This window comes from Carcharodon carcharias, chromosome 9 (assembly GCF_017639515.1).
Source record: "Carcharodon carcharias isolate sCarCar2 chromosome 9, sCarCar2.pri, whole genome shotgun sequence".
Classification (NCBI taxonomy): domain Eukaryota; kingdom Metazoa; phylum Chordata; class Chondrichthyes; order Lamniformes; family Lamnidae; genus Carcharodon; species Carcharodon carcharias.
In genome coordinates, this window is record NC_054475.1 from 61,705,738 (window position 1) to 61,849,916 (window position 144,179).

Here is a 144,179-nt window from a genome sequence, read left to right on the forward strand (position 1 = left end):
TCCCGGAGGTGAAGCACTGCACTGTAAGGATCCCGGAGATGATGCCCTGCACAGTAAGGACACCTGAGGTGATACCCTGCACTATAAGGACACCAGAGGTGATGCCCTGCACTGTAAGGATCCCGGAGGTGATGCCCTTTACTGTAAGGATCCCTGAGGTGCTGCCCTGCACTGTAAAGATCCCAGAGGTGATGCCCTGCACCGTAAGGATCCCGGAGGTGATACCCTTCACTGTAAGGATCCCTGAGGTGATGCCCTGCACTGTAAGGATCCCGGAGGTGATGCACTGCACTGTAAGGATCCCGGAGGTGATGCCCTGCTCTGTAAGGATCCTGAAAGTGATGCACTGCACTGTAAGGACACCAGAGGTTATACCCTGCACTGTAAGTATCCCGGAGGTTTTACCCTGCACCGTAAATATCCCGGAGGTAATGCCATGCACTATAAGGACACCAGAGGTGACGCCCTGCACTATAAGGACACCAGAGGTGATGCCCTGCAATGTAAGGATCCCTGAGGTGATGCCCTGCACTGTAAGGATCCCGGAGGTGATGCCCTGCAAAGTAAGGATCCTGGAGGTTATGCCCTGCACTGTAAGGATCCCGGAGGTGATGCCCTGCACTGTAAGGATTCCAGAGGTTATGCCCTGCACTGTAAGGAAACCAGAGGTGATGCCCTGCACTGTAAGGATCCCGGAGGTGATGCCCTGCACTGTAAAAATCACGAAGGTAATGCCCTGCACTGTAAGGCTACCAGAGGTGATGCCCTTCACTATAAGGACACAGGATGTGATACCCTGCACTGTAAGGATCCCAGAGGTGATGCCCTGCACTGTCAGGATCCTGGAGTTGATGCCCTGCACTGTAAGGATCCTGGATTTGATGCCCTGCACTGTAAGGATCCCGGAGGTGATGCCCTGCACTTTAAGGACACCAGAGGTGATACCCTGCATTGTAAGGATCCCGGAGGTGATGCCCTGCACTGTATGGATCCCGGAGGTGATGCCCTGCACTGTAAGGATCCCAGAGGTGATGCACTGCACATTAAGGTTCCCGGAGATGATGCCCTGCACTGCAAGTATCCCGGAGGTGATGCACTGCACTGTAAGGATCCCGGAGATGATGCCCTGCGCAGTAAGGACACCTGAGGTGATACCCTGCACTATAAGGACACCAGAGGTGATGCCCTGCACTGTAAGGATCCCGGAGGTGATGCCCTTTACTGTAAGGATCCCTGAGGTGCTGCCCTGCACTGTAAAGATCCCGGAGGTGATGCCCTGCACTGTAAGGATCCCGGAGGTGATACCCTTCACTGTAAGGATCCCTGAGGTGATGCCCTGCACTGTAAGGATCCCGGAGGTGATGCACTGCACTGTAAGGATCCCGGAGGTGATGCCCTGCACTGTAAGGATCCCGAAGGTGATGCACTGCACTGTAAGGACACCAGAGGTTATACCCTGCACTGTAAGTATCCCGGAGGTGTTACCCTGCACCGTAAATATCCCGGAGGTAATGCCATGCACTATAAGGACACCAGAGGTGATGCCCTGCACTATAAGGACACCAGAGGTGATGCCCAGCAATGTAAGGATCCCTGAGGTGATGCTCTGCACTGTAAGGATCCCGGAGGTGATGCCCTGCAAAGTAAGGATCCTGGAGGTCATGCATTGCACTGTAAGGATCCCCGAGGTGATGCCCTGCACTGTAAGGATTCCAGAGGTTATGCCCTGCACTGTAAGGAAACCAGAGGTGATGCCCTGCACTGTAAGGATCCTGGAGGTGATGCCCTGCACTGTAAGGACACCACAGGTGATACCCTGCACTGTAAGGACACCATAGGTGATACCCGTCACTGTAAGTATCCCAGAGGTGATGCCCTGCATTGTAAGGATCGTGGAGATGATGCCCTGCACTGTAAGGGCTCCAGATGTGATGCCCTGCCCTGTAAGGGTCCCGGACGTTACGTCCTGAACTGTAAGGATCCCGCAGGTGATGCCCTTCACTGTAAGGATCCCTGAGGTGATGCACTGCACTTTAAGGATCCCGGAGATGATGCGCTGCTCTGTAAGGATCCCAGAGTTGATGCACTGCACTGTAAGGATCCCGAGATGATGCCCTGCACTGTAAGGACACCAGAGTTGATACCCAGCACTGTAAGTATCCCGGAGGTGATATCCTGCACCGTAAGGATCCCGGAGGTGATGCCATGCACTATAAGGACACCAGAGGTGATGCCCTGCACTGTAAGGATCCCGGAGGTGATGCCCTGCACTGTAAGGATCCCAGAGGTGATGCCCTGCACTGTAAGGATCCCTGAGGTGATGCCCTGCACTGTAAGGACACCAGAGGTGATACTCTGCACTGTAAGGACTCCAGAAGAGATACCCTACACTGTAAGGATCGCGGAGGTGATGCCCTGCACTGTAAGGGCTCCAGATGTGATGCCCTGCAGTCTAAGGATCCCAGAAGTGATGCCCTGCACTGTAATGATCCCTGAGGTGATGCACTGCACATTAAGGTTCCCGGAGATGATGCCCTGCACTGCAAGGATCCCGGAGGTGATGCACTGCACTGTACGGATCCCGGAGATGATGCCCTGCACAGTAAGGACACCCGAGGTGATACCCTGCACTATAAGGATCCCGGAGCTGATACCCTGCACAGTAATGATCCCGGAGGTGATGCCATGCACTATAAGGACACCTGAGGTGATGCCCTGCACTGTAAGGATCCCGGAGGTGATGCCCTTCACTCTAAGGATCCCTGAGGTGATGCACTGCACTGTAAGGATCCCGGAGGTGATGCACTGCACCGTAAGGATCCCGGAGGTGATACCCTTCACTGTAAGGGTCCCTGAGGTGATGCCCTGTACTGTAAGGATCCCGGAGGTGATACCCTTCACTGTAAGGATTCCTGAGGTCATGCCCTGCACTCTAAGGATGCCGGAGGTGATGCGCTGCACTGTAAGGATCCCGGAGGTGATGCCCTGCACTGTAAGGATCCCGAAGGTGATGCACTGCACTGTAAGGACACCAGAGGTGATACCCTGCAATGTAAGTAACCCGGAGGTGTTACCCTGCACCGTAAATATCCCGGAGGTAATGCCATGCACTATAAGGACACCAGAGGTGATGCCCTGCACTATAAGGACACCAGAGGTGATGCCCTGCAATGTAACGATCCCTGAGGTGATGCCCTGCACTGTAAGGATCCCGGAGGTGATGCCCTGCAAAGTAAGGATCCTGGAGGTTATGCCCTGCACTGTAAGGATCCCCGAGGTGATGCCCTGCACTGTAAGGATTCCAGAGGTTATGCCCTGCACTGTAAGGAAACCAGAGGTGATGCCCTGCACTGTAAGGATCCCGGAGGTGATGCCCTGCACTGTAAGGACACCACAGGTGATACCCTGCACTGTAAGGACACCATAGGTGATACCCGTCACTGTAAGAATCCCAGAGGTGATGCCCTGCATTGTACGGATCGTGGAGATGGTGCCCTGCACTGTAAGGGCTCCAGATGTGATGCCCTGCCCTGTAAGGGTCCCGGACGTTACGCCCTGCACTGTAAGGATCCCGCAGGTGATGCCCTGCACTGTAAGGATCCCTGAGGTGATGCACGGCACTGTAAGGATCCCGGAGATGATGCCCTCCACTGTAAGAATCCTAGAGGTGATGCACTGCACTGTAAGGATCCCGGGGATGATGCCCTGCACTGTAAGGACACCAGAGGTGATTCCCTGCACTGTAAGATCCCGGAGTTGATGCCCTGCACTGTAAGGATCCCAGAGGTTATACCCTGCACTCTAAGGAACCCGGAGGTGATGCCCGGCACATTAAGGACACCAGAGGTGAATCCCTGCCTTGTAAGGATCCCGGAGGTGATGCTCTGCAATTTCAGGATCCCGGAGGTGATGCCCTGCAGTGTAAGGGCACCAGAGGTGCTGCCCTGCACTGTAAGATCCCGGAAGTGATGCCCTGCACTCTAAGGAGCCCGGAGGTGATGCACTGCACAGTAAGGATCCCGGAGATGATGCCCTGCACTGTAAGGATCCCGGAGGTGATATCCTGCACCGTAAGGATCCCGGAGATGATGCCATGCACTATAAGGACACCAGAGTTGATGCCCTGCACTGTAAGGATCCCAGAGGTGATACCCTGCACTGTAAGGATACCTGAGGTGATGCCCTGCACTGTAAGGATCCAGGAGGTGATGCGCTGCACTCTAAGGATCCCGGAGGTGATGCCCTGCACTGTAAAAATCACGAAGGTGATGCCCTGCACTGTAAGGACACCAGAGGTGATGCCCTTCACTATAAGGACACCAGAGGTGATGCCCTGCACTGTAAGGATCCCAGAGGTGATGCCCTGCACTCTAATGATCCCAGAGGTGATGCACTGCACTGTAAGGATCCCGAGATGATGCCCTGCACTGTAAGGACACCAGAGTGATACCCTGCACTGTAAGTATCCCTGAGGTGATACCCTGCACCGTAAGGATCCCGGAGGTGATGCCATGCACTATAAGGACACCAGAGGTGATGCCCTGCACTGTAAGGAATCCGGAGGTGAGGCCCTGCACTTTAAGGATCCCAGAGGTGATGCCCTGCACTGTAAGGATCCCGGAGGTGATGCCCTGCACTTTAAGGATCCCTGAGGTGATGCCCTGCACTGTAAGGATCCCTGAGGTGTAGCCCTGCACTGTAAGGACACCAGAGGTGATACCCTACACTGTAAGAATCCCGGAGGTGATGCCCTGCACTGTAAGGATCGTGGAGGTGATGCCCTGCTCTGTAAGGGCTCCAGATGTGATACCCTGCACTGTAAGGATCCCGGAGGTGATGCCCTGAACTGTAAGGATCCCGCAGGTGATGCCCTTCACTGTAAGGATCCCTGAGGTGATGCACTGCACTTTAAGGATCCCGGAAAGATGCGCTGCACTGTAAGGATCCCAGAGGTGATGCACGGCCCTGTAAGGATCCCGAGATGATACCCTGCACTGTAAGGACACCAGAGTTGATACCCTGCACTGTAAGTATCCGGGAGGTGATATCCTGCACCGTAGGGATCCCGGAGGTGATGCCATGCACTATAAGGACACCAGAGGTGATGCCCTGCACTGTAAGGATCCCGGAGGTGATGCCCTGCACTGTAAGGATCCCAGAGGTGATGCCCTGAACTGTAAGGATCCCTGAGGTGATGCTCTGCACTGTAAGGACACCAGAGGTGATACTCTGCACTGTAAGGACACCAGAAGTGATACCCTAAACTGTAAGGATCGCGGAGGTGATGCCCTGCACTGTAAGGGCTCCAGATGTGATGCCCTGCAGTCTAAGGATCCCAGAGCTGGTGCCCTGCACTGTAAGGATCCCTGAGGTGATGCACTGCACTGTAAGGATCCCGGAGATGATGCCCTGCACTGTAATGATCCCGGAGGTGATGCACTGCACTGTAATGATCCCGAGATGATGCCCTGCAATGTAAGGACACCAGAGTGATACCCTGCACTGTAAGTATCCCTGAGGTGATACCCTGCACCGTAAGGATCCCGGAGGTGATGCCGTGCACTATAAGGACACCAGAGGTGATGACCTGCACTGTAAGGATCCCGGAGGTGATGCCCTGCACTTTAAGGATCCCAGAGGTGATGCCCTGCACTGTAAGGATCCCGGAGGTGATGCCCTGCACTTTAAGGATCCCAGAGGTGATGCCCTGCACTGTAAGGACACCAGAGGTGATACCCTACACTGTAAGAATCCCGGAGGTGATGCCCTGCACTGTAAGGATCGTGGAGGTGATGCCATGCTCTGTAAGGGCTCCAGATGTGATACCCTGCACTGTAAGGATCCCGGAGGTGATGCCCTGCACTGTAAGGATCCCACAGGTGATACCCTGCACTGTAAGGATCCCGGAGGTGATGCCCTGCACTGTAAGGATCCCGCAGGTGATGCCCTTCACTGTAAGGATCCCTGAGGTGATGCACTGCACTTTAAGGATCCCGGAGATGATGCGCTGCACTGTAAGGATCCCGAGATGATGCCCTGCACTGTAAGGACACCAGAGTTGATATCCAGCACTGTAAGTATCCCGGAGGTGATATCCTGCACCGTAAGGATCCCGGAGGTGATGCCATGCACTGTAAGGACTCCAGAAGTTATACCCTACACTGTAAGGATCCCGGAGGTGATGCCCTGCACTGTAAGGATCCCGGAGGTGATGCCCTGCACTGTAAGGACACCAGAGGTGATACCCTGCACTGTAAGTATCCCGGAGGTGTTACCCTGCACCGTAAATATCCCGGAGGTAATGCCATGCACTATAAGGACACCAGAGGTGATGCCTTGCACTATAAGGACACCAGAGGTGATGCCCTGCAATGTAAGGATCCCTGAGGTGATGCCCTGCACTGTAAGGATCCCGGAGGTGATGCCCTGCAAAGTAAGGATCCCGGAGGTTATGCCCTGCACTGTAAGGATCCCGGAGGTGATGCCCTGCACTGTAAGGACACCATAGGTGATACCCGTCACTGTAAGAATCCCAGAGGTGATGCCCTGCATTGTAAGGATCGTGGAGATGATGCCCTGCACTGTAAGGACTCCAGATGTGATGCCCTGCCCTGTAAGGGTCCCGGAAGTGACGCCCTGCACTGTAGGGATCCCGCAGGTGATTCCCTGCACTGTAAGGATCCCTGAGTTGATGCACTGCACTGCATGGATCCCCGAGATGATGCCCTCCACTGTACGAATCCCAGAGTTGATGCACTGCACTGTAAGGATACCGGAGATGAAGCCCTGCACTGTAAGGACACCAGAGGTGATTCCCTGCACTGTAAGATCCCGGAGTTGATGCCCTGCACTGTAAGGATCCCAGAGGTGATACCCTGCACTCTAAGGAACCCGGAGGTGATGCCCTGCACTTTAAGGACACCAGAGGTGAATCCCTGCCTTGTAAGGATCACGGAGGTGATGTCCTGCAATTTCAGGATCCCGGAGGTGATGCCCTGCAGTGGAAGCGCACCAGAGTTGCTGCCCTGCACTGTAAGATCCCGGAAGTGATGCCCGGCACTCTAAGGATCCCGGAGGTGATGCCCTGCACTGTAAGTATCCCTGAGGTGATGCCCTGCATTGTAAGGATCCCAGAGGTGATGCCCTGCACTGTAAGGATCCCTGAGGTGATGCCCTGCACTTTAAGGATCCCGGAGGTGATGCCCTGCAAAGTAAGGATCCCGGAGGTTATGCCCTGCACTGTAAGGATCCCGGAGGTGATGCCCTGCACTGTAAGGACACCATAGGTGATACCCGTCACTGTAAGAATCCCAGAGGTGATGCCCTGCATTGTAAGGATCGTGGAGATGATGCCCTGCACTGTAAGGACTCCAGATGTGATGCCCTGCCCTGTAAGGGTCCCGGAAGTGACGCCCTGCACTGTAGGGATCCCGCAGGTGATTCCCTGCACTGTAAGGATCCCTGAGTTGATTCACTGCACTGTATGGATCCCCGAGATGATGCCCTCCACTGTACGAATCCCAGAGTTGATGCACTGCACTGTAAGGATACCGGAGATGAAGCCCTGCACTGTAAGGACACCAGAGGTGATTCCCTGCACTGTAAGATCCCGGAGTTGATGCCCTGCACTGTAAGGATCCCAGAGGTGATACCCTGCACTCTAAGGAACCCGGAGGTGATGCCCTGCACTTTAAGGACACCAGAGGTGAATCCCTGCCTTGTAAGGATCACGGAGGTGATGTCCTGCAATTTCAGGATCCCGGAGGTGATGCCCTGCAGTGGAAGCGCACCAGAGTTGCTGCCCTGCACTGTAAGATCCCGGAAGTGATGCCCTGCACTCTAAGGATCCCGGAGGTGATGCCCTGCACTGTAAGTATCCCTGAGGTGATGCCCTGCATTGTAAGGATTCCAGAGGTGATGCCCTGCACTGTAAGGATCCCTGAGGTGATGCCCTGCACTTTAAGGATCCCTGAGTAAGGCCCTGCACTGTAAGGATTCCAGAGCTGATGTCCTGCACTGTAAGGACACCAGAGGTGATACCCTGCACTGTAAGGACACCATAGGTGATGCCCTGCACTGTAAGGATCCTGGAGGTGATACCCTGCACTGTAAGGATTCCTGACGTGATGCCATGCACTGTAAGGACACCATAGCTGATTGCCTGCACTGTAAGGACACCAGAGGTGATTCCCTACACTGTAAGGATACCGGAGCTGATGCCCTGCACTGTAAGGACTCCAGAGGTGATTCCCTGCACTGTAAGATCCCAGAGCTGATGCCCTGCACTGTAAGGATCCCAGAGGTGATACCCTGCACCTTAAGGAACCCGGAGGTGATGCCCTGCACTTCAAGGACACCAGAGGTGAATCCCTGCCTTGTAAGGATCCCGGAGGTAATGCCCTTCAATTTAAGGATCCCGGAGGTGATGCCCTGCATCTAAGGGCACCAGAGGTGCTGCCCTGCACTGTAAGATCCCGGAAGTGATGCCCTGCACTCTAAGGATCCCGGAGGTGATGCCCTGCACTGTAAGGTTCCCAAAGGTGATGCACTACAAAGTAAGAATCCCGGAGATAATGCCCTGCACTGTAAGGATCCCGGAGGTGATATCCTGCATCGTAAGGATCCCGGAAGTGATGCCATGCACTATAAGGACTCCAGAGTTGATGCCCTGCACTGTAAGGATCCCAGAGTTGATACCCTGCACTGTACGGATACCTGAGGTGATGCCCTGCACTGTAAGGATCCCGGAGGTGATGCCGTGCACTGCAAGGCCACCTTAGGTGATACCCGTCACTGTAAGAATCCCAGAGGTGATGCCCTGCATTGTAAGGATCGTGGAGATGATGCCCTGCACTGTAAGGGCTCCAGATGTGATGCCCTGCCCTGTAAGGGTCCCAGAAGTGACGCCCTGCACTGTAAGGATCCCTCAGGAGATGCCCTGCACTGTAAGGATCCCTGAGGTGATGCAGTGCACTGTAAGGATCCCGGAGATGAAGCCCTGCATTGTAAGGACACCAGAGGCGATTCCCTGCACTGTAAGATCCCGGAGTTGATGCCCTGCACTGTAAGGATCCCAGAGGTGATACCCTGCACTCTAAGGAACCCGGAGGTGATGCCCTTCACTTTAAGGACACCAGAGGTGAATCCCTGCCTTGTAATGATCCTGGAGGTGATGCCCTGCAATTTAAGGATCCCGGAGGTGATGCCCTGCAGTCTAAGGGCACCAGAGGTGCTGCCCTGCACTGTAAGATCCCGGAAGTGATGCCCTGCACTCTAAGGATCCCAGAGGCAATGCCCTGCACTGTAAGGTTCCCAAAGGTGATGCACTGCACAGTAAGGATCCCGGAGATGATGCCCTGCACTGTAAGGATCCCGGAGGTGATATCCTGCATCGTAAGGATCCCGGAGGTGATGCCATGCACTATAAGGACACCAGAGTTGATGCCCTGCACTGTAAGGATCCCAGAGGTGATACCCTGCACTGTACAGATACCTGAGGTGATGCCCTGCACTGTAAGGATCCAGGAGGTGATGCGCTGCACTGTAAGGATCCCGGAGGTGATACCCTGCACTGTAAAAATCACGAAGGTGATGCCCTGCACTGTAAGGACACCAGAGGTGATGCCCTTCACTATAAGGACACCAGAGGTGATGCCCTGCACTGTAAGGATCCCTGAGGTGATACCCTGCACTGTAAGGATCCCAGAGGTGATGCCCTGCACGGTAATGATCCCAGAGGTGATGCACTGCACTGTAAAGATCCCGAGATGATGCCCTGCACTGTAAGGATCCCAGAGGTGATGCACTGCACTGTAAGGATCCCGAGATGATGCCCTGCACTGTAAGGACACCAGAGTGATACCCTGCACTGTAAGGATCCCTGAGGTGATGCCCTGCACTGTAACGATCCCGGAGGTGATGCCATGCACTATAAGGACACCAGAGGTGATGCCCTGCATTGTAAGGATCCCGGAGGTGATGCACTGCACTTTAAGGATCCCAGAGGTGATGCCCTACACTGTAAGGATCCCTGAGGTGATGCCCTGCACTGTAAGGTCACCAGAGGTGATACCCTACACTGTAAGAATCCCGGAGGTGATGCCCTGCACTGTAAGGATCGTGGAGGTGATGCCCTGCTCTGTAAGGGCTCCAGATGTGATAACCTGCACTGTAAGGATCCCGGAGGTGATGCCCTGCACTGTAAGGATCCGGAGGTGATGCCCTGCACTGTAAGGATCCATGAGATGATGCACTGCACGTTAAGGATCCCGGAGATGATGCCCTGCACTGTAAGGTCACCAGAGGTGATACCCTACACTGTAAGAATCCCGGAGGTGATGCCCTGCACTGTAAGGATCGTGGTGGTGATGCCCTGCTCTGTAATGGCTCCAGATGTGATACCCTGCACTTTAAGGATCCCGGAGGTGATGCCCTGCACTGTAAGGATCCCGGAGGTGATGCCCTGCACTGTAAGGATCCCTGAGGTGATGCACTGCACTTTAAGGATCCCGGAGATGATGCCCTGCACTGTAAGGATCACAGAGGTGATGCACTGCACTGTAAGGATCCCGAGATGATGCCCTGCACTGTAAGGACACCAGAGTTGATACCCAGCACTGTAATTATTTCGGAGGTGATACCCTGCACCGTAAGGATACCGGAGGTGATGCCATGCACTATAAGGACACCAGAGGTGATGCCCTGCACTGTAAGGATCCCTGAGGTGATGCCCTGCACTGTAAGGATCCCTGAGGTGATACCCTGCACTGTAAGGACACCAGAGGTGATACTCTGCACTGTAAGGACACCGGAAGTGATACACTACACTGTAAGGATCGCGGAGGTGATGCCCTGCACTGTAAAGGCTCCAGATGTGATGCCCTGCAGTCTAAGGATCCCAGAGGTGATGCCCTGCACTTTAATGATCCCTGAGGTGATGCCCTGCACTCTAAGGATCCCGGAGGTGATGCCCTGCACTGTAAGGATCCCTGAGGTGATGCCCTGCACTTTAAGGATCCCTGAGTAAGGCCCTGCACTGTAAGGATTCCAGAGCTGATGTCCTGCACTGTAAGGACACCAGAGGTGATACCCTGCACTGTAAGGACACCATAGGTCATGCCCTGCACTGTAAGGATCCTGGAGGTGATACCCTGCACTGTAAGGATTCCTGACGTGATGCCATGCACTGTAAGGACACCATAGCTGATTGCCTGCACTGTAAGGACACCAGAGGTGATTCCCTACACTGTAAGGATACCGAAGCTGATGCCCTGCACTGTAAGGACTCCAGAGGTGATTCCCTGCACTGTAAGATCCCAGAGCTGATGCCTTGCACTGTAAGGATCCCAGAGGTAATACCCTGCACCTTAAGGAACCCGGAGGTGATGCCCTGCACTTCAAGGACACCAGAGGTGAATCCCTGCCTTGTAAGGATCCCGGAGGTAATGCCCTGCAATTTAAGGATCCCGGAGGTGATGCCCTGCAGTCTAAGGGCACCAGAGGTGCTGCCCTGCACTGTAAGATCCCGGAAGTGATGCCCTGCACTCTAAGGATCCCGGAGGTGATGCCCTGCACTGTAAGGTTCCCAAAGGTGATGCACTACAAAGTAAGAATCCCGGAGATAATGCCCTGCACTGTAAGGATCCCGGAGGTGATATCCTGCATCGTAAGGATCCCGGAAGTGATGCCATGCACTATAAGGACTCCAGAGTTGATGCCCTGCACTGTAAGGATCCCAGAGTTGATACCCTGCACTGTACGGATACCTGAGGTGATGCCCTGCACTGTAAGGATCCCGGAGGTGATGCCGTGCACTGCAAGGCCACCTTAGGTGATACCCGTCACTGTAAGAATCCCAGAGGTGATGCCCGGCATTGTAAGGATCGTGGAGATGATGCGCTGCACTGTAAGGGCTCCAGATGTGATGCCCTGCCCTGTAAGGGTCCCAGAAGTGACGCCCTGCACTGTAAGGATCCCGCTGTAGATGCCCTGCACTGTAAGGATCCCTGAGGTGATGCAGTGCACTGTAAGGATCCCGGAGATGAAGCCCTGCACTGTAAGGACACCAGAGGCGATTCCCTGCACTGTAAGATCCCGGAGTTGATGCCCTGCACTGTAAGGATCCCAGAGGTGATACCCTGCACTCTAAGGAACCCGGAGGTGATGCCCTGCACTTTAAGGACACCAGAGGTGAATCCCTGCCTTGTAATGATCCTGGAGGTGATGCCCTGCAATTTAAGGATCCCGGAGGTGATGCCCTGCAGTGTAAGGGCAGCAGAGGTGCTGCCCTGCACTGTAAGATCCCGGAAGTGATGCCCTGCACTCTAAGGATCCCGGAGGCAATGCCCTGCACTTTAAGGTTCCCAAAGGTGATGCACTGCACAGTAAGGATCCCGGAGATGATGCCCTGCACTGTAAGGATCCCGGAGGTGATATCCTGCATCGTAAGGATCCCGGAGGTGATGCCATGCACTATAAGGACACCAGAGTTGATGCCCTGCACTGTAAGGATCCCAGAGGTGATACCCTGCACTGTACGGATACCTGAGGTGATGCCCTGCACTGTAAGGATCCAGGAGGTGATGCACTGCACTGTAAGGATCCCGGAGGTGATACCCTGCACTGTAAAAATCACGAAGGTGATGCCCTGCACTGTAAGGACACCAGAGGTGATGCCCTTCACTATAAGGACACCAGAGGAGATGCCCTGCACTGTAAGGATCCCTGAGGTGATACCCTGCACTGTAAGGATCCCAGAGGTGATGCCCTGCACGGTAATGATCCCAGAGGTGATGCACTGCACTGTAAGGATCCCGAGATGATGCCCTGCACTGTAAGGATCCCAGAGGTGATGCACTGCACTGTAAGGATCCCGAGATGATGCCCTGCACTGTAAGGACACCAGAGTGATACCCTGCACTGTAAGGATCCCTGAGGTGATGCCCTGCACTGTAAGGATCCCGGAGGTGATGCCATGCGCTATAAGGACACCAGAGGTGATGCCCTGCACTGTAAGGATCCCTGAGGTGATGCCCTGCATTGTAAGGATCCCAGAGGTGATGCCCTGCACTGTAAGGATCCCTGAGGTGATGCCCTGCACTGTAAGGACACCAGAGGTGATACTCTGCACTGTAAGGACACCAGAAGTGATACCCTACACTGTAAGGATTGCGGAGGTGATGCCCTGCACTGTAAGGGCTCCAGATGTGATGCCCTGCAGTCTAAGGATCCCAGAGGTGATGCCCTGCACTGTAATGATCCCTGAGGTGATGCCCTGCACTCTAAGGATCCCGGAGGTGATGCCCTGCACTGTAAGGATCCCTGAGGTGATGCCCTGCACTTTAAGGATCCCTGAGGTAAGGCCCTGCACTGTAAGGATTCCAGAGCTGATGTCCTGCACTGTAAGGACACCAGAGGTGATACCCTGCACTGTAAGGACACCATAGGTGATGCCCTGCACTGTAAGGATCCTGGAGGTGATATCCTGCACTGTAAGGATCCCTGACGTGATGCCATGCACTGTAAGGACACCATAGCTGATTGCCTGCACTGTAAGGACACCAGAGGTGATTCCCTACACTGTAAGGATACCGGAGCTGATGCCCTGCACTGTAAGGACTCCAGAGGTGATTCCCTGCACTGTAAGATCCCAGAGCTGATGCCCTGCACTGTAAGGATCCCAGAGGTGATACCCTGCACCTTAGGGAACCCGGAGGTGATGCCCTGCAATTCAAGGACACCAGAGGTGAATCCCTGCCTTGTAAGGATCCCGGAGGTGATGCCCTGCAATTTAAGGATCCCGGAGGTGATGCCCTGCAGTGTAAGGGCACCAGAGGTGCTGCCCTGCACTGTAAGATCCCGGAAGCGATGCCCTGCACTCCAAGGATCCCGGAGGTGATGCCCTGCACTGTAAGGTTCCCAAAGGTGATGCACTACAAAGTAAGGATCCCGGAGATGATGCCCTGCACTGTAAGGATCCCGGAGGTGATATCCTGCATCGTAAGGATCCCGGAAGTGATGCCATGCACTATAAGGACTCCAGAGTTGATGCCCTGCACTGTAAGGATCCCAGAGTTGATACCCTGCACTGTACGGATACCTGAGGTGATGCCCTGCACTGTAAGGATCCAGGAGGTGATGCGTTGTACTGTAAGGATCCCGGAGGTGATGCCATTCACTGTAAGGATCCCTGAGGTGATGCCCTGCACTGTAAGGATCCCGGAGGTGATGCCCTGCACCGTAAGGATCCCGGAGGTGATACCCTTCACTCTAAGGATCCCTGAGGTGATGCCGTGCACTGTAATGATCCCGGAGGTGATGCGCTGCACTGTAAGGATCCCGGAGGTGATGCCCTGCACTGTAAGGATCCCGGCGGCGATGCACTGCACTGTAAGGACACCAGAGGTGATACCCTGCACTGTAAGTATCCCGGAGGTGTTACCCTGCACCGTAAATATCCCGGAGGTAATGCCATGCACTATAAGGACACCAGAGGTGATGCCCTGCACTATAAGGGCCCCTGAGGTGATGCCCTGCAATGTAAGGATCCCTGAGGTGATGCCCTGCACTGTAAGGATCCGGGAGGTGATGCCCTGCAAAGTAAGGATCCCGAAGGTGATGCACTGCACTGTAAGGACACCAGAGGTGATACCCTGCACTGTAAGTATCCCGGAGGTGTTACCCTGCACCGTAAGTATCCCGGAGGTAATGCCATGCACTATAAGGACACCAGAGGTGATGCCCTGCACTGTAAGATCCCGGAAGTGATGCCCTGCACTCTAAGGATCCCGGAGGTGATACCCTGCACTGTAAGGATCCCGGAGGTGATATCCTGCATCGTAAGGATCCCAGAGTTGATGCCATGCACTATAAGGACACCAGAGTTGATGCCCTGCACTGTAAGGATCCCGGAGGTGATACCCTGCACTGTAAGGATACCTGAGGTGATGCCCTGCACTGTAAGGATCCCGAAGGTGATGCACTGCACTGTAAGGACACCAGAGGTGATACCCTGCACTGTAAGTATCCCGGAGGTGTTACCCTGCACCGTAAGTATCCCGGAGGTAATGCCATGCACTATAAGGACACCAGAGGTGATGCCCTGCACTATAAGGACACCAGAGGTGATGCCCTGCAATGTAAGGATCCCTGAGGTGATGCCCTGCATTGTAAGGATCCCGGAGGTGATACCCTACACTGTAAGAATCCCGGAGGTGATGCCCTGCACTGTAAGGATCGTGGAGGTGATGCCCTGCTCTGTAAGGGCTCCAGATGTGAAACCCTGCACTGTAAGGATCCCGGAGGTGATGCCCTGCACTGTAAGGATCCCGGAGGTGATGCCCTGCACTGTAAGGATCCCGGAGGTGATGCCCTGCACTGTAAGGATTCCAGAGGTTATACCCTGCACTGTAAGGAAACCAGAGGTGATGCCCTGCACTCTAAGGATCCCGGAGGTGATGCCCTGCACTGTAAGGACACCACAGGTGATACCCTGCACTGTAAGGATCCCGGAGCTGATGCCCTGCACTGTAAGGACACCATAGGTGATACCCGTCAGTGTAAGAATCCCAGAGGTGATGCCCTGCATTGTAAGGATCGTGGAGATGATGCCCTGCACTGTGAGGGCTCCAGATGTGATGCCCTGCCCTGTAAGGGTCCCGGAAGTGACGCCCTGCACTGTAAGGATCCCACAGGTGATGCCCTGCACTGTAAGGATCCCTGAGGTGATGCACTGCACTGTAAGGATCCCAGAGATGATGCCCTCCACTGTAAGAATCCCAGAGGTGATGCACTGCACAGTAAGGATCCCGGAGATAATGCCCTGCACTGTAAGGACACCAGAGGTGATTCCCTGCACTGTAAGATCCCGGTGTTGATGCCCTGCACTGTAAGGATCCCAGAGGTGATACCCTGCTCCTTAAGTAACCCGGAGGTGATGCCCTGCAATTCAAGGACACCAGAGGTGAATCCCTGCCTTGTAAGGATCCCGGAGGTGATGCCCTGCAATTTAAGGATCCCGGAGGTGATGCCCTGCAGTGTAAGGGCACCAGAGGTGATACCCTGCACTATAAGGATCCCGGAGGTGATACCCTGCACAGTAATGATCCCGGAGGTGATGCCATGCACTATATGGACACCAGAGGTAATGCCCTGCACTGTAAGGATCCCGGAGGTGATGCCCTTCACTGTAAGGATCCCGGAGGTGATGCCCTGCACTGTAAGGATCCCGGAGGTGATACCCTTCACTGTAAGGATCCCTGAGGTGATGCCCTGCACTGTAAGGATCCCGGAGGTGATGCCCTGCACTGTAAGGATCCCGGAGGTGTTACCCTGCACCGTAAATATCCCGGAGGTAATGCCATGCACTATAAGGACACCAGAGGTGATGCCTTGCACTATAAGGACACCAGAGGTGATGCCCTGCAATGTAAGGATCCCTGAGGTGATGCCCTGCACTGTACGGATCCCGGAGGTGATGTCCTGCAAAGTAAGGATCCCGGAGGTTATGCCCTGCACTGTAAGGATCCCGGAGGTGATGCCCTGCACTGTAAGGATACCAGAGGTTATGCCCTGCACTGTAAGGAAACCAGAGGTGATGCCCTGCACTGTAAGGATCCCGGAGGTGATGCCCTGCACTTTAAGGACACCAGAGGTGATACCCTGCACTGTAAGGCTCCCGGAGGCGATTCCCTGAACTGTAAGGACACCATAGGTGATACCCGTCACTGTAAGAATCCCAGAGGTGATGCCCTGCATTGTAAGGATCGTGGAGATGATGCCCTGCACTGTAAGGGCTCCAGATGTGATGCCCTGCCCTGTAAGGGTCCCGGAAGTGACGCCCTGCGCTGTAAGGATCCCGCAGGTGATTCCCTGCACTGTAAGGATCCCTGAGTTGATGCACTGCACTGTAAGGATCCCGGAGATGTTGCCCTCCACTGTAAGAATCCCAGAGGTGATGCACTGCACTGTAAGGATACCGGAGATGAAGCCCTGCACTGTAAGGACACCAGAGGTGATTCCCCGCACTGTAAGATCCCGGAGTTGATGCCCTGCACTGTAAGGATCCCAGAGGTGATACCCTGCACTCTAAGGAACCGGAGGTGATGCCATGCACTTTAAGGACACCAGAGGTGAATCCCTGCTTTGTAAGGATCGCGGAGGTGATGTCCTGCAATTTCAGGATCCTGGAGGTGATGCCCTGCAGTGGAAGCGCACCAGAGGCGCTGCCCTGCACTGTAAGATCCCGGAAGTGATGCCCTGCACTCTAAGGATCCCGGAGGTGATACCCTGCACTGTAAGGTTCCCAAAGGTGATGCACTGAACAGTATGGATCCCGGAGATGATGCACTGCACTGTAAGGACACCAGAGGTGATACCCTGCACTGTAAGTATCCCGGAGGTGTTACCCTGCACCGTAAGTATCCCGGAGGTAATGCCATGCACTATAAGGACACCAGAGGTGATGCCCTGCACTGTAAGATCCCGGAAGTGATGCCCTGCACTCTAAGGATCCCGGAGGTGATACCCTGCACTGTAAGGATCCCGGAGGTGATATCCTGCATCGTAAGGATCCCAGAGTTGATGCCATGCACTATAAGGACACCGGAGTTGATGCCCTACACTGTAAGGATCCCGGAGGTGATGCCCTGCACTGTAAGGATCCCGGAGGTGTTACCCTGCACCGTAAATATCCCGGAGGTAATGCCATGCACTATAAGGACACCAGAGGTGATGCCTTGCACTATAAGGACACCAGAGGTGATGCCCTGCAATGTAAGGATCCCTGAGGTGATGCCCTGCACTGTACGGATCCCGGAGGTGATGTCCTGCAAAGTAAGGATCCCGGAGGTTATGCCCTGCACTGTAAGGATCCCGGAGGTGATGCCCTGCACTGTAAGGATACCAGAGGTTATGCCCTGCACTGTAAGGAAACCAGAGGTGATGCCCTGCACTGTAAGGATCCCGGAGGTGATGCCCTGCACTTTAAGGACACCAGAGGTGATACCCTGCACTGTAAGGCTCCCGGAGGCGATTCCCTGAACTGTAAGGACACCATAGGTGATACCCGTCACTGTAAGAATCCCAGAGGTGATGCCCTGCATTGTAAGGATCGTGGAGATGATGCCCTGCACTGTAAGGGCTCCAGATGTGATGCCCTGCCCTGTAAGGGTCCCGGAAGTGACGCCCTGCGCTGTAAGGATCCCGCAGGTGATTCCCTGCACTGTAAGGATCCCTGAGTTGATGCACTGCACTGTAAGGATCCCGGAGATGTTGCCCTCCACTGTAAGAATCCCAGAGGTGATGCACTGCACTGTAAGGATACCGGAGATGAAGCCCTGCACTGTAAGGACACCAGAGGTGATTCCCCGCACTGTAAGATCCCGGAGTTGATGCCCTGCACTGTAAGGATCCCAGAGGTGATACCCTGCTTTGTAAGGATCGCGGAGGTGATGTCCTGCAATTTCAGGATCCTGGAGGTGATGCCCTGCAGTGGAAGCGCACCAGAGGCGCTGCCCTGCACTGTAAGATCCCGGAAGTGATGCCCTGCACTCTAAGGATCCCGGAGGTGATACCCTGCACTGTAAGGTTCCCAAAGGTGATGCACTGAACAGTATGGATCCCGGAGATGATGCACTGCACTGTAAGGACACCAGAGGTGATACCCTGCACTGTAAGTATCCCGGAGGTGTTACCCTGCACCGTAAGTATCCCGGAGGTAATGCCATGCACTATAAGGACACCAGAGGTGATGCCCTGCACTGTAAGATCCCAGAAGTGATGCCCTGCACTCTAAGGATCCCGGAGGTGATACCCTGCACTGTAAGGATCCCGGAGGTGATATCCTGCATCGTAAGGATCCCAGAGTTGATGCCATGCACTATAAGGACACCAGAGTTGATGCCCTGCACTGTAAGGATCCCGGAGGTGATACCCTGCACTGTAAGGATACCTGAGGTGATGCCCTGCACTGTAAGGATCCCGAAGGTGATGCACTGCACTGTAAGGACACCAGAGGTGATACCCTGCACTGTAAGTATCCCGGAGGTGTTACCCTGCACCGTAAGTATCCCGGAGGTAATGCCATGCACTATAAGGACACCAGAGGTGATGCCCTGCACTATAAGGACACCAGAGGTGATGCCCTGCAATGTAAGGATCCCTGAGGTGATGCCCTGCATTGTAAGGATCCCGGAGGTGATGCACTGCACTGTAAGGTTCCCGAGATGATGCCCTGCACTGTAAGGACACCAGAGTTGATACCCAGCACTGTAATTATTTCGGAGGTGATACCCTGCACCATAAGGATACCGGAGGTGATGCCATGCACTATAAGGACACCAGAGGTGATACTCTGCACTGTAAGGACACCAGAAGTGATACCCTACACTGTAAGGATCGCGGAGGTGATGCCCTGCACTGTAAGGGCTCCAGATGTGATGCCCTGCAGTCTAAGGATCCCAGAGGTGATGCCCTGCACTGTAATGATCCCTGAGGTGATGCCCTGCACTCTAAGGATCCCGGAGGTGATGCCCTGCACTGTAAGGATCCCTGAGGTGATGCCCTGCACTTTAAGGATCCCTGAGGTAAGGCCCTGCACTGTAAGGATTCCAGAGCTGATGTCCTGCACTGTAAGGACACCAGAGGTGATACCCTGCACTGTAAGGACACCATAGGTGATGCCCTGCACTGTAAGGATCCTGGAGGTGATATCCTGCACTGTAAGGATCCCTGACGTGATGCCATGCACTGTAAGGACACCATAGCTGATTGCCTGCACTGTAAGGACACCAGAGGTGATTCCCTACACTGTAAGGATACCAAAGCTGATGCCCTGCACTGTAAGGACACCAGAGGTGATTCCCTGCACTGTAAGATCCCAGAGCTGATGCCCTGCACTGTAAGGATCCCAGAGGTGATGCCCTGCACCTTAAGGAACCCGGAGGTGATGCCCTGCACTTCAAGGACACCAGAGGTGAATCCCTGCCTTGTAAGGATCCCGGAGGTGATGCCCTGCAATTTAAGGATCCCGGATGTGATGCCCTGCAGTCTAAGGGCACCAGAGGTGCTGCCCTGAACTGTAAGATCCCGGAAGTGATGCCCTGCACTCTAAGGATCCCGGAGGTGATGCCCTGCACTGTAAGGTTCCCAAAGGTGATGCACTACAAAGTAAGGATCCCGGAGATGATGCCCTGCACTGTAAGGATCCCGGAGGTGATATCCTGCATCGTAAGGATCCCGGAAGTGATGCCATGCACTATAAGGACTCCAGAGTTGATGCCCTGCACTTTAAGGATCCCAGAGTTGATACCCTGCACTGTACGGATACCTGAGGTGATGCCCTGCACTGTAAGGATCCAGGAGGTGATGCGTTGCTCTGTAAGGATCCCGGAGGTGATGCCCTTCACTGTAAGGATCCCTGAGGTGATGCCCTGCACTGTAAGGATCCCGGAGGTGATGCCCTGCACCGTAAGGATCCCGGAGGTGATACCCTTCACTCTAAGGATCCCTGAGGTGATGCCCTGCACTGTAATGATCCCGGAGGTGATGCGCTGCACTGTAAGGATCCCGGATGAGATGCCCTGCACTGTAAGGATCCCGGAGGTGATGCACTGCATTGTAAGGACAGCAGAGGTGATACCCTGCACTGTAAGTATCCCGGAGGTGTTACCCTGCACCGTAAATATCCCGGAGGTAATGCCATGCACTATAAGGACACCAGAGGTGATGTCCTGCACTATAAGGGCACCAGAGGTGATGCCCTGCAATGTAAGGATCCCTGAGGTGATGCCCTGCACTTTAAGGATCCGGGAGGTGATGCCCTGCAAAGTAAGGATCCCGGAGGTTATGCCCTGCACTGTAAGGATCCCGGAGGTGATGCCCTGCACTGTAAGGATTCCAGAGGTTATACCCTGCACTGTAAGGAAACCAGAGGTGATGCCCTGCACTGTAAGGATCCCGGAGGTGATGCCCTGCACTGTAAGGACACCATAGGTGATACCCGTCAGTGTAAGAATCCCAGAGGTGATGCCCCGCATTGTAAGGATCGTGGAGATGATGCCCTGTATTGCGAGGGCTCCAGATGTGATGCCCTGCCCTATAAGGATCCCGGAGGTGATACCCTGCACAGTAATTTTCCCGGAGGTGATGCCATGCACTATAAGGACACCAGAGGTGATGCCCTGCACTGTAAGGAACCCGGAGGTGATGCCCTTCACTGTAAGGATCCCTGAGGTGATGCCATGCACTGTAAGGATCCCGGAATTGATGCCCTGCAACGTAAGGATCCCGGAGGTGATGCCCTGCACTGTAAGGACACCAGAGGTGATACCCTGCACTGTAAGTATCCCGGAGGTGTTACCCTGCACCGTAAATATCCCGGAGGTAATGCCATGCACTATAAGGACACCAGAGGTGATGCCTTGCACTATAAGGACACCAGAGGTGATGCCCTGCACTGTAAGGATCCCGGAGGTGATGCACTGCAAAGTAAGGATCCCGGAGGTTATGCCCTGCACTGTAAGGATCCCGGAGGTGATGCCCTGCACTGTAAGGATTCCAGAGGTTATGCCCTGCACTGTAAGGAAACCAGACGTAATGCCCTGCATTGTAAGGATCGTGGAGATGATGCCCTGCACTGTAAGGGCTCCAGATGTGATGCCCTGCCCTGTAAGGGTCCCGGAAGTGACGCCCTGCGCTGTAAGGATCCCGTAGGTGATTCCCTGCACTGTAAGGATCCCAGAGGTGATGCACTGCACTGTAAGGATACCGGAGATGAAGCCCTGCACTGTAAGGACACCAGAGGTGATTCCCTGCACTGTAAGATCCCGGAGTTGATGCCCTGCACTGTAAGGATCCCAGAGGTGATACCCTGCACTATAAGGACACCAGAGTTGATGCCCTGCACTGTAAGGATCCCAGAGTTGATACCCTGCACTGTAAGGATACCTGAGGTGATGCCCTGCACTGTAAGGATCCCGGAGGTGATGCGCTGCAAAGTAAGGATCCCGGAGGTTATGCCGTGTACTGTAAGGATCCCGGAGGTGATGCCCTGCACTGTAAGGATTCCAGAGGTTATGCCCTGCACTGTAAGGAAACCAGAGGTGATGCCCTGCCCTGTAAGGATCCCGGAGGCGATGCCCTGCACTGTAAGGACACCACAGGTGATTCCCTGCTTTGTAAGGATCCCAGAGGTGATGCCCTGCACTCTAAGGACACCATAGGTGATACCCGTCACTGTAACCATCCCAGAGGTGATGCCCTGCATTGTAAGGATCATGGAGATGATGCCCTGCACTGTAAGGGCTCCAGATGTGATGCCCTGCAATGTAAGTGTCCCGGAAGTGACACCCTGCACTGTAAGGAGCCCGCAGGTGATGCCCTGCACCTATAAGGATCCCTGAGGTGATGCACTGCACTGTAAGGATCCCAGAGATGATGCCCTCCACTGTAAGAATCCCAGAGGTGATGCACTGCACGGTAAGGATCCCGGAGATGATGCCCTGCACTGTAAGGACACCAGAGGTGTTACCCAGCACTGTAAGGATCCCGGAGGTGATGCCCTGCACTTTAAGGACACCAGAGGTGAATCCCTGCTTTGTAAGGATCCCGGAGGTGATGCGCTGCACTGTAAGGATCCCGGAGGTGATGCCCTGCACTGTAAGGATCCCGAAGGTGATGCATAGCACTGTAAGGACACCAGAGGTGATACCCTGCACTGTAAGTATCCCGGAGGTGTTACCCTGCACCGTAAGTATCCCGGAGGTAATGCCATGCACTATAAGGACACCAGAGGTGATGCCCTGCACTATAAGGACACCAGAGGTGATGCCCTGCTATGTAAGGATCCCTGAGGTGATGCCCTGCATTGTAAGGATCCCGGAGGTGATGCCCTGCAAAGTAAAGATCCCGGAGGTTATGCCGTGCACTGTAAGGAAACCAGAGGTGATGCCCTGCACTGTAAGGATCCCGGAGGTGATGCCCTGCACTCTAAGGACACCCGAGGTGATACCCTGCACTGTAAGGATCCCGGAGGAGTTGCCCTGCACTGTAAGGACACCATAGGTGATACCCGTCACTGTAAGAATCCCAGAGGTGATGCCCTGCATTGTAAGGATCGTGGAGATGATGCCCTGCACTGTAAGGGCTCCAGATGTGATGCCCTGCACTGTAAGGGTCCCGGAAGTGACACCCTGCACTTTAAGGATCCCGCAGGTGATGCCCTGCACTGTAAGGATCCCTGAGGTGATGCACTGCACTGTATGGATCCCGGAGATGATGCCTTCCACTGTAAGAATCCCAGAGGTGATGCACTGCACTGTAAGGATCCCGGAGATGATGCCCTGCACTGTAAGGACACCAGAGGTGTTACCCAGCACTGTAAGGATCCCGGAGGTGATGCCCTGCACTTTAAGGACACCAGAGGTGAATCCCTGCTTTGTAAGGACCCCGGAGGTGATGCCCTGCACTTTAAGGATCCCGGAGGTGATGCCCTGCAGTGTAAGGGCAACAGAGGTGATGCCCTGCACTGTAAGATCCCGGAAGTGATGCCCTGCACTCTAAGGATCCCGGAGGTGATGCCCTGCACTGTAAGGATCCCAAAGGTGATGCACTGCAACAGTAGGGATCCTGGAGATGTTGCCCTGCACTGTAAGGATCCCAGAGGTGATGAACTGCACTGTCAGGATCCCGGAGATGATGTCCTCCACTGATAGAATCCCAGAGGTGATGCACTGCACTGTAAGGATCGCGGAGATGATGCCCTGCACTGTAAGGACACCAGAGGTGATTCCCTGCGCTGTAAGATCCCGGAGATGATGCCCTGCACTGTAAGGATCCCAGAGGTGATACCCTGCACTCTAAGGAACCCGGAGGTGATGCCCTGCACTTTAAGGACACCAGAGGTGAATCCCTGCCTTGTAAGGATCCCGGAGGTGATGCCCTGCAATTTAAGTATCCCGGAGGTGATGCCCTGCAGTGTAAGGGCAGCAGAGGTGCTGCCCTGCACTGTAAGATTTCGGAAGTGATGCCCTGCACTTTAAGGATCCCGGAGGTGATAACCTGCACCGTAAGGATCCTGGAGGTGATGCCATGCACTGTAAGGACACCAGAGTTGATGCCCTGCACTGTAAGGATCCCAGAGGTGATACCCTGCACTGTAGGGATACCTGAGGTGATGCCCTGCACTGCAAGGATCCAGGAGGTGAAGCGCTGCACTGTAAGGATCCCGGAGGTGATGCCCTGCACTGTAAAAATCACGAAGGTGATGCCCTGCACTGTAAGGACAACAGAGGTGATGCCCTTCACTATAAGGACACCAGAGGTGATACCCTGCACTGTAAGGATCCCAGAGGTGATGCCCTGCACTGTAAGGATCCTGGAGGTGATGCCCTGCACTGTAAGGATCCCGGATTTGATGCCCTGCACTGTAAGGATCCCAGGGGTGATACCCTGCACTCTAAGGAACCCGGAGGTGATGCCCTGCACTTTAAGGACACCAGAGGTGAATCCCTGCCTTGTAAGGATCCCAGGGGTGATACCCTGCACTCTAAGGAACCCGGAGGTGATGCCCTGCAATTTAAGGATCCCGGAGGTGATGCCCTGCAGTGTAAGGGCAGCAGAGGTGCACTGTAAGATCCCGGAAGTGATGCCCTGCACTCTAAGGATCCCGGAGCTGATGCCCTGCACTGTAAGGTTCCCAAAGGTGATGCACTGCACAGTAAGGATCCCGGAGATGTTGCCCTGCAATGTAAGGATCCCGGAGGTGATATCCTGCACCGTAAGGATCCCGGAGGTGATGCCATGCACTATAAGGAAACCAGAGTTGATGCCCTGCACTGTAAGGATCCCAGAGGTGATACCCTGCACTGTAAGGATACCTGAGGTGATGCCCTGCACTGTAAGGATCCAGGAGGTGATGCGCTGCACTGTAAGGAACCCGGAGGTGATGCCCTGCACTGTAAGGATCCTGGAGGTGATGCCCTGCACTGTAAGGATCCCGGATTTGATGCCCTGCACTGTAAGATCCCGGAAGTGATGCCCTGCATGCTAAGGATCCCGGAGGTGATGCCCTGCACTGTAAGGTTCCCAAAGGTGATGCACTGCACAGTAAGGATCCCGGAGATGTTGCCCTGCAATGTAAGGATCCCGGAGGTGATATCCTGCACCGTAAGGATCCCGGAGGTGGTGCCATGCACTATAAGGAAACCAGAGTTGATGCCCTGCACTGTAAGGATCCCAGAGGTGATACCCTGCACTGTAAGGATACCTGAGGTGATGCACTGCACTGTAAGGATCCAGGAGGTGATGCGCTGCACTGTAAGGATCCCGGAGGTGATGCCCTGCACTGTAAAAATCACGAAGGTGATGCCCTGCACTGTAAGGACAACAGAGGTGATGCCCATCACTATAAGGACACCAGAGGTGATGCCCTAAACTGTACAGATCCCTGAGGTGATACCCTGCACTGTAAGGATCCCAGAGGTGATGCCCTGCACTGTAAGGATCCTGGAGGTGATGCCCTGCACTGTAAGGATCCCAGATTTGATGCCCTGCACTGTAAGGATCCCGGAGGTTATGCCCTGCACTTTAAGGACACCAGAGGTGATACCCTGCATTGTAAGGATCCCGGAGGTGATGCCCTGCACTGTAAGGATCCCGGAGGTGATGCCCTGCAGTGTAAGGGCACCAGAGGTGCTGCCCTGCACTGTATGATCCCGGAAGTGATGCCCTGCACTCTAAGGATCCCAGAGGTAATGCCATGCACAATAAGGACACCAGAGTTGATGCCCTGCACTGTAAGGATCCCAGAGGAGATACCCCGCATTGTAAGGATACCTGAGGTGATGCCCTGCACTGTAAGGATCCAGGAGGTGATGCGCTGCACTGTGAGGATCCCGGAGGTGATGCCCTGCACTGTAAAAATCACGAAGGTGATGCCCTGCACTGTAAGGACACCTGAGTTGAAGCCCTTCACTATAAGGACACCAGAGGTGATGCCCTGGACTGTAAGGATCCCTGAGGTGATACCCTGCACTGTAAGGATCCCAGAGGTGATGCCCTGCACTGTAAGGATCCTGGAGGTGATGCCCTGCACTGTAAGGATCCTGGAGGTGATGCCCTGCACTGTAAGGTTCCCGGATTTGATGCCCTGCACTGTAAGGATCCCGGAGGTGATGCCCTGCACTTTAAGGACACCAGAGGTGATGCCCTGCATTGTAAGGCTCCCGGGGGCGATGCCCTGCACTGTAAGGATCCCGGAGGTGATGCCCTGCACTGTAAGGGCACCAGAGGTGATGCCCTGCACTCTAAGGATCCCGGAGGTGATGCCCTGCACTTTAAGGACGCCAGAGGTGAATCCCTGCTTTGTAAGGATCCCGGAGGTGATGCGCTGCACTGTAAGGATCCCGGAGGTGATGCCCTGCACTGTAAGGATCCCGAAGGTGATGCACAGCACTGTAAGGACACCAGAGGTGATACCCTGCACTGTAAGTATCCCGGAGGTGTTACCCTGCACCGTAAGTATCCCGGAGGTAATGCCATGCACTATAAGGACACCAGAGGTGATGCCCTGCACTATAAGGACACCAGAGGTGATGCCCTGCTATGTAAGGATCCCTGAGGTGATGCCCTGCATTGTAAGGATCCCGAGGTGATGCCCTGCAAAGTAAAGATCCCGGAGGTTATGCCGTGCACTGTAAGGAAACCAGAGGTGATGCCCTGCACTGTAAGGATCCCGGAGGTGATGCCCTGCACTCTAAGGACACCCGAGGTGATACCCTGCACTGTAAGGATCCCGGAGGAGTTGCCCTGCACTGTAAGGACACCATAGGTGATACCCGTCACTGTAAGAATCCCAGAGGTGATGCCCTGCATTGTAAGGATCGTGGAGATGATGCCCTGCACTGTAAGGGCTCCAGATGTGATGCCCTGCACTGTAAGGGTCCCGGAAGTGACACCCTGCACTTTAAGGATCCCGCAGGTGATGCCCTGCACTGTAAGGATCCCTGAGGTGATGCACTGCACTGTAAGGATCCCGGAGATGATGCCCTGCACTGTAAGGACACCAGAGGTGTTACCCAGCACTGTAAGGATCCCGGAGGTGATGACCTGCACTTTAAGGACACCAGAGGTGAATCCCTGCTTTGTAAGGACCCCGGAGGTGATGCCCTGCACTTTAAGGATCCCGGAGGTGATGCCCTGCAGTGTAAGGGCAACAGAGGTGATGCCCTGCACTGTAAGATCCCGGAAGTGATGCCCTGCACTGTAAGGATCCCAAAGGTGATGCACTGCAACAGTAGGGATCCTGGAGATGTTGCCCTGCACTGTAAGGATCCCAGAGGTGATGAACTGCACTGTCAGGATCCCGGAGATGATGTCCTCCACTGATAGAATCCCAGAGGTGATGCACTGCACTGTAAGGATCGCGGAGATGATGCCCTGCACTGTAAGGACACCAGAGGTGATTCCCTGCACTGTAAGATCCCGGAGATGATGCCCTGCACTGTAAGGATCCCAGAGGTGATACCCTGCACTCTAAGGAACCCGGAGGTGATGCCCTGCACTTTAAGGACACCAGAGGTGAATCCCTGCCTTGTAAGGATCCCGGAGGTGATGCCCTGCAATTTAAGTATCCCGGAGGTGATGCCCTGCAGTGTAAGGGCAGCAGAGGTGCTGCCCTGCACTGTAAGATTTCGGAAGTGATGCCCTGCACTCTAAGGATCCCGGAGGTGATGCCCTGCGCTGTAAGGTTCCCAAAGGTGATGCACTTCACAGTAAGGATCCCGGAGATGATGCCCTGCACTGCAAGGATCCCGGAGGTGATAACCTGCACTCTAAGGAACCCGGAGGTGATGCCCTGCACTTTAAGGACACCAGAGGTGAATCCCTGCCACAGTAAGGATCCCGGAGATGATGCCCTGCACTGCAAGGATCCCGGAGGTGATAACCTGCACCGTAAAAATCCTGGAGGTGATGCCTTGCACTATAAGGACACCAGAGTTGATGCCCTGCACTGTAAGGATCCCAGAGGTGATACCCTGCACTGTAAGGATACCTGAGGTGATGCCCTGCACTGTAAGGATCCAGGAGGTGATGCGCTGCACTGTAAGGATCCCGGAGGTGATGCCCTGCACTGTAAAAATCACGAAGGTGATGCCCTGCACTGTAAGGACAACAGAGGTTATGCCCTTCACTATAAGGACACCAGAGGTGATGCCCTGCACTGTAAGGATCCCTGAGGTGATACCCTGCACTGTAAGGATCCCAGAGGTGATGCCCTGCACTGTAAGGATCCTGGAGGTGATGCCCTGCACTGTAAGGATCCCGGATTTGATGCCCTGCACTGTAAGGATCCCAGGGGTGATACCCTGCACTCTAAGGAACCCGGAGGTGATGCCCTGCACTTTAAGGACACCAGAGGTGAATCCCTGCCTTGTAAGGATGCCGGAGGTGATGCCCTGCAATTTAAGGATCCCGGAGGTGATGCCCTGCAGTGTAAGGGCAGCAGAGGTGCACTGTAAGATCCCGGAAGTGATGCCCTGCACTCTAAGGATACCGGAGGTGATGCCCTGCACTGTAAGGTTCCCAAAGGTGATGCACTGCACAGTAAGGATCCCGGAGATGTTGCCCTGCAATGTAAGGATCCCGGAGGTGATATCCTGCACCGTAAGGATCCCGGAGGTGATGCCATGCACTATAAGGAAACCAGAGTTGATGCCCTGCACTGTAAGGATCCCAGAGGTGATACCCTGCACTGTAAGGATACCTGAGGTGATGCCCTGCACTGTAAGGATCCAGGAGGTGATGCGCTGCACTGTAAGGATCCCGGAGGTGATGCCCTGCACTGTAAAAATCACGAAGGTGATGCCCTGCACTGTAAGGACAACAGAGGTGATGCCCTTCACTATAAGGACACCAGAGGTGATGACCTGCACTGTACGGATCCCTGAGGTGATACCCTGCACGGTAAGGATCCCAGAGGTGATGCCCTGCACTGTAAGGATCCTGGAGGTGATGCCCTGCACTGTAAGTATCCCAGATTTGTTGCCCTGCACTGTAAGGATCCTTTAGGTTATGCCCTGCACTTTAAGGACACCAGAGGTGATACCCTGCATTGTAAGGATCCTGGAGGTGATGCCCTGCACTGTAAGGATCCCGGAGGTGATGCCCTGCAGTGTAAGGGCACCAGAGGTGCTGCCCTGCACTGTATGATCCCGGAAGTGATGCCCTGCACTCTAAGGATCCCAGAGGTAATGCCATGCACTATAAGGACACCAGAGTTGATGCCCTGCACTGTAAGGATCCCAGAGGAGATACCTTGCACTGTAAGGATACCTGAGGTGATGCCCTGCACTGTAAGGATCCAGGAGGTGATGCGCTGCACTGTGAGGATCCCGGAGGTGATGCCCTGCACTGTACAAATCACGAAGGTGATGCCCTGCACTGTAAGGACACCTGAGTTGAAGCCCTTCACTATAAGGACACCAGAGGTGATGCCCTGGACTGTAAGGATCCCTGAGGTGATACCCTGCACTGTAAGGATCCCAGAGGTGATGCCCTGCACTGTAAGGATCCTGGAGGTGATGCCCTGCACTGTAAGGTTCCCGGATTTCATGCCCTGCACTGTAAGGATCCCGGAGGTGATGCCCTGCACTTTAAGGACACCAGAGGTGATGCCCTGCATTGTAAGGCTCCCGGGGGCGATGCCCTGCACTGTAAGGATCCCGGAGGTGATGCCCTGCACTGTAAGGGCACCAGAGGTGATGCCCTGCACTGTAAGATCCCGGATGTGATGCCCTGCACTCTAAGGATCCCGGAGGTGATGCCCTGCACTTTAAGGACACCAGAGGTGAATCCTTGCTTTGTAAGGATCCCGGAGGTGATGCGCTGCACTGTAAGGATCCCGGAGGTGATGCCCTGCACTGTAAGGATCCCGAAGGTGATGCACAGCACTCTAAGGACACCAGAGGTGATACCCTGCACTGTAAGTATCCCGGAGGTGTTACCCTGCACCGTAAGTATCCCGGAGGTAATGCCATGCACTATAAGGACACCAGAGGTGATGCCCTGCACTATAAGGACACCAGAGGTGATGCCCTGCTATGTAAGGATCCCTGAGGTGATGCCCTGCATTGTAAGGATCCCGGAGGTGATGCCCTGCAAAGTAAAGATCCCGGAGTTTATGCCGTGCACTGTAAGGAAATCAGAGGTGATGCCCTGCACTGTAAGGATCCCGGAGGTGATGCCCTGCACTCTAAGGACACCCGAGGTGATACCCTGCACTGTAAGGATCCCGGAGGAGTTGCCCTGCACTGTAAGGACACCATAGGTGATACCCGTCACTGTACGAATCCCAGAGGTGATGCCCTGCATTGTAAGGATCGCGTAGATGATGCCCTGCACTGTAAGGGCTCCAGATGTGATGCCCTGCACTGTAAGGGTCCCGGAAGTGATGCCCTGCACTTTAAGGATCCCGCAGGTGATGCCCTGCACTGTAAGGATCCCTGAGGTGATGCACTGCACTGTAAGGATCCCGGAGGTGATGCCCTGCACTGTAAGGATCCCAGAGGTGATGCCCTGCACTGTAAGGATCCCGGAGGTGATGCCCTGCACTGTAAGGACACCAGAGGTGATACCCTGCACTGTAAGGATCCCGGAGGTGATGCCCTGCACTGTAAGGATCCCGGAGGTGATGCCCTGCACTGTAAGGGCACCAGAGGTGATGCCCTGCACTGTAAGGATCCCGGAGGTGATGCCCTGCACTGTAAGGATCCCGGAGGTGATGCCCTGCACTGTAAGGATCCGGAGGTGATGCCCTGCACTGTAAGGATCCCAAAGGTGATGCCCTGCACTGTAAGGATCCCGGAGGTGATGCCCTGCACTGTAAGGATCCCAGAGGTGATGCCCTGCACTGTAAGGAAACCAAAGGTGATGCCCTGCACTGTAAGGATCCCAGAGGTGATGCCCTGCACTGTAAGGATCCCGGAGGTGATGCCCTGCACTGTAAGGATCCAGGAGGTGATGCACTGCACTGTAAGGATCCCGGAGATGATGCCCTGCACTGTAAGGATCCCAAAGTTGATACCCTGCACTCTAAGGATCCCGGAGGTGATGCCCTGCACTTTAAGGACACCAGAGGTGAATCCCTGCCTTGTAAGGATCCCGGAGGTGATGCCCTGCAATTTAAGTATCCCGGAGGTGATGCCCTGCAGTGTAAGGGCAGCAGAGGTGCTGCCCTGCACTGTAAGATTTCGGAAGTGATGCCCTGCACTCTAAGGATCCCGGAGGTGATGCCCTGCACTGTAAGGTTCCCAAAGGTGATGCACTTCACAGTAAGGATCCCGGAGATGATGCCCTGCACTGCAAGGATCCCGGAGGTGATAACCTGCACCGTAAGGATCCTGGAGGTGATGCCATGCACTATAAGGACACCAGAGTTGATGCCCTGCACTGTAAGGACCCCAGAGGTGATACCCTGCACTGTAAGGATACCTGAGTTGATGCCCTGCACTGTAAGGATCCCAGAGGTGATACCCTGCACTGTAAATATACCTGAGGTGATGCCCTGCACTGTAAGGATCCAGGAGGTGATGCGCTGCACAGTAAGGATCCCGGAGGTGATGCCCTGCATTGTAAAAATCACGAAGGTGATGCTCTGCACTGTAAGGACACCAGAGGTGATGCCCATCACTATAAGGACACCAGAGGTGATGCCCTGTACTGTAAGGGTCCCTGAGGTGATACCCTGCACTGTAAGGATCCCAGAGGTGATGCCCTGCACTGTAGGGATCCTGGAGGTGATGCCCTGCACTGTAAGGATCCAGGAGGTGATGCGCTGCACAGTAAGGATCCCGGAGGTGATGCCCTGCATTGTAAAAATCACGAAGGTGATGCTCTGCACTGTAAGGACACCAGAGGTGATGCCCATCACTATAAGGACACCAGAGGTGATGCCCTGTACTGTAAGGGTCCCTGAGGTGATACCCTGCACTGTAAGGATCCCAGAGGTGATGCCCTGCACTGTAGGGATCCTGGAGGTGATGCCCTGCACTGTAAGGATCCCGGATTTGATGCCCTGCACTGTAAGGAACCCGGAGGTGATGCCCTGCACTTTAAGGACACCAGAGGTGATACCCTGCATTGTAAGGATCCCGGAGGTGATGCCCTGCACTGTAAGGATCCCGGAGGTGATGCCCTGCAGTGTAAGGGCACCAGAGGTGCTGCCCTGCACTGTATGATCCCGGAAGTGATGCACTGCACTCTAAGGATCCCGGAGGTGATGCCCTGCACTGTAAGGTTCCCAAAGGTGATGCACTGCACAGTAAGGATCCCGGAGATGATGCCCTGCACTGTAAAGATCCCGGAGGTGATATCCTGCATCGTAAGGATCCCGGAGGTGATGCCATGCACTATCAGGATACCAGAGTTGATGCCCTGCACTGTAAGGATCCCAGAGGTGATACCCTGCACTGTAAGGATACCTGAGGTGATGCACTGCACTGTAAGGATCCAGGAGGTGATGAGCTGCACTGTAAGGATCCCGGAGGTGATGCCCTGCACTGTAAGAATCACGAAGGTGATGCCCTGCACGGTAAGGACACCAGAGGTGATGCCCTTCACTATAAGGACACCAGAGGTGATGCCCTGCACTGTAAGGATCCCTGAGGTGATACCCTGCACTGTAAGGATCCCAGAGGTGATGCCCTGCACTGTAAGGATCCTGGAGGTGATGCCCTGCACTGTAAGGTTCCCGGATTTGATGCCCTGCACTGTAAGGACCCCGGAGGTGATGCCGTGCACTTTAAGGACACCAGAGGTGATACCCTGCATTGTAAGGATCCCGGAGCTGATGCCCTGCACTGTAAGGATCCCGGAGGTGATGCCCTGCACTGTAAGATCCCGGAAGTGATGCCCTGCACTCTAAGGATCCCGGAGGTGATGCTCTGCACTGTAAGGATCCCAGAGGTGATGCACTGCACATTAAGGTTCCCGGAGATGATGCCCTGCACTGCAAGGATCCCGGAGGTGATGCACTGCACTGTAAGGATCCCGGACATGATGCCCTGCACTGTAAGGATCCCGGAGGTGATGCCCTGCACTGTAAGGATCCCGGAGGTGATGCCCTGCACTGTAAGGATCCCGGAGTGATGCCCTGCACGTAAGGACACCAGAAGTGATGCCCTGCACTGTAAGGATCCCAGGAGTGATGCCCTGCACTGTAAGGATCCCGGAGGTGATGCCCTGCACTGTTAAGGATCCCTGAGGTGATGCCCTGCACTGTAAGGATCCCGGAGGTGATAGCCCTGCACTGTAAGGATCCCGGAGGTGATGCCTGCACTGTAAGGATCCCAGGATGTGATGCCCTGCACTGTAAGGATCCCGAGAGTGATACCCTGCACTGTAAGGATCCCTGAGGTGATGCCCTGCACTGTAAGGATCCCTGAGGTGATGCACTGCACGGTAAGGAGCCAGGAGGTGATGCGCTGCACTGTAAGGATCCCTGAGGTGATGCCCTGCACTGTAAGGATCCCAGAGGTGATGCCCTGCACTGTAAGGATCCCGGAGGTGTTGCCCTGCACTGTAAGGATCCCAGGAGGTGATACCCTGCACTCTAAGGAACCCGAGGTGATGCCCGCACAGTAAGGACACCAGAGGTGAATCCCTGCCTGTAAGGATCCCGGAGGTGATGCTCTGCAATTTCAGGATCCCGGAGGTGATGCCCTGCACTGTAAGGGCACCAGAGGTGCTGCCCTGCACTGTAAGGATCCCAGAGGTGATACCCTGCACTGCTAAGGAGCCCTGAGGTGATGCCCTGCACAGTAAGGATCCCGAGATGATGCCCTGCACTGTAAGGATCCCGGAGGTGATATGCCGTGCACCGTAAGGATCCCGGAGATGATGCCATGCACTATAAGGACACCAGGAGTTGATGCCCTGCACTGTAAGTTTCCCAGAGGTGATACCCTGCACTGTAAGGATACCGGAGGTGATGCCCTGCACTGTAAGGATCCAGGAGGTGATGCCGCTCACTGCTAAGATCCCGAGGTGATGCCCTGCACTTGTAAAAATCACGAAGGTGATGCCCTGCACTGTAAGGACACCAGAGGTGATGCCCTTCACTATAAGGACACCAGAGGTGATGCCCTGCACTGTAAGGATCCCAGAGGTGATGCCCTGCACTCTAATGATCCCAGAGGTGATGCACTGCACTGTAAGGATCCCGAGATGATGCCCTGCACTGTAAGGACACCAGAGTGATACCCTGCACTGTAAGTATCCCTGAGGTGATACCCTGCACCGTAAGGATCCCGGAGGTGATGCCATGCACTATAAGGACACCAGAGGTGATGCCCTGCACTGTAAGGAATCCGGAGGTGAGGCCCTGCACTTTAAGGATCCCAGAGGTGATGCCCTGCACTGTAAGGATCCCGGAGATGATGCCCTGCACTTTAAGGATCCCTGAGGTGATGCCCTGCACTGTAAGGATCCCTGAGGTGTAGCCCTGCACTGTAAGGACACCAGAGGTGATACCCTACACTGTAAGAATCCCGGAGGTGATGCCCTGCACTGTAAGGATCGTGGAGGTGATGCCCTGCTCTGTAAGGGCTCCAGATGTGATACCCTGCACTGTAAGGATCCCGGAGGTGATGCCCTGCACTGTAAGGATCCCGCAGGTGATGCCCTTCACTGTAAGGATCCCTGAGGTGATGCACTGCACTTTAAGGATCCCGGAAAGATGCGCTGCACTGTAAGGATCCCAGAGGTGATGCACGGCCCTGTAAGGATCCCGAGATGATGCCCTGCACTGTAAGGACACCAGAGTTGATACCCTGCACTGTAAGTATCCCGGAGGTGATATCCTGCACCGTAGGGATCCCGGAGGTGATGCCATGCACTATAAGGACACCAGAGGTGATGCCCTGCACTGTAAGGATCCCGGAGGTGATGCCCTGCACTGTAAGGATCCCAGAGGTGATGCCCTGAACTGTAAGGATCCCTGAGGTGATGCCCTGCACTGTAAGGACACCAGAGGTGATACTCTGCACTGTAAGGACACCAGAGGTGATACCCCAAACTATGTAAGGATCCGGAGGTGATGCCCCTGCACTGTAAGGATCCGGAGGCTGATCCCTTCTCGTAAGGATCCCAGAGGTGCTGCCCTGCACTCGTAAGGATCCCTGGAGGTGATGTACCTGCACTGTAAGGATCCCGGAGGTGATGCCATGCACTGTAAGGATCCCAGAGGTGATGCCCTGCACTGTAAGGATCCAGGAGGTGATGCGCTGCACTGTAAGGATCCCGGAGGTGATGCCCTGCACTGTAAGGATCCCGAAGTTAATGCCCTGCACTGTAAGGACACCAGAGGTGATGCCCTTCACTATAAGGACACCAGAGGTGATGCCCTGCACTTTAAGGATCCCTGAGGTGATACCCTGCACTGTAAGGATCCCAGAGGTGATGCCCTGCACTGTAAGGATCCCGGAGGTGATGCCCTGCACTGTAAGGATCCCAGAGGTGATGCCCTGCACTGTAAGGATCCCGGAGGTGATGCCCTGCACTGTAAGGATCCCGGAGGTGATACCCTTCACTGTAAGGATAACCGAGGTGATGCCCTGCACTGTAAGGATCCCGGAGGTGATGCCCTGCACTGTAAGGATCCCGGAGGTGATGCACTGCACTGTAAGGATCCAGGGAGTGATGCCCTGCACTGTAAGGATCCCGGAGGTGATGCCCTGCACTGTAAGGATCCCGGAGGTGATGCCCTGCACTGTAAGGATCCCGAGTGATAGCCCTGCACTGTAAGGATCCCGGAGGTGATGCCCTGCACTGTAAGGATCCCGAGAGGTGATGCCCGTGCACTGTAAGGACCCAGATGTGATGCCCTGCACTGTAAGGATCCCGGAAGTGATGCCCTGCACTGTAAGGATCCCGGAGGTGATGCCCTGCACTGTAAGGATCCCGGAGGTGATGCCCTGCACTGTAAGGATCCCGAGGTGATATCCTGCATCGTAAGGATCCCGAGAGTGATGCCCTGCACTGTAAGGATCCCAGAGGTGAATGCCCTGCACTGTAAGGATCCCGGAGGTGATGCCCTGCACTGTAAGGATCCCGAGGTGATGCCCTGCTCTGTAAGGACACCAGAGGTGATACCCTGCATTGTAAGGATCCCGGAGGTGATATCTTGCACTGTAAGGATCCCGGAGGTGATGCCCTGCACTGTAAGGATCCCAGAGGTGATGCCCTTGCACTGTAAGGTTCCCTGAGATGATGCCCTGCACTCTAAGGATCCCAGAGGTGATGAACTGCACTGTCAGGATCCTGGAGTTGATGCCCTGCACTGTAAGGACACCAGAGGTGATACCCTGCATTGTAAGGATCCCGGAGGTGATATCCTGCGCCGTAAGGATCCCGGGGGTGATGCCCTGCACTGTAAGGATCCCGGAGGTGATGCCCTGCACTGTAAGGATCCCGGAGGTGATGCCCTGCACTGTAAGGATCCCGGAGGTGATGCCCTGCACTGTATGGAATCCAGGAGGTGATGCCCTGCACTGTAAGGATCCCGGAGGATGATGCCCTGCACTGTAAGGATCCGGAGGTGATGCCCTGCACTGTAAGGATCCCGGAGGTGATGCCCTGCACTGTAAGGATCCCGGAGGTGATGCCCTGCACTGTAAGGATCCCGAGGTGATGCCCTGCACTGTAAGGATCCCGGAGGTGATGCCCTGCACTGTAAGGATCCGGAGGTGATGCCCTGCACTGTAAGGATCCCGGAGGTGATGCCCTGCACTGTAAGGATCCCAGAGGTGATGCCCTGCACTGTAAGGATCCCGAGGTGATGCCCTGCACTGTAAGGATCCCGGAGGTGATGCCCTGCACTGTAAGGATCCCGGAGGTGATGCCCTGCACTGTAAGGATCCCGGAGGTGATGCCCTGCACTGTAAGGATCCCGGAGGTGATGCCCTGCACTGTAAGGATCCCAGAGGTGATGCCCTGCACTGTAAGGATCCCGAGGTGATGCCCTGCACTGTAAGGATCCCTGAGGTGATGCCCTGCACTGTAAGGATCCCGGAGGTGATGCCCTGCACTGTAAGGATCCCGGAGGTGATGCCCTGCACTGTAAGGACACCAGAGGTGATGCCCTGCACTGTAAGGACACCAGAGGTGATGCCCTGCACTTTAAGGATCCCTGAGGTGATGCCCTGCACTGTAAGGATCCCGGAGGTGATGCCCTGCACTGTAAGGATCCCGGAGGTGATGCCCTGCACTGTAAGGATCCCGGAGGTGATGCCCTGCACTGTAAGGATCCCGGGAGTGATGCCCTGCACTGTAAGGACACCAGAGGTGATGCCCTGCACTGTAAGGATCCCGGAGGTGATGCCCTGCACTGTAAGGATCCCGGAGGTGATGCCCTGCACTGTAAGGACACCAGAGGTGATGCCCTGCACTGTAAGGATCCCGGAGGTGATGCCCTGCACTGTAAGGATCCCGGAGGTGATGCCCTGCACTGTAAGGATCCCAGAGGTGATGCCCTGCACTGTAAGGATCCCGGAGGTGATGCCCTGCACTGTAAGGATCCCGGAGGTGATGCCCTGCACTGTAAGGATCCCGGAGGTGATGCCCTGCACTGTAAGGATCCCAGAGGTGATGCCCTGCACTGTAAGGATCCCGGAGATGATGCCCTGCACTGTAAGGATCCCAGAGGTGATGCACTGCACTGTAAGGATCCCAGAGGTGATGCCCTGCACTGTAAGGACACCAGAGGTGATACCCTGCACTGTAAGGATCCCGGAGTGATACCCTGCACTGTAAGGATCCCGGAGGTGATGCCTGCAGTGTAAGGGCACCAGAGGTGATGCCCTGCACTGTAAGGATCCCGGGAGTGATGCCCTGCACTGTAAGGATCCCTGAGGTGATGCCCTGCACTGTAAGGATCCCGGAGGTGATGCCCTGCACTGTAAGGATCCCAGAGGTGATACACTGCACTGTAAGATCCCGGAGGTGATGCCCTGCACTGTAAGGAACCAGAGGTGATGCCCTGCACTGTAAGGACACACGAGGTGATGGCCCTGCACTGTAAGGATCCGGAGGTGATGCCCTGCACTGTCAGGATCCCGGAGATGATGCCCTGCACTGTAAGGACACCAGAGGTGATACTCTGCATTGTAAGGATCCTGGAGGTGATATCCTGCACCGTAGGGATCCCGGAGGTGATGCCCTGCACTGTAAGGATCCCGGAGGTGATGCCCTGCACTGTAAGGACACCGAGGTGATGCACTGCACTGTAAGGACTCCAGGAGGTGATGCCCTGCACTGTAAGGATCCCGGAGGTGATGCCCTGCACTATAAGGATCCCGAGGTGATGCCCTGCACTGTAAGGACACCCAGAGGTGATGCCCTGCACTGTAAGGATCCTGAGGTGATGCCCTGCACTGTAAGGATCCCTGAGGTGATGCCCTGCACTGTAAGGATCCCGGAGGTGTAGCCCTGCACTGTAAGGAACCCAGAGGTGATGCCCTGCACTGTAAGGATCCCGGAGATGATGCCCTGCACTGTAAGTATCCCGGAGGGTGATGCCCTGCACGTAAGGATCCCGGAGGTGATGCCCTGCACTGTAAGGATCCCGAGGTGATGCCCTGCACTGTAAGGATCCCGAGGTGATGCCCTGCACTGTAAGGACCCAGAGGTGATGCCCTGCACTGTAAGATCCCGGAGGTGATGCCCTGCACTGTAAGGATCCCGGAAGTGATTCCCTGCACTGTAAGGATCCCGGAGGTGATGCCCTGCACTGTAAGGACACCAGAGGTGATACCCTGCACTGTAAGGATCCCGGAGGTGATATCCTGCACCGTAATGATCCCAGATGTGATGCCCTGCACTTTAAGGACACCAGAGGTGATACCCTGCATTGTAAGGATCCCGGAGGCGATGCCCTGCACTGTAATGATACCGGAGGTGATGCCCTGCACTGTAAGGATCCCGAGGTGATGCCCTGCACTGTAAGGATCCCGGAGGTGATGCCTGCACTGTAAGGATCACCTGAGTGATGCCCTGCACTGTAAGATCCCGGAGGTGATGCCCTGCACTGTAAGGGCTACAGACGTGATGCCCTGCACTGTAAGGATCCCGGAGGTGATGCCCTGCACTGTAAGGATCCCAGAGGTGATGCCCTGCACTGTAAGGATCCCGGAGGTGATGCCCTGCACTGTAAGGATCCCGGAGGTGATGCCCTGCACTGTAAGGATCCCGGAGGTGATGCCCTGCACTGTAAGGACACCAGAGGTGATGCCCTGCACTGTAAGGATCCCGGAGGTGATGCCCTGCACTGTAAGGATCCCAGAGGTGATGCCCTGCACTGTAAGGATCCCGGAGGTGATGCCCTGCACTGTAAGGATCCCGGAGGTGATGCCCTGCACTGTAAGGATCCCGGAGGTGATGCCCTGCACTGTAAGGATCCGGAGGTGATACCCTGCACTGTAAGGATCCCAGGAGGTGATGCCCTGCACTGTAAGGATCCAGAGGTGATGCCCTGCACTGTAAGGATCCCGGAGGTGATGCCCTGCACTGTAAGGATCCAGAGGTGATGCCCTGCACTGTAAGGATCCCGGAGGTGATGCCCTGCACTGTAAGGATCCCGGAGGTGATGCCCTGCACTGTAAGGATCCCGGAGGTGATGCCCTGCACTGTAAGGATCCCGGAGATGATGCCCTGCACTGTAAGGATCCCTGAGGTGATGCCCTGCACTGTAAGGATCCCGGAGGTGATGCCCTGCACTGTAAGGATCCCGGAGGTGATGCCCTGCACTGTAAGGATCCCGGAGGTGATGCCCTGCACTGTAAGGATCCAGGAGGTGATGCCCTGCACTGTAAGGATCCCGGAGGTGATGCCCTGCACTGTAAGGATCCCGGAGGTGATGCCCTGCACTGTAAGGATCCCGGAGATGATGCCCTGCACTGTAAGGATCCCGGAGGTGATGCCCTGCACTGTAAGGATCCCGGAGGTGATGCCCTGCACTGTAAGGATCCCGGGAGTGATGCCCTGCACTGTAAGGATCCCGGAGGTGATGCCCTGCACTGTAAGGACACCATAGGTGATACCCGTCACTGTACAGATACCTGAGGTGATTGCCCTGCACTGTAAGGATCCAGGAGGTGATGCCCAGCACTGTAAGGATCCCGGAGGTGATACCCTGCACTGTAAGATCCCGGAAGGTGATGCCCTGCACTCTAAGGACACCAGAGGTGATGCCTGCACTATAAGGATCACCAGAGTTGATGCCCTGCACTGTAAGGATCCTGAGGTGATAGCCCTGCACTGTAAGGATCCCAGAGGTGATGCCCTGCACTGTAAGGATCCCAGGAGGTGATGCACTGCACTGTAAAGGATCCCGAGATGATGCCCTGCACTGTAAGGATCCCAGATGGTGATGCACTGCACTTTAAGGATCTCGAGAGTGATGCCCTGCACTGTAAGGATCACCAGAGGTGATACCCTGCACTGTAAGGATCCCTGAGGTGATGCCCTGCACTGTAACGGATCCCGGAGGTGATGCCATGCACTAGTAAGTATCACCAGAGGTGATGCCCTGCACTGTAAGGATCCCGGAGGTGATGCCCTGCACTTTAAGGATCCCAGAGGTGATACCCTGCACTGTAAGGATCCCGGAGGTGATGCCCTGCACTGTAAGGATCCCGGAGGTGATGCCCTGCACTGTAAGGGCACCAGAGGTGATGCCCTGCACTGTAAGATCCCGGAAGTGATGCCCTGCACTGTAAGGATCCCGGAGGTGATGCCCTGCACTGTAAGGATCCCAGAGGTGATGCACTGCACAGTAAGGTTCCCGGAGATGTTGCCCTGCACTGTAAGGATCCCGGAGGTGATGCACTGCACTGTAAGGATCCCGGAGATGATGCCCTGCACTGTAAGGACACCAGAGGTGATGCCCTGCACTGTAAGGATCCCGGAGGTGATACCCTTCACTGTAAGGATCCCTGAGGTGATGCCCTGCACTGTAAGGATCCCGGAGGTGATGCGCTGCACTGTAAGGATCCAGGGAGTGATGCCCTGCACTGTAAGGATCCCGGAGGTGATGCCCTGCACTGTAAGGATCCCAGAGGTGATGCCCTGCACTGTAAGGATCCCGGAGGTGATGCCCTGCACTGTAAGGATCCCGGAGGTGATGCCCTGCACTGTAAGGAAACCAGAGGTGATGCCCTGCACTGTAAGGACACCAGAGGTGATGCCCTGCACTGTAAGGATCCCGGAGGTGATACCCTTCACTGTAAGGATCCCTGAGGTGATGCCCTGCACTGTAAGGATCCCGGAGGTGATGCCCTGCACTGTAAGGATCCCGGAGGTGATGCCCTGCACTGTAAGGATCCCGAGGTGATGCCCTGCTCTTTAAGGACACCAGAGGTGAATCCCTGCACTGTAAGGATCCCGGAGGTGATACCCTGCACTGTAAGGATCCCGGAGGTGATGCCATGCACTATAAGGACACCAGAGGTGATGCCCTGCACTGTAAGGATCCCAGAGGTGATGCCCTGCACTGTAAGGATCCCTGAGGTGATGCCCTGCACTGTAAGGATCGCGGAGGTGATGCCCTGCACTGTAAGGTTCCCGGAGGTTATGCCCTGCACTGTAAGGATCCCGGAGGTGATGCCCTGCACTGTAAGGATCCCAGAGATTATGCCCTGCACTGTAAGGATACCAGAGGTGATGCCCTGCACTGTAAGGATCCCGGAGGTGATGCCCTGCACTGTAAGGACACCAGAGGTGATACCCTGCACTGTAAGAATCCCGGAGGTGATGCCCTGCACTGTAAGGACTCCATAGGTGATACCCGTCACTGTAAGAATCCCGGAGGTGATGCCCTGCACTGTAAGGATCGCGGAGATGATGCCCTGCACTGTAAGGGCTCCAGATGTGATGCCCTGCAATTTAAGGTTCCCGGAAGTGATGCCCTGCACTGTAAGGATCCCGGAGGTGATGCCCTGCACTGTAAGGATCCCTGAGGTGATGCAATGCACTGTAAGGATCCCGGAGATGATGCCCTGCACTGTAAGGATCCCAGAGGTGATGCACTGCACTGTAAGGATCCCGAGATGATGCCCTGCACTGTAAGGACACCAGAGGTGATACCCTGCACTGTAAGGATCCCGGAGGTGATATCCTGCACCGTAAGGATCCCGGAGGTGATGCCATGCACTATAAGGACACCGGAGGTGATGCCCTGCACTGTAAGGATCCCGGAGGTGATGCCCTGCACTGTAAGGATCCCGGGAGTGATGCCCTGCACTGTAAGGATCCCTGAGGTGATGCCCTGCACTGTAAGGACACCAGAGGTGATACTCTGCACTGTAAGGACACCAGAAGTGATACCTTGCACTGTAAGGATCCCGGAGGTGATGCCCTGCACTGTAAGGATCCCTGAGGTGATGCCCTGCACATTAAGGTTCCCGGAGATGATGCCCTGCACTGCAAGGATCCCGGAGGTGATGCACTGCACTGTAAGGATCCCGGAGATGATGCCCTGCACTGTAAGGACACCAGAGGTGATACCCTGCACTATAAGGATCCCAGAGGTGATACCCTGCATTGTAAGGATCCCGGAGGTGATGCCCTGCACTGTTAGGATCCCGGAGGTGATGCCCTTCACTGTAAGGGCACCAGAGGTGATGCTCTGCACTGTAAGATCCCGGAAGTGATGCCCTGCACTGTAAGGATCCCGGAGGTGATGCCCTGCACTGTAAGGATCCCAGAGGTGATGCACTGCACAGTAAGGTTCCCGGAGATGTTGCCCTGCACTGTAAGGATCCCGGAGGTGATGCACTGCACTGTAAGGATCCCGGAGATGATGCCCTGCACTGTAAGGACACCAGAGGTGATGCCCTGCACTGTAAGGATCCCGGAGGTGATACCCTTCACTATAAGGATCCCTGAGGTGATGCCCTGCACTGTTAGGATCCCGGAGGTGATGCCCTGCACTGTAAGGATCCCGGAGGTGATGCAATGCACTGTAAGGATCCCAGAGATGATGCCCTGCACTGTAAGGACACCAGAAGTGATACCCTGAACTATAAGGATCCCGGAGGTGATATCCTGCACCGTAAGGATCCCGGAGGTGATGCACTGCACTATAAGGACACCAGAGGTGATGCCCTGCACTTTAAGGATCCCAGAATTGATACCCTGCACTGTAAGGATCCCTGAGGTGATGCCCAGCACTGTAAGGATCCAGGAGGTTATGCGCTGCACTTTAAGGATCCCGGAGGTGATGCCCTGCACTGTAAGGATCCCGAAGCTAACGCCCTGCACAGTAAGGACACCACAGGTGATGCCCTTCACTATAAGGACACCAGAGGTGATGCCCTGCACTTTAAGGATCCCTGAGGTGATACCCTGCACTGTAAGGATCCCAGAGGTGATGCCCTGCACTGTAAGGATCCCGGAGGTGATGCCCTGCACTGTAAGGATCCCGGATTTGATGCCCTGCACTGTAAGTATCCCGGAGGTGATGCCCTGCACGTTAAGGACACCAGAGGTGATACCCTGCATTGTAAGGATCCCGGAGGTGATGCCCTGCACTGTTAGGATCCCGGAGGTGATGCCCTTCACTGTAAGGGCACCAGAGGTGATGCTCTGCACTGTAAGATCCCGGAAGTGATGCCCTGCACTGTAAGGATCCCGGAGGTGATGCCCTGAAAAGTAAGGAACCCAGAGGTGATGCACTGCACAGTAAGGTTCCCGGAGATGTTGCCCTGCACTGTAAGGATCCCGGAGGTGATGCACTGCACTGTAAGGATCCCGGAGATGATGCCCTGCACTGTAAGGACACCAGAGGTGATGCCCTGCACTGTAAGGATCCCGGAGGTGATACCCTTCACTATAAGGATCCCTGAGGTGATGCCCTGCACTGTTAGGATCCCGCAGGTGATGCCCTGCACTGTAAGGAGCCCTGAGGTGATGCACTGCACTGCAAGGATCCCAGAGGTGATGCACTGCACTGTAAGGATCCCGGAGATGATGCCCTGCACTGTAAGGACACCAGAGGTCATACCCTGCACTGTAAGGATCCCGGAGGTGATACCCTGCACCGTAAGGATCCCGGAGGTGATGCCATTCACTATAAGGACACCAGAGGTGATGCCCTGCACTGTAAGGATCCCGGAGGTGATGCCCTGCACTGTAAGGATCCCGGAGGTGATGCCCTGCACTGTAAGGATCCCTGAGGTGATGCCCTGCACTGTAAGGACACCAGAGGTGATACTCTGCACTGTAAGGACACCAGAAGTGATACCTTGCACTGTAAGGATCCCGGAGGTGATGCCCGGCACTGTAAGGACACCAGAAGTGATACCTTGCACTGTAAGGTTCCTGGAGATGATGCCCTGCACTGCAAGGATCCCGGAGTTGATGCACTGCACTGTAAGGATCCCGGAGTTGATGCCCTGCACTGAAAGGACACCAGAGGTGATACCCTGCACTATAAGGATCCCGGAGGTGATACCCTGCACTGTAAGGATCCCGGAGGTGATGCCCTGCACTGTTAGGATCCCGGAGGTGATGCCCTGCACTGTAAGGGCACCAGAGGTGATGCCCTGCACTGTAAGATCCCGGAAGTGATGCCCTGCACTGTAAGGATCCCAGAGGTGATGCACTGCACAGTAAGGTTCCCGGAGATGATGCCCTGCACTGTAAGGATCCCAGAGGTGATGCACTGCACTGTAAGGATCCCGGAGATGATGCCCTGCACTGTAAGGAAACCAGAGGTGATGCCCTGCACTGTAAGGATCCCGGAGGTGATGCCCTGCACTGTAAGGATCACGAAGGTGATGCCCTGCACTGTAAGGACAACAGAGGTGATATCCTGAACTTTAAGTATCCCGGAGGTAATACCCTGCACCGTACGTATCCCGGAGGTGATGCTATGCACTATAAGGACACCAGAGCTGATGCCCTGCACTGTAAGGTGTCCGGAGGTAATGCCCTGCACTGTAAGGTTCCCGGAGGTTATGCCCTGCACTGTAAGGATCCCGGAGGTGATGCCCTGCACTGTAAGGATCCCAGAGATTATTACCCTGCACTGTAAGGATACCAGAGGTGATGCCCTGCACTGTAAGAATCCCGGAGGTGATGCCCTGCACTGTAAGGACTCCATAGGTGATACCCGTCACTGTAAGATTCCCGGAGGTGATGTCCTGCACTGTAAGGATCCCAGAGGTGATGCCCTGCACTGTAAGGATCCCTGAGGTGATGCAATGCACTGTAAGGATCCCGGAGATAATGCCCTGCACTGTAAGGATCCCAGAGGTGATGCACCGCACTGTAAGGATCCCGGTGATGATGCCCTGCACTGTAAGGATCCCGGAGGTGATGCCCTGCGCTGTAAGGATCCCGGAGGTGATGCCCTGCACTGTAAGGGCACCAGAGGTGATGCCCAGCACTATAAGATCCCGGAAGTGATGCCCTGCACTCTAAGGATCCTGGAGTTGATGCCCTGCACTGTAAGGATCCCAGAGGTGATGCACTGCACATTAAGGTTCCCGGAGATGATGCCCTGCACTGCAAGGATCCCGGAGGTGATGCACTGCACTGTAAGGATCCCGGAGATGATGCCCCGCACTGTAAGGACACCAGAGGTGATACCCTGCACTATAAGGATCCCGGAGGTGATACCCTGCACAGTAAGGATCCCGGAGGTGATGCCATGCACTATAAGGACACCAGAGGTGATGCCCTGCACTGTAAGTATCCCGGAGGTGATACCCAACTCATGTAAGGATCCCTGAGGTGATGCCCTGCACTGTAAGGATCCCGGAGCTGATACCCTTCACTGTAAGGATCCCTGAGGTGATGCCCTGCACTGTAAGGATCCTGGAGGTGATGTGCTGCTCTGTAAGGATCCCGGAGGTGATACCCTTCACTGTAAGGATCCCTGAGGTGATGCCCTGCACTGTAAGGATCCAGGAGGTGATGCGCTGCACTTTAAGGATCCCGGAGGTGATGCCCTACACTGTAAGGATCCCGAAGTTAATGCCCTGCACTGTAAGGACACCAGAGGTGATGCCCTTCACTCTAAGGACACCAGAGGTGATGCCCTGCAATTTATGGTTCTCTGAGGTGATACCCCGCACTGTAAGGATCCCAGAGGTGATGCCCTGCACTGTAAGGATCCCGGAGGTGATGCCCTGCACTGTAAGGATCCCGGATTTGATGCCCTGCACTGTAAGTATCCCGGAGGTGATGCCCTGCACGTTAAGGACACCAGAGGTTATACCCTGCATTTTAAGGATCCCGGAGGTGATGCCCTGCACTGTTAGGATCCCGGAGGTGATGCCCTTCACTGTAAGGGCACCAGAGGTGATGCCCTGCAATGTAAGATCCCGGAAGTGATGCCCTGCACTGTAAGGATCCCGGAGGTGATGCCCTACACTGTAAGGATCCCAGAGGTGATGCCCTGCACTATGAGGACACCAGAGGTGATGCCCTGCACTGTAAGGATCGCGGAGATGATGCCCTGCACTGTAAGGGCTCCAGATGTGATGCCCTGCAATTTAAGGATCCCGGAAGTGATGCCCTGCACTGCAAGGATCCCGGAGTTGATGCACTGCACTGTAAGGATCCCGGAGTTGATGCCCTGCACTGAAAGGACACCAGAGGTGATACCCTGCACTATAAGGATACCGGAGGTGATACCCTGCAGAGTAAGGATCCCGGAGGTGATGCCCTGCACTGTTAGGATCCCGGAGGTGATGCCCTTCACTGTAAGGGCACCAGAGGTGATGCCCTGCACTGTAAGATCCCGGAAGTGATGCCCTGCACTGTAAGGATCCCAGAGGTGATGCACTGCACAGTAAGGTTCCCGGAGATGATGCCCTGCACTGTAAGGATCCCAGAGGTGATGCACTGCACTGTAAGGATCCCGGAGATGATGCCCTGCACTGTAAGGAAACCAGAGGTGATGCCCTGCACTGTAAGGATCCCGGAGGTGATGCCCTGCACTGTAAGGATCACGAAGGTGATGCCCTGCACTGTAAGGACAACAGAGGTGATATCCTGAACTTTAAGTATCCCGGAGGTAATACCCTGCACCGTACGTATCCCGGAGGTGATGCTATGCACTATAAGGACACCAGAGGTGATGCCCTGCACTGTAAGGTTCCCGGAGGTGATGCCCTGCACTGTAAGGTTCCCGGAGGTTATGCCCTGCACTGTAAGGATCCCGGAGGTGATGCCCTGCACTGTAAGGATCCCAGAGATTATTACCCTGCACTGTAAGGATACCAGAGGTGATGCCCTGCACTGTAAGAATCCCGGAGGTGATGCCCTGCACTGTAAGGACTCCATAGGTGATACCTGTCACTGTAAGATTCCCGGAGGTGATGTCCTGCACTGTAAGGATCCCAGAGGTGATGCCCTGCACTGTAAGGATCCCTGAGGTGATGCAATGCACTGTAAGGATCCCGGAGATAATGCCCTGCACTGTAAGGATCCCAGAGGTGATGCACCGCACTGTAAGGATCCCGGTGATGATGCCTGCACTGTAAGGATCCCGGAGGTGATGCCCTGCGCTGTAAGGATCCCGGAGGTGATGCCCTGCACTGTAAGGGCACCAGAGGTGATGCCCAGCACTATAAGATCCCGGAAGTGATGCCCTGCACTCTAAGGATCCCGGAGTTGATGCCCTGCACTGTAAGGATCCCAGAGGTGATGCACTGCACATTAAGGTTCCCGGAGATGATGCCCTGCACTGCAAGGATCCCGGAGGTGATGCACTGCACTGTAAGGATCCCGGAGATGATGCCCCGCACTGTAAGGACACCAGAGGTGATACCCTGCACTATAAGGATCCCGGAGGTGATACCCTGCACAGTAAGGATCCCGGAGGTGATGCCATGCACTATAAGGACACCAGAGGTGATGCCCTGCACTGTAAGTATCCCGGAGGTGATACCCAACTCATGTAAGGATCCCTGAGGTGATGCCCTGCACTGTAAGGATCCCGGAGCTGATACCCTTCACTGTAAGGATCCCTGAGGTGATGCCCTGCACTGTAAGGATCCTGGAGGTGATGTGCTGCTCTGTAAGGATCCCGGAGGTGATACCCTTCACTGTAAGGATCCCTGAGGTGATGCCCTGCACTGTAAGGATCCAGGAGGTGATGCGCTGCACTTTAAGGATCCCGGAGGTGATGCCCTACACTGTAAGGATCCCGAAGTTAATGCCCTGCACTGTAAGGACACCAGAGGTGATGCCCTTCACTCTAAGGACACCAGAGGTGATGCCCTGCAATTTATGGTTCTCTGAGGTGATACCCCGCACTGTAAGGATCCCAGAGGTGATGCCCTGCACTGTAAGGATCCCGGAGGTGATGCCCTGCACTGTAAGGATCCCGGATTTGATGCCCTGCACTGTAAGTATCCCGGAGGTGATGCCCTGCACGTTAAGGACACCAGAGGTTATACCCTGCATTTTAAGGATCCCGGAGGTGATGCCCTGCACTGTTAGGATCCCGGAGGTGATGCCCTTCACTGTAAGGGCACCAGAGGTGATGCCCTGCACTGTAAGATCCCGGAAGTGATGCCCTGCACTGTAAGGATCCCGGAGGTGATGCCCTACACTGTAAGGATCCCAGAGGTGATGCCCTGCACTATGAGGACACCAGAGGTGATGCCCTGCACTGTAAGGATCGCGGAGATGATGCCCTGCACTGTAAGGGCTCCAGATGTGATGCCCTGCAATTTAAGGATCCCGGAAGTGATGCCCTGCACTGTAAGGATCCCGGAGGTGATGCCCTGCACTGTTAGGACACCAGAGGTGATACACTGCACTGTAAGGATCCCTGAGGTGATGCCCTGCACTGTAAGGACACCAGAGCTGATACTCTGCACTGTAAGGACACCAGAAGTGATACCTTGCACTGTAAGGATCCCGGAGGTGATGCCCTGCACTGTAAGGACACCAGAAGTGATAGCTTGCACTGTAAGGTTCCCGGAGATGATGCCCTGCACTGCAAGGATCCCGGAGTTGATGCACTGCACTGAAAGGATCCCGGAGATGATGCCCTGCACTGTAAGGACACCAGAGGTGATACCCTGCACTATAAGGATCCCGGAGGTGATACCCTGCACAGTAAGGATCCCTGAGGTGATGCCCTGCACTGTTAGGATCCCGGAGGTGAAGCCCTGCACTGTAAGGGCACCAGAGGTGATGCCCTGCACTGTAAGATCCTGGAAGTGATGCCCTGCACTGTAAGTATCCCGGAGGTGATGCCCTACACTGTAAGGATCCCAGAGGTGATGCACTGCACAGTAAGGTTCCCGGAGATGTTGCCCTGCACTGTAAGGATCCCGGAGGTGATGCACTGCACTGTAAGGATCCCGGAGATGATGCCCTGCACTGTAAGGACACCAGAGGTGATGCCCTGCACTGTAAGGATCCCGGAGGTGATACCCTTCACTGTAAGGATCCCTGAGGTGATGCCCAGCACTGTTAGGATCCCGGAGGTGATGCGCTGCACTGTAAGGATCCCGAAGGTGATGCCCTGCACTGTAAGGATCCCGAAGGTGATGCCCTGCACTGTAAGGACACCAGAGGTGATATCCTGAACTGTAAGTATCCCGGAGGTGATACCCTGCACCGTAAGTATCCCGGAGGTGATGCCCTGCACTGTAAGGACACCAGAGGTGATGCCCTGCACTATGAGGACACCAGAGGTGATGCCCTGCACTGTAAGGATCCCGGAGGTGATACCCTTCACTATAAGGATCCCTGAGGGGATGCACTGCACTGTTAGGATCCCGGAGGTGATGCGCTGCACTGTAAGGATCCCGGAGGTGATGCCCTGCACTGTAAGGATCCCGAAGGTGATGCCCTGCACTGTAAGGACACCAGAGGTGATATCCTGAACTGTAAGTATCCCGGAGGTGATACCCTGCAACGTAAGTATCCCGGAGGTGATGCCATGCACTATAAGGACACCAGAGGTGATGCCCTGCACTATGAGGACACCAGAAGTGATGCCCTGCAATGTAAGGATCCCTGAGGTGATGCCCTGCACTGTAAGGATCGCGGAGGTGATGCCCTGCACTGTAAGGTTCCCGGAGGTTATGCCCTGCACTGTAAGGATCCCGGACGTGATGCCCTGCACTGTAAGGATCCAAGAGATTATGCCCTGCACTGTAAGGATACCAGAGGTGATGCCATGCACTGTAAGGATCCCGGAGGTGATGCCCTGCACTGTAAGGACACCAGAGGTGATACCCTGCACTGTAAGAATCCCGGAGGTGATGCCCTGCACTGTAAGGACTCCATAGGTGATACCCGTCACTGTAAGAATCCCGGAGGTGATGCCCTGCACTGTAAGGATCGCGGAGATGATCCCCTGCACTGTAAGGGCTCCAGATGTGATGCTCCTGCAATTTAAGGATCCCGGAAGTGATGCCCTGCACTGTAAGGATCCCGCAGGTGATGCCCTGCACTGTAAGGAGCCCTGAGGTGATGCAATGCACTGCAAGGATCCCGGAGATGATGCCCTGCACTGTAAGGATCCCAGAGGTGATGCACTGCACTGTAAGGATCCCAGAGATGATGCCCTGCACTGTAAGGACACCAGAGGTGATACCCTGCACTGTAAGGATCCCGGAGGTGATACCCTGCACCGTAAGGATCCCGGAGGTGATGCCATTCGCTATAAGGACACCGGAGGTGATGCCCTGCTCTGTAAGGATCCCGGAGGTGATGCCCTGCACTGTAAGGAACCCAGAGGTGATGCCCTGCACTGTAAGGATCCCTGAGGTGATGCCCTGCACTGTAAGGACACCAGAGGTGATACTCTGCACTGTAAGGACACCAGAAGTGATACCTTGCACTGTAAGGATCCCGGAGGTGATGCCCTGCACTGTAAGGACACCAGAAGTGATAGCTTGCACTGTAAGGTTCCCGGAGATGATGCCCTGCACTGCAAGGATCCCGGAGTTGATGCACTGCACTGAAACGATCCCGGAGATGATGCCCTGCACTGTAAGGACACCAGAGGTGATACCCTGCACTATAAGGATCCCGGAGGTGATACCCTGCACAGTAAGGATCCCTGAGGTGATGCCCTGCACTGTTAGGATCCCGGAGGTGAAGCCCTGCACTGTAAGGGCACCAGAGGTGATGCCCTGCACTGTAAGATCCCGAAAGTGATGCCCCGCACTGTAAGGATCCCGGAGGTGATGCCCTGCACTGTAAGGATCCCAGAGGTGATGCACTGCACAGTAAGGTTCACGGAGATGATGCCCTGCACTGTAAGGATCCCGGAGGTGATGCACTGCACTGTAAGGATCCCGGAGATGATGCCCTGCACTGTAAGGACACCAGAGGTGATGCCCTGCACTGTAAGGATCCCGGAGGTGATACCCTTCACTGTAAGGATCCCTGAGGTGATGCCCGGCACGGTTAGGATCCCGGAGGTGATGCGGTGCACTGTAAGGATCCCGGAGGTGATGCGCTGCACTGTAAGTATCCCGAAGGTGATGCCCTGCACTGTAAGGACACCAGAGGTGATATCCTGAACTGTAAGTATCCCGGAGGTGATGCCCTGCACTTTAAGGATCCCTGAGGTGATACCCTGCACTGTAAGGATCCCAGAGGTGATGCCCTGCACTGTAAGGATCCCGGAGGTGATGCCCTGCACTGTAAGGATCCCGGATTTGATGCCCTGCACTGTAAGTATCCCGGAGGTGATGTCCTGCACGTTAAGGACACCAGAGGTGATACCCTGCATTGTAAGGATACCGGAGGTGATGCCCTGCACTGTTAGGATCCCGGAGGTGATGCCCTTCACTGTAAGGGCACCAGAGGTGATGCCCTGCACTGTAAGATCCCGGAAGTGATGCCCTGCACTGTAAGGATCCCGGAGGTGATGCCCTGCACTGTAAGGATCCCAGAGGTGATGCACTGCACAGTAAGGTTCCCGGAGATGTTGCCCTGCACTGTAAGGATCCCGGAGGTGATGCACTGCACTGTAAGGATCCCGGAGATGATGCCCTGCACTGTAAGGACCCCAGAGGTGATGCCCTGCACTGTAAGGATCCCGGAGGTGATACCCTTCACTGTAAGGATCCCTGAGGTGATGCCCTGCACTGTCAGGATCCCGTAGGTGATGCGCTGCACTGTAAGGATCCCGGAGGTGATGCCCGGCACTGTAAGGATTCCGAAGGTGATGCCCTGCACTGTAAGGACACCAGAGGTTATGTCCTGAACTGTAAGTATCCCGGAGTTGATACCCTGCACCGTAAGTATCCCGGAGGTGATGCCATGCACTATAAGGACACCAGAGGTGATGCCCTGCACTATAAGGACACCAGAGGTGATGCCCTGCAATGTAAGGATCCCTGAGGTGATGCCCTGCACTGTAAGGATCGCGGAGGTGATGCCCTGCACTGTAAGGTTCCCGGAGGTTATGCCCTGCACTGTAAGGATCCCGGAGGTGATGCCCTGCACTGTAAGGATCCCAGAGATTATGCCCTGCACTGTAAGGATACCAGAGGTGATGCCCTGCACTGTAAGGATCCCGGAGGTGATGCCCTGCACTGTAAGGACACCAGAGGTGATACCCTGCACTGTAAGAATCCCGGAGGTGATGCCCTGCACTGTAAGGACTCCATAGGTGATACCCGTCACTGTAAGAATCCCGGAGGTGATGCCCTGCACTGTAAGGATCGCGGAGATGATGCCCTGCACTGTAAGGATCCCGGAGGTGATGCCCTTCGCTATAAGGACACCAGAGGTGATGCCTTGCTCTGTAAGGATTCCGGAGGTGATGCCCTGCACTGTAAGGAACCCAGAGGTGATGCCCTGCACTGTAAGGATCCCTGAGGTGATGCCCTGCACTATAAGGACACCAGAGGTGATACTATGCACTGTAAGGACACCAGAAGTGATACCTTGCACTGTAAGGATCCTGGAGGTGATGCCCTGTACAGTAAGGACACCAGAAGTGACAACTTGCACTGTAAGGTTCCCGGAGATGATGCCCTGCACTGCAAGGATCCCGGAGTTGATGCACTGCACTGTAAGGATCCCGGAGATGATGCCCTGCACTGTAAGGACACCAGAGGTGATACCCTGCACTATAAGGATCCCGAAGGTGATACCCTGCACAGTAAGGATCCCGGAGGTGATGCCATGCACTATAAGGACACCAGAGGTGATGCCCTGCACTGTAAGGATCCCGGAGGTGATGCCCTGCACTGTAAGGAACCCAGAGGTGATGCCCTGCACTGTAAGGATCCCGGGGTGATACCCTGCACCCTAAGGAACCCGGAGGTGATGCCATTCGCTGTAAGGACACCAGAGGTGATGCCCTGCTCTGTAAGGATCCCGGAGGTGATGCCCTGCACTGTAAGGACACCAGAGGTGATACTCTGCACTGTAAGGACACCATAAGTGATACCTTGCACTGTAAGGATCCCGGAGGTGATGCCCTGCACTGTAAGGATCCCGGATTTGATGCCCTGCACTGTAAGTATCCCGGAGGTGATGCCCTGCACGTTAAGGACACCAGAGGTTATACCCTGCATTTTAAGGATCCCGGAGGTGATGCCCTGCACTGTTAGGATCCCGGAGGTGATGCCCTTCACTGTAAGGGCACCAGAGGTGATGCCCTGCACTGTAAGATCCCGGAAGTGATGCCCTGCACTGTAAGGATCCCGGAGGTGATGCCCTACACTGTAAGGATCCCAGAGGTGATGCCCTGCACTATGAGGACACCAGAGGTGATGCCCTGCACTGTAAGGATCGCGGAGATGATGCCCTGCACTGTAAGGGCTCCAGATGTGATGCCCTGCACTGTAAGGATCCCGGAAGTGATGCCCTGCACTGTAAGGATCCCGGAGGTGATGCCCTGCACTGTTAGGACACCAGAGGTGATACACTGCACTGTAAGGATCCCTGAGGTGATGCCCTGCACTGTAAGGACACCAGAGCTGATACTCTGCACTGTAAGGACACCAGAAGTGATACCTTGCACTTTAAGGATCCCGGAGGTGATGCCCTGCACTGTAAGGACACCAGAAGTGATAGCTTGCACTGTAAGGTTCCCGGAGATGATGCCCTGCACTGCAAGGATCCCGGAGTTGATGCACTGCACTGAAAGGATCCCGGAGATGATGCCCTGCACTGTAAGGACACCAGAGGTGATACCCTGCACTATAAGGATCCCGGAGGTGATACCCTGCACAGTAAGGATCCCTGAGGTGATGCCCTGCACTGTTAGGATCCCGGAGGTGAAGCCCTGCACTGTAAGGGCACCAGAGGTGATGCCCTGCACTGTAAGATCCTGGAAGTGATGCCCTGCACTGTAAGTATCCCGGAGGTGATGCCCTACACTGTAAGGATCCCAGAGGTGATGCACTGCACAGTAAGGTTCCCGGAGATGTTGCCCTGCACTGTAAGGATCCCGGAGGTGATGCACTGCACTGTAAGGATCCCGGAGATGATGCCCTGCACTGTAAGGACACCAGAGGTGATGCCCTGCACTGTAAGGATCCCGGAGGTGATACCCTTCACTGTAAGGATCCCTGAGGTGATGCCCAGCACTGTTAGGATCCCGAGGTGATGCGCTGCACTGTAAGGATCCCGAAGGTGATGCCCTGCACTGTAAGGATCCCGAAGGTGATGCCCTGCACTGTAAGGACACCAGAGGTGATATCCTGAACTGTAAGTATCCCGGAGGTGATACCCTGCACCGTAAGTATCCCGGAGGTGATGCCCTGCACTGTAAGGACACCAGAGGTGATGCCCTGCACTATGAGGACACCGGAGGTGATGCCCTGCACTGTAAGGATCCCGGAGGTGATACCCTTCACTATAAGGATCCCTGAGGGGATGCACTGCACTGTTAGGATCCCGGAGGTGATGCGCTGCACTGTAAGGATCCCGGAGGTGATGCCCTGCACTGTAAGGATCCCGAAGGTGATGCCCTGCACTGTAAGGACACCAGAGGTGATATCCTGAACTGTAAGTATCCCGGAGGTGATACCCTGCAACGTAAGTATCCCGGAGGTGATGCCATGCACTATAAGGACACCAGAGGTGATGCCCTGCACTATGAGGACACCAGAAGTGATGCCCTGCAATGTAAGGATCCCTGAGGTGATGCCCTGCACTGTAAGGATCGCGGAGGTGATGCCCTGCACTGTAAGGTTCCCGGAGGTTATGCCCTGCACTGTAAGGATCCCGGACGTGATGCCCTGCACTGTAAGGATCCAAGAGATTATGCCCTGCACTGTAAGGATACCAGAGGTGATGCCCTGCACTGTAAGGATCCCGGAGGTGATGCCCTGCACTGTAAGGACACCAGAGGTGATACCCTGCACTGTAAGAATCCCGGAGGTGATGCCCTGCACTGTAAGGACTCCATAGGTGATACCCGTCACTGTAAGAATCCCGGAGGTGATGCCCTGCACTGTAAGGATCGCGGAGATGATGCCCCTGCACTGTAAGGGCTCCAGATGTGATGCCCTGCACTGTAAGGATCCCGGAAGTGATGCCCTGCACTGTAAGGATCCCGCAGGTGATGCCCTGCACTGTAAGGATCCCTGAGGTGATGCAATGCACTGTAAGGATCCCGGAGATGATGCCCTGCACTGTAAGGATCCCAGAGGTGATGCACTGCACTGTAAGGATCCCAGAGATGATGCCCTGCACTGTAAGGACACCAGAGGTGATACCCTGCACTGTAAGGATCCCGGAGGTGATGCCCTGCACCGTAAGGATCCCGGAGGTGATGCCATTCGCTATAAGGACACCGGAGGTGATGCCCTGCTCTGTAAGGATCCCGGAGGTGATGCCCTGCACTGTAAGGAACCCAGAGGTGATGCCCTGCACTGTAAGGATCCCTGAGGTGATGCCCTGCACTGTAAGGACACCAGAGGTGATACTCTGCACTGTAAGGACACCAGAAGTGATACCTTGCACTGTAAGGATCCCGGAGGTGATGCCCTGCACTGTAAGGACACCAGAAGTGATAGCTTGCACTGTAAGGTTCCCGGAGATGATGCCCTGCACTGCAAGGATCCCGGAGTTGATGCACTGCACTGAAACGATCCCGGAGATGATGCCCTGCACTGTAAGGACACCAGAGGTGATACCCTGCACTATAAGGATCCCGGAGGTGATACCCTGCACAGTAAGGATCCCTGAGGTGATGCCCTGCACTGTTAGGATCCCGGAGGTGAAGCCCTGCACTGTAAGGGCACCAGAGGTGATGCCCTGCACTGTAAGATCCCGGAAGTGATGCCCCGCACTGTAAGGATCCCGGAGGTGATGCCCTGCACTGTAAGGATCCCAGAGGTGATGCACTGCACAGTAAGGTTCACGGAGATGATGCCCTGCACTGTAAGGATCCCGGAGGTGATGCACTGCACTGTAAGGATCCCGGAGATGATGCCCTGCACTGTAAGGACACCAGAGGTGATGCCCTGCACTGTAAGGATCCCGGAGGTGATACCCTTCACTGTAAGGATCCCTGAGGTGATGCCCGGCACGGTTAGGATCCCGGAGGTGATGCGGTGCACTGTAAGGATCCCGGAGGTGATGCGCTGCACTGTAAGTATCCCGAAGGTGATGCCCTGCACTGTAAGGACACCAGAGGTGATATCCTGAACTGTAAGTATCCCGGAGGTGGTACCCTGCACCGTAAGTATCCCGGAGGTGATGCCATGCACTATAAGGACACCAGAGGTGATGCCCTGCACTATAAGGACACCAGAGGTGATGCCCTGCAATCTAAGTTTTCCTGAGGTGATGCCCTGCACTGTAAGGATCCCGGAGGTGCTTCCCTGCACTGTAAGGTTCCCGGAGGTTATGCCCTGCACTGTAAGGATCCCGGAGGTGATGCCCTGCACTTTAAGGATCCCAGAGATTATGACCCTGCACTTTAAGGATACCAGAGGTGATGCCCTGCACTGTAAGGATCCCGGAGGAGATGCCCTGCACTGTAAGGACACCAGAGGTGATACCCTGCACTGTAAGAATCCCGGAGGTGATGCCCTGCTCTGTAAGGACTCCATAGGTGATACACGTCACTGTAAGAATCCCGGAGGTGATGCCCTGCACTGTAAGGATCGCGGAGATGATGCCCTGCACTGTAAGGATCCCGGAGGTGATGCCATTCGCTATAAGGACACCAGAGGTGATGCCTTGCTCTGTAAGGATTCCGGAGGTGATGCCCTGCACTGTAAGGAACCCAGAGGTGATGCCCTGCACTGTAAGGATCCCTGAGGTGATGCCCTGCACTATAAGGACACCAGAGGTGATACTATGCACTGTAAGGACACCAGAAGTGATACCTTGCACTGTAAGGATCCTGGAGGTGATGCCCTGTACAGTAAGGACACCAGAAGTGACAACTTGCACTGTAAGGTTCCCGGAGATGATGCCCTGCACTGCAAGGATCCCGGAGTTGATGCACTGCACTGTAAGGATCCCGGAGATGATGCCCTGCACTGTAAGGACACCAGAGGTGATACCCTGCACTATAAGGATCCCGAAGGTGATACCCTGCACAGTAAGGATCCCGGAGGTGATGCCATGCACTATAAGGACACCAGAGGTGATGCCCTGCACTGTAAGGATCCCGGAGGTGATGCCCTGCACTGTAAGGAACCCAGAGGTGATGCCCTGCACTGTAAGGATCCCGGGGTGATACCCTGCACCCTAAGGAACCCGGAGGTGATGCCATTCGCTATAAGGACACCAGAGGTGATGCCCTGCTCTGTAAGGATCCCGGAGGTGATGCCCTGCACTGTAAGGACACCAGAGGTGATACTCTGCACTGTAAGGACACCATAAGTGATACCTTGCACTGTAAGGATCCCTGAGGTGATGCCCTGCACTGTAAGGACACCAGAACTGATACCTTGCACTGTAAGTTTCCCGGAGATGATGCCCTGCACTGTAAGGATCCCGGAGGTGATGCCCTGCACTTTAAGGTTCCCAGAGATTATGACCCTGCACTGTAAGGATACCAGAGGTGATGCCCTGCACTGTAATAATCCCGGAGGTGATGCCCTGCACCGTAAGGACACCAGAGGTGATACCCTGCACTGTAAGAATCCCGGAGGTGATGCCCTGCACTGTAAGGACTCCATAGGTGATACCCGTCACTGTAAGAATCCCGGAGGTGATGCCCTGCACTGTAAGGATCGCGGAGATGATGCCCTGCACTGTAAGGGCTCCAGATGTGATGCCCTGCAATTTAAGGATCCCGGAAGTGATGCCCTGCACTGTAAGGATCCCTGAGGTGATGCAATGCACTGTAAGGATCGCGGAGATGATGCCCTGCACTGTTAGGATCCCAGAGGTGATGCACCGCACTGTAAGGTTCCCGGAGATGATGCCCTGCACTGTAAGGACACCAGAGGTCTTACCCTGCACTGTAAAGATCCCGGAGGTGATACCCTGCACCGTAAGGATCCCGGAGGTGATGCCATTCGCTATAAGGACACCAGAGGTGATGCCTTGCTCTGTAAGGATCCCGGAGGTGATGCCGTGCACTGTAAGGAACCCAGAGGTGATGCCCTGCACTGTAAGGATCCCTGAGGTGATGCCCTGCACTGTAAGGACACCAGAGGTGATGCTATGCACAGTAAGGACACCAGAAGTGATACCTTGCACTGTAAGGATCCCGGAGGTGATGCCCTGTACTGTAAGGACACCAGAAGTGATAACTTGCACTGTAAGGTTCCCGGAGATGATGCCCTGCACTGCAAGGATCCCGGAGTTGATGCACTGCACTGTAAGGATTCCGGAGATGATGCCCTGCACTGTAAGGACACCAGAGGTGATACCCTGCACTATAAGGATATCGAAGGTGATACCCTGCACAGTAAGGATCCCGGAGGTAATGCCATGCACTATAAGGACACCAGAGGTGATGCCCTGCAATGTAAGGATCCCGGAGATGATGCCCTGCACTGTAAGGACACCAGAGGTGATACCCTGCACTGTAAGGATCCCGGAGGTGATACCCTGCACCGTAAGGATCCCAGAGGTAATGCCATTCGCTATAAGGACACCAGAGGTGATGCCCTGCACTGTAAGGATCCCGGAGGTGATGCCCTGCACTCTAAGGAACCCGAGGTGATGCCCTGCACTGTAAGGATCCCGGAGGTGATGCCCTGCACTGTAAGGATCCCGGAGGTGATGCCCTTCACTGTAAGGACACCAGAGGTGATGCCCTGCACTGTAAGGATCCCAGAGGTGATGCCCTGCACTGTAAGGACACCAGAGGTGATACTCTGCACTGTAAGGACACCAGAAGTGATACCTTGCACTGTAAGGATCCCGGAGGTGATGCCCTGCACTGTAAGGACACCAGAAGTGATACCTTGCACTGTAAGGTTCCCGGAGATGATGCCCTGCACTGCAAGGATCCCAGAGTTGATGCACTACACTGTAAGGATACCGGAGATGATGCCCTGCACTGTAAGGAAACTAGAGGTGATACCCTGCACTGTAAGGATCCAGAGGTGATACCTTGCACTGTAAGGATCCCGGAGGTGATGCCATGCAGCTATAAGGACACCAGAGGTGATGCCTTGCTCTGTAAGGATCCCGGAGGTGATGCCGTGCACTGTAAGGAACCCAGAGGTGATGCCCTGCACTGTAAGGATCCCTGAGGTGATGCCCTGCACTGTAAGGACACCAGAGGTGATACTATGCACAGTAAGGACACCAGAAGTGATACCTTGCACTGTAAGGATCCCGGAGGTGATGCCCTGTACTGTAAGGACACCAGAAGTGATAACTTGCACTGTAAGGTTCCCGGAGATGATGCCCTGCACTGCAAGGATCCCGGAGTTGATGCACTGCACTGTAAGGATTCCGGAGATGATGCCCTGCACTGTAAGGACACCAGAGGTGATACCCTGCACTGTAAGAATCCCGGAGGTGATGCCCTGCACTGTAAGGACTCCATAGGTGATACCCGTCACTGTAAGAATCCCGGAGGTGATGCCCTGCACTGTAAGGATCGCGGAGATGATGCCCTGCACTGTAAGGGCTCCAGATGTGATGCCCTGCAACTTAAGGATCCCGGAAGTGATGCCCTGCACTGTAAGGATCCCTGAGGTGATGCAATGCACTGTAAGGATCGCGGAGATGATGCCCTGCACTGTAAGGATCCCAGAGGTGATGCACCGCACTGTAAGGTTCCCGGAGATGATGCCCTGCACTGTAAGGACACCAGAGGTCTTACCCTGCACTGTAAAGATCCCGGAGGTGATACCCTGCACCGTAAGCATCCCGGAGGTGATGCCATTCGCTATAAGGACACCAGAGGTGATGCCTTGCTCTGTAAGGATCCCGGAGGTGATGCCATGCACTGTAAAGAACCCAGAGGTGATGCCCTGCACTGTAAGGATCCCTGAGGTGATGCCCTGCACTGTAAGGACACCAGAGGTGATGCTATGCACAGTTAGGACACCAGAAGTGATACCTTGCACTGTAAGGATCCTGGAGGTGATGCCCTGTACTGTAAGGACACCAGAAGTGATAACTTGCACTGTAAGGTTCCCGGAGATGATGCCCTGCACTGCAAGGATCCCGGAGATGATGCACTGCACTGTAAGGATTCCGGAGATGATGCCCTGCACTGTAAGGACACCAGAGGTGATACCCTGCACTATAAGGATCCCGAAGGTGATACCCTGCACAGTAAGGATCCCGGAGGTAATGCCATGCACTATAAGGACACCAGAGGTGATGCCCTGCAATGTAAGGATCCCGGAGATGATGCCCTGCACTGTAAGGACACCAGAGGTGATACCCTGCACTGTAAGGATCCCGGAGGTGATACCCTGCACCGTAAGGATCCCAGAGGTGATGCCATTCGCTATAAGGACACCAGAGGTGATGCCCTGCACTGTAAGGATCCCGGAGGTGATGCCCTGCACTCTAAGGAACCCACAGGTGATGCCCTGCACTGTAAGGATCCCGGAGGTGATACCCTGCACCCTAAGGAACCCGGAGGTGATGCCATTCGCTATAAGGACACCAGAGGTGATGCCCTGCTCTGTAAGGATCCCGGAGGTGATGCCCTGCACTGTAAGGACACCAGAGGTGATACTCTGCACTGTAAGGACACCAGAAGTGATACCTTGCACTGTAAGGATCCCGGCGGTGATGCCCTGCACTGTAAGGACACCAGAAGTGATACCTTGCACTGTAAGTTTCCCGGAGATGATGCCCTGCACTGCAAGGATCCCAGAGTTGATGCACTACACTGTAAGGATCCCGGAGAAGATGCCCTGCACTGTAAGGACACCAGAGGTGATACTCTGCACTGTAAGGACACCAGAAGTGATACCTTGCACTGTAAGGATCCCGGAGGTGATGCCATTCGCTATAAGGACACCAGAGGTGATGCCTTGCTCTGTAAGGATCCCGGAGGTGATGCCGTGCACTGTAAGGAACCCAGAGGTGATGCCCTGCACTGTAAGGATCCCTGAGGTGATGCCCTGCACTGTAAGGACACCAGAGGTGATACTATGCACAGTAAGGACACCAGAAGTGATACCTTGCACTGTAAGGATCCCGGAGGTGATGCCCTGTACTGTAAGGACACCAGAAGTGATAACTTGCACTGTAAGGTTCCCGGAGATGATGCCCTGCACTGCAAGGATCCCGGAGTTGATGCACTGCACTTTAAGGATTCCGGAGATGATGCCCTGCACTGTAAGGACACCAGAGGTGATACCCTGCACTATAAGGATCCCGAAGGTGATACCCTGCACAGTAAGGATCCCGGAGGTGATGCCCTGCACTGTAAGGACACCAGAGGTGATACCCTGCACTGTAAGGATCCCGGAGGTGATACCCTGCACCGTAAGGATCCCAGAGGTGATGCCATTCGCTATAAGGACACCAGAGGTGATGCCCTGCACTGTAAGGATCCCGGAGGTGATGCCCTGCACTCTAAGGAACCCACAGGTGATGCCCTGCACTGTAAGGATCCCGGAGGTGATACCCTGCACCCTAAGGAACCCGGAGGTGATGCCATTCGCTATAAGGACACCAGAGGTGATGCCCTGCTCTGTAAGGATCCCGGAGGTGATGCCCTGCACTGTAAGGACACCAGAGGTGATACTCTGCACTGTAAGGACACCAGAAGTGATACCTTGCACTGTAAGGATCCCGGAGGTGATGCCCTGCACTGTAAGGACACCAGAAGTGATACCTTGCACTGTAAGTTTCCCGGAGATGATGCCCTGCACTGCAAGGATCCCAGAGTTGATGCACTACACTGTAAGGATCCCGGAGAAGATGCCCTGCACTGTAAGGACACCAGAGGTGATACTCTGCACTGTAAGGACACCAGAAGTGATACCTTGCACTGTAAGGATCCCGGAGGTGATGCCATTCGCTATAAGGACACCAGAGGTGATGCCTTGCTCTGTAAGGATCCCGGAGGTGATGCCGTGCACTGCAAGGAACCCAGAGGTGATGCCCTGCACTGTAAGGATCCCTGAGGTGATGCCCTGCACTGTAAGGACACCAGAGGTGATACTATGCACAGTAAGGACACCAGAAGTGATACCTTGCACTGTAAGGATCCCGGAGGTGATGCCCTGTACTGTAAGGACACCAGAAGTGATAACTTGCACTGTAAGGTTCCCGGAGATGATGCCCTGCACTGCAAGGATCCCGGAGTTGATGCACTGCACTGTAAGGATTCCGGAGATGATGCCCTGCACTGTAAGGACACCAGAGGTGATACCCTGCACTATAAGGATCCCGAAGGTGATACCCTGCACAGTAAGGATCCCGGAGGTGATGCCATGCACTATAAGGACACCAGAGGTGATGCCCTGCACTGTCAGGATCCCGGAGATGATGCCCTGCACTGTAAGGATCCCAGAGGTGATGCACTGCACTGTAAGGATCCCGGAGATGATGCCCTGCACTGTAAGGACACCAGAGGTGATACCCTGCACTGTAAGGATCCCGGAGGTGATACCCTGCACCGTAAGGATCCCGGAGGTGATGCCATTCGCTATAAGGACACCAGAGGTGATGCCCTGCACTGTAAGGATCCCGGAGGTGATGCCCTGCACTCTAAGGAACCCACAGGTGATGCCTTGCACTGTAAGGATCCCGGAGGTGATACCCTGCACCCTAAGTAACCCGGAGGTGATGCCATTCGCTAGAAGGACACCAGAGGTGATGCCCTGCTCTGTAAGGATCCCGGAGGTGATGCCCTGCACTGTAAGGACACCAGAGGTGATACTCTGCACTGTAAGGACACCAGAAGTGATACCTTGCACTGTAAGGATCCCGGAGGTGATGCCCTGCACTGTAAGGACACCAGAAGTGATACCTTGCACTGTAGGTTTCCCGGAGATGATGCCCTGCACTGCAAGGATCCCAGAGTTGATGCACTACACTGTAAGGATCCCGGAGAAGATGCCCTGCACTGTAAGGACACCAGAGGTGATACCCTGCACTATAAGGATCCCGGAGGTGATACCCTGCAATGTTAGGATCCCTGAGGTGATGCCCTTCACTGTACGGGCACCAGAGGTGATGCCCTGCACTGTAAGATCCCGGAAGTGATGCCCTGCACTGTAAGGATCCCGGAGGTGATGCCCTGCACTGTAAGGATCTTAGAGGTGATGCACTGCACAGTAAAGTTCACGGAGATGATGCCCTGCACTGTAAGGATCCCGGAGGTGATGCACTGCACTGTAAGGATCCCGGAGGTGATGCAGTGCACTGTAAGGATCCCGGAGGTGATGCCCTGCACTGTAAGGGTCCCGAAGGTGATGCCCTGCACTGTAAGGACACCAGAGGTGATATCCTGAACTGTAAGTATCCCGGAGGTGATACCCTGCACCGCAAGTATCCCGGAGGTGATGGCATGCACTATAAGGACAGCAGAGGTGATGCCCTGCACTATAAGGACACCAGAGGTGATGCCCTGCAATGTTAGGATCCCTGAGGTGATGCCCTGCACTGTAAGGATCGCGGAGGTGATGCCCTGCACTTTAAGGTTCCCAGAGGTTATGCCCTGCACTGTAAGGATCCCGGAGGTAATGCCCTGCACTGTAAGGATCCCAGAGATTATGGCCCTGCACTGTAAGGATACCTGAGGTGATGCCGTGCACTGTAAGGATCCCGGAGGTGATGCCCTGCACTGTAAGGACACCAGAGGTGATACCCTGCACTGTAAGGACTCCATAGGTGATACCCGTCACTGTAAGAATCCCAGAGGTGATGCCCTGCACTGTAAGGATCGCGGAGATGATGCCCTGCACTGTAAGGGCTCCAGATGTGATGCCCTGCAATTCAAGGATCCCGGAAGTGATGCCCTGCACTGTAAGGATCCCGCAGGTGATGCCCTGCACTGTAAGGATCCCAGAGGTGATGCAATGCACTGTGAGGATCCTGGAGATGATGCCCTGCACTGTAAGGATCCCAGAGGTGATGCACCGCACTGTAAGGATCCCGGAGATGATGCCCTGCACTGTAAGGACACCAGAGGTGATATCCTGCACTGTAAAGATCCCGGAGGTGATACCCTGCACCGTAAGGATCCCGGAGGTGATGCCATTCGCTATAAGGACACCAGAGGTGAGGCCTTGCTCTTTAATGATCCCGGAGGTGATGCCCTGCACTGTAAGGAACCCAGAGGTGATGCCCTGCACTGTAAGGATCCCTGAGGTGATGCCCTGCACTGTAAGGACACCAAAGGTGATACTCTGCACTGTAAGGACACCAGAAGTGATACCTTGCACTGTAAGGATCCCGGAGGTGATGCCCTGCACTGTAAGGACACCAGAAGTGATACCTTGCACTTTAAGGTTCCCGGAGATGATGCCCTGCACTGTGAGGATCCCGGAGATGATGCCCTGCACTGTAAGGACACCAGAGTTGATACCCTGCACTATAAGGATCCCGGAGGTGATACCCTGCACAGTAAGGATCCCGGAAATGATGCCATGCACTATAAGGACACCAGAGGTGATGCACTGCACTGTAAGGATACCGGAGGTGATACCATTCACTGTAAGGATCCCTGAGGTGATGCCCTGCACTGTAAGGACACCATAGGTCATAGCCGTCACTGTAAGAATCCCGGAGGTGATTCCCTGCATTGTAAGGATCGCGGAGATGAATCCCTGCACTGTAAGGGCTCCAGATGTGATGCCCTGCACTGTAAGGATCCTGGAAGTGATGCCCTGCACTGTAAGGATCCTGCAGGTGATGCCCTGCACTGTAAGGATCCCTGAGGTGATGCACTGCACTGTAAGGATCCCGGAGATGATGCCCTGCACTGTAAGGACACCAGAGGTGATTCCATGCTTTGTAAGGATCCCGGAGGTGATGCCCTGCACTTTATGGATCCCAGAGGTGATGCCCTGCAGTGTAAGGGTACCAGAGGTGATGCCCTGCACTGTAAGATCCCGGAAGTGATGCCCTGCACTCTAAGGATCCTGGAGGTGATGCCCTGCACTGTAAGGATTCCAAAGGTGATGCACTGCAACAGTAAGGATCCCGGAGATGATGCCCTGCACTGTAAGGATCCCAGAGGTGATGCACTGCACTGTCAGGATACTGGAGATGATGCCCTGCACTGTAAGGACACCAGAAGTGATACCCTGCACTATAAGGATCCCGGAGATGATATCCTGCACTGTAAGGATGCCGGAGGTGATGCCATGCACTATAAGGACACCAGAGGTGATGCCCTGCACATTAAGGATCCCAGAATTGATACCCTGCACTGTAAGGATCCCTGAGGTGATGCCCTGCACTGTAAGGATCCAGGAGGTGATGCGCTGCACTGTAAGGTTCCCGGAGATGATGCCCTGCACTGTAAGGATCCCGGAGGTTATGCACTGCACTGTAAGGATCCCGGAGATGATGCCCTGCACTGTAAGGACACCACAGGTGATGCCCTGCACTGTAAGGATCCCGGAAGTGATGCCCTGCATAGTAAGGATCGCGGAGGTGATGCCCTGCACTGTAAGGGCTCCAGATGTGATGCCCTGCACTGTAAGGGCTCCAGATGTGATGCCCTGCACTTGAAGGATCCCGGAAGTGATGACCTGCACTGTAAGGATTCCGCAGGTGATGCCCTGCACTGTAAGGATCCCTGAGGTGATGCAATGCACTGTAAGGATCCGGGAGATGATGCCCTGCACTGTAGGGTTCCCAGAGGTGATGCACTGCACTGTGAGGATCACGGAGATGATGCCCTGCACTGTAAGGACACCAGAGGTGATACCCTGCACTGTAAGGATCCCGGAGGTGATACCCTGCACCGTAAGGATCCCAGAGGTGATGCCATTCGCTATAAGGACACCAGAGGTGATGCCCTGCTCTGTAAGGAACCCTGAGGTGATGCCCTGCACTGTAAGGATCCCTGAGGTGATGCCCTGCACTGTAAGGACACCAGAAGTGATACCTTGCACTGTAAGGTTCCCGGAGGTGATGCCCTGCACTGCAACGATCCCGGAGTTGATGCACTGCACTGTAAGGATCCCGGAGATGATGCCCTGCACTGTAAGGACACCAGAGGTGATACGCTGCACTATAAGGATCCCGGAGGTGATACCCTGCACAGTAAGGATCCTGGAGGTGATGCCATGCACTATAAGGACACCAGAGGTGATGCCCTGCACTGTAAGGATCCCAGAATTGATACCCTGCACTGTAAGGATCCCTGAGGTGATGCCCTGCACTGTAAGGATCCAGGAGGTGATGCGCTGCACTGTAAGGTTCCCGGAGATGATGCCCTGCACTGTAAGGATCCCGGAGGTTATGCACTGCACTGTAAGGATCCCGGAGATGATGCCCTGCACTATAAGGACACCAGAGGTGATGCCCTGCAATGTAATGATCCCTGAGGTGATGCCCTGCACTTTAAGGATCCCGGAGGTGCTGCCATGCACTGTAAGGTTCCCGGAGGTTATGCCCTGCACTGTAAGGATCCCGGAGGTGATGCCCTGCACTGTAAGGATCCCAGAGATTATGACCCTGCACTGTAAGGATACCAGAGGTGATGCCCTGCACTGTAAGGATCCCGGAGGTGATGCCCTGCACTGTAAGGACACCGGAGGTGATACCCGTCACTGTAAGAATCCCGGAGGTGATGGCCTGCACTGTAAGGATCGCGGAGATGATGCCCTGCACTGTAAGGGCTCCAGATGTGATGCCCTGCAATTCAAGGATCCCGGAAGTGATGCCCTGCACTGTAAGGATCCCGGAGGTGATGCCCTGCACTGTAAGGATCCCTGAGGTGATGCAATGCATTGTAAGGATCCTGGAGATGATGCCCTGCACTGTAAGGATCCCAGAGGTGATGCACCGCACTGTAAGGATCCCGGAGATGATGCCCTGCACTGTAAGGACACCAGAGGTGGTACCCTGCACTGTAAAGATCCCGGAGGTGATACCCTGCACCGTAAGGATCCCGGAGGTGATGCCATTCGCTATAAGGACACCAGAGGTGATGCCTTGCTCTGTAAGGATCCCGGAGGTGATGCCCTGCACTGTAAGGAACCCAGAGGTGATGCCCTGCACTGTAAGGTTCCCTGAGGTGATGCCCTGCACTGTAAGGACACCAGAGGTGATACTCTGCACTGTAAGGACACCAGAAGTGATACCTTGCACTGTAAGGATCCCGGAGGTGATGCCCTGTACTGTTTGGACACCAGAAGTGATAACTTGCACTGTAAGGTTCCCGGAGATGATGCACTGCACTGTAAGGATCGCGGAGATGAATCCCTGCACTGTAAGGGCTCCAGATTTGATGCCCTGCACTGTAAGGATCCTGGAAGTGATGCCCTGCACTGTAAGGATCCTGCAGGTGATGCCCTGCACTGTAAGGATCCCTGAGGTGATGCACTGCACTGTAAGGATCCCGGAGATGATGCCCTGCACTGTAAGGACACCAGAGGTGATTCCATGCTTTGTAAGGATCCCGGAGGTGATGCCCTGCACTTTATGGATCCCAGAGGTGATGCCCTGCAGTGTAAGGGTACCAGAGGTGATGCCCTGCACTGTAAGATCCCGGAGGTGATGCCCTGCACTCTAAGGATCCTGGAGGTGATGCCCTGCACTGTAAGGATTCCAAAGGTGATGCAGTGCAACAGTAAGGATCCCGGAGATGATGCCCTGCACTGTAAGGATCCCAGAGGTGATGCACTGCACTGTCAGGATACTGGAGATGATGCCCTGCACTGTAAGGACACCAGAAGTGATACCCTGCACTATAAGGATCCCGGAGATGATAACCTGCACCGTAAGGATGCCGGAGGTGATGCCATGCACTATAAGGACACCAGAGGTGATTCCCTGCACATTAAGGATCCCAGAATTGATACCCTGCACTGTAAGGATCCCTGAGGTGATGCCCTGCACTGTAAGGATCCAGGAGGTGATGCGCTGCACTCTAAGGTTCCTGGAGATGATGCCCTGCACTGTAAGGATCCCGGAGGTTATGCACTGCGCTGTAAGGATCCCGGAGATGATGCCCTGCACTGTAAGGACACCAGAGGTGATGCCCTGCACTGTAAGGATCTCGGAGGTGATACCCTTCACTGTAAGGACTCCATAGGTGATACCCGTCACTGTAAGAATCCCGGAGGTGATGCCCTGCATTGTAAGGATCGCCGAGATGATGCCCTGCACTGTAAGTGCTCCAGATGTGATGCCCTGCAATTTAAGGATCCCGGAAGTGATGCCCTGCATAGTAAGGATCGCGGAGGTGATGCCCTGCACTGTAAGGGCTCCAGATGTGATGCCCTGCACTTGAAGGATCCCGGAAGTGATACCCTGCACTGTAAGGATCCCGCAGGTGATGCCCTGCACTGTAAGGATCCCTGAGGTGATGCACTGCACTGTAAGGATCCCGTAGATGATGCCCTGCACTGTAAGGTTCCCAGAGGTGATGCACTGCACTGTAAGGATCACGGAGATGATGCCCTGCACTGTAAGGACACCAGAGGTGATGCCCTGCACTGTAAGGATCCCGGAAGTGATACCCTGCACCGTAAGGATCCCAGAGGTGATGCCATTCGCTATAAGGACACCAGAGGTGATGCCCTGCTCTGTAAGGAACCCAGAGGTGATGCCCTGCACTGTAAGGATCCCTGAGGTGATGCCCTGCACTGTAAGGACACCAGAAGTGATACCTTGCACTGTAAGGTTCCCGGAGGTGATGCCCTGCACTGCAAGGATCCCGGAGTTGATGCACTGCACTCTCAGGATCCCGGAGATGATGCCCTGCACTGTAAGGAAACTAGAGGTGATACCCTGCACTATAAGGATCCCGGAGGTGATACCCTGCACCGTAAGGATCCCGGAGGTGATGCCATGCACTATAAGGACACCAGAGGTGATGCCCTGCACTGTAAGGATCCCAGAATTGATACCCTGCACTGTAAGGATCCCTGAGGTGATGCCCTGCACTGTAAGGATCCAGGAGGTGATGTGCTGCACTGTAAGGTTCCCGGAGATGATGCCCTGCACTGTAAGGATCCCGGAGGTGATGCCCTGCAATGTAAGGATCCCTGAGGTGATGCCCTGCACTGTAAGGATCCCGGAGGTGCTGCCCTGCACTGTAAGGTTCCCGGAGGTTATGCCCTGCACTGTAAGGATCCCGGAGGTGATGCCCTGCACTGTAAGGATCCCAGAGATTATGACCCTGCACTGTAAGGATACCAGAGGTGATGCCCTGCACTGTAAGGATCCCGGAGGTGATGCCCTGCACTGTAAGGATCCCGGAGGTGATGCCCTGCACTGTAAGGATCCCTGAGGTGATGCCCTGCACTGTAAGGATCCCTGAGGTAAGGCCCTGCTCTTTAAGGATTCCGGAGCTGATGCCCTGCACTGTAAGGACACCAGAGGTGATACCCTGCACTGTAAGGACACCAGAGGTGATACCCTGCACCGTAAAGATCCCTGACGTGATGCCCTGCAATGTAAGTGCACCATAGCTGATACCCTGCACTCTAAGGACACCAAAGGTGATTCCCTGCACTTTAAGGATACCGGAGCTGATGCCCTGCACTGTAAGGACTCCATAGGTGATTCTCTGCACTGTAAGATCCCGGAGTTGATGCTCTGCACTGTAAGGATCCCAGAGGTGATACCCTGCACTGTAAGGATCCCGGAGGTGATACCCTGCACTGTAAGGAAACCAGAGGTGATGCCCTGCACTGTAAGTATCCCGGAGGTGATACCCTGCACTGTAAGGATTCCAGAGGTGATGCCCTGCACTGTAAGGATCCCTGAGGTGTTGCCCTGCACCTTAAGGACACCAGAGGTGATACCCTGCACTGTAAGGATCCCGGAGGTGATGCCCTGCACTCTAAGGATCCCGGAGGTGATGCCCTGCACTGTGAGGATCCCTGAGGTGACACCCTGCACTGTAAGGATCCCTGAGGTGATGCCTTGCATTGTAAGGATTCTGGAGCTGATGCCCTGCACTGTAAGGACACCAGAGGTGATACCCTGCACTGTAAGGATACCAGAGGTGATGCCCTGCACTGTAAGGATCCTGGAGGTTATACCCTGCACTGTAAGGATCCCTGACGTGATGCCCTGCACTTTAAGGACACCATAGCTGATTCCCTGCACTGTAAGGACACCAGAGGTGATTCCCTGCACTGTAAGGATCCCGGAGCTGATGCCCTGCACTGTAAGGACTCCAGAGGTGATTCCCTGCCCTGTAAGATCCCGGAGTTGATGCCCTGCACTGTAAGGACACCAGAGGTGATACCCTGCACTTTAAGGATCCCTGAGGTTATGCCCTGCACTGTATGGATCCCGGAGGTGATGCCCTGCACTGTAAGGATCCCAGAGTTGATGCCCTGCACTGTAAGGATCCCGAAGGTGATGCCCTGCACTGTAAGGATCCCGGTGGTGATACCCTGCACTATAAGGACACCAGAAGTGATACCCTGCACTATAAGGATCCCGGAGATGATAACCTGCACCGTAAGGATGCCGGAGGTGATGCCATGCACTATAAGGACACCAGAGGTGATGCCCTGCACATTAAGGATCCCAGAATTGATACCCTGCACTGTAAGGATCCCTGAGGTGATGCCCTGCACTGTAAGGATCCAGGAGGTGATGCGCTGCACTGTAAGGTTCCCGGAGATGATGCCCTGCACTGTAAGGATCCCGGAGGTTATGCACTGCGCTGTAAGGATCCCGGAGATGATGCCCTGCACTGTAAGGACACCAGAGGTGATGCCCTGCACTGTAAGGATCTCGGAGGTGATACCCTTCACTGTAAGGACTCCATAGGTGATACCCGTCACTGTAAGAATCCCGGAGGTGATGCCCTGCATTGTAAGGATCGCCGAGATGATGCCCTGCACTGTAAGTGCTCCAGATGTGATGCCCTGCAATTTAAGGATCCCGGAAGTGATGCCCTGCATAGTAAGGATCGCGGAGGTGATGCCCTGCACTGTAAGGGCTCCAGATGTGATGCCCTGCACTTGAAGGATCCCGGAAGTGATGACCTGCACTGTAAGGATTCCGCAGGTGATGCCCTGCACTGTAAGGATCCCTGAGGTGATGCAATGCACTGTAAGGATCCGGGAGATGATGCCCTGCACTGTAAGGTTCCCAGAGGTGATGCACTGCACTGTAAGGATCACGGAGATGATGCCCTGCACTGTAAGGACACCAGAGGTGATACCCTGCACTGTAAGGATCCCGGAAGTGATACCCTGCACCGTAAGGATCCCAGAGGTGATGCCATTCGCTATAAGGACACCAGAGGTGATGCCCTGCTCTGTAAGGAACCCAGAGGTGATGCCCTGCACTGTAAGGATCCCTGAGGTGATGCCCTGCACTGTAAGGACACCAGAAGTGATACCTTGCACTGTAAGGTTCCCGGAGGTGATGCCCTGCACTGCAAGGATCCCGGAGTTGATGCACTGCACTGTACGGATCCCGGAGATGATGCCCTGCACTGTAAGGAGACCAGAGGTGATACGCTGCACTATAAGGATCCCGGAGGTGATACCCTGCACAGTAAGGATCCCGGAGGTGATGCCATGCACTATAAGGACACCAGAGGTGATGCCCTGCACTGTAAGGATCCAGGAGGTGATGCGCTGCACTGTAAGGTTCCCGGAGATGATGCCCTGCACTGTAAGGATCCCGGAGGTGATGCCCTGCAATGTAAGGATCCCTGAGGTGATGCCCTGCACTGTAAGGATCCTGGAGGTGCTGCCCTGCACTGTAAGGTTCCCGGAGGTTATGCCCTGCACTGTAAGGATCCCGGAGGTGATGCCCTGCACTGTAAGGATCCCAGAGATTATGACCCTGCACTGTAAGGATACCAGAGGTGATGCCCTGCACTGTAAGGATCCCGGAGGTGATGCCCTGCACTGTAAGGATCCCGGAGGTGATGCCCTGCACTGTAAGGATCCCTGAGGTGATGCCCTGCACTGTAAGGATCCCTGAGGTAAGGCCCTGCTCTTTAAGGATTCCGGAGCTGATGCCCTGCACTGTAAGGACACCAGAGGTGATACCCTGCACTGTAAGGACACCAGAGGTGATACCCTGCACCGTAAAGATCCCTGACGTGATGCCCTGCAATGTAAGTGCACCATAGCTGATACCCTGCACTCTAAGGACACCAAAGGTGATTCCCTGCACTTTAAGGATACCGGAGCTGATGCCCTGCACTGTAAGGACTCCATAGGTGATTCTCTGCACTGTAAGATCCCGGAGTTGATGCTCTGCACTGTAAGGATCCCAGAGGTGATACCCTGCACTGTAAGGATCCCGGAGGTGATACCCTGCACTGTAAGGAAACCAGAGGTGATGCCCTGCACTGTAAGTATCCCGGAGGTGATACCCTGCACTGTAAGGATTCCAGAGGTGATGCCCTGCACTGTAAGGATCCCTGAGGTGTTGCCCTGCACCTTAAGGACACCAGAGGTGATACCCTGCACTGTAAGGATCCCGGAGGTGATGCCCTGCACTCTAAGGATCCCGGAGGTGATGCCCTGCACTGTGAGGATCCCTGAGGTGACACCCTGCACTGTAAGGATCCCTGAGGTGATGCCTTGCATTGTAAGGATTCTGGAGCTGATGCCCTGCACTGTAAGGACACCAGAGGTGATACCCTGCACTGTAAGGATACCAGAGGTGATGCCCTGCACTGTAAGGATCCTGGAGGTTATACCCTGCACTGTAAGGATCCCTGACGTGATGCCCTGCACTTTAAGGACACCATAGCTGATTCCCTGCACTGTAAGGACACCAGAGGTGATTCCCTGCACTGTAAGGATCCCGGAGCTGATGCCCTGCACTGTAAGGACTCCAGAGGTGATTCCCTGCCCTGTAAGATCCCGGAGTTGATGCCCTGCACTGTAAGGACACCAGAGGTGATACCCTGCACTTTAAGGATCCCTGAGGTTATGCCCTGCACTGTATGGATCCCGGAGGTGATGCCCTGCACTGTAAGGATCCCAGAGTTGATGCCCTGCACTGTAAGGATCCCGAAGGTGATGCCCTGCACTGTAAGGATCCCGGTGGTGATACCCTGCACTATAAGGACACCAGAAGTGATACCCTGCACTATAAGGATCCCGGAGATGATAACCTGCACCGTAAGGATGCCGGAGGTGATGCCATGCACTATAAGGACACCAGAGGTGATGCCCTGCACATTAAGGATCCCAGAATTGATACCCTGCACTGTAAGGATCCCTGAGGTGATGCCCTGCACTGTAAGGACACCAGAGGTGATACCCTGCACTGTAAGGATCCTGGAGGTTATACCCTGCACTGTAAGGATCCCTGACGTGATGCCCTGCACTTTAAGGACACCATAGCTGATTCCCTGCACTGTAAGGATCCCGAAGGTGATGCCCTGCACTGTAAGGATCCCGGTGGTGATACCCTGCACTATAAGGACACCAGAGGTGATACCCTGCACTGTAAGGATCCCGGAGGTGATACCCTGCACTGTAAGGACACCAGAGGTGATACCCTGCACTGTAAGGACACCAGAGGTGATACCCTGCACTGTAAGGATCCCGGATTTGATGCCCTGCACTGTAAGGATCCCGGAGGTGATGCCCTGCACTGTAAGGATCCCGGAGGTGATGCCCTGCACTGTAAGGATCCCGGAGGTGATGCCCTGCGTTGAAAGGACTCCCAGATCTGATGCACTGCACATTTCTCACCAGGCCCTGGCCTGACTTCCGGGCGAGAAATGTGCAGCTTCTGACCTGGGTATATAAAAAGGAGTGGAGTGGCCATCTGACAGTGATTGTTACTCCACAGAAGTACTGGACCATTGTTTCTAAAGCCTTCCTCAGCCTGGACATGGAACTGACTAACCTGTAATTGTCATGCTTCATTCTTTTTCCCTTTTTTGATAAAGTGTTTAACATTTGCAACCTCCCAGTCCTCTGGCACCACCCCCCTTATCTAAGAGGTTGGGTGTTTGTGACCAACATCTCCACAATTTCTACTCTTACTTCCCTCTGCAACTTAGGATGGATTCCATCTGGACAGGTGATTCATGCCGGTGTTTCCCGTATCTCTTTGTTTTATCTCATCCAGTACCCCAACAATTTACTGTGGCTTTGGCAATGTTCTCTTCCAATATAAAATCCTCATTCAGTACCTCAAGCATGCCTTCTGCCTGCAACAGTGGATTTCCACTATGCCCCCATATGGGTTGCAATGCTCTGTTTCTTATCATTAATTCGCCTATAGAGGATATCATTGTTAGCTGCCAATCTATTCTCACAATGTCTCTTTGATTGTCTTGTTACCTTTTTCCCTTCGTGATTCTCCCTGGTATTATGAAGCTGACATTGATCATACACCCGCTTTTCCAGCTTCACTCGACTGGAGACAGAGGTGGAGAGCACGATGGAGACAATGAAGAATATGGTGACGTTCAAATGAGCCGATTTTCCCCGACTGAGTTCTGTACCCCTTACCTGAAGTGAGTGCTGCTGTCCATCGATACACAGTAAAAGAGTACACAGCACACAGTATAGACAAACCAGCCATTCCTCTCACAGTCTTCAGGCTGTTTTAACAGAGAGCTGCCTGCATTTATACCCTGCATCTGCACAAACAGCTATCCAGCTCCTTCCTTTGAAATAACTTTCCAAATATTTGAGTAAAATGTTAAACAAACAAACCTCAACAGTTTATTTTACCCAAATGTCAAGCTCTTCACAGGCCTCACTTACATTGTACACAGTAATGGGCTTTAAAAACACTGATCATTACCTAACTGAGCAATGGGTTCTTAGACCCGAGTAGGAGCAAGCTGCTCCTTTCACTGCTTGATAATGGAAACTCCTTTCTTCTTGTTCCCTTTCTCCAGTGATATTCTGCTAAATTCATCGTCTTTCCTCTAATGTGACACTGGGTTGTGGGTCCAAAAGACCATAATTAGATCATAAGACATAGGAGCAAGAGTAGGCCATTCGGTCCATCGAGTCTGCTCTGCCATTCAATGAGACCGTGGCTGATCTGATAATCCTCAACTCCACTTTCCTGCCTTTTCCTGTGTTTGTGAGGTCCCTGTTTAGTGAGATAAAAACAGAAAGTGTTGGAAATGCCCAGCAGGTCTGGCAGCATCTGTGGTGAGAGAAACAGAGGTAACGTTTCAAATCTGTGACCTTGCATTAGAACGGGGAAAGTTCAAAATGTAATAGGTTTGAATCAAGTGTGGGGTAGGGGTGGTGGGAAGAGGAATACATGAGAAGGTAAGTGATAGGATGGAGACGAGAAGTGATCAAATGACTAAAGGTTTCATTGTTCAAAGCCGACGTAATGGGACAAGTAAAGAAACAAAAGACATGTCCAGGTGTGAAGTAGGACAGCAGCCATCTGAAAGCAAATAAGAGAAAAGCAAGAGAGAAAAATACAAACCAGCAAAGAAACATGAAAAAATATTTCAATCATAAGGTTAAAATCTAAAATGCGTTGAACTCAATGTTGAGTCCAGAAGGCTGTAAAGTGTCCACCTCCAGTGAGGTGCTGCTCCTCGAGCTTGCGTTGGACATCATTTGAGGCCAAGGACAGAGAGGTTAGAATGTGATCAAACTGGAGAATCAAAATGACAGATTTGGGGTCATACTTGCGATCTGAGTGGAGGTGTTCTGCAAAGCAGTCACCAAGTCTGCATTATGTCTCCCCATCACTGAGGAGACCACATTGTGAGCAGTGAATACAGTAGACTATATTGAAAGAAGTACAAGTAAATCGCTGCTTCACCTGGAAGGAGAGCTTGAGGCTTTGGGCAATGAGGAGATAAAAGGGCAGTATTGCATTTCCTGTGCTTGCATGGGAATGTGCCATGGAAAAGGGGTGGCATGGGCTGGGCTGATGAAGCATGGTCCTGGGTGTGGTGGATGGAATGGTCCCTTCAGAACTGCTGACAGGGAGGGTGAGGAGACGATGGTTGTAGCATCACGCTGGAGATGACAGGAATGATTGAGGATGATCTGTTGAATCTGGAGGCTGGCGGGCTAAAAGTTGAGCACAAGGTTCAGGGAGGGAGGTGAAGGGGTGAGAGTAGAAGTGTGTGAAATAGAATAGACACAGTTGAGGGCCCTTTCAACTTGGTAAGGGAGGGTCCTCAATTGAGGGAAAAGGAAGACATATCGGATGCGCTGGTGTGGAAGGAAGCATCATTAGAGCAGATGCAACGGAGACGGAGAAACTGGGAGAATGGAATGGAGTCCTTACAAGGAATGAGGTGTGAGGAAATGTAGACAAGGTAGCTGTGGACGTCAGTGAGGTTTAGAGTGAATATTGGTTTATAGTCTAAACCCTAAAATGGAGAAAGAGAAGTCAAGGGTAGGAAAGGTAGAGATGGATATGGACCAGGTGAAGGTGAGAGAAGGGTGCAAATTGGAAGCTAAATTGATTAAACTTTCCAGTTCAGGGCAGGAGCAGGAAATGGCATCGATACAGTCATCAGTGTATGGGAAAAAGTGGTGAGGGAAGGGTCCTGGGTAGGATTGAACCAAGGAATGTTCCATGTCAGCTAGAAAAGGCTGTGCCATTGCTAGGACCCACACAGGTACACATGGCAACAGCACTTATTTGGAGGATGTGTATAGAATTGATGGAGAAGTTGTTCAAAGTTAGAACAAGAGCAGCTCTGCAGTTTTCTTTCATTCTTTGTCTCATCAGGGAATTTAACAGAAAACATCAACCCTAGTTTCGTGAGTGTGTGTCTGGTCTGACACTAGACGGTGGGTCAATGTTTAGCGAGTGTGTGTTTTGTATGATACTGGGTTTGGGTCAGCGTTTAGTGAGAGTGTGTCTGGGTTGGCTCTGGGCAATGGGTCAGTGTTCAATGAGTGTGTGTTTGTGAGTCACTGGGCAATGGGTCAGTGCTTATCGAGTGCGCGTTTTGTATGATACTGGGTTTTGGGTCAGTGTTTAGTGAGTGTGTGTCTGGTGTGACACTGGTCTGTGGGTCAGTGTGTATTTTGTATGACACTAGGCTGTGGTCAGTGTTTTAGTGAGTGTGTAAAACAAAAACAAAAATACCTGGAAAAACTCAGCAAGTCTGGCAGCATCTGTGGAGAGGAGCACAGTTAATGTTTCGAGTCCAAATGACCCTGAGTGAGAGTGCACCTGGTGTGCCACTGGATGGTGGGTCAGTGTTCAGGGGTGTGTTTCTGGTGTAACACTGGGCTCTGGGTCAGTGTTCAGTTCGTGTGTTTCTAGTGTGCCGCTGGTCTGAGCGTCAGTGTTTCGTAAGATTGTATCTCGTGTGAAACTGGGCATTGGATTAGTGTTCAGTGAATGTGTGTGTGGTGTGAAATTGGGTTGTAGCTGAGTGTTTAGTGACTGTGTATGTGGTTTGATAATGGGTTGTGGGTCAGTGTTTAGTGAGTGTGAGTCTGGGTTGGCACTGGGCAGTGTGTCAGTGTTTAGTGAGTGTGTGCCTGGTGTGACACTGGGCTGTGGGTCAGTGTTTAATCAGTTATGTTTGAGTGTCACTAGGGAATGCGTCAGTGTTTAGTGAGTGTGTGCCTGGAGTGACACTGGGATGTGGGTCAGTATTTAGTGATCTTGTGCCTAGTGTGACACTGGGCTGTGGGTCAGTGCTTAGTGAGTGTGTGTTTGGGCTGATACTGGGCTGCAGATCAGTGTTTAGTGAATCTGTGTCTGGTGTAACACTGGGCTGTGGGTCAGAATTTAGTGACTGTGCGCCTGGTGTGAAACTGGGCTGTGGGTCAGTGTTTAGTGAGTGTGTGTTTGTGTGTCACAAGGTAATGCGTCAATGTTTAGTGAGTGTGTGCCTGATGCAACACTGGGCAATGGGTCTGCGTTCAGTGACGGTGTGTTCATGTGTCACTAGGTAATGCGTCAGAGTTTAGTGAGTATGTGTTTGTGTGTCACAAGGTAATGCGTCAGTGTTTAGTGAGTGTGTGCCTGATGCAACACTGGGCAATGGGTCTGCGTTCAGTGACGGTGTGTTCGTGTGTCACTAGGTAATGCGTCAGTGTTTAGTGAGTATGTGTTTGTGTGTCACTAGGTAACGCGTCAGTGTTTAGTGAGTGTGTGCCTGGTGTGGCACTGGGCTGTGGTCAGTGTTTAGTGAGTGTGTGTTTGAGCTGATACTGGGCAGTGCATCAGTGTTTAGTGAGAGTGTTCTGGTGTGACCCTGGGCTGTAGGTCAGGGTTTAATGAGTGTGTGCCTGGTGTGACACTGGGCTATGGGTAAGTGTTTAATGAGTGTGTGTCTGGTGTGACACTGGACGGTGGGTCAGTGTTTAGTGAGTGTGTGTCTAGGATGGCACTGGGCTGTGGGTCAGTGCTTAGTGAGTGTGTGTCTGGTGTGACACTGGGCTATGGGTTAGTGTTCAATGAGTATGTGTTTGTGTGTCACAAGGTAATGCGTCAGTGTTTAGTGAGTGTGTGTCTGGTGTAACACTGGGCAATGGGTCTGTGTTCAGTGACGGTGTGTTTGTGTGTCACTAGGTAATGCGTCAGTGTTTAGTGAGTATGTGTTTGTGTGTCACTAGGTAACGCGTCAGTGTTTAGTGTGTGTGTGCCTGGTGTGACACTGGACTGTGGGTCAGTGTTTAGTGAGTGTGTGTCTGGGTTGGCAGTTGCCTGTGGGTCAGTGTTTAATGAGTGTGTGTCTGGGTTGGCAGTTGCCTGTGGGTCAGTGTTTAGTGAGTGTGTGTCTGGTGTGACACTGGGCTGTGGGTTAGTGTTCAATGAGTGTGTGTTTGTGTGTCAGAAGGCAATGCGTCAGTGTTTAGTGAGTGCGTGCCTGGTGTGTCGCTGATAAATGGGTCAGTGTTCAATGAGTGTGTCTGGTGTGACACTGGACTGTGGGTCAGTGTTTAGTGAGTGTGTGTCTGGGATGGCGCTGGGCTGTGGGTTAGTGTTCAATGAGTGTGTGTTTGTGTGTCACAAGGCAATGCATCAGTGTTTGATGAGTGTGTGCCTGGTGTGTTACTGGGCAATGGGTCAGGGTATAGTGTGTGTGTGCCTGGTGTGACACTGGACTGTGGTTCAGTGTTTTAAGAGTATGTGTCTGGGTTGGCACTTGGCCCTGGGTCAGTGTTTAGTGAGTGTGTGAATGGTGTGACGCTGGGCTGCAGGTCAGTGTTTAGTGAGTGTGTGTCTGGTGTTACAATGGGCTATGGGTCAGTGTTTAGTGATTGTGTGTCTGGTGTGACACTGAGCTGTGGTCAGTGTTTAGCGAGTTTATGTCTGGGTTGGCATTTGACTATGGGTCAGTGTTCAGTGAGTGTGTGTCTGGGAAGGCTGTGGGTCAGTGTTTAGTGAGTGTTTGCCTGTTGTGACACTGGGCTATGAGTTAGTGTTCAATGAGTGTGTGTTTGTGTGTCACTAGGCAGTGCTTGGTGTTTAATGAGTGTGTGCCTGGTGTGTCGCTGATAAATGGGTCAGTGTTCAATGAATGTGTGTTTGTGTGTCACTAGGTAATGTGTCAGAGTTTAGTGAGTGTGTGACTGGTGTAACACTGGTCATTGGGACTGTGTTTAGTGACAGTGTGTTCGTGTGTCACTAGGTAATGTGTCAGTGTTTAGTGAGTGTGTGCCTGGTGTGAGACTGGGCTGTGGGTCAGTGTGTAGTGAGCGTGTGTTTGAGCTGATACTGGGCTGTACGTCAATGTTTAGTGAGTGTGTTCTGGTCAGACCATGGGCTGTGGGTTAGGGGTTAATGGGTGTGTGCCTGGTGTGACACTGGGCTATGGGTCAGTGTTTAGTGAGTGTGTGTCTGGGATGGCACTGGGCTGTGGATCAGTGCTTAGTGAGTGTGTGCCTCGTGTGACACTGGGCTTTGGGTTAGTGTTCAATGAGTGTGTTTGTGTGTCACTAGGCAATGCGTCAGTGTTCAGTGAGTGTGTCCCTGGTGTGTCACTGGGCAATGGGTCAGTGTTCACTGAGAGTGAGTTCGTGTGTCACTAGGTAAAGCGTCAGTGTTTAGTGAGCATGTGCCTGGTGTGACTCTGGGCTGTGGGTCAGTGTTTAGTGAGTATGTGTTTGAGCTGATACTTGGCTGTGCGTCCGTTTTTAGTGAGTGTGTGTCTGGCGTGACACTAGGCTGTGGGACAGGGTTTTGAGAGTATGTGTCTGAGTTGTCATTTGGCTGTGGGTCAGTGTTTAGTGAGTGTGTGTCTGGTGTGACGCTGGGCTGCAGGTCAGTGTTTAATGAGTGTGTGTCTGGTGTTACAATGGGCTGTGGGTCAGTGTTTAGTGATGGTGTGTCTGGTGTGATACTGGGCTGCAGGTCAGTGTTTAGTGATTGTGTGTCTGGTGTGACACTGGGCTGTGGTCAGTGTTTAGTGAGTGTGTGTTTGTGTATCACTAGGTAATGCGTCAGTGTTTAGTGAGTGTGTGTTTGAGCTGATACTGGGCTTGCATCAGTGTTTAGTGAGTGTGTGCCTGGGGTGGCACTATGCTGTGGATCAGTGTTTAGTGAGTGTGTGTTTGAGCTGATAGTGGTCTGTGCATCAGTGTTTAGTGAGAGTGTGTCTGGTGTGTCACTGGGCAATGGGACAGTCTTCTATGAGTGTTTGTTTGTGTGTCACTAGGTAATGCGTCAGTGTTTAGTGAGTGTGCGCCTGGTGTAACACTGGGCAATGGATCTGTGTTCAGTGACGGTGTTTGCGTGTGTCACTAGGTAACGCGTCAGTCTTTAGTGAGTGTGTGCCTGTTGTGATACTGGGTTGTGGTTCAGTGTTTAGTGTGTGTGTGTTTGGTGTGTCACTGGGCTGTGGTTCAGGATTTAGTGACTGTGTGCCTGGTGTGAAACAGTGCTGTGGGTCAGTGTTTAGTGAGTGTGTGCCTGGTGTGACACTGGGCTGTGAATTAGTGTTCAATGAGTGTATGTTTGTGTGACACGAGGCAATGCATCAGTGTTTAGTTAGTGTGTGCCTGGTGTGTCACTGGGCAATGGGTCAGTGTTCAATGAGTGTGTGTTTGTGTGTCACTAGGTAATGCGTCAGTTTTTAGTGGGTGTGTGCCTGGTGTAACACATGGGCTGTGGGTCTGTGTTTAGTGACGGTGTTTTCGTGTGTCACTAGGTAATTTGTCAGTGTTTAGTGAGCGTGTGCCTAGTGTGAGACTGGGCTGTGGGTCAGTGTTTAGTGAGTGTGTGTTTGAGCTGATACTGGGCTGTGCATCAGTGTTTAGTGAGTGTGTGCCTGGTGTGGCATTGGGCTGTGGGTTAGTGTTTAGTGAGAATGTGTTTGAGCTGATTCTGGTCTGTGCGTCCGTGTTTGGTGAGTGTTAGCCTGGTGTGGCACTGGGCTGTGTGTCAGGGTTTAGTGTGCGTGTTCCTGGTGTGACACTGGGCTGCAGGTCATTGTGAGTGTGTGTCTGGTGTTACAATGGGCTGTGGGTCAGTGTTTAGTGATTGTGGGTGAGGTGTGAAACTGGACTGTAGGTCAGCGTTTAGTGAGTGTGTGTCTGGGTTGGCACTGGGCTGTGGGTCAGTGCTTAGTGAGTGTGTGCCTGGTGTGACACTGGGCTGTGGGTTAGTGTTCAATGAATGTGTTTGTCTGTGTCACTAGGCAATGCCTTGGTGTTTAGTGAGTGTGTGCCTGGTGTGTCGCTGATAATTGGGTCAGTGTTCAATGAGTGTGTGTTTGTGTGTCACTAGGTAATGCGTTAGTGTTTAGTGAGTGTGTGCCTGGTGTGACACATGACTGTGGGTCAGTGTTTAGTGAGTGTGTGTTTGGAGTGTCACTGGGCTGTGGGTCAGGATTTAGTGACTGTGTGCCTGGTGTGAAGCTGGGCTGTGGGTCAGTGTTTAGTAAGTATGTGTTTGGTGTGACACTGGGCTGTGCGTCAGTGTTTAGTGAGTGTGTGTCTGGTGTGAAACTGGACTGTGGGTCAGTGTTTAGTGAGTGTGTGTCTGGGATGGCACTTGCCTGTGGGATAGCGTTTAGTGAATGTGTGCCTGGTGTGTCACTGGGCTGTTGGTTAGTGTTCAATGAGTTTGTGTTTGTGTATCACTTGGCAATGCGTCAGTGTCCAGTGAGTGTGTGCCTGGTGTGTCACTGGGCAATGGGTCAGTGTCCAATGAGTGTGTGTTTGTGTGTCACTAGGTAAAGCGTCAGTGTTTAGTGAGTGTGTGCCTGCTGTGACACTGGGCTGTGGGTCAATGTTTGGTGTGTATGTGTTTGAGCTGATACTGGGCTGTGCATCCGTGTTTACTGGAGTGTGTGCCTGGTGTGACACTGGGCTGTGGGTCAGGGTTTAGTGTGTGTGTGCCTGGTGTGACACTGGGCTGTGGTTCAGTGTTTTGAGAGTATGTGTCTGGGTTGGCACTTGGCTGTGGGTCAGTTTTTAGTGAGTGTTTGTCTGGTGTGACGCTGGGCTGCAGTTCAGTGTTTAGTGAATGTGTGTCTGCAGTTACAATGAGCTGTGGGTCAGTGTTTAGTGATTGTGTGTCTGGTGTGATATTTGCCTGCAGGTCAGTGTTTAGTGATTGTGTGTCTGGTGTGACACTGAGTTGTGGTCAGTGTTTAGTGAGTTTGTGTCTGGGTTGGCACTTGACTATGGGTCAGTGTTAAATGACTGTGTATCTGGGAGGGCTCTGGGCTGTTGGTCGGTGTTTAGTGAGTGTTTGCCTGTCGTGACACTCGGCTGTGAGTCAGTGTTCAATGAATGTGTGTTTGTGTGTCACTAGGCAGTGCTTGGTGTTTAGTGAGTGTGTGCCTGGTGTGTCGCTGATAAATGGGTCAGTGTTCAATTAGTGTGTATTTTGTGTGTCACTAGGTAATGCGTCAGTGTTTAGTGAGTGTGTGCCTGGTGTGACACTGGGCTGTGGGTCAGGGTTTAGTGTGTGTGTGCCTCGTGTGACACTGGGCTGTGGTTCAGTGTTTTGAAAGTATGTGTCTGGGTTGGCTCTTGGCTGTGGGTCAGTGTTTAATGAGTGTTTGTCTGGTGTGTCGCTGTGCTGCAGTTCTATATTTAGTGAGTGTGTGTCTGGTGTGATATTGGGCTGCAGGTCAGTGTTTAGTGAGTGTGTGTCTGGTGTGACACTGAGCTGTGGTCAGTGTTTAGTGAGTTTGTGTCTGGGTTGGCACTTGACTATGGGTCAGTGTTCAGTGTGTATCTGGGAAGCCTCTCTGCTGTTGGTCGGTGTTTAGTGAGCGTTTGCCTGTTGTGACACTCGTCTGTGAGTCAGTGTTCAATGAATGTGTGTTTGTGTGTCACTAGGCAGTGCTTGGTGTTCAGTGAGTGTGTGCCTGGTGTGTCGATGATAAATGGGTCAGTGTTCAATTAGTGTGTATTTGTATGTCACTAAGTAATGCGTCAGTGTTTAGTGAGTGTGTGCCTGGTGTGACACATGGTTGTGGGTCAGTGTTTAGTGAGTGTGTGTTTGGTGTGACACTGGGGCTTTGGGTCAATGTTTAGTGAGTGTGTGTTTGGTGTGACTCTGGGGCTGTGGGTCAGTGTTTAGCGAGTGTGTAACAAAAACAAAAACAGAATTACCTGGAAAAACTCAGCAGGTCTGGCAGCATCGGCGGAGAAGAAAAGAGTTGATGTTTCAAGTCCTCATGACCCTTCGACAGAACTTCGACAATGTTTAGTGAGTGTGTGTTTGGTGTGACTCTGTGGCTGTGGCTCAGGATTTAGTGACTATATGCCTGGTGTGAAACTCGGCTTTGGGTCACTGTTTAGTGAGTGTGTGTTTGTGTGTCACCAGGTAATGCGTTAGTGTTTAGTGAGTGTCTGCCTGGTGTAACACGCCGCAATGTGTCTGTGTTCAGTGACGGTGTGCTTGTGTGTCACTAGGTAATGCGTCAGTGTTTAGTCAGTGTGTGTCTGACAAGACAATAGGCTGTGGGTCAATGTTTAGTGACTGTGTGTTTCAGCTGAAACTGGGCTGTGCGTCAATGATTAGCGAGTGTGTTCTTGTCAGACCCTGGGCTGTGGGTCAGGGTTTAGTGAGTGTGTGTCTGGTGTGAAACTGGACTGTGGGTCAGTGTTTATTGAGTGTGTGTCTAGGATGGCACTGGGCTGTGGGTCAGTGCTTAGTGAGTGTGTGCCTGGTGTGACACTGGGCTATGGGTTAGTGTTCAATGAGTGTGTGTTTGTGTGTCACTAGGCAATGCGCAGTGTCCAGTGAGTGTGTGCCTGATGTGTCACTGAGCAATGCATCAGTGTTCAATGAGTGTGTGTTCGTGTATCAATAGGTAAAGCGTCAGTGTTTATTGAGCGTGTGCCTGCTGTGACACTGGGCTGTGGGTCAATGTTTAGTGAGTATGTGTTTGAGCTGATACTTGGCTGTGCGTCCATGTTTACTGAGTGTGTGCCTGGTGTGACACTGGGCTGTGGGTCAGGGTTTAGTGTGTGTGTGCCTGCTCTGACGCTGGGCTGTGGTTCAGTGTTTTGAGAGTATGTGTCTGGGTTGGCACTTGGCAGTGGGTCAGTTTTTAGTGAGTGTTTGTCTGGTGTGATGCTGTGCTGCAGTTCAGTGTTTAGTGAGTGTGTGTCTGCAGTTACAATGAGCTGTGGGTCAGTGTTTAGTGATTGTGTGTCTGGTGTGACACTGGGCTGCAGGTCAGTGTTTAGTGATTGTGTGTCTGGGTTGGCACTTGACTATGGGTCATTGTTCAGTGAGCGTTTATCTGCGAGGGCTCTGGGCTGTTGGTCGGTGTTTAGTGAGTGTTTGCCTGTTGTGACACTGGGCCGTGAGTCAGTGTTCAATGAGTGTGTGTTTGTGTGTCACAAGGCAGTGCTTGGTGTTTAGTGAGTGTGTGCCTGGTGTGTCGCTGATAAATGGGTCAGTGTTCAATTAGTGTGTATCTTGTGTGTCACTAGGTAATGCGTCAGTGTTTAGTGAGTGTGTGCCTGGTGTGGTACTGGGCGGTGGGTCAGTGTTTAGTGAGTGTGTGCCTGGTGTGGTACTGGGCTGTGGGTCAGTGTTTAGTGAGTGTGTGCCTGGTATGACACATGGCTGTGGGGCAGTGTTTAGTGAGTGTGTGTTTGGTGTGACACTGGGTTTTTGGTCTGGATTTAGTGACTGTGTGCCTGGTGTGAAACTAGACTGTGGGTCAGTGTCTAGTGAGTGTGTGTTTGGTGTGACACTGGGCTATGGGTCAGGATTTAGTGAGTGTGTGTTTGGTGTGACAATGGGTTTTTGGTCTGGATTTAGTGACTGTGTGCCTTGTGTGAAAATAAACTGTGGGTCAGTGTCTAGTGAGTGTGTGTTTGGTGTGACACTGGGCTGTGGGTCAGGATTTAGTGAGTGTGTGCCTGGTGTGAAACTGGGCTGTGGGTCATTGTTTAGTGAATGTGTGTTTGTGTATCACTAGGTAATGCGTCAGTGTTTAGTGAGTGTGTGTTCGAGCTGATACTGGGCTTGCATCAGTGTTTAGTGAGTGTGTGCCTGGGGTGGCACTATGCTGTGGATCAGTGTTTATTGAGTGAGTGTTTGAGCTGATAGTGGTCTGTGCGTCAGTGTTTAGTGAGAGTGTGTCTGGTGTGTCACTGGGCAATGGGACAGTGTTCTATGAGTGTTTGTTTGTGTGTCACTAGGTAATGAGTCAGTGTTTAGTGAGTGTGCGCCTGGTGTAACACTGGGCAATGGGTCTGTGTTCAGTGACAGAGTTTTCGTGTGTCACTAGGTAACGCGTGAGTCTTTAGTGAATGTGTGCCTGTTGTGGTACTGGGTTGTGGTTCAGTGTTTAGAGTGTGTGTGTTTGGTGTGTCACTGGGCTGTGGGTCAGGATTTAGTGACTGTGTGCCTGGTGTGAAACTGGGCTGTGGGTCAGTGTTTAGTGAGTGTGTGTTTGGTGTGACACTGGGCTGTGGTTCAGTGTTTTGAGAGTACGTATCTGGGTTGGCACTTGGCTGTCGGTCAATCTTTAGTGCATGTTTGTCTGGTGTGATGCTGGGCTGCAGGTCAGTGTTTAGTGAGTGTGTGTCTGGTGTTACAATGGGCTGTGGGTCAGTGTTTAGTGATTGTGTGTCTGGTGTGATATTGGGCTGCAGGTCAGTGTTTAGTGATTGTGTGTCTGGTGTGACACCGAACTGTGGTCAGTGTTTAGTGAGTTTGTGTCTGGGTTGGCACTTGACTATGGGTCAGTGTTCAGTAAGTGTGTATCTGGGAGGGCTCTCTGCTGTTGGTCGGTGTTTAGTGAGTGTTTGCCTGGTGTGACACTGGGTTGAGCGTCAGTGTTCAATGAGTGTGTGTTTGTGTGTCACAAGGCAGTGCTTGGTGTTTAGTGAGTGTGTGCCTGGTGTGTCGGTGATAAATGGGTCAGTGTTCAATTAGTGTGTATTTTGTGTGTCACTAGGTAATGCGTCAGTGTTTAGTGAGTGTGTGCCTGGTGTGGTACTGGGCTGTGGGTCAGTGTTTAGTGAGTGTGTGCCTGGTGTGACACTGGGGCTGTGGGTCAGTGTTTAGTGAGTGTGTGCCTGGTATGACACAGTGCTGTGGGGCAGTGTTTAGTGAGTGAGTGTTTGGTGTGACACTGGGCTATGGATCCGGATTTAGTGAGTGTGTGCCTGGTGTAAAACTGAGCTGTGGGTCAGTGTTTAGTGAGTGTGTGTTTGGTGTGACACTGGGTTTTTGGTCTGGATTTAGTGACTGTGTGCCTGGTGTGAAACTAGACTGTGGGTCAGTGTCTAGTGAGTGTGTGTTTGGTGTGACACTGGGCTATGGGTCAGGATTTAGTGAGTGTGTGTTTGGTGTGACAATGGGTTTTTGGTCTGGATTTAGTGACTGTGTGCCTTGTGTGAAACTAGACTGTGGGTCAGTGTCTAGTGAGTGTGTGTTTGGTGTGACACTGGGCTGTGGGTCAGGATTTAGTGAGTGTGTGCCTGGTGTGAAACTGGGCTGTGGGTCATTGTTTAGTGAATGTGTGTTTGTGTATCACTAGGTAATGCGTCAGTGTTTAGTGAGTGTGTGTTCGAGCTGATACTGGGCTTGCATCAGTGTTTAGTGAGTGTGTGCCTGGGGTGGCACTATGCTGTGGATCAGTGTTTATTGAGTGAGTGTTTGAGCTGATAGTGGTCTGTGCGTCAGTGTTTAGTGAGAGTGTGTCTGGTGTGTCACTGGGCAATGGGACAGTGTTCTATGAGTGTTTGTTTGTGTGTCACTAGGTAATGAGTCAGTGTTTAGTGAGTGTGCGCCTGGTGTAACACTGGGCAATGGGTCTGTGTTCAGTGACAGAGTTTTCGTGTGTCACTAGGTAACGCGTGAGTCTTTAGTGAATGTGTGCCTGTTGTGGTACTGGGTTGTGGTTCAGTGTTTAGAGTGTGTGTGTTTGGTGTGTCACTGGGCTGTGGGTCAGGATTTAGTGACTGTGTGCCTGGTGTGAAACTGGGCTGTGGGTCAGTGTTTAGTGAGTGTGTGTTTGGTGTGACACTGGGCTGTGGTTCAGTGTTTTGAGAGTATGTATCTGGGTTGGCACTTGGCTGTCGGTCAATCTTTAGTGCATGTTTGTCTGGTGTGATGCTGGGCTGCAGGTCAGTGTTTAGTGAGTGTGTGTCTGGTGTTACAATGGGCTGTGGGTCAGTGTTTAGTGATTGTGTGTCTGATGTGATATTGGGCTGCAGGTCAGTGTTTAGTGATTGTGTGTCTGGTGTGACACCGAACTGTGGTCAGTGTTTAGTGAGTTTGTGTCTGGGTTGGCACTTGACTATGGGTCAGTGTTCAGTAAGTGTGTATCTGGGAGGGCTCTCTGCTGTTGGTCGGTGTTTAGTGAGTGTTTGCCTGGTGTGACACTGGGTTGAGCGTCAGTGTTCAATGAGTGTGTGTTTGTGTGTCACAAGGCAGTGCTTGGTGTTTAGTGAGTGTGTGCCTGGTGTGTCGGTGATAAATGGGTCAGTGTTCAATTAGTGTGTATTTTGTGTGTCACTAGGTAATGCGTCAGTGTTTAGTGAGTGTGTGCCTGGTGTGGTACTGGGCTGTGGGTCAGTGTTTAGTGAGTGTGTGCCTGGTGTGACACTGGGGCTGTGGGTCAGTGTTTAGTGAGTGTGTGCCTGGTATGACACAGTGCTGTGGGGCAGTGTTTAGTGAGTGAGTGTTTGGTGTGACACTGGGCTATGGATCCGGATTTAGTGAGTGTGTGCCTGGTGTAAAACTGAGCTGTGGGTCAGTGTTTAGTGAGTGTGTGTTTGGTGTGACACTGGGTTTTTGGTCTGGATTTAGTGACTGTGTGCCTGGTGTGAAACTAGACTGTGGGTCAGTGTCTAGTGAGTGTGTGTTTGGTGTGACACTGGGCTATGGGTCAGGATTTAGTGAGTGTGTGTTTGGTGTGACAATGGGTTTTTGGTCTGGATTTAGTGACTGTGTGCCTTGTGTGAAACTAGACTGTGGGTCAGTGTCTAGTGAGTGTGTGTTTGGTGTGACACTGGGCTGTGGGTCAGGATTTAGTGAGTGTGTGCCTGGTGTGAAACTGGGCTGTGGGTCATTGTTTAGTGAATGTGTGTTTGTGTATCACTAGGTAATGCGTCAGTGTTTAATGAGTGTGTGTTTGAGCTGATACTGGGCTTGCATCAGTGTTTAGTGAGTGTGTGCCTGGGGTGGCACTATGCTGTGGATCAGTGTTTATTGAGTGAGTGTTTGAGCTGATAGTTGTCTGTGCGTCAGTGTTTAGTGAGAGTGTATCTGGTGTGTCACTGGGCAATGGGACAGTGTTCTATGAGTGTTTGTTTGTGTGTCACTAGGTAATGAGTCAGTGTTTAGTGAGTGTGCGCCTGGTGTAACACTGGGCAATGGGTCTGTGTTCAGTGACGGAGTTTTCGTGTGTCACTAGGTAACGCGTGAGTCTTTAGTGAATGTGTGCCTGTTGTGGTACTGGGTTGTGGTTCAGTGTTTAGAGTGTGTGTGTTTGGTGTGTCACTGGGCTGTGGGTCAGGATTTAGTGACTGTGTGCCTGGTGTGAAACTGGGCTGTGGGTCAGTGTTTAGTGAGTGTGTGTTTGGTGTGACACTGGGCTGTGGTTCAGTGTTTTGAGAGTATGTATCTGGGTTGGCACTTGGCTGTCGGTCAATCTTTAGTGCATGTTTGTCTGGTGTGATGCTGGGCTGCAGGTCAGTGTTTAGTGAGTGTGTGTCTGGTGTTACAATGGGCTGTGGGTCAGTGTTTAGTGATTGTGTGTCTGATGTGATATTGGGCTGCAGGTCAGTGTTTAGTGATTGTGTGTCTGGTGTGACACCGAACTGTGGTCAGTGTTTAGTGAGTTTGTGTCTGGGTTGGCACTTGACTATGGGTCAGTGTTCAGTAAGTGTGTATCTGGGAGGGCTCTCTGCTGTTGGTCGGTGTTTAGTGAGTGTTTGCCTGGTGTGACACTGGGTTGAGCGTCAGTGTTCAATGAGTGTGTGTTTGTGTGTCACAAGGCAGTGCTTGGTGTTTAGTGAGTGTGTGCCTGGTGTGTCGGTGATAAATGGGTCAGTGTTCAATTAGTGTGTATTTTGTGTGTCACTAGGTAATGCGTCAGTGTTTAGTGAGTGTGTGCCTGGTGTGGTACTGGGCTGTGGGTCAGTGTTTAGTGAGTGTGTGCCTGGTGTGACACTGGGGCTGTGGGTCAGTGTTTAGTGAGTGTGTGCCTGGTATGACACAGTGCTGTGGGGCAGTGTTTAGTGAGTGAGTGTTTGGTGTGACACTGGGCTATGGATCCGGATTTAGTGAGTGTGTGCCTGGTGTAAAACTGAGCTGTGGGTCAGTGTTTAGTGAGTGTGTGTTTGGTGTGACACTGGGTTTTTGGTCTGGATTTAGTGACTGTGTGCCTGGTGTGAAACTAGACTGTGGGTCAGTGTCTAGTGAGTGTGTGTTTGGTGTGACACTGGGCTATGGGTCAGGATTTAGTGAGTGTGTGTTTGGTGTGACAATGGGTTTTTGGTCTGGATTTAGTGACTGTGTGCCTTGTGTGAAACTAGACTGTGGGTCAGTGTCTAGTGAGTGTGTGTTTGGTGTGACACTGGGCTGTGGGTCAGGATTTAGTGAGTGTGTGCCTGGTGTGAAACTGGGCTGTGGGTCATTGTTTAGTGAATGTGTGTTTGTGTATCACTAGGTAATGCGTCAGTGTTTAGTGAGTGTGTGTTTGAGCTGATACTGGGCTTGCATCAGTGTTTAGTGAGTGTGTGCCTGGGGTGGCACTATGCTGTGGATCAGTGTTTATTGAGTGAGTGTTTGAGCTGATAGTTGTCTGTGCGTCAGTGTTTAGTGAGAGTGTATCTGGTGTGTCACTGGGCAATGGGACAGTGTTCTATGAGTGTTTGTTTGTGTGTCACTAGGTAATGAGTCAGTGTTTAGTGAGTGTGCGCCTGGTGTAACACTGGGCAATGGGTCTGTGTTCAGTGACGGAGTTTTCGTGTGTCACTAGGTAACGCGTGAGTCTTTAGTGAATGTGTGCCTGTTGTGGTACTGGGTTGTGGTTCAGTGTTTAGAGTGTGTGTGTTTGGTGTGTCACTGGGCTGTGGGTCAGGATTTAGTGACTGTGTGCCTGGTGTGAAACTGGGCTGTGGGTCAGTGTTTAGTGAGTGTGTGTTTGGTGTGACACTGGGCTGTGGTTCAGTGTTTTGAGAGTATGTATCTGGGTTGGCACTTGGCTGTCGGTCAATCTTTAGTGCATGTTTGTCTGGTGTGATGCTGGGCTGCAGGTCAGTGTTTAGTGAGTGTGTGTCTGGTGTTACAATGGGCTGTGGGTCAGTGTTTAGTGATTGTGTGTCTGATGTGATATTGGGCTGCAGGTCAGTGTTTAGTGATTGTGTGTCTGGTGTGACACCGAACTGTGGTCAGTGTTTAGTGAGTTTGTGTCTGGGTTGGCACTTGACTATGGGTCAGTGTTCAGTAAGTGTGTATCTGGGAGGGCTCTCTGCTGTTGGTCGGTGTTTAGTGAGTGTTTGCCTGGTGTGACACTGGGTTGAGCGTCAGTGTTCAATGAGTGTGTGTTTGTGTGTCACAAGGCAGTGCTTGGTGTTTAGTGAGTGTGTGCCTGGTGTGTCGGTGATAAATGGGTCAGTGTTCAATTAGTGTGTATTTTGTGTGTCACTAGGTAATGCGTCAGTGTTTAGTGAGTGTGTGCCTGGTGTGGTACTGGGCTGTGGGTCAGTGTTTAGTGAGTGTGTGCCTGGTGTGACACTGGGGCTGTGGGTCAGTGTTTAGTGAGTGTGTGCCTGGTATGACACAGTGCTGTGGGGCAGTGTTTAGTGAGTGAGTGTTTGGTGTGACACTGGGCTATGGATCCGGATTTAGTGAGTGTGTGCCTGGTGTAAAACTGAGCTGTGGGTCAGTGTTTAGTGAGTGTGTGTTTGGTGTGACACTGGGTTTTTGGTCTGGATTTAGTGACTGTGTGCCTGGTGTGAAACTAGACTGTGGGTCAGTGTCTAGTGAGTGTGTGTTTGGTGTGACACTGGGCTATGGGTCAGGATTTAGTGAGTGTGTGTTTGGTGTGACAATGGGTTTTTGGTCTGGATTTAGTGACTGTGTGCCTTGTGTGAAACTAGACTGTGGGTCAGTGTCTAGTGAGTGTGTGTTTGGTGTGACACTGGGCTGTGGGTCAGGATTTAGTGAGTGTGTGCCTGGTGTGAAACTGGGCTGTGGGTCATTGTTTAGTGAATGTGTGTTTGTGTATCACTAGGTAATGCGTCAGTGTTTAGTGAGTGTGTGTTTGAGCTGATACTGGGCTTGCATCAGTGTTTAGTGAGTGTGTGCCTGGGGTGGCACTATGCTGTGGATCAGTGTTTATTGAGTGAGTGTTTGAGCTGATAGTTGTCTGTGCGTCAGTGTTTAGTGAGAGTGTATCTGGTGTGTCACTGGGCAATGGGACAGTGTTCTATGAGTGTTTGTTTGTGTGTCACTAGGTAATGAGTCAGTGTTTAGTGAGTGTGCGCCTGGTGTAACACTGGGCAATGGGTCTGTGTTCAGTGACGGAGTTTTCGTGTGTCACTAGGTAACGCGTGAGTCTTTAGTGAATGTGTGCCTGTTGTGGTACTGGGTTGTGGTTCAGTGTTTAGAGTGTGTGTGTTTGGTGTGTCACTGGGCTGTGGGTCAGGATTTAGTGACTGTGTGCCTGGTGTGAAACTGGGCTGTGGGTCAGTGTTTAGTGAGTGTGTGTTTGGTGTGACACTGGGCTGTGGTTCAGTGTTTTGAGAGTATGTATCTGGGTTGGCACTTGGCTGTCGGTCAATCTTTAGTGCATGTTTGTCTGGTGTGATGCTGGGCTGCAGGTCAGTGTTTAGTGAGTGTGTGTCTGGTGTTACAATGGGCTGTGGGTCAGTGTTTAGTGATTGTGTGTCTGATGTGATATTGGGCTGCAGGTCAGTGTTTAGTGATTGTGTGTCTGGTGTGACACCGAACTGTGGTCAGTGTTTAGTGAGTTTGTGTCTGGGTTGGCACTTGACTATGGGTCAGTGTTCAGTAAGTGTGTATCTGGGAGGGCTCTCTGCTGTTGGTCGGTGTTTAGTGAGTGTTTGCCTGGTGTGACACTGGGTTGAGCGTCAGTGTTCAATGAGTGTGTGTTTGTGTGTCACAAGGCAGTGCTTGGTGTTTAGTGAGTGTGTGCCTGGTGTGTCGGTGATAAATGGGTCAGTGTTCAATTAGTGTGTATTTTGTGTGTCACTAGGTAATGCGTCAGTGTTTAGTGAGTGTGTGCCTGGTGTGGTACTGGGCTGTGGGTCAGTGTTTAGTGAGTGTGTGCCTGGTGTGACACTGGGGCTGTGGGTCAGTGTTTAGTGAGTGTGTGCCTGGTATGACACAGTGCTGTGGGCAGTGTTTAGTGAGTGAGTGTTTGGTGTGACACTGGGCTATGGATCCGGATTTAGTGAGTGTGTGCCTGGTGTAAAACTGAGCTGTGGGTCAGTGTTTAGTGAGTGTGTGTTTGGTGTGACACTGGGTTTTTGGTCTGGATTTAGTGACTGTGTGCCTGGTGTGAAACTAGACTGTGAGTCAGTGTCTAGTGAGTGTGTGTTTGGTGTGACACTGGGCTATGGGTCAGGATTTAGTGAGTGTGTGTTTGGTGTGACAATGGGTTTTTGGTCTGGATTTAGTGACTGTGTGCCTTGTGTGAAACTAGACTGTGGGTCAGTGTCTAGTGAGTGTGTGTTTGGTGTGACACTGGGCTGTGGGTCAGGATTTAGTGAGTGTGTGCCTGGTGTGAAACTGGGCTGTGGGTCATTGTTTAGTGAATGTGTGTTTGTGTATCACTAGGTAATGCGTCAGTGTTTAGTGAGTGTGTGTTCGAGCTGATACTGGGCTTGCATCAGTGTTTAGTGAGTGTGTGCCTGGGGTGGCACTATGCTGTGGATCAGTGTTTATTGAGTGAGTGTTTGAGCTGATAGTGGTCTGTGCGTCAGTGTTTAGTGAGAGTGTGTCTGGTGTGTCACTGGGCAATGGGACAGTGTTCTATGAGTGTTTGTTTGTGTGTCACTAGGTAATGAGTCAGTGTTTAGTGAGTGTGCGCCTGGTGTAACACTGGGCAATGGGTCTGTGTTCAGTGACAGAGTTTTCGTGTGTCACTAGGTAACGCGTGAGTCTTTAGTGAATGTGTGCCTGTTGTGGTACTGGGTTGTGGTTCAGTGTTTAGAGTGTGTGTGTTTGGTGTGTCACTGGGCTGTGGGTCAGGATTTAGTGACTGTGTGCCTGGTGTGAAACTGGGCTGTGGGTCAGTGTTTAGTGAGTGTGTGTTTGGTGTGACACTGGGCTGTGGTTCAGTGTTTTGAGAGTATGTATCTGGGTTGGCACTTGGCTGTCGGTCAATCTTTAGTGCATGTTTGTCTGGTGTGATGCTGGGCTGCAGGTCAGTGTTTAGTGAGTGTGTGTCTGGTGTTACAATGGGCTGTGGGTCAGTGTTTAGTGATTGTGTGTCTGATGTGATATTGGGCTGCAGGTCAGTGTTTAGTGATTGTGTGTCTGGTGTGACACCGAACTGTGGTCAGTGTTTAGTGAGTTTGTGTCTGGGTTGGCACTTGACTATGGGTCAGTGTTCAGTAAGTGTGTATCTGGGAGGGCTCTCTGCTGTTGGTCGGTGTTTAGTGAGTGTTTGCCTGGTGTGACACTGGGTTGAGCGTCAGTGTTCAATGAGTGTGTGTTTGTGTGTCACAAGGCAGTGCTTGGTGTTTAGTGAGTGTGTGCCTGGTGTGTCGGTGATAAATGGGTCAGTGTTCAATTAGTGTGTATTTTGTGTGTCACTAGGTAATGCGTCAGTGTTTAGTGAGTGTGTGCCTGGTGTGGTACTGGGCTGTGGGTCAGTGTTTAGTGAGTGTGTGCCTGGTGTGACACTGGGGCTGTGGGTCAGTGTTTAGTGAGTGTGTGCCTGGTATGACACAGTGCTGTGGGGCAGTGTTTAGTGAGTGAGTGTTTGGTGTGACACTGGGCTATGGATCCGGATTTAGTGAGTGTGTGCCTGGTGTAAAACTGAGCTGTGGGTCAGTGTTTAGTGAGTGTGTGTTTGGTGTGACACTGGGTTTTTGGTCTGGATTTAGTGACTGTGTGCCTGGTGTGAAACTAGACTGTGGGTCAGTGTCTAGTGAGTGTGTGTTTGGTGTGACACTGGGCTATGGGTCAGGATTTAGTGAGTGTGTGTTTGGTGTGACAATGGGTTTTTGGTCTGGATTTAGTGACTGTGTGCCTTGTGTGAAACTAGACTGTGGGTCAGTGTCTAGTGAGTGTGTGTTTGGTGTGACACTGGGCTGTGGGTCAGGATTTAGTGAGTGTGTGCCTGGTGTGAAACTGGGCTGTGGGTCATTGTTTAGTGAATGTGTGTTTGTGTATCACTAGGTAATGCGTCAGTGTTTAGTGAGTGTGTGTTCGAGCTGATACTGGGCTTGCATCAGTGTTTAGTGAGTGTGTGCCTGGGGTGGCACTATGCTGTGGATCAGTGTTTATTGAGTGAGTGTTTGAGCTGATAGTGGTCTGTGCGTCAGTGTTTAGTGAGAGTGTGTCTGGTGTGTCACTGGGCAATGGGACAGTGTTCTATGAGTGTTTGTTTGTGTGTCACTAGGTAATGAGTCAGTGTTTAGTGAGTGTGCGCCTGGTGTAACACTGGGCAATGGGTCTGTGTTCAGTGACAGAGTTTTCGTGTGTCACTAGGTAACGTGTGAGTCTTTAGTGAATGTGTGCCTGTTGTGGTACTGGGTTGTGGTTCAGTGTTTAGAGTGTGTGTGTTTGGTGTGTCACTGGGCTGTGGGTCAGGATTTAGTGACTGTGTGCCTGGTGTGAAACTGGGCTGTGGGTCAGTGTTTAGTGAGTGTGTGTTTGGTGTGACACTGGGCTGTGGTTCAGTGTTTTGAGAGTATGTATCTGGGTTGGCACTTGGCTGTCGGTCAATCTTTAGTGCATGTTTGTCTGGTGTGATGCTGGGCTGCAGGTCAGTGTTTAGTGAGTGTGTGTCTGGTGTTACAATGGGCTGTGGGTCAGTGTTTAGTGATTGTGTGTCTGATGTGATATTGGGCTGCAGGTCAGTGTTTAGTGATTGTGTGTCTGGTGTGACACCGAACTGTGGTCAGTGTTTTGTGAGTTTGTGTCTGGGTTGGCACTTGACTATGGGTCAGTGTTCAGTAAGTGTGTATCTGGGAGGGCTCTCTGCTGTTGGTCGGTGTTTAGTGAGTGTTTGCCTGGTGTGACACTGGGTTGAGCGTCAGTGTTCAATGAGTGTGTGTTTGTGTGTCACAAGGCAGTGCTTGGTGTTTAGTGAGTGTGTGCCTGGTGTGTCGGTGATAAATGGGTCAGTGTTCAATTAGTGTGTATTTTGTGTGTCACTAGGTAATGCGTCAGTGTTTAGTGAGTGTGTGCCTGGTGTGGTACTGGGCTGTGGGTCAGTGTTTAGTGAGTGTGTGCCTGGTGTGACACTGGGGCTGTGGGTCAGTGTTTAGTGAGTGTGTGCCTGGTATGACACAGTGCTGTGGGGCAGTGTTTAGTGAGTGAGTGTTTGGTGTGACACTGGGCTATGGATCCGGATTTAGTGAGTGTGTGCCTGGTGTAAAACTGAGCTGTGGGTCAGTGTTTAGTGAGTGTGTGTTTGGTGTGACACTGGGTTTTTGGTCTGGATTTAGTGACTGTGTGCCTGGTGTGAAACTAGACTGTGGGTCAGTGTCTAGTGAGTGTGTGTTTGGTGTGACACTGGGCTATGGGTCAGGATTTAGTGAGTGTGTGTTTGGTGTGACAATGGGTTTTTGGTCTGGATTTAGTGACTGTGTGCCTTGTGTGAAACTAGACTGTGGGTCAGTGTCTAGTGAGTGTGTGTTTGGTGTGACACTGGGCTGTGGGTCAGGATTTAGTGAGTGTGTGCCTGGTGTGAAACTGGGCTGTGGGTCATTGTTTAGTGAATGTGTGTTTGTGTATCACTAGGTAATGCGTCAGTGTTTAGTGAGTGTGTGTTTGAGCTGATACTGGGCTTGCATCAGTGTTTAGTGAGTGTGTGCCTGGGGTGGCACTATGCTGTGGATCAGTGTTTATTGAGTGAGTGTTTGAGCTGATAGTTGTCTGTGCGTCAGTGTTTAGTGAGAGTGTATCTGGTGTGTCACTGGGCAATGGGACAGTGTTCTATGAGTGTTTGTTTGTGTGTCACTAGGTAATGAGTCAGTGTTTAGTGAGTGTGCGCCTGGTGTAACACTGGGCAATGGGTCTGTGTTCAGTGACGGAGTTTTCGTGTGTCACTAGGTAACGCGTGAGTCCTTAGTGAGTGTGTGCCTGTTGTGGTACTGGGTTGTGGTTCAGTGTTTAGAGTGTGTGTGTTTGGTGTGTCACTGGGCTGTGGGTCAATCTTTAGTGCATGTTTGTCTGGTGTTATGCTGGGCTGCAGGTCAGTGTTTAATGAGTGTGTGTCTGGTGTTACAATGGGCTGTGGTTCAGTGTTTAGTGATTGTGTGTCTGGTGTGATATTGGGCTGCAGGTCAGTGTTTAGTGCATGTTTGTCTGGTGTGACACCGAACTGTGGTCAGTGTTTAGTGAGTTTGTGTCTGGGTTGGCACTTGACTATGGGTCAGTGTTCAGTGAGTGTGTATCTGGGAAGGCTCTCTGCTGTTGGTCGGTGTTTAGTGAGTGTTTGCCTGGTGTGACACTGGGTTGAGCGTCAGTGTTCAATGAGTTTATAAAAATAAAAACAAAAAAACTGCGGATGCTGGAAATCCAAAACAAAAACAGAATTACCTGGAAAAACTCAGCAGGTCTGGCAGCATCGGCGGAGAAGAAAAGAGTTGACGTTTCGAGTCCTCATGACCTTTCGACAGAACTTGAGTTCGAGTCCAGGAAAGAGCTGAAATATAAGCTGGTTTAAGGTGTGTGTGTGGGGGGCGGAGAGATAGAGAGACAGAGAGGTGGAGGGGGTTGGTGTGGTTGTAGCGACAAACAAGCAGTGATAGAAGCAGATCATCAAAAGATGTCAACAACAATAGTACAATAGAACACATAGGTGTTAAAGTTAAAGTTGGTGATATTATCTAAACGAATGTGCTAATTAAGAATGGATGGTAGGGCACTCAAGGTATAGCTCTAGTGGGTTTTTTTTTTTATATAATGGAAATAGGTGGGAAAAGGAAAATCTTTATAATTTATTGGGAAAAAAAAAGAAGGGGGAAACAGAAAGGGGGTGGGGATGGGGGAGGGGACTCACGACCTAAAGTTGTTGAATTCAATATTCAGTCCGGAAGGCTGTAAAGTCCCTAGTCGGAAGATGAGGTGTTGTTCCTCCAGTTTGCGTTGGGCTTCACTGGAACAATGCAGCAAGCCAAGGACAGACATGTGGGCAAGAGAGCAGGGTGGAGTGTTAAAATGGCAAGCGACAGGGAGGTTTGGGTCATTCTTGCGGACAGACCGCAGGTGTTCTGCAAAGCGGTCGCCCAGTTTACGTTTGGTCTCTCCAATGTAGAGGAGACCACATTGGGAGCAACGAATGCAGTAGACTAAGTTGGGGGAAATGCAAGTGAAATGCTGCTTCACTTGAAAGGAGTGTTTGGGTCCTTGGACGGTGAGGAGAGAGGAAGTGAAGGGGCAGGTGTTGCATCTTTTGCGTGGGCAAGGGGTTGTGCCATAGGAGGGGGTTGAGGAGTAGGGGGTGATGGAGGAGTGGACCAGGGTGTCCCGGAGGGAGCGATCCCTACGGAATGCCGATAAGGGGGGTGAAGGGAAGATGTGTTTGGTAGTGGCATCATGCTGGAGTTGGCGGAAATGGCGGAGGATGATCCTTTGAATGCGGAGGCTGGTGGGGTGATAAGTGAGGACAAGGGGGACCCTATCATGTTTCTGGGAGGGAGGAGAAGGAGTGAGGGCGGATGCGCGGGAGATGGGCCGGACACGGTTGAGGGCCCTGTCAACGACCGTGGGTGGAAAACCTCGGTTAAGGAAGAAGGAGGACATGTCAGAGGAACTGTTTTTGAATGTAGCATCATCGGAACAGATGCGACGGAGGCGAAGGAACTGAGAGAATGGGATGGAGTCCTTACAGGAAGTGGGGTGTGAGGAGCTGTAGTCGAGATAGCTGTGGGTGTCGGTGGGTTTGTAATGGATATTGGTGGACAGTCTATCACCAGAGATTGAGACAGAGAGGTCAAGGAAGGGAAGGGAAGTGTCAGAGATGGACCACGTGAAAATGATGGAGGGGTGGAGATTGGAAGCAAAATTAATAAATTTTTCCAAGTCCTGACGAGAGCATGAAGCAGCACCAAAGTAATCATCGATGTACCGGAGAAAGAGTTGTGGAAGGGGGCCGGAGTAGGACTGCAACAAGGAATGTTCCACATACCCCATAAAGAGACAGGCATAGCTGGGGCCCATGCGGGTACCCATAGCCACACCTTTTATTTGGAGGAAGTGAGAGGAGTTGAAGGAGAAATTGTTCAGCGTGAGAACAAGTTCAGCCAGACGGAGGAGAGTAGTGGTGGATGGGGATTGTTCGGGCCTCTGTTCGAGGAAGAAGCTAAGGGCCCTCAGACCATCCTGGTGGGGGATGGAGGTGTAGAGGGATTGGACGTCCATGGTGAAGAGGAAGCGGTAGGGGCCAGGGAACTGGAAATTGTTGATGTGACGTAAGGTGTCAGAGGAATCACGGATGTAGGTGGGAAGGGACTGGACAAGGGGAGAGAGAAGGGAGTCAAGATAACGAGAAATGAGTTCTGTGGGGCAGGAGCAAGCTGAGACGATCGGTCTACCGGGGCAGTTCTGTTTGTGGATTTTGGGTAGGAGATAGAAGCGGGCCGTCCGAGGTTGGGCAACTATCAGGTTGGAAGCTGTGGGAGGGAGATCCCCAGAGGAGATGAGGTCAGTGACAGTCCTGGAAACAGTGGCTTGATGTTCAGTGGTGGGGTCATGGTCCAGGGAGAGGTAGGAGGAAGTGTCTGCGAATTGACGCTCAGCCTCCGCGTGGTAGAGGTCAGTGCGCCAGACAACAACAGCACCACCCTTGTCAGCAGGTTTGATGACAATGTCAGGGTTGGACCTGAGAGAATGGAGTGCAGTAAGTTCAGAGAGAGACAGGTTAGAATGGGTGAGAGGAGCAGAGAAATTGAGACGACTAATGTCGCGCCGACAGTTCTCAATGAAAAGATCGAGAGAAGGTAAGAATCCAGAGGGAGGGGTCCAGGTGGAGGGAGAATATTGAAGATGGGTAAAAGGATCGGTTGAACTGGGAGAGGACTCCTGCCCAAAGAAGTGAGCCCGGAGACGAAGACGGCAGAAGAAGAGTTCAGTATCATGCCGAGCCCGAAATTCATTGAGGTGAGGGCGTAAGGGTATGAAACTAAGTCCTTTGCTGAGCACTGAGCAATGAGTTTATGTTTGTGTGTCACTAGGCAGTGCTTGGTGTTTAGTGAGTGTGTGCCTGGTGTGTCACTGATAAATGGGTCAGTATTCAATGAGTGTGTATTTGTGTGTCACTAGGTAATGCGTTAGTGTTTAGTGAGTGCGTGCCTGGTTGGTACTGGGCTGTGGGTCAATGTTTAGTGAATGTGTGCCTGGTGTGACACTGGGGCTGTGGGTCAATGTTTAGTGAGTGTGTGTTTGGTGTGACACTGGGCTGTGGCTCAGGATTTAGTGACTGTGTGCCTGGTGTGAAACTGGGCTTTGGGTCACTGTTTAGTGAGTGTGTGTTTGGTGTGACACTGGGCTGTGGCTCAGGATTTAGTGACTGTGTGCCTGGTGTGAAACAGTGCTGTGGGTCACTGTTTAGTGAGTGTGTGTTTGGTGTGACACTGGGCTGTGGGTCAGGATTTAGTGACTGTGTGCCTGGTGTGAAACAGTGCTGTGAGTCAGTGTTTAGTGAGAGTGTGCCTGGTGTGACACTGTGCTGTGGATTAGTGTTCAATGAGTGTGTGTTTGTGTGACACTAGGCAATGCATCAGTGTTTAATTACTGTGTGCCTGGTGTGTCATTGGGCAATGGGTCAGTGTTCAATGAGTGTGTGTTCGTGTATCAATAGATAAAGCGTCAGTGTTTATTTAGTGTTTGCCTGGTGTGATACTGGGCTGTGGGTCCGTGTTTACTGAGTGTGTGCCTGGTGTGACACTGGGCTGTGGGTCTGTGTTTATTGTGTGTGTGCCTGGTGTGACACTGGGCTGTGGGTTAGGGTTTAGTGTGTGTGTGTCTGGTGTGACACTGGGCTGTGGTTCAGTGTTTTGAGAATATGTGTCTGGGTTGGCACTTGGCTGTGGGTTAGTTTTTAGTGAGTGTTTGTCTGGTGTGACGCTGGGCTGCAGTTCAGTGTTTAGTGAATGTGTGTCTGCAGTTACAATGAGATGTGGGTCAGTGTTTAGCGAGTTTGTGTTTGGTGTGACACTGGGCTTTGGGTCAGGATTTAGTGAGTGTGTGCCTGGTGTGAAACTGGGCTGTGGGTCAGTGTTTAGTGAGTGTGTGTTTGTGAGTCACTAGGTAATGCGTCAGTGTTTAGTGAGTGTGTGCCTGGTGTGAGACTGGGCTGCGGATCAGTGCTTAGTGAGTGTGTGTTTGTGCTGATACTGGGCAGTGCCTCAGTGTTTAGTGAGAGTTTGTCTGGTGTGTCACTGGGCAATGGGTCAGTGTTCAATGAGTGTGTGTTTGTGTGTCACTAGGAAATGCTTCAGTGTTTAGTGAGTGTGCGCCTGGTGTAACACTGGGCAATGGGTCTGTGTTTAGTGAGGGTGTGTTCGTGTCTCACAAGGTAACGCGTCAAAGTTTAGTGAGTGTGTGCCTGGTGTGACACCGGTCTGTGGGTCTGTGTTTAGTGTGTGTTTGAGCTGATACTGGGCTGTGCACCTGTGTTTAGTGAGTATGTGCCTCGTGTGACAGTGGGCTGTGGGTCAGTGTTTAGTGAATGTGTGCCTGGTGTGAGACTGGGCTGTGGGTCAGTGTTTAGTGGGTGTTTAATTGAGCTGATACTGGGCTGCGCATCAGTGTTTAGTGAGTGGGTGCCCGGTGTGGCACTGGGCTATGGATCAGTGTTTAGTGAGTGTGTGTTTGAGCTGATATTGGGCAGTGCATCAGTGTTTAGTGATTGTGTGTCTGATGTGACACTGAGCTGTGATCAGTGTTTAGTGAGTTTCTGTCTGGGTTGGCACTTGACTATGGTCAGTGTTCAGTGAATGTGTATCTGTGAGGGCTCTGGGCTGTTGGTTGGTGTTTAGTGAGTGTTTGCCTGTTGTGACACTCGGCTGTGAGTCAGTGTTCAATGAGTGTGTGTTTGTGTGTCACAAGGCAGTCCTTGGTGTTTAGTGAGTGTGTGCCTGGTGTGTCGCTGATAAATGGGTCAGTGCTCAATTAGTGTGTATTTTGTGTGACTCTAGGTAATGCGTCAGTGTTTAGTGATTGTGTGCCTGGTATGACACATGGCTGTGGGTCAGTGTTTAGTGAGTGTGTGTTTGGTGTGACACTGGGCATTTGGTCTGGATTTAGTGACTGTGTGCCTTGTGTGAAACTAGACTGTGGGTCAGTGTCTAGTGAGAGTGTGTTTGGTGTGACACTGGGCTGTGGGTCTGTGTTTAGTGACGGTGTTTTCGTGTGTCACTAGGTAATGTGTCAGTGTTTAGTGAGTGTGTGCCTGGTGTGAGACTGGGCTGTGGGTCAGGATTTAGTGAGTGTGTGCCTGGTGTGAAACTGGGCTGTGGGTCATTGTTTAGTGAATATGTGTTTGTGTATCACTAGGTAATGCGTCAGTGTTTAGTGAGTGCGTGTTCGAGCTGATACTGGGCTTGTATCAGTGTTTAGTGAGTGTGTGCCTGGGGTGGCACTACGCTGTGGATCAGTGTTTATTGAGTGAGTGTTTGAGCTGATAGTTGTCTGTGCGTCAGTGTTTAGTGAGAGTGTGTCTGGTGTGTCACTGGGCAATGGGACAGTGTTCTATGAGTGTTTGTTTGTGTGTCACTAGGTAATGAGTCAGTGTTTAGTGAGTGTGCGCCTGGTGTAACACTGGGCAATGGGTCTGTGTTCAGTGACAGAGTTTTCGTGTGTCACTAGGTAACGCATGAGTCTTTAGTGAGTGTGTGCCTGTTGTGGTACTGGGTTGTGGTTCAGTGTTTAGTGTGTGTGTGTTTGGTGTGTCACTGGGCTGTGGGTCAGGATTTAGTGACTGTGTGCCTGGTGTGAAACTGGGCTGTGGGTCAGTGTTTAGTGAGTGTGTGTTTGGTGTGACACTGGGCTGTGGTTCAGTGTTTTGAGAGTATGTATCTGGGTTGGCACTTGGCTGTGGGTCAATCTTTAGTACATGTTTGTCTGGTGTGATGCTGGGCTGCAGGTCAGTGTTTAATGAGTGTGTGTCTGGTGTTACAATGGGCAGTGGGTCAGTGTTTAGTGATTGTGTGTCTGGTGTGATATTGGGCTGCAGGTCAGTGTTTAGTGATTGTGTGTCTGGTGTGACACCGAACTGTGGTCAGTGTTTAGTGAGTTTGTGTCTGGGTTGGCACTTGACTATGGGTCAGTGTTCAGTAAGTGTGTATCTGGGAGGGCTCTCTGCTGTTGGTCGGTGTTTAGTGAGTGTTTGCCTGGTGTGACACTGGGTTGAGCGTCAGTGTTCAATGAGTGTGTGTTTGTGTGTCACAAGGCAGTGCTTGGTGTTTAGTGAGTGTGTGCCTGGTATGTCGCTGATAAATGGGTCAGTGTTCAATGAGTGTGTATTTGTGTGTCACTAGGTAATGCGTTAGTGTTTAGTGAGTGTGTGCCTGGCGTGGTACTGGGCTGTGGGTCAGTGTTTAGTGAGTGTGTGCCTGGTGTGGTACTGGGCTGTGGGTCAGTGTTTAGTGAGTGTGTGCCTGGTGTGACACTGGGGCTGTGGGTCAATGTTTGGTGAGTGTGTGTTTGGTGTGACACTGGGCTGTGGCTCAGGATTTAGTGACTGTTTGCCTGATGTGAAACTGGGCTTTGGGTCACTGTTTAGTGAGTGTGTGTTTGGTGAGACACTGGGCTGTGGGTCAGGATTTAGTTACTGTGTGCCTGGTGTGAAGCTGGGCTGTGGGTCAGTGTTTAGTGAGTGGGTGTTTGGTGTGACACTGGGCTGTGTGTCAGTGTTTAGTGAGTGTGTGCCTGGTGCGAGACTGGGCTGTGGGTCAGTGTTTAGTGAGTGTGAGTTATAGCTGATACTGGGCTGTGCATCAGAGTTTAGTGAGTGTGTGCCTGGTGTGTCACTGGGCTGTGGGTCCGTGTTTAGTGAGTGTGTGTTTGGTGTGACACTGGGCTGTGGGTCAGGATTTAGTGACTGTGTGCCTGGTGTAACACTGGGCTGTGGGTCAGTGTTTAGTGAGTGTGTGTTTGGTGTGACACTGGGCTTTTGGTCTGCATTTAGTGACTGTGTGCCTTGTGTGAAACTAGACTGTGGCTCAGTGTCTAGTGAGTGTGTGTTTGGTGTGACACTGGGCTGTGGATCAGGATTTAGTGAGTGTGTGCCTGGTGTGAAACTGGGCTGTGGGTCAGTGTTTAGTGAGTGTGTGTTTGTTTATCACTAGGTAATGCGTCTGTGTTTAGTTAGTGTGTGCCTGGTGTGAGACTGGTCTGTGAGTCAATATTTAGTGAGTTTGTGTTCGAGCTGATACTGGGCTTGCATCAGTGTTTAGTGAGTGTGTGCCAGGGGTGGCACTATACTGTGGATCAGTGTTTATTGAGTGTGTGTTTGAGCTGATAGTGGTCTGTGCGTCAGTGTTTAGTGAGAGTGTGTCTGGTGTGTCACTAGGCAATGGGACAGTCTTCTATAAGTGTTTGTTTGTGTGTCACTAGGTAATGCATCAGTGTTTAGTGAGTGTGCGCCTGGTGTAACACTGGGCAATGGGTCTGTGTTCAGTGACGGTGTTTGTTTGTGTCACTAGGTAACGCCTCAGTCTTTAGTGAATGTGTGCCTGTTGTGGTACTGGGTTGTGGCTCAGTGTTTATTGTGTGTGTGTGCCTGGTGTGAAACTGGGCTGTGGGTCAGTGTTTATTGAGTGTGTGTTTGGTGTGACACTGGGCTGTGGTTCAGTGTTTTGAGAGTATGTGTCTGGGTTGGCACTTGGCTGTGGGTCAGTCTTTAGTCAGTGTTTGTCTGGTGTGATGCTGGGCTGCAGTTCATTGTTTACTGAGTGTGTGTCTGGTGTTACAATGGGCTGTGGGTCAGTGTTTAGTGATTGTGTGTCTGGTGTGATATTGGGCTGCAGGTCAGTGTTTAGTGATTGTGTGTCTGGTGTGACACCGAACTGTGGTCAGTGTTTAGTGAGTTTGTGTCTGGGTTGGCACTTGACTATGGGTCAGTGTTCAGTGAGTGTGTACCTGGGAAGGCTCTGGCCTGTTGGTCGGTGTTTAGTGAGTGTTTGCCTGGTGTGACACTGGGCTGTGCGTCAGTGTTCAATGAGTTTATGTTTGTGTGTCACTAGGCAGTGCTTGGTGTTTAGTGAGTGTGTGCCTGGTGTGTCACTGATAAATGGGTCAGTATTCAATGAGTGTGTATTTGTGTGTCACTAGGTAATGGGTCAGTGTTTAGTGAGTGAGTGCCTGGTGTGGTACTGGGCTGTGGTTCAGTGTTTAGTGAGTGCATGTCTGGTGTGACACATGGCTGTGGGTCAGTGTATATTGAGTGTGTGCCTGGTGTGACACTGGGGCTGTGGGTCAATGTTTAGTGAGTGTGTGTTTGGTGTGACACTGGGCTGTGGCTCAGGATTTAGTGACTGTGTGCCTGGTGTGAAACTGGGCTTTGGGTCACTGTTTAGTGAGTGTGTGTTTGGTGTGACACTGGGCTGTGGCTCAGGATTTAGTGACTGTGTGCCTGGTGTGAAACAGTGCTGTGGGTCACTGTTTAGTGAGTGTGTGTTTGGTGTGGGCTGTGGGTCAGGATTTAGTGACTGTGTGCCTGGTGTGAAACAGTGCTGTGGGTCAGTGTTTAGTGAGTGTGTGCCTGGTGTGACACTGTGCTGTGTATTAGTGTTCAATGAGTGTGTGTTTGTGTGACACTAGGCAATGCATCAGTGTTTATTTAGTGTGTGCCTGGTGTGTCACTGGGCAATGGGTCAGTGTTCAATGAGTGTGTGTTCGTGTGTCACTAGTTAAAGCGTCAATGTTTAGTGAGTGTGTGCCTGGTGTGCCGCTGATAAATGGGACAGTGTTCAATGAGTGTGTGTTTGTGTGTCACTAGGTAGTGTGTCAATTTTTAGTGAGTGTGTGCCTGGTGTAACACTGGGCTGTGGGTCAGTGTTCAGTGAGTGCATGTCTGGCGTGACACTGGGCTGCGTGTCAGCGTTTAGGGAGTGTGTGTCTGAAGTGACACCGGGCTTTGATCCATCGTTCAATGAGTGCGTGTTTGTGTGTCACTAGGTAATGCATCATTGTTTAGTGAGTGTGTGTTTAGTGTGACACTGGGATGTGGGTCTGCATTTAGTGAGTGTGTGTCTGGTGAGACACCGGGCTTTTAGTCAGCATTCAATGAGTATGTGTCTCTGTTTGTCACTAGGTAATGTGTCAGTGTTTAGTGAGTGTATATTTAGTGTGACACTTGGATGTGGGTCAGTGTTTAGTGGATGTGAGCCATGTGTGACCCTTGGCTGTGGGTCAGTGTTTAGTGAGGGTGTGTCTGGTGTGTCACTGGGCTGTGGGTCAGAGTTTAGTGAGTGTGCGCCTTTGTGTGTCAGTGGATGGTGGGTCTGTTTTTAGTGAGTGTGTGTCTGGTGTGACACTGGGCTGTGGGTCAGTGTTTAGTGACTGCATGTTTGGTGTGTCACTGGGCTGTGAGTCAGTGTTTAGTGAATGCGTGTTTGGTGTGTCACTGGGCTGTGGGTCAGTTTTAACATATGTCTTTGGTGTTACACTTGGCAATGTGACAGCGTATAGTGAGAGTGTGTCTGTTGTGACACCGAGCAATGGAACAGTGAGTAGTGAGTGTTGTTCTGGTGTGACACTGGGCTGCGGGTCCGTGTTTAGTGTGTTTTTGTCTGGTGTGTCACTGTGCTGTGGTTCTGGTTTCAGTTAGTGTGTGTCTGGTGTGACACTGGGGAATGTGTCTGTGTTTAGTGGGTGTGTGTTTGTGCTGTAACACTGGGCAATGGGTAAGTGTTTAGTGAGTGTGTGTCTGGTGTGACACTGGGCTTTTATTCAGCGTTCAATGAGTGTGTGTCTTTGGTAGTCACAAGGTAATGTGTCAGTGTTTAGTGAGTGCATGTTTGGTGTGACACTAGGCTGTGGGTCAGTGTTGACTTAGCGTGTGTCTGGTGTGTCACAGGGCTGTGTGTCAGTGTTTAGTGAGTGTGCACCTTGTGTGACACTGGATGGTGGGTCAGTGTTCAGTGAGTTTGTGCCTGTTGCATGACTGGGCTGTGGTTCAGTGTTTAGTGAGTGTGTGTTTGGTGTGACACTGGGGCTGTGGGTCCGTGTTCAGTGAGTGCGTGTCTGGTGTGACATTGGGCAATGGGTCCGTGTTTTGTCAGTGTGTGTGTGGTGAGACAATGGGTTTTGAGTCATCGTTCAACGGGTGTGTGTTTGTGTGTCACTAGGTAAAGCATCATTGTTTAGTGAGTGTGTGTTTAGTGTGACACTGGGATGTGGTTCAGTGTTTAGTGAGTGTGTGTCTGGTGTGACACTGGGCTGGGGGTCAATTTTAATGTGTGTGTCTGTTGTGACAATGGGCAAAGGGAAAATGTTCAGTGAGTGTGTCTGCTGTGTCACTGGGCTGTAGGTCCCCGTTCAGTGAGTGTGTGTTTAGTGTGACACTGGGCAACGGGTCAATGTTTAGTGAGTGTTTGTCTGGTGTAACGCCGGGCTTTGAGTCATCATTCAATGAGTGTGTGTTTGTGTGTCATGAGGTAATGCATCAGTGTTTAGTGGTGTGACACTGACCTGTGAGTCAGCTTTAACGTGTGTCTTTGGTGTTACACTGGGCAATGTGACAGTGTATAGTGAGAGTGTATCTGTTGTGACACCGAGCAATGGAACAGTAAGTAGTGAATGTGTGTCTGGTGTGACACTGGTCTGCGGGTCAGTGTTTAGTGTGTTCTTGTCTGGTGTGTCACTGGACTGTGGGTCCGTGTACAGTGAGTGCGTATCTGGTGTGACACTGGGCAATAGGTCCGTGTTTAGTGAGTGTGTATCTGGTGTGACACTGAGGAATGTGGCCGTGTTCAGTGAGTTTGTGTCTGGTGTGGCACTGGGCTGTGGTTCTGGTTTCAGTTAGTGTGTATCTGGTGTGACATTGGGATGCGTGTCAGCGTTCAATGAGTGTGTGTCTTTGTTTGTCACTAGGTAATGCGTCAGTGTTTAGTGAGTGTGTGTTTAATGTGACACTGGGATGTTGGTCAGTGTTCAGTGAGTGTGTGTCTGGTGTGACACTGGGCTGAGGGTCATTGTTTTGTGGATGTGAGCCTTGTGTGACACTGGGCTGTGGGTCAATTTTTAGTGAGGGTGTGTCTGATGTGTCACTGGGCTGTGTTTCAGTGTTTAGTGAGTGTGCGCCTTGTGTGACAGTGGATGGTGGGTCAATGTTCAGTGAGTGTGTGTCTGGTGTGACATGGGGCTGTGGGTCTGTGTTCATCAAGTGTGTATCTGTTGTGACACTGGGCTGTGGGTCAGTGTTTTGTGAGTGTGTGTCTGGTGTGACAGTGGTCTCTGGGTTAGTATACAATGAGTGTGTGTTTGCTGTGACACTGGGCTGCGGGTCAGTGTTTAGTGAGTGCGTGCTTAGCGTGACACTGGGCTGTGGGTCAGTGTTCATCGAGTGTGTTTCTGATGTGAGACTGGGCTGTGAGTCAGTGTTTAGTGAGTGAGTGCCTGTTGTGTCACTGAGCTGTGTGTCAAAGTTCAAAGACTGTGTGTCTGGTGTGTCACTGGGCTGTGGGTCAGTGTTTAATGAGTTTGTGTCTGCTGTGTCACTGGGCTTTGGGTCCGTGTTCAGTGATTGTTTGTCTGGTGTGACATTGGGCAATGGGTCCGTGTATCGTGAGTGTGTGTCTTGTGTGACACTGGGCAGTGGGTGGTTGTTTAGTGAGTGTGTCTGCTGTGTCACTGGACCATGGGTCAGTGTTTAGTGAGTGTGTACCTGGTGTGACACGGGGCTTTGGGTCAGTGTTTAGCGAGTGCGTGTCTGGTCTGTCATTGGGCTTTGGGTCAGTTTTAATGTGTGTGTTTGGTGTGACATTGGGCAATGGGACAGTGTTTAGAGATGTGCGTGTCTGCTGTTTCACTGGGCTTTGGGTCCGTGTTCAGTGATTGTGTGGCTGGTGTGATACTGGGCAATGGGTCCGTGTTTCGTGAGTGTGTGTCTGGTGTGACACTGGGCTGTGTGGCAGTGTTTAGTGAGTGTGTACCTGGTGTGACATGGGGCTGTTGGTCAGTGTTTAGTGAGGGTGTGTCTGGTGTGTCACTGGGCTGTGGGTCAGTGTTTAGTGAGTGTGCGCCTTTGTGTGACAGTGGATGCTAGGTCTGTGTTTAGTGAGTGTGTGTCTGGTGTGACTCTGGGCTGTGGGTCAGTGTTTACTTAGTGTGTGTCTGGTGTGTCACTGAGCTGTGGGTCAGTGTTTAGTGAGTGTGCGCCTTGTGTGACACTGGATGGTTGGTCAGTGTTCAGTGAGTTTGTGTCTGTTGTGTGACTGGGCTGTGGGTCAGTGTTTATTGAGTGTGTGTCTGTTGTGTCACTGGGCTGTGGGTCAGTGTTCAGTGAGTGCGTGTCTGGCATGACACTGGGCTGCGTGTCAGCGTTTAGGGAGTGTGTATCTGATGTGACACCGGGCTTTGAGCCATCGTTCAATAAGTGTGTGTTTGTGTGTCACTAGGTAATGCATCATTGTTTAGTGAGTGTGTGTTTAGTGTGACACTGGGATGTGGTTCAGTGTTTAGTGAGTGTGTGTCTGGTGTGACACTGGGCTGTGGGTCATGTTTAATGTGTGTGTCTGTTGTGACAATGGGCAATGAGAAAGTGTTCAATGAGTGTGTCTGCTGTGTCACTGGGCTGTGGGTCCCTGTTCAGTGAGTGTGTGTTTAGTGTGACACTGGGCAACGGGTCAATGTTTAGTGAGTGTTTGTCTGGTGTGACGATGGGCTTTGAGTCATCGTTCAATGAGTGTGTGTTTGTGTGTCATGAGATAATGCATCAGTGTTTAGTGGTGTGACACTGGGCTGTGGGTCAGTGTTTAGTGAGTGTGTGTTTGGTGGTTCACTGGGCTGTGGGTCATTGTTTAGTGAGTGTGTGTTTGGTGTGTCACTGGGATGTTGGTCGCTGTTGAGTGAGTGTGTGTCTGCTGTGACACTGAGTTATGTGTCAGCGTTTAGGTTGTGTGTGTCTGGTGTGTCAACGGTCTGAGTCATTGTTCAATGAGTGTGTGTTTTTGTGTCACTAGGTAATGCGTCAGTGTTTAGTGAGTGTTTGCTTAGTGTGACACCGGGTGTTGGGTCAGTGTTTATTGAATGTGTGTCTGGTGTGTCACTTGGTTGTGGGTCAGTTTTAATGTGTGTGTTTGGTGTGACATTGGGCAATGGGACAGTGGTTAGAGATGTGTGTGTCTGGTGTGTCACTGGGCTTTGTGTCCGTGTTCAGTGATTGTGTGTCTGGTATGACACTGGGCAATAGGCGGTTGTTTAGTGAGTGTGTGTGTGGTGTGACACTGGGCAATAGGCGGTTGTTTAGTGAGTGTGTGTCTGGTGTGCCACTGGGCTGTGGGTCAGTGTTTAGTGAGTGTGCGCCTTGTGTGACACTGGATGGTGGGTCAGTGTTCAGTGAGTTTGTGTCTGTTGCTTGACTGGGCTATGGGTCAGTGTTTGTTGAGTGTGTGTCTGATGTGACACTGGGAATGGGTCAGTGTTTAGTGAATCCGTGTTTGGTGTGACACTGCGCTGTGGGTCAGTGTTTAGTGAGTGTGTATCTGCTGTGACACTGGGCTGTGGGTCAGTGTTTAGTGTCTTTGTTTTTGGTGTAACACTGAGCTGTGGGTCAGTGTTTAGTGAGTGTGTGTTTGGTGTGTCACTGAGCTGTTGGTCAGTGTTTAGCGAGTGCGTGTTTGATGTGTCACTGGGCTGTGGGTCAGTTTTAATTTGTGTGTTTTGTGTTGCACTGGACAATGGGACAGTGTATACTGAGCGTGACAAAAACAGAATTACCTGGAAAAACTCAGCAGGTCTGGCAGCATCGACGGAGAAGAAAAGAGTTATAACTCTTTCCAGGTAATTCTGTTTTTGTTTTGGATTTCCAGCATCCGCAGTTTTTTGTTTTTAGACTGAGCGTGTGTCTGATGTGACACTGAGCAATGGAACATTGTTTAGTAAGTGTGTATCTGGTGTGACACTGGGGAATGTGTCCGTGTTTAGTGAGTGTGTGTGTGGTGTGGCACTGGGCAATGGCTCCATGTTTAGTGATTATGTTTGTGGTGTAACACTGGGCAATGGGTAAGTGTTTAGTGAGTGTGTGCCTGGTGTGGCACTGGGCTGGGGGTCAGCATTTAGTGAGTGTGTGTCTGGTGTGACATCGGTCTTTTAGCCAGAGTTCAATGAGTGTGTGTCTTTGTTTGTCACTAGGTAATGTGTCAGTGTTTAGTGAGTGTGTGTTTAGTGTGACACTTGGCTGTGGGTCAGTGGTTAGTGAGTGTGTGTCTGGTGTGACACTGGGCAGTCGGTCAGTGTTTTGTGAGTGTGTGTCTGGTGTGACACTGGGCAGTCGGTCAGTGTTTTATGAGTGTGTGTCTGATGTGACGCTGGGCTGTGCGACTGTGTTCAGTGATTGTATGTCTGGTGTGACACTGGGCAATGGGTCCGTGTTTAGTGAGGGTGTGTCTGGTGTGTCACTGCGCTGTGGGTCAGTGTTTAGTGAGTGTGTATTTGGTGTGACATTAGGCTGCGGGTCAATGTTTACTTAGTGTGTGTCTGGTGTGTCACTGGGCTGTGGGTCTGTGTTTAGTGAGTGTGCGCCTTCTGCGACACTGGATGGTGGGTCAGTGTTCAGTGAGTTTGTATCTGTTGCGTGACTGGGCTGTGGGTCAGTGTTTGCTGAGTGTGTGTCTGGTTTGTCACTGGGCTGTGGGTCTGTGTTCAGTGAGTGCATGTCTGGCGTGACACTGGGCTGCAGGTCAGCATTTAGGGAGTATGTATCTGGTGTGACACCGGGCTTTGAGCCATCGTTCAATGAGTGTGCGTTTGTGTGTCACTTGGTAATGCGTCTGTGTTTAGTGAGTGCGTGTTTGGTGTGACACTGCTGTGGTTCAGTGTTTAGTGAGAACGTGTTTGGTGTGATACGGGTCTGTGGGTCTATGTTCATCAAGTGTGTATCCGTTGTGACATTGGGCTGTGGGTCAGTGTTTTGTGAGTGTGTGTCTAGTGTGACAGTGGTCTCTGGGTTAGTGCACAACGAGTGTGTGTTTGCTGTGACACTGAGCTGTGGGTCAGTGTTTAGTGAGTGCGTGTTTGGTGTGACACTGTGCTGAGAATCAGTGTTTAGTGAGAACGTGTTTGGTTTGACACTGGGCTGTGGGTCAGTGTTCATCGAGTGTGTATCTGTTCTGAGACTGGGCTGTGGGTCAGTGTTTAGTGATTGAGTGCCTGTTGTGTCACTGGGCTGTGGGTCAATGTTCAAAGAGTGTGTGTCTGGTGTGTCACTGCGCAATGGGTCAGTGTTTAGTGAGTGTGTATCTGGTGTGTCACTGGGCTGTGGGTCAGTTTTAATGTGTGTGTTTGGTGTGACAATGGGCAATGGGACAGTGTTTAGAGATGTGTGTGTCTGCTGTGTCACTGGGCAATGGGTCCGTGTTCAGTGATTGTGTGTCTGGTGTGAGACTGGGCAATGGGTCCGTGTTTAGTGAGTGTGCGTCTATAGTGACACTGGGCAATGGGTCTATGTTTAGTGAGTGTGTGTCTGGTGTGTCACTGGGCAATGGGTGGTTGTTTAGTGAGTGTGTGTTTGTTGTGACACTAGTCTGTGGGTCAGTGTTTAATTAGTGTGTGTCGGGTGTGTCACTCAGCTGTGGATCAGTGTTTAGTGAGTGTGTGTTTGGTGTGACGCTGTGTTGTGGGTCAGTGTTTAGTGAGAGCTTGTTTGGAGTAACAGTGGGCTGTGGTTCAGTGTTTTGTGAGTGTGTGTCTGGTGTGTCACTGGGCTGTGGGTCAGTGTTTAGTGAGTGTGTGTCTGGTGTGTCACTGGGTTGGGGGTCAGTTTTAATGTGTGTGTTTGGTGTGACAATGGGCAATGGGACAGTGTTCAATGAGTGTGTGTTTAGTGTGACACTGGGTTGTGGGTCAGTGTTTAGTGAGTGTGTATCTGGTGTGTCACTGGGCAATGGGTCCGTGTTTCGTGGGTGTGTGCCTGGTGTGACATTGGGCAATGGGTGGTTGTTTAGTGAGTGTGTGTGTCTGGTGTGACACTGGGCTGTGTGTCAGTGTTTAGTGAGTGTATACCTGGTGTGACACTGGGCTGTGGTTCAGTGTTTAGTAAGTGCACGCCTTGTGTGACACTGGATGGTGGGTCAGTGTTCAGTGAGTTTGTGTCTATTGCGTGACTGGGTTGTGGTTCAGTGTTTGTTGAGTGTGCGTCTGGTGGGTCACTGGGCTGTGGGTCAGTTTTAATGTGTGTGTTTGGTGTGACAATGGGCAATGGGCCAGTGTTTAGTGAGTGTGTCTGCTGTGTCACTGGGCTTTGGGTCCATGTTCAGTGATTGTGTGTCTGGTGTGACAATGGGCAATGGGTCAGTGTTTAGTGAGTGTGTGTCTGGTGTGATGCTGGGCTGTGGGTCTCTGTTCAGTGAGTGTACGTCTGGTGTGACACTGGGCATTGGGTCCGTGTTTAGTGAGTGTGTGTCTGGTGCGACACTGGGCAATGGGTCCGTGTTTCGTGAGGGTGTGTCTGTTGTGTCACTGGGCTGTGGGTCAGTGTTTAGTCGGTGTGTGCCTTGTGTGACACTGGATGGTGGGTCAGTGTTCAGTGAGTTTGTGTCTGTTGTGTGACTGTACTGTGGGACAGTATTAGTTGAGTGTGTGTCTGTTGTGACACTGGACAATGGGTCAGTTTTTAGTGGGTGTGTGTCTGGTGTGACAATGGGCTGTGTGTCAGTGTTTAGTGAGTGTGTGTCTGGTGTGTCACTGGGCTGTGGGTCAGTGTTTAGTGAGTGTGTATCTGGTGTGTCACTGGGTTGTGGGTCAGTTTTAATGTGTGTGTTTGGTGTGACAATGGGCAAAGGGACAGTGTTTAGTGAGTGTGTGTTTAATGTGATACTGGGTTGTGGGTCAGTGTTTAGTGAGTGTGTGTTTGCTGTGTCACTGTGCTTTGGGTCCGTGTTCAGTGATTGTGTGTCTGGTGTGACACTGGGCAATGGGTCCGTGTTTCGTGAGTGTGTGCCAGGTGTGACATTGGGCTGTGTGTCAGTGTTTAGTGAGTGTGTACCTGGTGTGTCACTGGGCTGTGGGTCATTGTTTTCTGAGTGTGCGCCTTGTATGACACTGGATGGTGGGTCAGTGTTCAGTGAGTTTGTATCTATTGTGTGACTGGGTTGTGGTTCATTGTTTGTTGAGTGTGCATCTGGTGTGTCACTGGGGTGTGGGTCAGTTTTAATGCGTGTGTTTGGTGTGACAATGGGTAATGGGACAGTGTTTAGTGATGTGTGTACCTGCTGTGTCACTGGGTTTTGGGTCCGTGTTCAGTGATTGTGTGTCTGGTGTGACACTGGGCAATGTGTCTATGTTTAGTGAGTTTTTGTCTGTAGTGACACTGGGCAATGGGTCCATGTTTATTGAGTGTGTGTCTGGTGTGACACTGGGCAATGGGTGGTGTACAATGAGTGTGTGTCTGGTGTGACACTGGGCAATGGGTGGTGTACAATGAGTGTGTGTTTGGTGTGACACTGGGCTGTGGGTCAGTGTTTTGTGAGTGTGTGTCTGATGAGATGCTGTGCTGTGGGTCTGTGTTCAGTGAGTTTATGTCTGGTGTGACACTGGGCAATGGGTCCGTGTTTAGTGAGGGTGTGTCTGGTGTGTCACTGGGCTGTGTGTAAGTGTTTAGTGAGTACATGTTTGGTCTGCCACTAGGCTGTGGGTCAGTGTTTTCTGAGTCTGTGTCTGGCGTGTCACTGGGCTGTGGGTTAGTATTAATGTGTGTTTTCTGTGTGACAATGGGAATGGGACAGTGTTTAGAGGCATTATGTCTACTGTGTCACTGGGCTGTGGTCTGTGTTTAGTGAGTGTGTGTCTGGTATGACACCGGGCAATGAGTCCATGTTTAGTCAGTGTGTGTCTGGTGTGACACTGGGCAATGGGTCCGTGTTTCGTGAGGGTGTGTCTGTTGTGTCACTGGGCTGTGGGTCAGGGTTTAGTCAGTGTGTGCCTTGTGTGACACTGGATGGTGAGTCAGTGTTCAGTGAGTTTGTGTCTGTTGTGTGACTGGGCTGTGGGACAGTATTTGTTGAGTGTGTGTCTGTTGTGACACTGGTCAAAGGCTCCATGTTTAGTGAGTGTGTGTCTGGTGTGATGCTGGGCTGTGGGTCTCTGTTCAGTGAGTGTACGTCTGGTGTGACACTGGGCATTGGGTCCGTGTTTAGAGAGTGCGTGTCTGGTGTGAAACTGGGCAATGGCTCCATGATTACTGAGTGTGTGTCTAGTGTGATGCTGGGTTGTGGGTCTCTGTTCAGTGAGTGTACATCTGGTGTGACACTGGGCAATGGGTCCGTGTTTAGTGAGGGTGTGTCTGTTGTGTCACTGGGCTGTGGGTCAGGGTTTAGTCAGTGTGTGCCTTGTGTGACACTGGATGGTGGGTCAGTGTTCAGTGAGTTTGTGTCTGTTGTTTGACTGGGCTGTGGGACAGTGTTTGTTGAGTGTGTATCTGGTGTGACACTGGGCTGTGTGTCAGTGTTTAGTGAGTGTGTGTTTGGTGTGACTCTGTGCGGTGGGTTAGTGTTTCGTGAGTGCGTGTTTGGTGTGCCCCTGGGCAGTGCATCAGTGTTTAGTGAGTGTGTGTTTGGTGTGACACTGGGCTGTGGGTCAGTGTTTAGTGAGTATGCGCCTGGTGTGACACTGGATGGTGGGTCAGTGTTCAGTGAGTTTGTGTCTGTTGTGTGACTGGGCTGTGGGTCTGTGTTTGTTGAGTGTGTGTCTGGTGTGTCACTGGGGTGTTGTTCAGTTTTAACGTGCGTCTTTGATGTTACACTGGGCAATGTGACAGTGTATAGTGAGAGTATGTCTGTTGTGACACCGAACAATGGAACAGTGAGTAGTGAGTGTTGTTCTGGTGTGACACTGGGCTGCGGGTCAGTATTTAGTGAGTGTGTGTCTGGTGTGTCACTGGGCTGTGGTAGGTGTTCGATGAGTGCGTGTCCGTTGTGACACTGGGCAATGGGTCCGTGTTTAGTGAGTGTGTTTCTGGTGTGACACCGGGCTTTGGGCCATCGTTCAATGAGTGTGTGTTTGTGTGTCACTAGGTAATGTGGCAGTGTTTTGTGAGTGCGTGTTTGGTGTGACACGGGGCTGTGGGTCTGTGTTCATCAAGTGTGTATCTGTTGTGACACTGGGCTGTGGGTCAGTGTTTTGTGCATGTGTGTCTGGTGTGACAGTTGGCTCTGGGTTAGTGTACAATGATTGTGGGTTTGCTGTGACAGTGGGCTGTGGGTCAGTGTTTTGTGAGTGCGTGTTTGGTGTGACACGGGGCTGTGGGTATGTGTTCATCGAGTGTTTATCTGTTGTGAGACTGGGCTGTGGGCAGTGTTTAGTGAGTGAGTGCCTGTTGTGTCACTGGGCTGTGCGTCTGTGTTTAGTGAGTGTGTGTCTGCTGTGACACTGGGAAATGCGTCAGTATTTAGTGAGTGCATGTTTGGTGTGACACTGGGCTGTGAGTCAGTGTTTAGTGAGTGCGTGTTTGGTGTGTCACTGGGCTGTGAGTCAGTGTTTAGTGAGTGCGTGTTTGGTGTGTCACTGGGCTGTGGGTCAGTTTTAACGTGTGTCTTTGGTGTTACACTGGGCAATGTGACAGTGTATAGTGAGAGTGTATCTGTTGTGACACTGAGCAATGGAACAGTGAGTAGTGAGTTTCTGTCTGGTGTGACTCTGGACTGCGTGTCAGTGTTTAGTGAGTGTGCGTTTGGTGTGACACTGTGCTGTGGGTCAGTGTTTAGTGAGTGCGTGTTTGGTGTGACACTGCGCTGTAGTCCGTGTTCAGTGAGTGCATGTCTGGTGTGACACTGGGCTATGGTCCGTGTTCAGTGAGTGCGTGTTCGTTGTGAAACTGGGCAATGGGTCCGTGTTTAGTGAGTGTGTGTGTGGTGTGACACTGGGCAATGGATCAATATTTAGTGAGCGTGTGTCTGGCATGACACTGGGCTGCGTGTTAGCGTTTAGGGAATGTGTGTCTGGTGTGACACCGGGCTTTGAGTCATCGTTCAATGAGTGTGTGTTTGTGTGTCACTAGGTAATGCATGAGTGTTTAGTGAGAACGTGTTTGGTGTGACACAGGGCTGTGGGTCTGTGTTCATCAAGTGTATATCTGTTGTTACACTGGGCTGTCGGTCAGTGTTTTGTGAGTGTGTGTCTGGTGTGACACTGGGCTGTGGGTCTGTGTTCAAAAAGTGTGTATCTGTTGTTACACTGGGTCTGTTTTTAGTGAAGGTATGTCTGGTGTGTCACTTGGTTGTTGGTCCGTGTTCGGTGGGTGTTTATCTGTTGTGACACTGGGCAATGGCTCCATGCTTAGTGAGTGTGTGTCTGGTGTGACACTGGGCTGTGGGTCAGTGTTTAGTGAGTGTGTACCTGGTGTGACACTGGGCAATGGGTCCTTCTTTAGTGAAGGTGTGTCTGGTGTGTCACTGGGCTGTGGTTCATTGCTTAGTGAGTGTGCACCTTGTGTGATACTGGATGGTGGGTCAGTTTTCAGTGGGGTTGTTTCTGTTGCGTGACTGGGCTGTGGGTCAGTGTTTGTTGAGTGTGTGTCTGGTGGGCCACTGGTAATGGGTCCATGTTTAGTGAGTGTGTGTCTGGTGTGACACTAGGAATGGGTCCATGTTTAGTGAGTGTGTGTCTGGTGTGAAACTGGGAATGGGTCAGGTTTTAGTGAGTGTGTGTCTGGTGTGACACTTGGCTGTGGGTCAGTTTTTAGTCAGTGTGTGTCTGGTGTGACACGGGGCAATGTGTCCGTGTTTAGTGAGTGTGTATCTGGTGTGACACTGGGGTATGTGTCCGTGTTTCCAGAGTGTGTGTCTGGTGTGACACTGGGCTGTAGTTCTGGTTTCAGTTAGTGTGTGTCTGGTGTGACACTGCGCAATGGGTCAGTGTTTAGTGAGTGTGTGTGTGTGGTGTAACATTGCGCAATGGGTAAGTGTTTTGTGAGTGTGTGTCTGGTGTGAGACAGGGCTGCGGGTCAGCATTTAGTGAGTTTGTGTCTGGCGTGACACCGGGCTTTGTATCAGCATTCAATGAGTGTGTCACTCGGTAATACGTCAGTGTTTAGTGAGTGTCTGTTTAGTGTGACACTGGGATGTTGGACTGTGTTTAGTGAGTGTGTGTCTGGTGTGACACCAGGCTTTGAGTCAGCATTCAATGAGTGTGTGTTTTTGTGTCACTAGGTAATGCATCAGTATTTAGCGAGTGTGTGTTTAGAGTGACACTGGGATGTGGGTCAGCATTTGGTGAGTGTGTGTCTGGTGCGACACTGGACTACGGGTCAGCATTTAGGGAGTGTGTGTCTGGTGTGACACCGGGCTTTGAGTCAGCGTTCAATGAGTGTGTGCTTTTGTGTCACTAGTAATGTGTCAGTGTCTAGTGAGTGTGTGTTTAGTGTGACACTGGGCTGTGGGTCAGTGTTTAGTGAGTGTGTATCTGGTGTGTCACTGGGTTGTGGGCCAGTTTTAATGTGTGTGTTTGGTGTGACAATGGGCAATGGGACAGTGTTTAGTGAGTGTGTGCCTGCTGTGTCACTGGGCTTTGGGTCCGTGTTCGGTGTGTGTGTATCTGGTGTGACACTGGGCAATGGTTCCGTGTTTAGTGCGTGTGTGTCTGGTGTGACACTGGGCAATGGGTCAATGTTTAGTGAGTGTGTGTCTGGTGTGACACTGGGCTGCGGGTCCTTGTTTACTGAGTGAGTGTCTGGCCTGACAGTTGGCTGTGGGTCAATGTTTAGTGAGTGCTTTCCTGGTGTGACACTGGCCAATGGTTCAGCTTTTAGTGAGGGTGTATCTGGTGTGTCACTGAGTTGTGGGTCAGTGTTTAGTGAGTGTGCGCCTTGTGTGACACTGGATGGTGGGTCAGTTTTCATTGAGTTTGTGTCTGTTGCATGAGTGGGCTGTGGGTCAATGTTTGTTGAGTGTGTGTCTGGTGTGACTGGGAATAGGTCAGTTTTTAGTGAGTGTGTGTCTGGTGTGAAACTGGGCTGTGGGTCAGTGTTTACTGAATGCGTGTTTGCTGTGACACTGGGATGTGAGTCAGAGTTTGGTGCGTGCGTGTTTGGTTTGTCACTGTGCTGTGGGTATGTTTTAATGTGTGTGCTGTGTGTTACACTGGGCTGTGGGTCTGTGTTTAGTGAGTGTTTGTCTGATGTGACACTGGGCTGCGGGTCAGTGTTCAATGAGTGTGTGTTTGGTGTGACACTGGGCTGTGGGTCAGTGTTTAGTGATTGTGTGTCTGGTGTGACACAGGGCAATGGGTCCGTGTTTCATGAATGTGTGTCTGGTGTGACACTGGGCTGTGAGTCAGTGTTTAGTGAGTGTGTATCTGGTGTGTCACTGGGTTGTGGGTCAGTTTTAATGTGTGTGTTTGGTGTGACAATGGGCAATGGTTCTGTGTTTAGTGATTGTGTGTCTGGCGTGACACTGGGCTGTGGGTCTGTGTTCAGTGAGTGTGTGTCTGGTGTGTCACTTGGCTGTGGGTCCATGTTTACTGAGTGTGTGTCTGGTGTGACACTTGGCTGTGGGTCAATGTTTAGTGAGTGTGTTCCTGGTGTGACACTGGCCTGTGGGTCAGCTTTTAGTCAGGGTATGTCTGGTGTGTCACTGAGTTGTGGGTCAGTGTTTAGTGAATGTGCACCTTGTGTAACACTGGATGGTGGGTCAGTTTTCAGTGAGCTTTTGTCTGGCGTGACACCGGGCTTTGTGTCAGTGTTCAATGAGCGTGTCACTCGGTAATGCGTCAGTGTTTAGTGAGTGTCTGTTTATTGTGACACTGGGATGTTGGTCAGTGTTTAGTGAGTGTGTATCTGGTGTGTCACTGAGCTTTGGGTCCGTGTTCAGTGATTGTGTGTCTGGTGTGACACTGGGCAATGGGTCCATGTTTAGGGAGTGTGTGTCTGGTGTGACACTGGCCAATGGGTCAGCTTTTAGTGAGGGTGTGTCTGTTGTGTCACTGAGTTGTGGGTCAGTGTTTAGTGAGTGTGCGCCTTGTGTGACACTGGATGGTGAGTCAGTTTTCAGTGAGTTTGTGTCTGTTGCATGAGTGGGCTGTGGATCAGTGTTTGTTGAGTGTGTGTCTGGTGTGACTCTGGGAATGGGTCAGTTTTTAGTGAGTGTGTGTCTGGTGTGAAACTGGGCTGTGGCTCAGTGTTTACTGAGTGCGTGTTTGCTGTGAGACTGGGCTGTGGGTCATTGTTTAATGAGTGTGTGTTTGATGTATCACTGGGCTGTGGGTCAGAGTTTACTGAGTGTGTGTCTGGTGTGACACTGTGCTGTGGGTCAGTGCTTATTGTGTGCGTGTTTGGTGTGTCACTGTGCTGTGGTTCAGTGTTCACTGCGTGCGTGTTTGGTTTGACACTGGGCTGTGAGTCAGTGTTTATTGCGTGCGTGTTTGGTGTGATACTGGGCTATGAGTCAGTTTTTAGTGCTTGCGTGTTTGGTGTGTCACTGTGCTGTGGGTATGTTTTAATGTGTTTGTTTTGTGTTACACTGGGCTGTGGGTCTGTATTTATTGAGTGTTTGTGTGGCGTGACACTGGGCTATGGGTCAGTGTTTATTGCGTGCATGTTTGGTGTGATACTGGGCTGTAGGTCGGTGTTTAGTGCGTGCGTGTTTTGTGTGTCACTGTGCTGTGGGTATGTTTTAATGTGTGTGTTTTTTGTTACACTGGGCTGTGGGTCTGTGTTTACTGAGTGTTTGTCTGGTGTGACACTGGGCTGTGGGTCAGTGTTCAGTGAGTGTGTTTGATGTGTCACTGGGCTGTGGGTCAGTTTTAATGTGTGTTTTTTGTTACACTGGGCTATGGAACTGTGATTAGTGAGTGTGTGTCTGGTGTGACACTGGGCTGTGGGTCTGTGTTTAGTGATTGTGTATCTGGTGTGATAATGGGCTATGAGTCCATGTTTCCTGAGTGTGTGTCTGGTATGTCACTGGGCTGTAGTTCTGTTTTCTGTAAGTGTGTGTCTGGTGTGACACTGCTCAATGGGTCCGTGTTTAGTGAGTGTGTGTGTGTGGTGTAACACTGTGTGTTTGGTGTGACACTGGGCTGTGGGTCAGTGTTTAGTGAGTGTGTGTCTGGTGTGATACTGGGCTGTGGGTCAGTGTTTAATGAGTCTCTGTCTGGTGTGACACCGGGCTTTGTGTCAGCATTCAATGAGTGCTTGTTTGTGTGTCACTAGGTAATGCGAGTGTGTGTTTATTGTGACACGAGGATGTGGGTCAGTGTTTTGTGAGTGTGTGCCTGGTTTGGCACTGGGCTGCGGGTGAGTATTTAGTGAGTTTTTTGTCTGGCGTGACACCAGGCTTTGTGCCAGTGTTCAATGAATGTGTCACTCGGTAATGCATCAGTGTTTAGTGAATGTCTGTTTAGTGTGACACTGGGATGTTGGTCAGTCTTTAGGTAATGTGTACCTGGTGTGACACTGGGCTGTGGGTAAGTGTTTAGTGAGTGTGTGTCTGTTGTGACACTTGGCTGCGGGTCAGTGTTTACTGAGTCTCTATCTGGTGTGACACCGGGCTTTGAGTCAGCATTCAATGAGTGTGTGTTTGTGTGTCACTAGGTAACGAGTCAGTGTTTAGCGAGTGTGTGTTTAGTGTGACACTGGGCTGTGGGTCAGTGTTTAGCGAGTGTGTGTCCGGTGTGTCACTGGGTTGTGGGTCAGTTTTAATGAGTGTATTTGGTGTGACAATGGACAATGGGACAGTGTTTAGTGAGTGTGTGTCCGGTGTGTCACTGGGTTGTGGATCAGTTTTAATGAGTGCGTTTGGTGTGACAATGGACAATGGGACAGTGTTTAGTGAGTGTGTGTCCGGTGTGTCACTGGGTTGTGGGTCAGTTTTAATGTGTCTGTTAGGTGTGACAGTCAGCAGTGGGACAGTGTTTAGTGAGTGTGTGTCTGCTGTGTCATTTGGCTTTGGGTCCATGGTCGGTGGGTGTGTAACTGGTGTGACACTGGGCTGTGGGTCTGTGTGTAGTGAGTGTGTGTCTTGTGTGACACTGGGCAATGATGCCGTGTTTACTGAATGTGTGTCTGGTGTGACACTTGGCTGTAGGTCAATGTTTAATGAGTGTGTTCCTGGTGTGACACTGGCCTGTGGGTCAGCTTTTAGTGAGGGTGTGTCTGGTGTGTCACTGAGTTGAGGGTCAGTTTTTAATCAGTGTGCGCCTTGTGTGACACTGGATGGTGGGTCAGTTTTCAGTGAGTTTGTGTCTGATGCGAGACTGGGCTGTGGGTCAGTGTTTGTTGAGTGTGTTCCTAGTGTGACACTGGCCTGTGGATCAGCTTTTAGTGAGGGTGTGCCTGGTGTGTCACTGGGCTGCGGGTCAGCATTCAGTGAGTTTTTTGTCTGGCGTGACACCGGGCTTTGTGTCAGCGTTCAATGAGTGCGTTACTCGGTAATGCGTCAGTGTTTAGTGAATGTCTGTTTAGTGTGACACTGGGATGTTGGTCAGTGTTTAGGGAATGTGTTTCTGGTGTGACACAGGACTACAGGTCAGCATTTAGTGAGTGTCTGTCTGGTGTGACACCGGGCTTTGAATCAGCGTTCAATGAGTGTGTGCCTGGTGTGTCACTGGGTTGTGGGTCCGTTTTAATGTGTGTGTGTGGTGTGACACTGAGCAATGGTTCCGTGTTTAGTGAGTGTGTATCTGGTGTGACACTGGGCATTGGGTCAATGTTTAATGAGTGTGTTCCTGGTGTGACACTGGCCTGTGGGTCAGCTTTTAGTGAGGGTGTGTCTGGTGTGTCACTGAGTTGTGGGTCAGTGTTTAATGAGTGTGCACCTTGTGTGACACTGGATGTTGGGTCAGTTTTCAGTGAGTTTGTGTCTGTTGCGTGACTAGGTGTGGGTCAGTGTTTGTTGAGTGTCTGTCTTGTGTGACTCTGGGAATGGGTCAGTTTTTAGTGAGTGTGTGTCTGGTGTGAAACTGGGCTGTGGGTCAGTGTTTATTGGGTGCGTGTTTGGTGTGACACTGGGCTGTGAGTCAGTGTTTAGTGTATGCGTGTTTGGTGTGTCACTGTGCTGTGGGTATGTTTTAATGTGTGTGTTTTGTGTTACACTGGGCTGTGGGTCAATGTTTAATGAGTATGTTCCTGGTGTGACACTAGCCTGTGGGTCAGCTTTTAGTGAAGGTGTGTCTGGTGTGTCACTGAGTTGTGGGTCAGTGTTTAGTGAGTTTGCGCCTTGTGTGACACTGGATGGTGGGTCAGTTTTCAGTAAGCTTGTGTCTGTTGCGAGACTGGGCTGTGGATCAGTGTTTGTTGAGTGTCTGTCTGGTGGGACTCTGGGAATGGGTCAGTTTTTAGTGAGTGTGTGTCTGGTGTGAAACTGGGCTGTGGGTCAGTGTTTATTGGGTGCGTGTTTTGTGTGTCACTGTGCTGTGCGTATGTTTTAATGTGTGTGTTTTGTGTTACACTGGGCTGTGGGTCAGTGTTTAGTGAGTCACTGTCTGGTGTGACATCGGGGTTTCAGTCAGCGTTCAATGAGTGTGTGTTTGTGTGTCACTAGGTAATGTGTCAGTGTTTAATGAGTGTGTCTCTGGTGTATCACTGGGTTGTGGGTCAGTTTTAATATGTGTGTTTGGTGTGACACTGTGCAATGGTTCCGTGTTTAGTGAGTGTGTGTCTGGTTTGACACTGTGCAATCGTGCCGTGTTTAGTGAGTGTGTGTCTGGTGTTGCACTGGGCATTGGGTCCCTGTTTACTGAATGTGTGTCTGGTGTGACACTTCGCTGTAGGTCAATGTTTAATGATTGTGTTCCTAGTGTGACACTGGCCTGTGGATCGGCTTTTAGTGAGGGTGTGCCTGGTGTGTCACTGGGCTGCGGGTCAGCATTTAGTGAGTGTCTGTCAGGTGTGACACTAGGTAATGAGTCAGTGTTTAAGGAGTGTGTTACTCGGTAATGCATCAGTGTTTAGAGAATGTCTGTTTAGTGCGACACTGGGATGTTGGTCAGTGTTTAGGGAATGTGTGTCTGGTGTGACACTGGACTACAGGTCAGCATTTAGTGAGTGTCTGTCAGGTGTGACACCGGGCTTTGTGTCAGCGTTCAATGAGTGTGTGTCTGGTGTGTCACTGGGTTGTGGGTCAGTTTTAATGTGTGTGTGTGGTGTGACACTGAGCAATGGTTCCGTGTTTAGTGAGTGTGTGTCTGGTTTGACACTGGGCAATCGTGCCGTGTTTAGTGAGTGTGTGTCTAGTGTGACACTGGGCATTGGGTCCGTGTTTACTGAGTGTGTGTCTGGTGTGACACTTGGCTGTAGGTCAATGTTTAATGAGTGTATTCCTGCTGTGACACTGGACTGTGGATCAGCTTTTAGTGAGTGTGTGTCTGGTGTGTCACTGAGTTGTGGGTCAGTGTTTAATGAGTGTGCACCTTGTGTGACACTGGATGTTGGGTCAGTTTTCATTGAGTTTTTGTCTGTTGCGTGACTGGGCTGTGGATCAGTGTTTGTTGAGTGTGTGTCTTTTGTGACTCTGGGAATGGGTCAGTTTTTAGTGAGTGTGTGTCTGGTGTGAAACTGGGCTGTGGCTCAGTGTTTACTGAGTGCGTGTTTGATGTGAGACTGGGCTGTGGGTCATTGTTTAATGAGTGTGTGTTTGATGTATCACTGGGCTGTGGGTCAGAGTTTAGTGAGTGGGTGTCTGGTGTGTCACTGGACTGTGGGTCAGTTTTAATGAGTCTTTTTGGTGTTACACTGGGCAATGGGACATTGTATAGTGAGTGTTTGTCTGGTGTGAGACTGAGCAATGGAACAGTGTGTAGTGAGTGTGTGTCTGGCGTGACACTGTGCTGGGGGTCAATGTTTAGTGAGTGTGTGTCTGATGTGACACTGGGCTGTGGGTCCGTGTTTAGTGAGGATGTGTCTGTTGTGTCACTGGGCTGTTGGTCAGGGTTTAGTGAGTGTGTGTCTTGTTTGTCACTGGGCTGTGGGTCAGTCTTTAGTCAGTGTGTGCCTTGTGTGACAGTTGTTGGTGGGTCAGTGTTCAGTGAGGTTCTTTCTTTTGCTTGACTGGGCAGTGGGTCACTGTTTGTTGAGTGTGTATCTGGTGTGGCACTGGGAATGGGTCAGTTTTTAGTGAGTGTTTGTCTGGTGTGACACTGTACTGTGGGTGAGTGTTTAGTGATTGCGTGTTTGGTGTGACCCTGGGCTGTGCGTCAGGGTTTAGTGAGTGCGTTTTTCATGTGATACTAGGCTGTGGGTCAGTGTTTATTTCGTGCGTGTTTGTTGTGTCACTGTGCTGTGGGTATGTTTTAACATGTGTGTTTGGTGTTACACTGGGCTGTGGGTCTGTGTTTAGTGTGTGTGTGTCTGGTGTGACACTGGGCTGTGGGTCTGTGTTTACTGAGTGTGTGTCTGGTGTGTCACAGAGTGGTGGGTCAGTGTTTAGTGAGTTTGTGCCTTGTGTGACACTGAATGGTGGATCAGTTTTCAGTGAGTTTGTGTCTGTTGCGTGACTGGGCTGTGGGTCAGTGTTTTTTGAGTGTGTGTCTGGTGTGACTCTGTGAATGGGTCAGTTTTTAGTGAGTGTTTGTCTGGTGTGAAACTAGGCTGTAAGTCAGTGTTTACTGAGTGCATGTTTGCTGTGACACTGGGCTGTGAGTCATTGTTGAGTGAGTGTGTGTTTGATGTATCACTCGGCTGTGGGTCAGAGTTTACTGAGTGTGTGTCTGGTGTGACACTGTGCTGTGGGTCAGTGTTTATTGCGTGCATGTTTGGTGTGTCACTGTGCTGTGGGTATGTTTTAATGTGTGTGTTTGGTGTTACACTGGGCTGTGGGTCTGTGTTTAGTGAGTATTTATCTGGTGTGTCACTGGGCTGTGGGTATGTTTTAATGTGTGTTTTTGGTGTTACACTGGGCAATGGGACATTGTATAGTGAGTGTTTGTCTGGTGTGACACTGGGCAATGGGACAGTCTGTAGTGAGTCTGTGTCTGGAGTGACACTGTGCTGCGGGTCAGTGTTTAGTGAGTGTGTGTCTGGTGTGACACTGGGTTGTGGGTCCATGTTCAGTGAGTGCGTGTCTGGTGTGATACTGGGCAATGTGTCTGTGTTTACTGAGTGTGAGTCTGGTGTGTCACTGGGCTGTAGTTCTGTTTTCTGTGAGTGTGTGTCTGGTGTGACACTGCGCAATGGGTCCGAGTTTAGTGAGTGTGTGTGTGGTGTAACATGGAGCAATGGATAAGTGTTTTGTGAGTTTGTGCCTGGTATGACACAGGGCTGCGGGTCAGCATTCAGTGAGTTTTTTGTCTGGCGTGATACCGGGCTTTGTGTCAGCATTCAATGAGTGTGTTACTCTGTAATGCGTCAGTGTTTAGTGATTGTCTGTTTAGTGTGACACTGGGATGTTGGTCAGTGTTTAGTTAATGGTATCTGGTGTGACACTGGGCTGTGGGGCAGTGTTTAGTGAGTGTGTGTCTGGTATGACACTTGGCTGCGGGTCAGCCTTTAGTGAGTCTCTGTCCGGTGTGACACCGAGCTTTGAGTCAGCATTCAATGAGTGTGTGTTTGTGTGTCACTAGGTAATGAGTCAGTATTTAGCGAGTGTGTGTTTAGTGTGACACTGGGATGTGGGTCAGTGTTTAGTGAGTGTGTGTCTGGTGTGTCACTGGACAACAGGTCAGCATTTAGTGAGTGTGTGTCTGGTGTGACACCGGGCTTTGAGTCAGCGTTCAATGAGTGTGTGTTTGTGTGTCACTAGGTAATGAGTCAGTGTTTAATGAGTGTGTCACTTGGTAATGCATCAGTGTTTAGTGAATGTCTGTTTAGTGTGACACTGGGATGTTGGTCAGTGTTTAGTGAGTGTGTGTCTGGTGTGACACTGGACTACAGGTCAGCATTTAGTGAGTGTGTGTCTGGTGTGACACCGGGCTTTGAGTCAGCGTTCAATGAGTGTGTGTCCGGTGTGTCACTGGGTTGTGGGTCCGTTTTAATGTATGTTATTGGTGTGACACTGAGCAATGATTCTGTGTTTAGTGAGTGTGTGTCTGGTTTGACACTGGGCAATGGGTCCGTGTTTACTGAGTGTGTGTCTGGTGTGACACTTGGCTGTAGGTCAATGTTTAATGAGTGTGTTCCTGATGTGACACTGGCCTGTGGGTCAGTGTTTTGTGAGTGTGTGCCTGGTGTGGCACTGGGCTGCGGGTCAGCATTCAGTGAGTTTTTTGGCTGGCGTGACACCGGGCTTTGTGTCAGCGTTCAATGAGTGTGTCACTCTGTACGTCACGTCAGTATTTAGTGATTGGCTGTTTAGTGTGACACTGGGATGTTTGTCAGTGTTTAGTGACTGTGTGTCTGGTGTGACACTGGGCTGCGGGTCAGCGTTTAGTGAGTCTCTGTCTGGTGTGACACCGGGCTTTGAGTCAGCGTTCAATGAGTGTGTGTTTGTGCGTCACTAGGTAATGAGTCAGTGTTTAGCGAGTGTGTGTTTAGTGTGACACTGGGATGTGGGTCAGTGTTTAGTGAGTGTGTGTCTGGTGTGTCACTGGACAACAGGTCAGCATTTAGTGAGTGTGTGTCTGGTGTGACACCGGGCTTTGAGTCAGCGTTCAATGAGTGTGTGTTTGTGTGTCACTAGGTAATGAGTCAGTGTTTAATGAGTGTGTCACTTGGTAATGCATCAGTGTTTAGTGAATGTCTGTTTAGTGTGACACTGGGATGTTGGTCAGTGTTTAGTGAGTGTGTGTCTGGTGTGACACTGGACTACAGGTCAGCATTTAGTGAGTGTGTGTCTGGTGTGACACTGGGCAATGGGTTCGTGTTTAGTGAGGATGTGTCTGTTGTGTCACTGGGCTGTTGGTCAGTGTTTAGTGAGTTTGTGTCTGTTGCGTGACTGGGCTGTGGGTCAGTGTTTGTTGAGTGTTTGACTGGTGTGTCACTGGGCTGTGGGTCCGTGTTCAGTGAGTGCGTGTCTGGTGTGACACTGAGCAATGGGTCTGTGTTTTGTGAGTGTGTGTTTGGTGTGAAACTGCTCTGTGGGTGAGTGTTTTGTGAGTGTGTGTTTGGTGTGTCACTGGTCTGTTGGTAAGGGTTTAGTGAGTGCGTGTTTGGTGTGACACTGTGCTGTGGGTCAGTGATTAGTGATTGCGTGTTTGGTGTGACACTGTGCTGTGGGTCAGTGTTTACTGATTGCATTTTTTGTGTGACACTAGGCTGTGGGTCAATGTTTAGTGAGGATGTGTCTGTTGTGTCACTGGGCTCTGTGTCAGTGTTTAGTGAGTGTGCGCCTTATGTGACACTGGATGCTGGGTCAGTGTTCTGTGAGTTTGTGTCTGTTGCGTGACTGGGCTGTGGGTTAGTGTTTGTTGAGTGTGTGTCTGGTGTGTCACTGGGCTTTGGGTCAGTGTTCAATGAGTGCGTGTCTGGCAAGTCACTGGGCTGGGTGTCAGCGTTTAGGGAGTGTGTGTCTGGTGTGACACCGGGCTTTGAGCCATCGTTCAATGAGTGTGTGTTTGTGCGTCACTAGGTAAAGCATCTGTGTTTAGTGAGTGTGTGTTTAGTGTGACACTGGGCTGTGGTTCAGTGTTTAGTGAGTGTGTATCTGGTGTGTCACTGGGTTGTGGGTCAGTTTTAATGAGTGTTTGGTGTGACAATGGGCAATGGGACAGTGTTTAGTGAGTGTGTGTCTCCTGTGCCACTGGGCTTTGGGTCTGTGCTCGGTGGGTCTGTGTCTGGTGTGACACTGGGCAATGGTGCCGTGTTTAGTGAGTGTGTATCTGGTGTGACACTGGGCTGTGGGCCTGTGTTCAGTGAGTGTGTTCCTGGTGTGACACTAGCCTGTGGGTCAGCTTTTAGTGAGGCTGTATCTGGTGTGTCACTGGGCCTGGGTCCGTGTTCTGTGGGTGTGTATCTAGTGTGACAATGGGCAATGGTTACGTGTTTAGTGAGTGTGTGTCTGGTGTGACACTGGGCATTGGGTCTGTGTTTACTGAGCGTGTGTCTAGTGTGACATTTGGCTGTGGGTCAATGTTTAGTGAGTGTGTTCCTGGTGTGACACTGGCCTGTGGTCAGCTTTTAGTGAGGGTGTGTCTGGTATGTCACTGAATTGTGGGTCAGTGTTTAGTGAGTGTGCGCCTTGTGTGACACTGGATTTTGGGTCAGTTTTCAGTGAGTTTGTGTCTGTTGCATGACTGGACTGTGGGTCAGTATTTGTTGAGTGTTTGTCTGGTGTGACTCTGGGAATGGGTCAGTTTTCAGTGAGTGTGTGTCTGGTGTGAAACTGGGCTGTGGGTCAGTGTTTACTGAGTGCATGTTTGCTGTAACACTGGGCTGGGGCTCATTGTTTAGTGAGTGTATGTTTGATGTATCACTGGGCTGTGGGTCAGGGTTTAGTGAGTGTGTGTCTGGTTTGACACCTTGCTGTGGTTCAGTGTTTATCGCATGCGAGTTTAGTGTGACACTGGGCTGTGAGTCTGTGTTTAGTGTGTGCGTGTTTTGTGTGTTACTGTGCTGTGGGTATGTTTTAGTGTGTGTGTTTGGCGTGACACTGTGCTGTGGTTCAGTGTTTAGTGAATGTGTGTCTGGTGTGACACTGGGCTGTGGGTCCGTGTTCAGTGAGTGCATGTCTGGTGTGACACTGGGCAATGGGTTTGTGTTTAGCGTGTTTGTATCTAGTGTGACACTGGGGAATGTGTCCGTTTTTAGTGAATGTGTCTCTGGTGTGTCACTGGGCTATCATTCTGGTTTCTGTGAATGTGTGTCTGGTGTGACACTGGGCAATGGGTCTGTGTTTAGTGATTCTGTGTGTGGTGTAACACAGGGCAATGGGTAAATATTTAATGAGTGTGTGCCTGGTGTGACACTGAGCTGTGGGTCAGCATTTAGTGAGTGTGTGTCTGGTGTGACACCGGGCCTCGAGTCATCGTTCAAAGAGTGTGTGTTTGTGTGTCATGAGTTAATGCGTCATTATTTAGTGAGTGTGTGTTTAGTGTGACACTGGGATGTGGGTCAGTGTTTAGTGAGTGTGTATCTAGTGTGTCACTGGGTTGTGGGTCAGTTTTGATGAGTGTGTTTGGTGTGACAATGGGCAATGGTGCAGTGTTTAGTGAGTGTGTGTCTCCTGTGCCACTGGGCTTTGGGTCCGTGTTCGGTGGGTCTGTGGTGTGACACTGGGCAATGGTGCCGTGTTTAGTGAGTGTGTATCTGGTGTGACACTGGGCTGTGGGCCTGTGTTCAGTGAATGTGTTCCTGGTGTGACACTAGCCTGTGGGTCAGCTTTTAGTGAGGGTGTATCTGGTGTGTCACTGGGCATGGGTCCATGTTCGGTGGGTGTGTATCTAGTGTGACAATGGGCAATGGTTACGTGTTTAGTGAGTGTGTGTCTGGTGTGACACTGGGCATTGGGTATGTGTTTACTGAGCGTGTGTCTGGTGTGACACTTGGCTGTGGGTCAATGTTTAGTGAGTGTGTTCCTGGTGTGACACTGGCCTGTGGGTCAGCTTTTAATGAGGGTGTATTTGGTACGTCACTGAGTTGTGGGTCAGTGTTTAGTGAGTGTGCGCCTTGTGTGACACTGGATTTTGGGTCAGTTTTCAGTGAGTTTGTGTCTGTTGCATGACTGGGCTGTGGGTCGGTTTTTAGTGAGTGTGTGTCTGGTGTGAAACTGGGCTGTGGGTCAGTGTTTACTGAGTGCGTGTTTGCTGTAACACTGGGCTGGGGCTCATTGTTTAGTGAGTGTGTGTTTGATGTATCACTGGGCTGTGGGTCAGGGTTTAGTGAGTGTGTGTCTGGTTTGACACCTTGCTGTGGTTCAGTGTTTATCGTGTGCGAGTTTAGTGTGACACTGGGCTGTATGTCTGTGTTTAGTGCGTGCGTGTTTTGTGTGTTACTGTGCTGTGGGTATGTTTTAGTGTATGTGTTTGGCGTGACACTGTGCAGTGGTTCAGTGTTTAATGAATGTGTGTCTGGTGTGACACTGGGCTGTGGGTCTGTGTTTAGCGTGTTTGTATCTAGTGTGACACTGGGGAATGTGTCCGTTATTAGTGATTGTGTCTCTGGTCTGTCACTGGGCTATCGTTCTGGTTTCTGTGAATGTGTGTCTGGTGTGACACTGGGCAATGAGTCTGTGTTTATTGATTCTGTGTGTGGTGTAACACTGGGCACTGGGTAAATATTTAATGAGTGTGTGCCTGGAGTGACACTTGGCTGTGGGTCAGCATTTAGTGAGTGTGTGTCTGATGTGACACCGGGCTTCGAGTCATCGTTCAAAGAGTGTGTGTTTGTGTGTCATGAGTTAATGCGTCATTATTTAGTGAGTGTGTGTTTAGTGTGACACTGGGATGTGGGTCAGTGCTTAGTGAGTGTGTATTTGGTGTGACACCGGGCTGTGGGTCAGTGTTTAGTGGGTGTGTGCCTTGTGTGTCACTGGATGTTGGATCAGTGTTTAGTGAGTGTGTGTCCGGTGTGTTACTGGGGGTGGATCAGTCTTTAGTGAGCGTGTGCCATGTGTGACACTGGATGGTGAGTCAGTGTTCAGTGAGTTTGTGTCTGTTGCGTGACTGGGCTGTGGGTCAGTGTTTGTTGAGTGTGTGTCTGGTGTGACACTGGGCTGTGGATCAGTCTGTAGTGAGTGCGTGTTTGGTGTGACACTGGGCTGTGGGTCATTGTTTGGCGAGTGTGAGTTTGGTGTGTCACTGGGCTGTGGGTCAGAGTTAATGTGTGTGTGTGTTTGGTGTGACACTGTGCTCTGGGTCAGTGTTTAGTGAGTGCTTGTTTGGTGTGACCCTGGGCTGTGCGTCAGTGTTTGGTGTGTGAGTGTTTGGTGTGTCACTGGGCTGTTGGTCAGAGTTAATGTGTGTGTGTGTTTGGTGTGACACTGTGCTCTGGGTCAGTGTTTAGTGAGTGCTTGTTTGGTGTGACCCTGGGCTGTGCGTCAGTGTTCGATGCGTGAGTGTTTGGTGTGTCACTGGGCTGTTGGTCAGAGTTAATGTGTGTGTGTGTTTGGTGTGACACTGTGCTCTGGGTCAGTGTTTAGTGAGTGCTTATTTGGTGTGACCCTGGGCTGTGCGTCAGTGTTTAGTGCATGAGTGTTTGGTGTGTCACTGTGCTGTGGGTATGTTTTAATGTGTGTTTGGTGTTACGCTGGGCTGTGGGTCTCTGTATAGTGAATGTTTGTCTGGTTTGACACTGGGCTGCAGGTCAGTGTTCAGTGAGTGTGTGTCTGGTGTGACACTGGGCAATGGGTCCGTGTTTAGTGAGTGTGTGTTTGGGTGACACTGGGCTGTGAGTCTCTTTTCATTGAGTGTGTGTCTGGTGTGACACTGGGCAATGGGTCCGTACTTAGTGAGTGCGTGTCTGGTGTGACACTGGGCTGTGGGTCACTGTTTGTTGAGTGTGTGTTTGGTGTGACACTGGGAATGGGTCACTTTTTAGTGAGTGTGTATCTGGTGTGACACTGGGGTATGTGTCCGTGTTTCCAGAGTGTGTCTGGTGTGATACTGGGCTGTAGTTCTGTTTTCAGTTAGTGTGTTTCTGGTGTGAAACTGAGTAATGGGTCCGTTTGAGTGAGTGTGTGTGTGGTGTAACACTGAGCAATGTGTAAGTGTTTTGTGAGTCTGTGCCTTAGATGACACAGGGCTGTGGGTCAGCATTTAGTGAGTTTGTTTCGGGCGTGACACCGGGCTTTGTGTCAGCGTTCAATGAGTGTGTCACTCGGTAATGCATCAGTGTTTATTGAGTGTCTGTTTAGTGTGACACTGGGATGTTGGTCAGTTTTTAGTGAGTGTGTATCTTGTGCGACACTGGGCTGTGGTCAGTGTTTAATCAGTGTGTGTCTGGTGTGAGATTGGGCTGCGGGTCAGTGTCTAGTGAGTCTCTGTCTGGTGTGACACCGCCTTTGAGTCAGCGTTCAATGAGTGTGTGTTTTTGTGTCACTAGGTAACCCGTCAGTGTTTAGCGAGTGTGTGTTTAGTGTGACACTGGTATGTGGGTCAGTTTTTAGTGAGTCTCTGTCTGGTGTGACACCGGGCTTTGAGTCAGCGTTCAATGAGTGTGTTTTTTTGTGTCACTAGGTAATGCATCAGCGTTTAGCGAGTGTGTGTTTAGTGTGACACTGGAATATGGTCAGTGTTTAGTGAGTGTGTGTCTGCTGTCTCACTGGGCTTTGGGTCCGTGTTCGGTGGGTGTGTATCTGGTATGACACTGGGCAATGGTTCTGTGTTTAGTGAATCTGTGTCTGGTGTGACACTGGGCAATGGGTCCATGTTTAGTGAGTGTTTGTCTGGTGTGACACTTGGCTGTGGGTCTGTGTTCAGTGAGTGTGTGTCTGGTGTGACACAGGGCAATGGGCCCGTGTTTAGTGAGTGTGTATCTGGTGTGACACTGGGGAATGAGTCCATGTTTCCTGAGTGTGTGCCTGGTGTGACACTGGGCATGGGTCCATGTTTAGTGAGTGTGTGTCTGGTGTGACACTTGGCTGTGGGTCTGTGTTCAGTGAGTGTGTGTCTGGTGTGACACAGGGCAATGGGCCCGTGTTTAGTGAGTGTGTATCTGGTGTGACACTGGGGAATGAGTCCATGTTTCCTGAGTGTGTGCCTGGTGTGACACTGGGCTGTGGGTCAGCATTTAGTGAGTGTGTGTCTAGTGTGACACCGGGCTTCGAGTCATCGTTCAAAGAGTGTGTGTTTGTGTGTCATGAGTTAATGCGTCATTATTTAGTGAGTGTGTGTTTAGTGTGACACTGGGATGTGGGTCAGTGCTTAGTGAGTGTGTAGTTGGTGTGACACCGGGCTGTGGGTCAGTGTTTAGTGGGTGTGTGCCTTGTGTGTCACTGGATGTTGGATCAGTGTTTAGTGAGTGTGTGTCCAGTGTGTTACTGGGGGTGGATCAGTCTTTAGTGAGGGTGCGCCATGTGTGACACTGGATGGTGAGTCAGTGTTCAGTGAGTTTGTGTCTGTTGCGTGACTGGGATGTGGGTCATTGTTTGTTGAGGGTGTGTCTGGTGTGTCACTGGGCAATGGGTCCGTGTTTAGTGAGTGTGTGTTTGTGGTGTGACACTGGGCAATGGGTAAGTACTTAGTGAGTGTGTGTTTGTGGTGTGACACTGGGCAATGGGACGGTGTTTAGTGAGTGTGTGTTTGTGGTGTGACACTGGGCAATGGGACTGTGTTTAGTGAGTGTGTGTTTGTGGTGTGACACTGGGCAATGGGTAAGTATATAGTGAGTGTGTGTTTGTGGTGTGACACTGGGCCGCGGGTCAACATTTAGTGAGGGTGTGTCTGGTGTGTCACTGAGTTGTGGGTCAGTGTTTAATGAGTGTGCGCCTTGTGTGACACTGGATGGTGGGTCAGTTTTCAGTGAGTTTGTGTCTATTGCGTGACTGGGCTATGGGTCAGTGTTTGTTGAGTGTGTGTCTGGTGTGACACTGGGCTGTGGATCAGTGTTTAGAGAGTGCGTGTTTTGTGTGACACTGGGCTGTGAGTCAGTGTTTACTGAGTGCGTGCTTGATGTGTCACTGTGCAGTGAGTATGTTTTAATGTGTGTGTTTGGTGTTACACTGGGCTGTGGGTCTGTGTTTAGTGAGTGTTTCTCTGGCGTGACACTGGGCTGCGGGTCAGTGTTCAGTGAGTGTGTGTCTGGTGTGTCACTGGTCTATGGGTCAGTTTTAATGTGTGTTTTTGGTGTTACACTGGGCAATGGGACATTGTATATTGAGTGTTTGTCTGGTGTGACACCGAGCAATGGAACAGTGTGTAGTGAGTGTGTGCCTGGAGTGACACTGGGCTGTGGGTCCGTGTTTAGTGAGTGTGTGTCTGGTGTGTCACTGGGCAATGGGTCTGTGTTTATTGTGTGTGTATCTGGTGTGATACTGGGGAATGTGTCCGTGTTTAGTGAGTCTGTGTGTGGTGTGACACTGGGCAATGGGTAAGTATTTAGTGAGTGTGTGTTTGTGGTGTGACACTGGGCAATGGGACGGTGTTTAGTGAGTGTGTGTTTGTGGTGTGACACTGGGCAATGGGTAAGTATTTAGTGAGTGTGTGTTTGTGGTGTGACACTGGGCAATGGGTAAGTATTTAGTGAGTGTGTGTTTGTGGTGTGACACTGGGCTGCGGGTCAACATTTAGTGAGTGTGTGTCTGGTTTGACACTGGGCTTCGAGTCATCGTTCAAAGACTGTGTGTTTATGTGTCACTAGTTAATGTGTCATTGTTTAGTGAGTGTGTGTTTAGTGTGACACTGGGATGTGGGTCAGTGTTTAGTGAGTGTGTATCTGGTGTGACACCGGGCTGTGGGTCAGTGTTTAGTCGGTGTGTGCCTTGTGTGACACCGGATGTTGGGTCAGTGTTCAGTGAGTTTTTGCCTGTTCCCTGACTGGGCTGTGGGTCAGTGTTTATTGAATGTGTGCATGGTGTGGCACTGGGCTGTGCATCAGTGTTTAGAGTGTTTGTGATTGGTGTGACACTGGGCTGTGGGTCAGGGTTTAGTGAGTGTGTGTCTGGTTTGACACCTTGCTGTGGGTCAGTGTTTAGTGAGTGCGTGTTTGGTGTGACACTAGGCTGTGGGTCATTGTTTTGTGAGTGTGTGTTTGATGTGTCACTGTGCTGTGGGTCAGTGTTTTGTGAGTGCGTGTTTGGTGTGTCACTTGGCTGTGCGTTAGTTTTAATGTGTGTGTTTGGTGTTACCCTGGACAATGGGACAGTGTTTAGTGAGTGTGTGTCTGCTGTGTCACTGGGCAATGGAACAGTGTTTAGTGAGTGTGTTTCTTGTGTGACAGTGGGCTGTGTGTCAGTGTTTAGTGAGTGTGTGTCTGGTGTGTCACTGGGCAATGGGTCCGTGTTCATTGAGTGCGTGTCTGTTGAGACACAGGGGAATGGGTCCGTGTTTAGTGAGAGTGTGCCTGGTGTGACACTGGGCTTCATGTCAGTGTTTAGTGAGTGTGTGTCTGGTGTGACACCGGGCTTTGAGTCATCGTTCAATGAGTTCTGTTTGTGTGTCACTTGGTAACACGTCAGTGTTTAGTGAGTGTGTGTTTAGTGTGACACTGGGATGTGCGTCAGTGTTTTGTGAGTGTGTATCTGGTGTGACACTGGGATGTGGGTCTGTGTTCAGTGAGTTTGTGTCTGTTGCATGATAGGCCTGTGGTTTGGTGTTTGTTGAATGTGTGTCTGGTGTGACACTGGGCTGTGGGTCAGTGTTTAGTGAGTGTGCGCCTTGTGTGACACTGGGATGTCGGTCTGTGTTCAGTGAGTTTGTGTCTGTTGCGTTTCAGGCCTGTGGTTTGGTGTTTGTTGAGTGTGTGTCTGGAGTGATACTGGGCTGTGGGTCAGTGTTTAGTGAGTGCGTGTTTGGTGTGACACTGTGTTGTGGGTCAGTGTTTAGTGAGCGTGTGTCTTGTGTGACACTGGTCTGTGGGTCAATGTTTTGTGAGTGCATGTCTGATGTGACAATGGGCAATGTGTCTGTGTTTAGTGAGTGTGTTTCTGGTGTGACAGTGGTCAATGGGTCAGTGTTTTGTGAGTGTGTGTCTTGTGTGACACTGGGCAATTGGTCATGTTCAATGAGTGTGTGTTTGGTGTTACGGTGGGCTGTGGGTCAGTGTTTAGTGATTGTGCACCCTGGTGTGACACTGGGATGTGGGTCAGTGTCTAGTGTTTGTGTGTCTGGTGTGGCACTGGGCTGTGTGTCAGTGCTTAGTGAGTGTGTGTTTGGTATGTCACTGCGCAAAAAGTCAATGTTTAGTGAGCGTGTGCCTGGCATGACACTGGGCATTGGTCATTGTTTAATGAGTGTATGTCTGGTGTAACACTGGGCAATTGGTCAGTGTTTAGTGAGTGTGGGTCTGTGTGTCACTGGGCTGTGGACCAGTGTTTAGTGTGTGTTTGGTGTGACACTGTGTTGTGGGTCAGTATTTAGTGAGTGTGCGTCTTGTGTGACACTGAGCAATGGGTCAGTGTTTTGTGAGCATGTGTCTGGTGTGACATTGGGCAGTGGGTCAATGTTTAGTGAGTGTGTGTTTGGTGTAACACTGGGCTGTGAGTCAGCTTTTAGTGAATGTGTGCTTGTTGTGAAACTTTGGTGTGGTTCTGTGTTCACTGAGTTTGTGTCTGTTGCATAACTGGGCTGTGTGTCAATGTTTGGTGAGTGTGTGTTTGGTGTCACACTGGGTTGCGTGTCAGTTTTTAGTGAGTGTGTGCCTGGCGTGACACTGGGCTGTGTCAGATCTTCGTGAGTGTGTGTTTGGTTTGTTACTGGGCACTAGGTCAATGTTTAGTGAGTGTGTGCCTCACGTGACACTGGGTTTAGGTCAGTGTTTTATGAGTGTTTGTCTGGTGTGACCCTGGGCAATGGGACAGTGTTTAATGAGTGTGTGACTATGTCACTGGGCTGTAGGTCAGTATTTAGTGAGTGTGTGTCTGGTGTGTCACTGGGCTGTGAGTCAGTATTTAGTCAGTGTGTGTCTGGTGTGTCACTGGGCTGTGAGTCAGTATTTAGTGAGTGTGTGTCTGATGTGTCACTGGGCTGTGAGTCAGTATTTAGTGAGTGTGTGTCTGGTGTGTCACTGGGCTGTGAGTCAGTATTTAGTGAGTGTGTGTCTGATGTGTCACTGGGCTGTGAGTCAGTATTTAGTGAGTGTGTGTCTGGTGTGTCACTGGGCTGTGAGTCAGTATTTAGTGAGTCTGTGTCTGGTGTGTCACTGGGCTGTGAGTCAGTATTTAGTGAGTGTGTGTCTGGTGTGTCACTGGGCTGTGAGTCAGTATTTAGTGAGTATGTGTCTGGTGTGACACTGGGCTGTGTGTCAGTGTTTAGTGTGTGTCTGGCGTGACACTGGTCTGAGGCTCAGTGTTTCGTGTGTGTCTGGTTTGACACTGGTCTGCGGCTCAGTTTTTAGTGAGTGTGTGTCTGGCGTGACATTGGGCTGGGGGTCAGTGTTTAGTGAGTGTGTGTCTGGTGTGACACTGGGCTCTGGGTCAGTCTTAGAATAACACCTCCATCTCTCTCCTCTCTATCTCTCTTTCTACCTGTGATGTCAGTCAACTCCTGTTAACTTTGAAGCTGAAGCTGTGATACAATGAATCAAGTTGTGGACTTGAACAACTCTATTATTAAAGCCCTTTTTTCTGTGCAATGAGATCAAGTCTGCCTTGCCGATGACACTTATGTAAGTTCTGTATCAACATGTGATCCCTGTGCTGACATTTAAAGGCCTGTTCTTATTATGTACAGTTGTGGAGTCCATAATTACAGGGTGATAACTGAGTAACCAGCTGCAGCCTGAAAAAGTCTGCCATTCTAAATCACATCTTACATCTTTCCAAAGGATTGAAATTACCCAGTACATTCATAAGCAGCTGATAAAGAATGTCTTCACTTCCTGCCTCAGGTTTGTCCAAAACCACTGCACACAATCCAAATCCCCATCCAACACCCCATCCTCACACACACACTAAATCCCAGCCAACTCCCCATCCTCACACACACACATTGTACCCCATCCAGCACCCCACCCTCCCTCTCACACTGTACCCCATCCAACTCCGTACCCTCTCTCACATACTGTACCCCATCCAACTCCCCACCCTCTCTCACAAACACTGTAACACATCCAACTCCCCATCATCTCTCACACACTGTACCCCATCCAACTCCCCACCCTCACAGACACACGCTCACACTGTACCCCACCCTCTCACACACACTGTACACAATCAAACTCCCCATCCTCACAGACACACGCTGTACCCCATTCAACTGCCCACCCTCTTTCACACACTGAACCCCATCCAACTCCCCACCCTCACACACACTTGTCCCCTATCGAGCTCCCCACCCTCTCAAAAACACTGTAAGCTATCCAGCTCCCCACCCTCTCACACACACTGTAACTGATCCAGCTCCCCACCCTCTCACACACACTGTAACCTATCCAGCTCCCTATCCACTCCCACACACTGTACACAGTCCAACACCCCACCCTCTCCCACACACTGTACCCATCCAACACCCCACACACTCTCACACACAATGTACCACACCCAACTCCCACCATCTCTCACACACTGTACCCCATCCAAATCCCCACCATCTCTCACACACTGAACCCCATCCAAATCCCCACCCTCTCTCACACACACTACCCCATATAACTCCCCATCCTCACGCACACACTGAACCCCACCCAATTCCCCACCCTCTCTCAAACACTGTACTCCATTCAACACCCCACCCTCACATACATGCACACACTGTACCCTATCCAAATCCTCACCCTCTCTCACACACTGTACCCCATCCAACTCCCCAACCTCTCTCACACACTGTACCCCATCCAACTCCCCACCCTCTCTCACACACTGTACCCCATCCAACTCCCCACCCTCACGCACACTGTACCCAATCCAACTCCACACCCTCTCTCACACACACTGTACCCCATCCAACTCCCCACCCTCTCACACACACTGTAACCCATCCAACTCCCCATCATCTCTCACACAATCTACGCAGTCAACACCCCACCCTTTGCTGACAAACACTGTACCCTATCCAACTCCCCACCTTCACACACAGGCACACACTGTACCCCATCCAAATCCCCAACCCCTCACACACATTGTACACAATCCAACTCCCCACCCACTCCCACACAATGTACACCATCCAACTCCCCATCCACACGCACACACACTGAACCCCACCAAACTCCCCACCCTTTCTCACACACTGTTCACAATCCAACTCCCCACCCTTTCTCAAACACTGTACCCCATCCAAATCTCCACCCTCTCTCACACACACTGTACCCCAACCAACTGCCCACCATTTCCCACACACTGTACCCCATCCAAATCCCCACCCTCTCTCACACACACTACGCCATACAACTCCCCATCCTCATGCACACACTGTACAACATCCAACACCCCACCCTCTCTCACACACTGTACCTCATCCAACTCCCCATCCTCACGCACACACACTGTACCCCATCCAACTCCCCACCCTCTCACACACACTGAACCACACCCAACTCCCCACCCTCTCACATACATTGTAACCCATCCAACTCCCCATCCTCACACACACTGTACCCCATCCAACGCCCCACGCTCTCTCACATTCTGTATCTCATCCAACTCCCCACCCTCTCACACATACACACGCTGTACCCCATCCAACTTCCCATCCTCACACACACACTTTACCCCATCCAACTCACTACCCTCTCTCAAACACTGTACCCCATCCAATTCCCCATTAAATCTCACACACTCTACCCAGTCAACTGCCCACAATAGCTGACACGCACTGTACCCCATCCAACACCCCACCCTCACACAAACGCACACACTGTACCCCATCCAACTCCCCACCCTCTCACACACACTGTACCCCATCCATCTCCCAATCCTCATGCACACACACTGATCCCCATCCAACTCCCCACCCTCTCACACACACTGTACCCCATCCAACTCCCCACCTTCTCCCACACACTGTACACAATCCAACTCCCCAGACTCACACAAACACACTGTACCCCATCCAACTCCCCACCCGTTCACATACACTGAACCCCATCCAACTCCCAATCCTCACACACAAACTGTACCCTATCGAGCTCCCCACCCTCTCAAAAACACTGTAACCTATCCAGCTCCCCACCCTCTCACACACACTGTAACCGAACCAGTTCCCCACCCCCTCACACACACTGTAAGCTATCCAGCTCCCCATCCACTCCCACACACTGTACACAGTCCAACACCCCAACCTCTCCCACACACTGTACACAATCCAATTGCCCACCCTCTCATATACACTGCACCCCATCCAACTCCCCACACTCTCTCACATACTGTACCCCATCCAACTCCCCACCCTCTCTTACAAACACTGTAACACATTCAACTTCCCATCATCTCTCACACACTGTAACCCATCCAACTTCCCACCCTCACTCACACGCACACACTGTACCCCATCCAACTCCCCACCCTCTCCCACACACTGTACACAATCCAATTCCCCATCCTCACACACAAACTCTACCCCATCCAACTCCCCACCCTCACACACACGCACACACTGTACCCCATCCAACTCCCCACCCTCACACACACGCACACACTGTACCCCATCCAACTCCCCACCCTCTCTCACACACTGTAACCCATCCAACTCCCCAACCTCTCCCACACACTGTAAAAAATCCAACTCCCCACACTCTCACACACACTGTACACAATCCAACTCCCCATCCTCACACACACAGCGTACCCCATCCAACTCATCATCCTTACACACACATACACTGAACCCCATCCAACTCCCCACCCTGTCTCATACACTGTAACCCATCCAACTCCCCACACACTCTCACACACAATGTACCACACCCAACTCCCCACCATCTCTCACACACTGTACCCCATCCAAATCACCACCCTCTCACACACACACTGTACCCCATCCAACTCCCCATCCTCTCTCAAACACTCTGTAACCCATCCAAATCACCACCCTCTCTCACACACACTGTACCCCATCCAAATCACCACCCTCTCTCACACACACTATGCCATACAACTCCCCATCCTCATGCACACACTGTACCCCATCCAACCCCCCACCCTCTCTCACACACTGTACCTCATCCAACTCCCCAACCTTTCACACATAATGTACCCCATCCAACGCCCCACCCTCTCCCACACACTGTACACAATCCAACTCCCCAGACTCACACAAACACACTGTACCCCATCCAATTCCCCACCCTTTCACACACACTGAACCCCATCCAACTCCCAATCCTCACACACAAACTGTACCCTATCGAGCTCCCCACCCTCTCAAAAACACTGTAACCTATCCAGCTCCCCACCCTCTCACACACACTGTAACCGAACCAGTTCCCCACTCTCTCACACACACTGTAAGCTATCCAGCTCCCCATCCATTCCCACACACTGTACACAGTCCAACACCCCAACCTCTCCCACACACTGTACAGAATCCAATTGCCCACCCTCTCATATACACTGCACCCCATCCAACTCCCCACACTCTCTCACATACTGTACCCCATCCAACTCCCCACCCTCTCTTACAAACACTGTCACACATCCAACTCCCCATCATCTCTCACACACTGTAACCCATCCAACTTCCCACCCTCACTCACACGCACACACTGTACCCCATCCAACTCCCCACCCTCTCCCACACACTGTACACAATCCAATTCCCCATCCTCACACACAAACCGTACCCCATCCAACTCCCCACCCTCACACACACGCACACACTGTATTACCCCATCCAACTCCTCACCCTCACACACACGCAGACACTGTACCCCATCCAACTCCCCACCCTCTCTCACACACTGTAAACAATCCAACTCCCCACCCTCTCTCACACACTGTAACCCATCCAACTCCCCACACACTCTCACACACAATGTACCCCATCCAACTCCCCAACCTCTCCCACACACTGTAAACAATCCAACTCCCCACACTCTCACACACAATGTACACAATCCAACTCCCCATCCTCACACACACACGGTACCCCATCCAACTCCACATCCTTACACACACACAAACTGAACACCATCCAACTCCCCATCCTCTCTCACACACTGTAACCCATCCAACTCCCCACACACTCTCACACACAATGTACCCCATCCAACTCCCCACCCTCTCCCACACACTATACAAAATCCAATTCCCCATCCTCACACACACACACCGTACCCCATCCAACACCCCAACCTCACACAAACACACTGAACCCCATCCAACTCCCCACCCTCTCTCACACACTATACAAAATCCAAGTCCCCATCCTCACACACACACACACCGTACCCCATCCAACTCCACATCCTCACACACACACACTGTACCCCATCCAACTCCCCACACACTCTCACACAAAATGTACCCCATCCAACTCCCCACCCTCTCACACACACTGTACAAATTCCAATTCCCCATCCTCACACACACACACCGTACCCCATCCAACTCCACATCCTCACACACACACACTGTACCCCATCCAACACCCCACACACGCTCACACACAATGTACCCCAACCAACTCCCCACCCTCTCCCACACACTATACAAAATCCAATTCCCCATCCTCACACACACACACTGTACCCCATCCAACACCCCATCCTCACACAAACACACTGAACCCCATCCAACTCCCCACCCTCTCTCATACACTCTAACCCATCAAAATCCCCACCCTCTCTCACACACACTACCCCATACAACTCACCATCCTCTCACACACATTGTAACCCCACCCAATTCCCCACCATCTCTCAAACACTGTACTCCATTCAACTCCCCACCCTCACACACATGCACAAACTGTACCTCATCCAACTCCCCACCCTCTCTCACACACTGGACCCCATCCAACTCCGCACCCTCTCACACGCACTGTAACCCATCCAACTCCCCATCCTCTCTCAAACACTCTGTAACCCATCCAAATCACCACCCTCTCTCACACACACTGTACCCCATCCAAATCCCCACCCTCTCTCACACACACTGTACCCCGCCCAACTCCCCATCATCTCCCACACACTGTACCTCATCCAACTCCCCAACTTCTCACACACAATGTACCCCATCCAACTCCCCTTCCTCGCGCACACACACTGTACCCCAACCAACTCCCCACCCTCTCACACACACTGAACCCCACCCAACTCCCCACCCTCTCACATACACTGTAACCCATCCAACTCCCCATCCTCACACACACTGAACCCCATCCAACTACCTATCCTCAGACACAATGAACCCCATCCAACTCCCCACCCTCTCTCACACTCTGTATCTCATCCAACTCCCCACCCTCTCTCACACACACTGTACCCCGCCCAACGCCCCACCATCTCCCACACACTGTACCTCATCCAACTCCCCAACCTCTCACACACACTGTACCCCATCCAAATCCCCACCCTCTCTCACACACACTGTACCCCACCCAACTCCCCACCACCTCCC